General features: G+C 36.5%; 1 protein-coding gene across 6 annotated transcripts; it reads right to left on the reverse strand.

The window, feature by feature from the left end:
- Positions 1-4,861: 4,861 nt before the first annotated feature.
- Positions 4,862-121,338, reverse strand: CEP350 (centrosomal protein 350). Of its 6 annotated transcripts, none has more exons than XM_036234557.1 (40): positions 111,234-111,707; positions 105,286-105,414; positions 97,853-97,938; positions 96,866-96,912; positions 95,064-95,175; positions 94,086-94,245; positions 90,717-91,339; positions 86,413-86,526; positions 83,258-83,371; positions 79,736-79,882; positions 77,868-78,523; positions 76,957-77,078; positions 73,151-74,211; positions 71,645-71,795; positions 70,038-70,210; positions 66,460-66,646; positions 65,278-65,492; positions 64,647-64,810; positions 64,252-64,362; positions 63,654-63,794; positions 62,437-62,573; positions 61,497-61,619; positions 58,104-58,273; positions 52,300-52,496; positions 51,511-51,695; positions 50,946-51,033; positions 44,763-44,909; positions 41,906-42,063; positions 35,828-35,950; positions 34,489-34,688; positions 32,047-32,261; positions 28,725-28,869; positions 24,560-24,720; positions 21,863-21,999; positions 19,960-20,042; positions 16,929-18,907; positions 15,686-16,093; positions 15,447-15,593; positions 12,824-12,946; positions 4,862-8,729 (listed from the first exon to the last, which is right to left on the reverse strand). In XM_036234557.1, the coding sequence occupies exons 3-40, from the start codon at positions 97,923-97,925 to the stop codon at positions 8,565-8,567; spliced, it is 9,462 nt and encodes a 3,153-aa protein (XP_036090450.1). In that variant the 5' UTR covers positions 97,926-97,938; positions 105,286-105,414; positions 111,234-111,707; the 3' UTR covers positions 4,862-8,564. The 6 variants fall into 6 exon arrangements, with proteins under 6 accessions (XP_036090450.1, XP_036090452.1, XP_036090449.1 ...); XM_036234559.1 differs by having other exon boundaries at positions 96,866-96,909; positions 111,234-111,706; XM_036234556.1 differs by lacking the exons at positions 105,286-105,414; positions 111,234-111,707 and adding an exon at positions 120,890-121,338.
- Between the last annotated feature and the right edge of the window lie 7,145 nt (positions 121,339-128,483).

A 128,483-nucleotide genomic window follows, 5' to 3' on the forward strand; every position in this document is an offset into this window, starting at 1 on the left:
TTTTATAATTTAACAGCACATCCGGCCCATCAAACGCGGGCCTCAGGAACCTGGAGGCTAACGGTGGACTTCCAGAAAGCGAGTGCCAAGGTGCCGCCCTCGGCCCCTCAGAACCTGACGCCACTGCCATCACCTGGTGCCGTGGTGACGGTGACATGGGAGACTGGTGCGCCGTTATCTTCCATCCCCCTGCGGGAGAAGGAGCAAGACCGACCTGCATGGACGTGGACCAGCCTGCAGTACGCTCTCCCCGTGCTTCTGCAGGGAACCCCCAAACCCCCTGTAATATGCCAGCAGTGGCCGGGGCTAGATTCTAACACGTCCAAGGGCCCCAGGAGGACTTGTCACCCACTGTATTGACGACATCCTCATTGGCAGCCTAACAAAGAATAAGGTGACCGAGCCTTGCATGACATCATGGACCTGGTGCCACGTGCAGGCTGGGCCGCCAGCCCTGACAGAGGCCGGGACCTGCTGCACAGCCGCGGTTCCTGGGAGCCACGTGGGCCAGCCATCGAAACAATATTCCTGATAAGATTAAACAGAAGTTTCTGTCCTGGACAGTTCCCGCCACCACCAACAATAAAAGATTCAGCAACTGGTCGGCCTGTGGTGTCCCCTGACCTGGGTTTCTTTTGGCCCCTTTTGTCAGGGTTACCCACATTGTGGCCGCCCTGGAATGGGGCTTCTGACCACAGTGAGCCCCAGAGGCCACACCCCATACAGTGATACAGGCCCCGCCAGTGCAACCCGCCAGCCCTATGAAACGACGCGTTTCTGTGACTTTTACCCATGCAGACTGGAGCCCGGGACAGCAAGAGACTGCCCCTGAGTGCACTGCCCTTGGATTTGGACACACAAATTACCCAAGGCAGCCACCAGATACACTCCTTCAAATGGCCATTGGGACTTACTGAAAACAGCACCTGGCCACATAAGTGCTCTGTGTGTCCTTCTGACCTAAGCTGCCCAACCTCACCTGGGGACCCGCTAATCCTGCTAATAAAACAGGATGGGTTCAACAAAGCTCCATCATTAGATAAAAACAGTCCATCCGAGATGGAGCCCATCCAGGCCCTGCGGGGTCGGCTGACGCCATAAACAAGAGGCCACTTTGCCAGAGGAGGCAGATGGTGGTCGGGCCGCCCCCCGCCCCTCAGCTCAGCGCGGCCGAGGTTCGCGGATGTCCCATCTCAATGCTGCCATGGGCTGCCGTGGCCCTCTTTTCCAAGGACGGCCACCTTTTAACTGAGGCCAGGCGAGAACACTGCCCCAAAGGACCCAGCCGTCTTCACGGCTACAGAGGCCGCTCCAACAGCTACTAAATTACAGACCCCTCAGCAGCTACAAACCTGGGAGCAATACAGTCCAGTGACTGACAAGCCAATAACTGAACCACTAAGGGCTCCCTGTGTGAGACTGCGACAACATCTGTAGATGAATAAAATCCTCCCCATCATTCATACTGCCTATAACAAAGAACCATTAAAAAAAACAACAACAAAAAAAACCCAAAAACACAAACAGGACTCACGAGGTAACATAACGTGCTCCGCAAATCGCCCTGATTGCCTGTTGGGTCCACCACAGAATGGAACATAAATGTCCATCTCAGGTACAAAACTGGACAACACCACAAGGATTCAGCCCCCAGAAATGAAAGCCGAAGCTGCGATGCAGTCACGTGACTCCTGCCAGCAAGCGCGGGGCCATGCGATGTGGCAAACCGGGCCACATCGAGTGGGCCTAGGTCCCACACCGATGTGGCAAATGGACCGCACTGGACTGCTGTCCCGCGGTCACGACTCTAGGCGCTCACTGCGTGGACACATGTCCCAGTGTGCCACGCAGACACAGAGACCACTGCTGTGGCTTAAAAAAAAAAACGCCTCTGCCCTGTGTTCACACATCCGACATTCCACGTGATCAAGATCACATTCGCGGCCCAAACAACACAGCGAGGAACCTGTTCCTGCGAGATAAGGTGGAGCGCGCATGCTTCCTGTCATCCTGAGACACACAGGTAGCAAAGCACCGAGCTGAGCAGCTCGGGCAGCGATACCGACCATCAAGAAAACCACTTACCAGAAGGCACGTGGCCTCGGAAAAATCACTCGAACATCAAACGCTACGCTCCAACACGTGGCGGGGGACCGGGCAGTCGCCAGACGAGGCTGTGCCAGCAGAACCCCAGGCTCAGCACCCCCGACCTCTGTTTTCCTTCTCTCCTGCTGAGGCACACTCCCTGTGCGTGATTGTGGTCGGGGCCACAGCGGCGTCACCAGTGGGGCCTCCGAATTCCAAAGTGAGGCAGCGCTCCCTTTAGGCACCTCTCTCCCGGGGAGCCCCACGGGGACTGGGGAAGGGATGACAGAACATGGCGGCCCCAGGGCTGGCACCTCTGACTCGAGCGGGTGGTATTATAGGACATGTCGCGGGCATTCGACGTCACTTCCCTCCCCATGTTGGATGATTAGGCCAAAAGATTTGGGCCCCACAGGGCAGTGGATCCCGAGGAAGTGGAACAGGAGAGCATCTCGGCCTCTGGGGGCTCCCAGAGCAGCAGACAGATGGGAACGTGAACCTGTCTTCTTACTCCAGGAGCCTCTGCTGCGCCGGGCGCCCCAACACTGATGAGAACCGGCACAGCCCGGGGACGAGAGGGAGCTCAGACAGGGCTGGGTCTGCCGTCCGGAATAAAGTCCGTCTTACCCTTCACCCCCATTTTCGTGGCTTCTCCGGGACACAACTTGGACTTTCCTCCGGCCCAGCAAGAATCACTGAACTCACTAGCCGAGTAGTGACGGACACTCGAATAGCCCTCAATTATGTGCTGGCGGAACAGGGCGGCGCTTTTGTTACCGCCAGCGCCTCTTGCTGTGGGTCCCTCCGCACTGCGCGGGAAGCAGCCGCAGCCGTACACCGCAGGCGCCGATCGGTTCTGTGACTCCAGTGGGCTCGGTCCAGGCACCGGGCTTTCTGGTGGAGGGCCACGCTCCCCGAGGCCTGGTCACCGCCCTGGGTCTGGCTCTCCTAGTGCCCCTGGTGAAGTGCAGGACAAGGAGCTTCTGCAAGCACACCGCATCCCTCCGGGTTGTTCAGGGGCCGTCACCCAGCTCCGCCTGCAGTCGGGCTGAACGGACAGTCCCCTCGGAGGTGGTGTGCTCTCTCTGCTGTTTCAGTGGCTGAGCAGGGTTGGGGGTGGTGGACAGTCTGGAAAGCAGTCACCTGAAGCTCTGGCCTCCAGCATTGTCACATTGGAATGGCCGTTGGGCCTTACTCACCGACACAGAGAGTCCTCACAGCAGGTGCCAGGCTCATGGCCTCCTGCACGGACGCCTTTCCCTGCTTCCGACTGTGTGCTCCTTTGTTCTGCGGAAGCCAAGGGTTGGTGGCCCTCGCGCCAGCCCCCGGCCTTCGGCATTTCACACCCCACCGGGCCCTTTCACTGCGGCAGGAAGTGGGGTGCTCGCCGCCACGTCGCCCCCTGCAGCATGCGAGTGGATCCGCGGGCCATGGGGGGCGGATGCTTTCCAAGCGGCTGGGTCTTGCGCATGCTCTCTCCTGTCGGGCAGCCAGCGAGGAAACGCAGTGTCCCTCAAGCCTGGGGAGCCACTGTCTGCTCTCGGTGACCTCGTACCAGGCGCTGGTTTTTTGCCTGGGTGGCGCTCATCTGCCTTTTAACCCGACTCCAGAGCCTGGCCACCCAGGGAGCGGCGGAGCAGTCCCACGCTTCGCACCTTTTCCGCGGCAGCCGCGGCCGCCCCCTTCGGGGCTTCGCTGGGACTTCGCAGGGCGCTGGCTCGTCTCGCCAGCACCCGCTTCTGCGGGCCCTCTGCGCTCTGCTCAACTGCCGTCCTCCCTGACCATTTTCTTCTTCAAGATTCAACCTGTCATTACTATTGCACCCTTGGCACCAAACGCTGTATCTGGCACATGGTGGGCACTCAAGTACGTTTTACGAGACAAAATTTTTAGGCTCTGCCTCAATTTGGGGCCATTTTCTGAGAACTCGAACGTTCAAGGATGTGTAGGGTTAAAGGCGTGGCAGGGACGGCTGTCGGGAGGCGACCAGAGGGATTCGGGTGAGGTGATGGTGGTTACTCCTCCTCTGTCGGAGCAGGGATAACGCATGGCCCTGAGCACCACACACTCCAGAGGGCTCCGTCTTTGAAATTCTTTTGTTCTTCTGTATCTCGAGCTCCGTTCTTCTTCGAGCTCGTCTTTCTAGAAATTATAGCCTTCACATCCAGTCATCAGGTGGCTGCCCTTCTTCGTGGCCCACTTAATGGCGTGTGACCATGCCGCATGTGTTATCTCGCAAGGGCAACCAGAACTCAAGCCACCTGTGAGGAAAGACACGTGCCACGAATCACAGGGGAGGAGCCGGCGCTCCGGGACCGGGGCGTGATTCTCTGCTCGCGGCTGGGCCGCCCCCATTGCACGGCCCTTCCGTCACGTGGTCTCCAACACCGCGCCTGCTCCCTTTGCAGCACTCGCTGCGATTTGTCATGCATTGTTTTGAAATTTAGACTTTAGGCTTCCTGAGGCCAAGGATCACTTCTGTCATCTTTGCCGCACCCCCCCCCCCCCAGCAGCCAGCACAGTGCTCAGAAGAGGAAGGCATGCTCGACAACTGTCAAACAGGTGAGTGATGACATCGGAGCACAGGCTGCCCAGATGTGCGTGGTGACGACGTTCATCTGGGGCGTGAACAGCTCCCACACCCCGCTCACCTTACTTACTCAGCCGCCACAAGGGTTCTGCCGCCCAGTGAGAAATCAGAAATCCGTGATTTTTACGGGGACTGGCTTTCTGTACTTGACTTAAAACGTGAAAAAAATGAACATCTGATATGAAATTAATTTATAAATCATTTATTTACAGATTTTCCTTTTCTTAAAGTACATTTCAGTTAACAAATCTATTTACACAGGTATACATGGGAATTCATCCCAGTTATTTTACAGATCATACTTACAAACCACACCCTAAGTCTTCTGTGCAAAGTTGCACGGGATGTGACTATTGGCTGAAAATGGCCTGGTGACCAGGCTATTTACACATACACAGTAAACGGGTTTGTTTTTCATGTCTGCACGATACAGTACACACACGGAGGCCGAGCCTCCCAGAGAACACTTTGCAATGTGTTTCCCAAGAAGGCTTTGCAAAGTCCGGAAGGAAAGCTATTAAACATAGGTTAATTAAAATGATAGTACCTCCTTTACATCAGTTTACATTTTTTCTTCACATTTTTATAATACAAAGATATTTTATTGAATTGCTGCACAACCAGTTTAAGATGATTTGTAAACATGTAAATTCCTACAATTTGCATTAAACATCATTGTAGTTTCTATCATTTGCTCTTTGAATTACTGTTTATTCACTAGTATTCTTAAGGTAGTAAAAGAAGATGTAAGTTTGAACTTCTTGCAGAAAAGTTATGAGTCTCTAATGCTGTGCGAGTACACACTTTATTCAAGTATTGCAAAAAGCTAAGGCCACTTTTTTTCAAGACAAGAAAGTGAACAAAATTGTTTTTATCAATAGGCCACAACACTCTTATGAGCAATGAAATCTCTTCCGAAAGATAGTTTCTCAGAGACCTGTAAGTCACAGAAGGAACTTTCTTTCCTTTTAGGTAAAGGAAAAACAAATTACCTTCTTTATTAACTACTTTTGAGCTCTTCCCACTTTTCCCTAGAGTAAAAATTCCTGTTTAGACCTGAAGAGGGAATCTATACCCTGTACTTATTTAACCCAGAGTTAAGTACCCTGGATAGCACAAGTTATTTTGGACTCAGAAATAAATCTGAAGCCGATATGTTGGTTTACTACTAAATTCTGAGTGCTATTCTAAAAGATATTACTGCTGATGCAAAGATCTTTTTCTTAGAGGAGTTATGAAGAGTGGAAGAGGATGGGGTGTGGGGAGAAGGAACAAAGAGGGAATATTTAGATTCTTGGTTAAGAGGCAGAGCTTGATTAAAAACACCCCAATATGGAACAAGTGGCTGGGGGTCCATATTTATCATTCCCAACCCTAACAATAAACCCCTTTCAAATTTATCCAAATAGTTAAAATAAAAAGAAATCTGCTAATTATAGATTCCTTTGTTTTCTGCTACCAAACTATAATCATTTCTAGCAAGGAGCAAGACCGATCACTTCCTGCCTCTCGTCTGGAAGCCAGAGTTCTTCGGACAGTGAAGACGGCTGGAGGACATCAGGACCGCTGCGGCCGCGCCCTTGGCGGCGTTCTTAGGAGGGGACTAAGTCCAGAGACAGCTGATTCCACGGACTCAGAGCATTTCTTTCCTTTTCTGGAATCATAATGTCATAAAGAATAAACTTTCTTACTAAGAATGAATTTAGGTCTAGGTCCAAATAGTGAGTATGTAGAAAAACAACCTATATTCCTATTATATTACTTTTATATTCATTTATAAAAAATTTACAGCAGCTGCGAAGTTTCAGTATCATAAGGACAATGTAATCCTACAAACAGCCAAAGGATGTAGACAAGATGTTGTTCTGTCTTCCAAACACTACAAATTGAAAAAAAAAAAAAGCTTTTGCTTTTCCTTGGCCACATGAAAATATTATTTCCACACTACTGGTTAATAACCCCAAGAAACCGTAGCTTCTCTCAGTCAATTTGCTCATTATGGCTACGAGACTAGAGCTCAACATCAGAAGCCCAGAGGAAATGCTGGCAAGACACCAACCCGAGCACTTCCTGAGACCCGATCAGAACGTTTCAGTGCTTTCCTTATTTGTCAAGAGCTATCATACCAGTCATTGTGCAAAGTGCAAATATTCCAATGATGATTTCAGTACGTTTCTCCTAATGATAAGATGAAACCAAAGAGGAATGGAAGTGTGCATAGTGAAACATTTGAGATGCAAAGGCAAGTTGGAGGAAAGATGCGGAAATGAATGAACATGCACACTTAAAGATTAAACCACCTTTGGGTTTTCCCAACATATTCTGAAGCTGTAACATTCCAGGATATTTGTAAATATGAATCCAGTGGATGTCTCACATCATGCTTCTAATCAGGACCTCCAATATTAAGGCAGTTACATTCACGCCTAAGAGTGTCCACATTCTTCTAGATTACTTGAAGAAGGATAGAACTGATTGACACAAACCAGTCAGGAAGGCAGAGCGCTGAGGACCCAGGGGAGCATCGCGTGTGCTCTGACGTAGCAGCTGGAGTCTATGTAATGTTTCAGATCCAGTTGATAGTTGTGAGAAGCAGAGCTGCTGCAAGAGGCAGAGTTAAACTCGACAGTGTCTTTACACCGTTTTATCCCATTCCTGCTGCTGCAGATGATCTTGGAAAAAGCCCATGTCTTTTCACTGAATTAACTGCCTTCTTTGATAAGTGTATGGGTTTGTTAAAAACGTAGGTTTTCCTGTGCAAAGGACTATGAGCCATAGAAGCTTCAAGATAGAAGTGTAACTATTAGATGAAGAATCTTCCACTTCTGAATAGAGACACACATTTTCAACTTAATAATTTATCTTAAAATAAATTAAACAATGTTCCATAGCACAAAAGCAGCACACAAACAACAGACAATATCTTTTTGTCTTTGGTGCACACTCATTTCCTAAATCATTCAAGTAACAGTGTCTCTGACTTCTTGGGGAAAGATAGGAGTTGAAGGTTCGAAGGCCAAAATGACTTATTTCCACTTTTGCCGTGCGTGATGCCTGAGATGGTCCTGAGGATCTGCGAATCTGGGAGCAGCTGGCAGAGGTTCAGAAAGAGCAAGAAAAGTGCGGGATGGACGAGGGGCAGAGGGACCGGCCCTGCGTCAGTCCTTGGAGCCCAGTCTTCAGTGGGACATTTCTCTGTATTCGCGCCCAAATAGAGAAAACTAAAAATAATGCAAAGGTTTAAAATTATTTCGATGGTGCTCAGAAAGCAAGGCTTCCACTGACTTCTATTGACCTGACAGCCTACTTGGTGCTGCTCAACTACAATAATGGAAAATGGTCTTCAAAAAAGAAACGAAATGAACTATAGCATGTGGAATAGGCGCACGTCACCGAACGTGCCTATTCAGAAGTGGTTAAGGGTTTAATACTGTTTAGAAACTATAATATCCTTTATGACTTTCATGGTATAGACCAGGATTGCATTTTAGAAATGGTCTAACGCAGTTATTTATATCCTCTCCTGCCTGACTTCAGACTCAAGGACGTGATATCTAGCCTAAGCTATGAGGTAAGTCTGGTGTTTTCAGCCCTCATCTGACACCCAGTAGGAGTGTGAATGAGAGGTGCAGAATGATACCATGTGTCAACATCAGGTGTGCGACCCTGCCCACTGAAAATAACCCATAAGTCCAGTGGACAGTCTCTAAAGGCAAAGGCTGTAATACCAGATATACCGCACTGTCCCGTGGACTCCAAACCAGTAGTCGTTAAGAACAGGTACAAGGTCCAGAAGCACTCTTGCTATGATGGAGATGGGGTGTGTATCAGGAGGCAGAAAGGCCCAGGACTCACATTAACACTCAGTGTTCAGTTTATTTGGAAGATGTCACACAAGTAGCACTCTCCCCTGTTTTTCACTGATCTGATTCAGAACATCAATGGTATCTCTGATCAAGGTCTCAAAGATCCCATCGGCCAGCTGCATCTTCACACACAGCTCATCCTCATCGTAGTTCACCCACTGAGCCTCCTCTTCATGGAGCTCTTGCACCTACAATTGAGAAAGCACAGAGGTTAGAAAAATCCATGTCAAATAAAAGCTGGGAAATTTGTTATATTTGCTGACTTTGTAGTCCCATCCATGGGTACACAGGCCAAGGAAGCAAGCCAGAGGAAAAAAGGTGTTGTGTGATGATACCAGCACTCCTTTCAAAGTTGCAAAAAGTTAGAAAACTCAATGACAATATTCCGGTATTTTATAGCTATTACGGATTACAAGCATGCTGTCTATGTCAACATAAGACAATGTGCATAGAGATTTAAAGGGGAGAGAACGCGAATCACTAGATATGTGGTTTTACAGTTATAAACTGCATGTACCCAAAGACAATACTGGATATGATTCTGAAGCATTATAAATAAATGAATAAAATTTAATGTTCATTGGAGTATTTCTAAATGTACTATTGCTTAACTTATTTTAAAAATCATTGCTATACATACTTGTTCTTTTTATATTTCAAGAGTTGGGGATTCTTAAGGCAAACCAAAACTGATTAACTTAGAAGTAACCGCCCAAGATTTTTTGCTTGTTTACATTCTTTCTCATTCTCCTCTTTAAGGGGGGTTGTTTGAAGGGTATGCAAATATTCATTCCTTTGTTTTATAAATTATGCTCCCTGAACCAATACATCACCAAAAAAGGTTCTAAAGTCAAATGAGTTTTAGAAAACTCCCTCTGGAAGTTTCGCAATGCATATTAGCCCATTAAAGAGAAGATCACCAGAGTGTCTTGTATTTATTTGATCAAAGAATTATTTTGTGCAGAGGTGTAAGAAATAGCGTTAGCCTACTGATAAGCTGATGTCCCTCTCTGATGAAAGACACTGTCAGCAGCCTAATGCAGCACTCCGTGAACTGGTGCTCACAGAGGCCATGTTCCGGGCAAGCTCGCGGGTTATGTTCCCAGAAGATTTCACACCTCCCATGGACTTATTTATTCAAACGAAGTTGTACAGCTTCTTTTTATAAGTTATCTCAGCCTTTAGTATTAAATCTGTTCTTTGAGCGACTTCCTCCCCAATAATAAAATTTAGAAATACTTTCTATCCCAATGAAATGGTTTTTGCCCTTATGGTAGAGATGCAGGCTCAGGACATTACCCACCATATCTGGGTACCCGACAAGCACCCCCAGCATCTCAAAAGCTTTGTTGCCCCCTAAGAACAGAAACTATTTCCCTCTCGGCCACTGAAAACTACCCTCATATTTTCCTTTTTGCTTGCCCATCAGAAAGCGCAAAGGCCAACCTGGAACTTTCACTATGGCAGCTGAGGGATCTTACGGCTTAGGAGTTTTCCTAAGCCTTTGTGAGTCTCTTGGGAATGACACAGATAAAAATAAACAAAACAAAGGTAATTATAAACTATATTAATCAAGGTACAGTTATGCACTGCTGCATGACAGGAGTATGTTCTTAGAAATGCATCACTAGGTTGCTTTCTTCGCTGGGTGAACATCACGGGATGCACTTACTCAAACCTGGATGGTACAGCCTACCGCACACCTCAGCTACGTGGTGTAGCCTACTGCTCCTAGGCTGCAAGCCCACAGTGCATGCCACTGCACAAGACAGCACGAGATCAAATCAAGCAGAGACAGAATGATGCAATCAAGAGACTCTGTAAACTCGAGATGTGTGAGGCTGCTGCCCGCGTCACAGCACGTTGCTTTACAGCAAACTTTTTTTTATAGGTAGAAAGAACACACTGTAGAATAATGGTTAAAAAATACAGTAAATACATAAAGCAGTCAGAGTCGTTTAGGGTCACAACCAAGTGTTCTGTACTGCACATAACTGTGCACTACACTTTCGTACGGCTGGCAGCACAGGTTTCTTATACCAGCATCATCACAAACACGACTCATGTGCTATGGTGTGATGATGTCACTAGGTGACAGGAATTTTTTAGCTCCATTAAAATCTTACAGGACCACCACTGTCTGTGTGGCCCATCGCTGACTGAACCATCATTATGCAGTGCATGACTGCATAGCATACAGAAAAAGGGAAGCAGTTAATGACTATACTCATTAAAATATACAAAGATGTTATATGGTCAATTCTGAGCACTGTATTTAAAGAGGGACACGAACAAAGCGCTAAAGCTGATGATATAGAAGGTGCTCGGAAACCCTATCGGACTATAGCGGGGAACGCCGAAGTCTACTAGGGAGAAAAAGACTCAGGCGAAACATGACAGCTGCCTCAAAGGCGCACAGGAAGAATTAAAAAGTGTTATGTAAAGCCTCAAAGCTATAGAAGCAAATTGTAATTAATAACGTGAAAATCAGTTTAAGCTTAATAAGAGAAAGAATTTATCAACACCAAATAGACTCAGGAGCTATCTAATATCTGATCATGAGTTAGCTAGGTAGTTTCGCTGCAGGATTTAAATTTAAAGTGCAATTCTACTTACAGGAGGAATATTTTTAAGGCTACCGTATACCAAGGATCCACAAAAGCTCGTCTAATTACAGCAGCACCACTTATTCGTGGTTTTGCTTTCCATGGTTTCGGTTACCCACAGTCAACCGTAGTCTGCAATATTAAATGGAAACTTCCAGAAATAAACAATTCATAAATTTTAAATTGTATGTTGTTCTGAGCAGCAAGATGACATCGCTTGCTGTCCTGCTCCGTCCCACCTGGGACAGGAATCATCCCTTTGTCCAGAATATCCGTGCTGTATAAGTCGTCTGCCCATTAGTCACTTAACAGCCATCTTGGTCATCAAATCAGTTATTAGAAAGAGAGACCACACTTACAGAACTTTTACTACAGTATATTGTTATAAATGTCCTATTTTATTATTAGTTATTGTTAATCTCTTACTGTGCCTAATTTGTAAATTAAACCTCATCACAGGTATGTGTGTACAGAAAAAAAGATAGTATATAAAGGGTTTGGTACCATTCTCAGTTCCAGGCATCCACAGGGGTCTTGGAACACACCCCGCTCAGATAACGGGGGGACTACCATACTTGTTACTCATTCCACATCACATACACTTTGAGAATGCATCGCTAAAAACAGCTCATCTTCTTAGCTAACCTGAGATGTAAATTAATCACGATCTTTGTGACGTGGTAACGGGACAGTGAATAAGAGCTAGAGCTGAAAGAAAGACTTCTTTTTTGGCTAACGAAAGCCTTTGTCTATAAAACATTCTTTGTATTTTACTTATCTCAAATAATGTTGAAAGGCACATGTATAGAGAGAGTGATTAGGGCCCTTCCCAGTCCAAGCAACGATAGCCAAATTATGTATTTTAGCTGGAGGCAACTGTTAACAGTTAGTAAAATAGTCGCACCACATCACGCGTGCTTTAAAAGGGCAATTGCCATTCTGTCTGGGGCCAGCGCCTCCCCCTGGGTGGATTCCTTGCTGGCCCATTCAGGGATACTGCTCCAACTCTCGCCTCTGCACCATCTATCGGCTTATCTCTTTCGAGCTAAAAGAACCCTCTCTTGTTACCACTTCATCCTTCATTTTTCTCTTTATGAAAAACTCCATTGAGTTAATTTGTGTGGATCAAATGAAATATGAATGAAATGTGAATGTAAGTGTTAAGAGATACATGTGTGTTTCCTGAGGTTTGCTACTACTTAACATTCGTTTAGAGAAAAATGGATAAAAGACCACTTTATTCCCTTTCCTTGTCGTTTTATAAATCTTTTTTTCTAATGCTAGAGAAATATATTGTAAAATGGAATAAATCCTATCCACCTAATAGTCTATCTAGATAATAATAATAATGAAATAATCACAGCTAATAGTTATTGAGTTACGTGCAGGGAACTATTCCATATAAATGCTCATTTAATCCTCCTAATTCCATCAGTTAGATATTATCATCGTTTTTCAGATAGGAATACGAGGCACAGAGAGGTTAGCCAGTTTGTCCAAGATTATACCAAGCGGCAGAACAGGGAGTGAAACACGGGCAGTCTGGCAATGAAGGCTTGAAGACTTTACTGTCATAGACTTAAGATCGGTTCTATTCCCATTCCTTCAGAATCCAACTACATTCTGATTTTAGAAGAGACGGTCAAAATAAAAACAGTTCAGTTATATACACTGACCAGGATGTGATCCACCCGGTCTCTCTTCTTTCTTCCAAATTTCATCATTTTCTGCCAATCTGTTTTGTTGTTTGGCTCCTTTTTAAGACTGAACAACTTGAGTACTTCAGTTGCTATGAAGTTCTGTAAAAATAAGAGGAATGAATAAAACACAAACAATAAAGTTTGAGATTTCATGGTTGTAACGTAGCAAGCGGATCTATGCTAATACAACATTTATAATAAAAGACAATCTAAATTTCTTCTGCTTAGATTTTGAAGAGAAAAGCATTCTAAAAGCTCAGACTATACTCACTTAAGGAGTTTTGTTGTTACACAACATTCAAAAGTAAAACTCATTGATGAATCTGCAAAGAAAGATCACTTTAGAGTCCCCTCTACCCCAGAACCACTATTAGCTAACTTCAAGCTGGCAAAACTACTAAACGAAGTATAAAATAAAAAATAAATCTCTGACTCTGAAAAATCCAACATGTGACCAAAGTACGAGGTTTTGGGTGGGATAGTTTATTTTGAAGCATCAAGATTCTAATATGTTAAACTTAAAAAATATTAATCAACACTTCAGTATGAGAAACATGATAATTTTACTGCTAACAATATTTAAATTACCATCCTTTAAAAAAACTGTACGAAATGTTATTTCAATATTAAAATTAGTGGGGAGCATCATTGTGCTTTATATTGGTGTACGTATTTTGATGATTGCTGGTATATGTTAGGTATCATGTCTTAGTTTCAACTTACTTGTTCTTTGTTATTAATACAATAATTTGGGTCCTTATTTTTAAATATATTTAAAGTACATTAAATATATATTTAAGTCTCTATATTATTATTACTTGTTAAAAAACAATGTTATTAGTGGGGGAAAGGACATTTTATGAATCAGAATCATTTCAGAAGTTTCTCAATGTGCCCCTAAACTCTACCACTTATTACTCAAGCGTGCACACGCACGCACACACACACACACACACGCACATTCATGCGCACGTATCAACTGTGGAGGGCTGAAAGGAATGGGGTATACTAGGGTTTGAGAAACTCTCCATGTGGTTCTGATACTCTATTCCTCAAAGTTGAAAATAATTTTAAACGTATTTTTAATGAATCAAATTAATCTTTGGAAATTTTCTTTTTTTTCTACTTACTTTAATGTAAGCAGGGGCTGACAAACTTTTCCTGTAAATGGCCATACTGTAAGTATTTTAGCAGGAGAGCAGACACAGGCAATATGTAAACGAATGGGTGTGGCTGTGGTCCAATAAAACTTCATTTATAAAAACAAGTGATGGTTGGATTTAGCCTGTGGGCCATAATTTGCCTACCCTGATGTACACACACATTACGTCTCATAAGTACCTGCTGGTGTTCTGTCAGTATAAAACATTTTCAAAAGCTTTCTATAGTTAATAATACTGAATTGTACATTTGAAAGTTGCTAAGAGAGTAGATCTTAAAAGCTCTCATCATAAAGAAAAAAATTTGTAACTATGCATGGTGATAACTAGAGTTACTGTGGTGGTGATCTTTTCATAATATATATAAACATCAAATCACTATGTTGTACACCTAAAACTAATATAATGTTGTATGTCAATTTAATCTCAACAAGAAAAGACTAAGTTGTTTAGGCAATGCCACCACATTATATACCAGAATAACATATATGTTCCTTTAATGTATTTTGATAGTCCATGGAGACTATGGATGATGTAAGAAAATACACCAGTAAGATGAGTATGTTCTCTGAGGGAAAGAAAGCTTCCAATGATCAAATAAGTTCGGAAGAAAACTCTAGAGCCTTGCTACTCAAAGGGGTCCTAGAATCAACAGCGTCACTTCGGAGCTTGTTAGAAAAGCAGAATTTCAGGTCCTAATCTAGACCTACTGAGTAAGAATCTCCATTTTAACAAAATCCTCAGATGATTCATATACATGTTAAATCTGAGAGGCAGTGTACTGGAAATGTAACTTTTGTTGAATCAAAGAAACATGTGACTTGGTAGAGAGATTCCCACCAATGTGACTTTAAAGTTGGTTTGTTGGGAGTCTTGTAGCTTTGGGGCACTTCATCTTTTCAGGAGCTTCTTAGATAAAATACAATAATTTTTATGCATCATATTACCATCCCACATATTTTAAAACCACATTATCAATTTGAAACCTCCAAAATCAAAGATGGAAAGGTAATATCTCTGTGTCTACGGCCAGCATGTTTGATATAAGACATGTTTTCAGCTGTACTTCTAGAATGTTATCCTATTCCTAAATTCCCAAAAACTTACCTAAAAAGCCTATGTGGTACAATTTACCTCTATTTCCTGATTTTTCTTAGGTATCATAAATTCTGTACTTTTAGGAAATAACAATTAAAATATAAGTTTGCTTTTGCAAAAATTTGAAGATTCAGTATTCCCTCTCACTCCCACCTCTCCCATTGCTCATGGATTTAATGAATCAAAAAGGATTTATTGATTACCAACTACGGGAAAGGCCTTGAGGAAAGAAAGGTGAACGATACAGATGAGTACCTGCTTTTACAGCATTATAGCATGTATAGATCTGTATAAAGGAATAGCAAGTCCAAAAAAGAGATGCTCTATAGTTTACAGTTTACCTTGATTTCATCAAGGTTATTGGGATTTTTCACGCGCCGAAAATAACTAGAGTTGATTCTGCATGGTTTCATCCAGACAGGCTGATTCAAGTTGGGATCCTCAGCAAATATTTCCTCAAAAATCTCTTTTGTTAAGTCAAAAACCGCCTTGATGGAGAAAAATAAAATAAAATGGCTAAGAACCCAAATTTCAGACGAGAGAAATTTAAAAGTTAGAATTATCCTTCCATGTTACGTACCTGTTTGTAGACTCTCTTACTAGTGCTTTCTATATCTAGACCCTTACTGGCACAGCCAAGTAGTTTTGTAGGGATACTGATGCTGTGAAGGTCATGACCTAATTCTTTCCATCTCCAAAGTTCTTCTGCTGCATCATGTACAAGAACTTCCACGTCCTCTGCAGTATGTGGGACTGCCAAGAGTGGTTCACACGGCTTAGGGGGAGGCCTTTTAGGTTCTGCCATTAGAGGTACAACTGTTTCTTCTGCCTTGTTTTTTTGGATCTTGTGAGAAGAGCTCAAACCAAAGTCTTCGTCAAACCAGTCTTGATCATCTCCTAACACACTCAGGAACTCCCGGCTGATCTCAAGTTCAGCAAGTCTCTTAGCAAGCTCTTCCTGCCCACTGGCGCCAAATACTGGACTCTCCTGCAGAATGAAACCATTGAAATAGAGCACTACTTAGTGATTTCAAGTCACTTAAGATTTTTTTTAAAGATAAAACCAATATATTATTTGTGTATTTACTATCCCTATAAATGAGCAAACAAAAACAATACGGTGGCTACTAATGAACAATTAAAAAAACTATCTTGTTTCCCATAATTCTGCTTACATAAGCCTTATAACTGAATTTTTATAAAATGTTTATTGAATAGTTTTGTTTTCTTTTTGTATCATCATTATTCTGTTTCTGAAGGACTGCCTTGTCTCTGAGATATGGAAATGGAATATGAAATTTTTCACCTTTGGTAATTATTTGGCTCAAGTTACTCAAAATCATTACTTTTGTTTAATTATCTACGGGCAACCTAAACAAGCTGGGGGTCTGAGTATGTGTCATAGTGGATATAATTCAGTTTCACCAGAATCAACATCTCAACTGGTAATCTCTGCAGAGCAACTATGATTGAGTAGACATGGGGACAAATAATTTCACAGGAAAAAAGAACTGGGTTCTGAACCACTGGAAAGCTCCATGGGATCAATGTGTTCAATGAATCTAAAGGGAGTCTAATCTGTGAACAGTATTCAGGGGTTGTCGATCCAGCATAAACCTGTCAGTGTCTGTCACAACCCTACAGTGACCACTCATGACATAACAGAGGACAATTATACTTCAGACAGAAAAAGTTACAAGGCCTTTAAAAACTAGTACAGTGATCTTTTTCTAAAAACTACATGTCACACAAAGAAACCCCTGACTTAAACTACACTACAAAGGTAAGGTTAATTGACATGTTTTTCTAGACAAAATACTTACAGGTCTAGGACACAGATCGGGTGAGGAAATCTCTTCCTTTTCATCTTCTAATTCAGACCTTAAGAAGCTACCCGGAACATCCGGTGACTGTTCCTCAAGATTTTGGGATGGGCCTTGGAGTGGTGCTTTCTTTAGCTCATCATCAAGAAGCTCTTGGTTGCTAAGCTGAATTTTCTCATTCCTAGCTTTTTTGATTTGTTGTAGTTGACTGACTGTGTCCGTCACAAAGACTTTTAGTAAACTGTCTGTTAATAAGCTGACTGTTTCTAGTTGTTGCTTCGACTTTTCTTCCTCACTTAGTGATGACTTCAGCTGGGCTTCCAACTGGGTCTTTTCTCTCGTTAAAAGGTCCAGAAGTGGGGTAGAAAGCGATTCTGAAACCCTGGGATGTAGGTTCTCTTCCTTTTCTGTACACTGCTGCTGCTGCAACTCTTCAGAAAAGGTATTATCTAAAGTATCGTCTTCTACAGCAATGGAAACCTTCTCTGTGGCACCAGAAACAAGGTCTTTGTTTTCCTTTGAAGAAAGTGAATCCACTGAAGACTGCTGGTGAACATGGGCTTCAAGATCCCCAGAAATGTCCCGTATATTTTCTGTTTCTAATTTAAGGCTTCTATCAGCCGAGGCTTCTGCATCGTGCATACCAGGTACAGACTTCTCATAAAAACACTCAGCTGCATCCTCCTCCCTAGCAAACATGGGACCCATTGTATCTTTTTGTTCCTGATTATAGTATCGATACTGTTCATCTGAGTAAGAGTCTTCATCTTCATTTACGTCTACGTAGTCGTCGAAGTTTTCTGGAATGTGAGATATCTTTTGAGGAGGAGCAAAAATACCATGCTTCTCCTTGCACACAAAGTACACAATGCCATCGTATGTTCCATTGTTATTTCCTTCAGGTTTATCCAGCTCTACTCCAGCCCAAAATCCTTTAGCAAAACTAGTCGCACCTTTGAATCGAAGAGTTCCTGGCTGAACATTGCTGATCAATACCCTATCACCGATGTGGAAATCAAGCAACTCGTCTGCAACAGAAACAGACGCCAAGGAGGAGGACTCGGGAACCCCCCGCTCATGCTCTACGTCACTGCGCTCCTTACTCTTCATGAGCTCAGTGGGGGACTTGAGTTCCAACAGCCTTTCGGAGTGGATACTGCTATGAATAGAAATGCTTTTCTCACTGAGGCACTCACTGATTTCATCATCACTACCAAAGCTAGTGGCCCTACTCCTAGAGCTCCTTGTTGGCTGTGACTTATCCCTGCAAGACTGAGAATCTTTCCTGAGTGACAACAAAGATAATACCTCTAAGTCATCATTGTACAATTCAGCCGAAATGTCCTTCTTGAAAGAAGACACTTCAAAATCTTCAGAGTATGACACCTCTTGAGGAGCAAAAAGATGTTCTGACAAAGACGAGTCCCTTTCCTTTATGTTCTTTTGTTCACGAATATCTTTTTCTGATTGAATGTTTTGACTGCGGTGCATATCTTGATCTGATTGTCTCTCTTTCAACTCTTGTTTATGAAGATTTTCAATGGTTAATCTCACTAAATCTTTCTGAACATTTATAGAATCTAAAGGAAGATCTTTTCTTGACAGGATTTCAGACGAATCTCCCTGTTCCAGGTCCACTTTCAGTAAGACATCAGACTGCCTAGATTGTTTAAAGTAGGCGTCTTCAATTCCACTCTCCTCCAATTTTGCATAATTTATTTCTTGTATTTCTGATTTTTGAGTGGCTTCTTCTTCAACCTGGGCATCTGACATATCCAGAATTCTATTAGAGGTATTTAATTCTTTGAGAAGAGATGGCACATTTTCCAGAGAATCTCCGGATTCAGCTCTGGTTTTCCTTGATCTGAGAATTGGGGATGAAGTCTGAAAATGTTCTTCTGTTCGACTTTCCAATTCAATCACTCTCTTTGCATATGCAGATAAAGACATTTCTGATACTGATCTCTCAGAACCTGCATCTTAAAGGAAAAAAAAAATCACATCAAAATTATTTAATTGCAATCTTTCAATTTCTGGACTAAAGTTTAAAGAAAAGCCAAATCTTAGCGAGGAAAAACTCTAGTCAATAAACATGGTTATTATATAAGGTAGGTTTTACCTTTAAGAGAATATACTGTGTCAACAATAAACAAACATTTAAAATGACTGAAAATTTAAAGTTGGAATAATTTCTTAAGTGTTGTCCTAACTTAGAAAGTGAAGAAATAAATGGCTCTAAGTTTGTGAAGGCAATTATTTGCATAATCATCCTCAAATCATGCAAAAACACTATTGTATGACAAATATTACAAATTCTTCCAATAGGAAAGCAATTTAGGAGGGACAAGCATACTTTTAAAAGCATATATATTTCTAAAAGAATGAATTTTCCTGGGAACTTTAAGCTCTTGAATGTAAAAAAAAAAAAAAAGAAAAAAGATCAACTATTTCTGCAAATATAGTACTTGAAAGAGCTAAAATTGCCTTAAGAAGAAAATGAGTACGATTTGATAAGCTAACAAATCAAGAATAAAGCATTCTGAATTCAAATTACTATTCTGTCTTTGTTACTAGTAGGCTTTTTCATGACTCAGTTTTATTTCCTCATTGAATTGTACATTATTTTCAGTAATTTTTACCTCTTTGGATTAAATTGAAAAAAAAAAAAAAGTATATAACCACTTACCCTGAGAAATGGTATGGGCTGAAATTATAGATACTCAGAGAAAAAATATGATTAAGGGAGAGTTTAGAGATGGCTGATGATATACTCAAAGCCCTTTTAGATTAATGTCTTTAAGCCTCAGTTTTTAGCACAAATTTGGAATAATAAAGACTGACTCACATAACTTATACATAACCAATAAATTACTTTTGAAGTATAAAAGTAACTTAAAATATTAAATAATCTATTATCTTTAAGAAATTCACTTGTTAATCAAAAAGCTGTGGAGGTAGAATTATGTAGGCATTTGCATGCGTCCTCAGTCTACGTGGATACAGTCTCCTTAGTTTTTCTAGTTCGACATACCAATATGTTCAGCAATAGCTTCCAAGGATCCTCTGGAACGTTCTGAGTCTGTTAGTGATTTCCAATTCTTCACTGTTTCAGATCTGAAGTAGAAATTAATGAAGGGAAATAAATATATTGCAGATGCTATAATAACTAATAACAAAAAGCAGCCGATTCTTAGACAACCACTTCTGCTTCTCCAGAGGAAGTACCAACCTTTGCCACTTGGACCAAGCACAAACTTTCTTGCCTTCGAACCTTTCTACCTATAAATTTATTTACATTCACAGCCATCTCAACTGCCTTTCTTTCTGTCTGCAAAGAAGAAAAAGGTGTATCTCTCACACTTGTTCAAAGTTAATTGTTTGAACCAACTTCTGCCCCAAATCCATACATTTCCACAGAGTCTTTGATGGTACTTCTCAATTATCCATTTTCTTTTCTATAATCTTTAATTCTTCAATTTAGAGATTTTTGCGGTCGCCCTCGGCTTATAAGATACGCCTCGTGACTCAAAAAATAAACTTCCCCCTCAATTCCTCACTCCGCCTCACGCTACTGTCCTCTCTCATTCTTTAACGGGAAGAGCTACATTCACTATCTTCATTTTCTTGCCTTCTCTTCATTTCTCTTCCATTCCTATCTTGTATAATACCCTTAAATGTTGCTGTTTTATCTCATATTTAGTATTTAGCTCCCTTTTATTCTCTTTAAATGCATACCTTCGTTGGGTGATGTTGCTATATTTATGGCTTCAATCGCCATCTATGTGCTCATCATCCCCATATATCTAACCCTGATCTTTCTTGGATAATTCCACTTAGATAAACTACAGGCGCCTCAAAATTAACATTTTAAAACCCAAATCATGAGCTTCCCTCAAAAGGACACCTCAAGATTATAGCTTTTAGGTTAGTGGAACCTTGACTCAACCAACTACTTCAAAGAAAGCTGGGAATCATCACGGATTTCCCCTGCTTCCCTATCTAGCACTTTAGTGCAGTCTCTTAAGTATTCCTAAAATCTATCTCCCATTCTCTATTCTTACTACTGCTGATTATTTGACGTCTGGCTTAGACTACTTTCTCCCTGCTTCTAAGTTTGCTTCTTTCTATCTTTCCTAGAAGGTTTGCACAATTTGGCTTTTATTTATTTTTCTAGTTTCTTTCCCTAATTCCAGTAACATCCCATCATGTTCGGCTTCTGTGATACGTCACGCTTTGGTGCTTTTGGTCGTTCATGAATGAATGCCCTTAATGAGCACCCTCTGAAGTGCTCCTTATTTCTTAGTCCCACTGGCCTGCCTAACCGCTGCTCACTGTTCAAAACTTAGTCTAAATATTATAACCCGAGTTTTTTGTATACCATATTATATATTCTTATGTTGTTACTGAGTGTCTTAGTGGCTGCATAATATTCTATCCCTGGAAGGACCATACTTTATTGGACTATCACTCATTTCTGGACATAAAGACTGCTTCCAATGTTTTATTAATACAAAGGATTTGTGATAAACATAGTCTTGCACATAGAGATTTCAGGTAGCTCATATTTCCCCAAGCTAAATTTCTGGAAGTGGAATTATTGAGTCAAAAGTTAGATTCATTTTGACTTTTGAAACAAATTGCCAAATTGTTTTTCAAAAGTTCTATACAAATTTACGATGCTACAGTTAGCAATAAAGAATACTATTTTCACTGCATCCACCAGATTTCAGGATTCAAAATATATTTTAAAATCTGTACCTTATTAGAAATTTGATTTGTAATTATATCATAAATAACAGTTTTACATAGTGAAACTAAAAATGTAAACGAATATTTTTATTTCTATAATTTCAGTTACTTAAGATAGTTTCTAAAAATCTTTCCTTATTCTTATTCAAACAAGGCAGAATACAGGTAAGTTATCAAATTTCTACCTGTGTAGTGGAAGGGGCTTGATCTTGGGTTTTTCAGAGGCCGAGGAGAGCGTTTTAATCTGAGGCTTGGCTGTTGGTGAGGTTTCCAAATCTTGGCTAAGCTCGGCTTCGGTTTTCTTAATGAATTCATCATATGACTAAGTTTAGAAAAATGAGAGGAGTCAATATATAGAATTTTTTAAAACTTTTAAATTATAAAAGTGTATTTTATGATAAAATATCAAACAGTATAGAAGACGTAATGTAAAACTCTTTTCTCGCAGCATTATTATCATTCCTCACAGCTCTATAAAGTTACTTCTACATTCTTCTTGAAAGAGTCTGTGTATATACAAGATGTAAAACTGTAAGCCTAATATTAGGAAATGGTAAAGTCTCAATATGAAGAATTTTAAGACTTATGAAGCAATAATTCAGGTCCTGCCACATTAAAAACTTCTTTAGCTGATGATACAATTATTCTTTAAAGGGTAGTCTAGTACTTTCATGGTATTTTCAAGAACTTAGCCATTATGCTAAGGTTCAATGGCAGTAAAGCTTCTTAAGGAGTAAGCACTTAGGAATAAAAGTCCCGAAGAGAGGGAAGAGTGTGCTTGGGAGTATGATAGTTCAGAATTGCAGAAAATGTTTCCTAGTTATTAGGAAACAAAACTGCACTAACTTATAATTCTAATTTATAGAAAATCTAAGGGAAGCCCTCCATCTAGTAAATCTTCTTAGTTTTCTGAGCTAAATTTCCTATTTTTACAACTCTTACCATCCATATTACCTTCCTCCAACTTCTCAACGTTTTCATAAACTAACTTCTAGTATTAAACATACTACAGGTAGATGGTCTAGCTACCTAGGTATATATGAGGAATATGACTTCTCACACCTGAAAGCTACATTTATATAAGTGTAGTTCATTTATTGTAACTACGATCAAACAGAATCCAAAGTTTTTTAATATGAACTGCTTTGATTATATATTTCTCCATCCTATATAATATTTTAAAAACCTATGGAACTTTTTAATTTAAATCATTTTGTAAAATGTTGACTAAAATGAATCATTATGGCACTACTTTAGAGATCTTTCTGGCTGACATATCCATTAACAAACCTTTTTGAGCAATGCTATTCAACCTAACAGTATTTCATTTAGCTTTCAATGGCTCATTACCTACAGTAGTGCTTTTAAATCCTGGGCCCCGCCCCAGGTCAACTAAATCAAAATCTCTGGGAGTGAGCCTAGATATCTATAAAAACTCCTCAGTTAATTCTAATGTGTCGTCAGGCTGAAGAGGATGAAGTCCGACATCGGTCTGATTTCTAAGGTCCTGAACATGATCTTTACTTTTAAATTCTGTTTCCCACTACTTTCCAACATGAACTTCCTGGTATGGCCACTGTATCTTAACCACTTTTAAGTTCTAAACATCTTTGTAAGTTACACTCCTGGTTCCCATCTCTCTATGTGTGACTCTGTAAATGTCTATTTTCTCTAGATCTGTTAGCAGACCTATTTTCTATGTGGACAATAGTGTAGTATAATGTTAAGGGCACAGAATTTGGAATTAGAGCTACATTAAAACCCTAGCTCCACCACATTTGAGCTGTGTGTCTTTGGATGTAATCAATCTCATTGAAACTGTTTCCTCATCTGTAAAACAGGTAATAATATCCATACCTTGTTGCTTCAAGAATAAAATGAAAAATATGTATAAAGCTGAGTTCTTTACACATAGACATTTGAATGTTTGAGGATTAAATTAATAAATGTAGGAAGAACACATTTGGATAGGAATTTTGGCTAAACGAAACGAAGAGCTTTCTACTACTTAGAGCACCTGGAGCCTAACAATGAAACCAAATGCCTTGAAAATATGAAATTTCCTATTACTGGAAGTGTTTTGGTCAAAGCTGAATGATCTTCTCTGGTGGTGCTATGAGAAGGGATTCTTGTGATGAGTAGGAAGTTCCAACCAATTCTATAACGAACACTAAGCTGGCAGAATGTATGCAAAGAATGGGGAAGCAACCAGAGGCAGGGACTTTTAAGAGGCTATGCAGGCAGTGGTGGCAAGAAGTCATAAGGGCACCAAACAGCTTGATGGCAGTAGGAATGGAAAGGGACAAGCAAGAAGCTTTATAGAAGAGAATCGATGGTATCTGGTGACTGAATGGAAGGAGAAAACAGAATGAGGAATCTATCAAAACCAGGTTTCCAGCCTGGTAGAATCAGGGAAGGTTGCTAGATCTTGAGAGAAAAATTAAGTTTAAAGTACTCATTCAGAGGCCATCCGAAGAGTACAAAGAGTCATACAATAAGTTGTGTGGCATGAAACATTCTGCTAAAAATAAAAAAATTCTTTATAAGAGGCAGTAATAATTTCAGGAGCTAGAAATTTTTATCTAATGGTTCTTGGCTTATGAGGTATAAATAAATATCAATTTTTCTTTCATAGGCTTAACCTTTCTTATTTAGAAAAAAAGCTTTATTTTCATATTTACTTCAACACTTATTATAATATTTACTAAGGGTTTGTTTAGATAGTCTCAGATTTTATTTTTAAGAGTTAAGATAAAATGTGATACCAAACTAATACTGAAAAATCCTAATTCATTACTTTATTAACAACATTAAAAACATTTGAGGCTTCACATCTACATTAGCCTTGACATTAAACCCCTTCCCGCCCACGTCTATCTAACCTCTAACTGTTTGATCAGACTGGCTTCCTGGGCTTTCAGTCTTTCCTTCTGCCTTTTTTTCTGTTCCTTCTTCAGCTGGTCCACGACGGATTTCCTTTTTCGTAGCTCATCCTTCAAAGCTCTGATCCTACCTTCGATATCACTCTGGTCCGAAGTAGTTTCTGAAAGAGATGCAAAATCTTTGCATTTAAGAATAAAGTTAACTCAACAACTATTAATGAAAAGCAATGAGGTAATACTCCATTTTTATAAAGTCAGTCTAACATTTAAAATTAAGAAATTTAAGTGTCTGAAAAAATATTTATTTGTGATTTGTGTCATTCATTTCCCCTAATTTTTTTTTTTTTTTTTTTTTTTGGTGGGGTAGTCCTCCTATTTATTTTCACTTTCTAAGAGTACTATTTGAAATTGCAAATAAATCTCAAGGTACCTTGTCTTAGTTAGATAAACAGCTAGAAGTGGCAAACTTTTAGGTTAGTGAAATCTGGACATTCTGTAAGGAATTACTTCCTAGTAATAAGATAATCATATTTAGTTCTCCTTTGTTGTTAATAAATAATTTAATAGATTTTTAAGTCCTATTAAAATGAAACTGGAATTTTATCATTTTGAACCAATTGTGGACCATCAGCTGATGTCTTAATACCACATAAAAGGAGAGAGAAATTACAAAGAAATATACTCTGCTGTAACCTTTCTCTGAAAGCTCTTAAAATATTTTAAATAACTGAAATGAAGCTTGTTAAGTTTTATTTTCTTTCCAACAGTTCATGAACATATGTGCACCTACACAAAGTAGATATCCAGTCATGTCAAAGTTATGAAAAAGGCATTTCATTGTGTCACACACGCATGCAATGAAGATATTTAAAGATACTGTTTATTTCTCTATGCATGGAAATTACATAAAATAAAAATTACTATTCCTTATACTTCCCCCTTGAATCACACAGTGTCATTTCCAAACACTAAAGTTCAGTAAGATATTTAATAGCCTTACAATAGAAATATTATATACACAAATCTGAAGACTCAGATATACACTACATTACACATAAATAACCAGGCTGTCTTTCAGGTACTCCAGATTAAATTGCCTAAGAACGAGTTACAAATTTACTTAAATGCAAAAAGAGCAGAGTCTTTTTCTCTTCCATGTAATCCAAATATCTGGATTAGAAATAATGAAATCTAAGTTCCTGTCATTTCTATGTCACTGATATAAGATAACAAGGGATATTATGCCCATTTTATACCAATAATGGCATCATACTGAGCCCCTTAGCATGGACAAAGCTCACTACTTATGATCAACACTCATAAAATGAAGTAATAATAAAAGGCCATTTTCAACTTTGGATCTACTGCTGGTAACTGGTACAGTGTTTGACCATTACTGATTTCTAGAATTGGTGTGAGGATAAAATAAGCTGTGTAATAAAGCATATAGTACAGCACCTGGATGACTACAAAAGCTCAATAAATGGTGGTAGTATTAATACTCACATAAAACGAACATTTTTATGTAGCAATATTGTAGGTAATGCATTTTCTTAGTTTAAAACTAAAAAAGGTGGTGGTGGTGGTGGGGGAGCTCCTGAATACCCCTCTCTCTCGTGCTTTCTTTTAATTTCTGAAGAAAATAATTGGTTTCTGAGTTAAAAAGTTCTGAACCCTTAGTGGTAAGTGTTATAGTGTTGGGAAATCTCAGAGCTATTTTTCTAAAACTATTTTTACTTAAATATGTCTTAGCAATAAAATAGTATTTTATAAATATTATCATTAATCCTTGGGTGTAACTAATGCAAGGATGGTTAAGATATTGTTCCACAGCACAATAATTGGGGGGAGAATTACAGGATGAGCTAAAAATTATAATTCTAAAATGAACTATAAACCCATACTTTTCATATTCTAAAATTGTATTATTTTAGCTTGATAAGCATTATGTGCATCCAAAACTTGAGAAGTTACTTTGATAAAATTCTATAGAATACACTCCCACAGATATAATTTCAATTTTGCCAAAAAAGATTATATTTAAAATTAATGTATTGTAGAAATTGCATACATATGCCAGCAGTGATTTTTCTAATAAAAATATCTTTATTATTTATGGTTGTGAAGATTTAATAGTAGTTGATGAGAAACTTGGAGATTTTAGATGAAAGACCTTGGGAAATGTTTACATTTTTAAATACTAAAGAAACCAAAAGCGCACAAATGAAAGGTAATTAGGGACTAAATAAATCTATGAGAGTGAATGGGAATACATTATACATCTGCCCAAATCAAGTATTACTAAAAAGTGTTTCCATCAGTAACATCTAAGGGAATCTCTAGAAATTGTTTTTTACCCAAGTAACTCTGTAGATGAACATTTTGTATTTATGGAATTCTCTCCTACAGGTTGTACTTAGAGCTGGGGAGAGGGGAGGTAGCAGGTAAATAATACTTCAGTTTACTGAAACGTGTCAAGACAGAATAACCTGATGGATAGAATAACAATCAAAAATTAAGTTTCTGATTATTTGACAGACGCTGACTATATTAATTTGGTTGATAAACTATCATTTTAGTAAGAAAGGTATTATATATTCCCATGAGATTGAAATTTACCACTTCCATAAATACTACATGTAATGATGTCATCATGAATAGGTAGATGGCATTTATAGTTTAGAAATCTCAGAGCTATTATTCTAAAACGATTCTTACTTAAATTTGTCTTTACTGATAAAATAGCATCTTATAAACATTATAATTAATCCTTGGGTGTAACTCATGCAAGGATGGTTAAGATATTATTCCACTGTTACAGATGGAAAATATTATCCAATATGGGAGAGAAACTTGAAGAAAGTCCCTAGTGAGAAACAGAGCCGAGATAAGAATCCATGTTTCCAAGTATTAAGTGTATGTCTACTGACATATTACTCCACTGGCAATAACTTTTCACCAGAGCATATGAAAGCAAATATAAAACAATATTAATAACTTGCAAGAGATAAATATGATAGATAACATTCTTCAACTGGCTTGACCCAGTCATTCCATTTCAAAGTATTTATTCCTACTGAAATATTCAACAAGTATATGAAGATGTTTATTACAGCATTATTTGCAATTTTCAAAATTCTGAGAATATCTAAATGAGTACCACTAGAGACATGGTTAAATAAACTACAGTATTTCTACTCTTTAAGATATTATTCAGTTATTAAAAAAATAAGGGTGATCTATAAATGTGGGTTTGGGGAAAACCTAATGATTTACTATTGTTTGAAACACTGAAAATAAAGAGGGTATAAAATAGGATCAAAGTTTAAAAAAAGAATTCTTTGCTTTTCCTTTACTAAATGCCTACTCTCAAAAGAAAACTAAAAATGAGCTTAAACGGCACACACTCACTGCGGCATTGTTCTTCAGAATCCTACATAAACTGAGCATGTCTATCTACAAAAGCTTCCCAAGATCAACTAACTCCCTGAAGTCTTTCAGAGCGGAGGCTGTTCATTCTTTCATAATCTATATATTACAGAGATCGACAGTAGGATGGAGAGGAGGAGAAAATGGACAATGCTCCCCATTGCTATTTGCAGTCAACTCTCTACTTTTCTTCCTCTGGGACTTATGCCATCCTGCTCTACCACCTCTCGTTTCTCCTCATGGTCATCGCTAATTCATTCAAGAAATATTTAATAAATACTAACCATATGCAATGCAGAGTACCTACTAGGTTCTGCTGCTGCAACTGTTAACAAAACATAGAGTCTGCTTTCCAAAAGTCTCTATGTTCTAGTAGGGGAGGCCTGCTGGCTCAAGTTTGGTTACCATTTATGTGCTATCTGGTATAACAAGTTGAAGCACACGGCTCTATGGGAACACATAAGCAGTGCCTGACGCAGAAAAAAATTCTACAAATGCCTGATGAATAAATGTCTGCCCATTAATACCAGAGTATATAACCGTTGGTCATATTTTGTATAATCAGGGATATAATCAGTTATCAATGAAAAGCAAAGAATTATGCAATTTAATCTTGGTAAGAAAAACGGCTTAACAATGCAACAGAGGATAACATCATGCTTGCATATGGTTAGACAAACCTCATTAAAGAGAAATTCAAATATAGTACAAAGTAAAAAAAACTCATTAGTCTTACCCGACTGGGTCATAGATAATGACTCATCTGACCAGCTATAACAGTGTTGATGGGACTTGACAAGTAGACGACACTGTCCTCCAGTCCTATGACTTCCTTTGCTAGACTCCTGCTTCGACACAGATGTGCAGCTTTTGGGAGGTGACTGTTCAAACAGAAAACCAAATGAGAACTGTTCTGTGATAGAGTTGTGAATTCTATTTAAAACTTGAGATACTAACCAATTAAAGACAATATATACAAGGAATTTTAAATAACTCTCACATAATAGTTTACACAAGCCCGATCCCATCTGATCTTGGAAGCTAAGCAGGGTCGGGCCTGGTCAGTACGTGGATGGGAGACCACCAAGGAAGGCATTAAAAATAAAAAATTAGAGATTTTAAGCTGACAAGGTCCTTGCAATCTGTGAGGTCAACAAGGGTTGCCTTGTCTAAAAAAAAGTTTACAAATTATACAAAGGATAAGAGCTCAATTTTTGAAAGGTATGGAAAAATACATAAAAACATGATTTAAGAATGTTTATAATAAAGTAGGAGTGGCTAATGTATAAGTGATATTTATCCCCTTATTCTTTTCAATTTAAAAAATACTAAATTGGGGGTGAAGAAATCTCTTCAACATAGTGATTTTGTTTCCTTCGGATATGTACCCAGAAGTGGGAATGCTAGATCATACAGCAGTTCCCCATCAACAGATGAATGAATAAAGAAAATGTGGCATATCATTTGTGACAAATGGATAAACCTTGAGGGCATTATGCTAGGTGAAACAGAGAGAGAAAGACAAATACTGTATGATCTCACTTTTATGTGGAATTTAAAAGAAACCAAACTCATAAAAAAAGAGATCGTATTTGTGGTTCCCAGAGGTGGGGGATGGGGAATAGGAGAACTGGGTGAAGGTGGTCATAGGCACAAACCTCCAGTCACAAGGAAAACACTGGGGCTGTAACGTACCACAGAGCTGAGCCTGCTGTGTGCCATATTTGGAAGATGCTAAGACTGTAGATTCTAATCACAAGGAAAAAAAACTTTTTGCCTGTATGAGGTGATGGATGTTAACTAAGTGAGGTGGTAATCACTTCAAAATATATGTGTGTCAAGTCATTTTATGCTGTACATCTTAAACTTATAGTGTTATATGTCAATTACATCTCAATAAAATCAACAGGACAAGTAATAACAAATGTTGGAGAGGATGCAGAGAAAAAGGAACCCTTATACACTGCTGGTAGGTTCCTCAAAAAACTAAGAATTGATCTACCATATATGATCTAGCAATTCCTCTACTGGGTATTTGCCCCAAAGATGTGAAAACCCATATCCAAGAAGATCTGCACACCGATGTTCATAGCAGCATTATTCACAGTGGCCAGGACACGGAAGCAACTGAAGTATCCTATGATAGATGATTGGCTCAAGAAGCTGTGGTACATATATACAATGGAATATTACTCATTCATAAGAAGAGATGAAATACTGCCACTTGCAACAACATGGACAGACCTTGAGATAATCATGCTTAGTGAAATAAGCCAGATAGAAAAAGTTGAAAAGCACATGGTATCACTTATATGTGGGATATAAACCTAAAAGCAACAAATAAGCAGGACAAACAAAGACTCATGGACATGGAGTATAGACTAGTGGTTACTAGTGCGGTGGGGGAGGTAGACAGGATAAAGTGGGTCAAATATAGGGTTTAGGGGAAGGGTGAAATGGGTAAAGGGGATCATATATATGGCAGCTGAAGGAAACTGGACTTGGGTGGTAAACACACAATAGAATATACAGATGTCAAACTATAATGTACATCTGAAAATTACATAATTGTGTTAACCAGTTACCCCAGTAAATTTAATTAAAATTTTTTTTAAAAGTGGTTTATAATGATGATGAAAAAAATTTTTTTAATAAATACTAAATATGTATTATTTTTACAGAAGGACAAGAGGAAAGGGGGAAGGAAAGAAAAGAGAGCATAAGAAGGCTGAGCACAAGAGATTATCACACAGGATGTAATTTCTACTCTGACATCCGGTGGAAGTGAAAATGCCTGATCTGACTCCGAGCTATCATCACTTCCTATCCCTGTGATTTTGGGCAAGTTCCCTAGCTCGCTAAGATTCAGAGCGGGGCTTAAAAGGTATCTGCAGAATTACTGTGAGGATAACAGACATAAGGTATGTAGCATACTAACTGGCACCTAGCAAGTAAGCACTCAATATTACTTCTTCTTATAAAAGTTACTTAAAGACACACTCATTAATAATGATGTTAGGTAGAATCTAATCAGTTTTTAGGAAGTACTAAAATAATAAGATCATGTCAACAGGCACAGTTTAGTTGTAAATTATTGGAAGGTAGGATTTATGTTACAACTAAATCATCTATACAACAAGCCTATTATCACATAAGAACCAAGAAATCACTAACATGACAATTAGAAGCTTTTTATAATATAAAAACTCTGTTTTCAAGTATGTGCATAAAGTACTGAAATATTTTGCAACATATCATGGAATAATAGTCTCTTCACTGAATAAAAAATGTTTTTCCTCCAAATTTTTCAGGTGCTACGACCCACAAGAATATGACTGATTTTCCAATAGAAAAACGCAATTCTTCACATCCACAATAAAAATAAAGACTTTAAAACAAAGATATTCCATTCTGAACTTAGGTGGATACTTTTTTAAATACAGAGAGACTTACCAATGTGTTTACTGAATATTTGACATTGTTACATTAATTCCTTTACATACTTTATAAAATTAAGGTAAAAAATAGTTCTTTCTAGCTTAAATTTACCAAACACGTTTTATTTATGAAGTATAGAATTAAGAACAATGTGAAAAACAATCTCATTTTAATAGTGATCATTAATTTAGAATTCATAAGCATTTCAGATCTTCCTTAAAGAGATGAAACCGTACTTTTATTCTGGTTATTAATTTATAGAAAAGGCACGCTGACGTTTTAAGCTCTTTTTGTTTCTATTATATGACAAAACAAGATTTTAATAAAAACTTATGTTTCCACATATCTTTATCAAAGACTTTAGAAGTTCTCACCCCCTTAAAATTAGTAGTCCTAATAGCATGTAATTTTATAACTTCTGCTAAAGCTAAAAATCATATGTTTATAAATCTTTAGGAGTCAATGAAAAGCTTTATTTCTTTCAAATGTCATATACTATATGTTAACAGCTATGGGTGACAGTCGATGCTGTCACTAACAGCAGGACTATTACTGTTAATAATATACTTTTTAGACAGGCTTTTTCTAAAGTTTTAAGATGCAAATATACATTAACTTACGTGTTTACTAGGAGAAGTAGAAGATTCCAGTTCTTGTGAAAACACCATGTCTTCGGTAAGGAGTATACTGCGATCTGGACTCCCCGGCTGCTCCTGAACCACAGACGCGGATGGTACATACTCAACAGCAGGGCTGCCCAATTCTTCTGGAATAGAGCTTTCACTGGGTAGATGAGAGAAGGAAGGTACTGGAGATTCAGCTTCACTCGCCATTTCTGGAAAGAGAGGGTAAAAACAAGAAAAAGTATACAATCTTGGTCACGGGAAATGTATGACTGTTATGAAACTAGCATGATTTCACTAGCTGCATTTAGATGTAATTTTTTAATACCATCACTTTAATGGACCACATTTACTATAAAGTCTGTCAGTCTAAGAATTTCAGTCTAAGAATTCTGGCTGATGCTTAGAAATCTATAACATATAATCAACAGTTTGACAGATGACCTAACTGTTTGTGTAGACGTAGAGCAATCACAACTTACATATTTGTTTAGGAATAGAAACTGGTTCGACTGCTTTGGAAAAACAATTTGGCAGAATTTGAAAAATATAAAAACATTCTACGATCTAGCAACTCCACTTCTAGGTATAAATTCTAGAGAAATCTTGTATATGTGCAGGAGACACATACACAGTCATAGCAGAATTGTTATAATAGTTAAAAACTGAAGGAAATGAAAATGTCTACTGAGAGTAAAATGAATAAATTGTGGTATTTTAATACAATGAAATGCTACATAGCAATAAAAATGAATGAAATAGAGCTGTGTGTATCAACGGAAATACACCATAAACTTTATTTGGGACTTTCAGAATATAGCATCTCTTTTGCCTCTGTCCATTGTGGTCTCTGATCTTTCTAAGAAAACAGAAATATGCTTGACATTAAACAGAAAATTCTTGACATTATGCTTGTATAATCCGCTGTTTTCCTTCTTTGTCTCTACAAGTATAATATCCCACAAAAATCAGGTTATATTACACTTTGGTACTACTAACGTTTGATATACTCAATTCTAAACATCACTTAAAATTCTGGGCCTGAAATCTGTAACATAACTTTATTTAACATAAGAAATACCTACCCCCCCCCCAAAGAATGTTTTAACTTTAGTAATAAACAAGGATGACCTGACATTCAAAAAGGCACTTTAATTAAAAATTTAAAAAGGTATATTTCTATATTGCATAAGTGTAGCATGATCAGAATGGTTGAATGAATAAATTCTAAAAATCCTCAAGGATATTCACCTATTCCAAGACAGAATGTGGGTTAAATTTAAAATGGTTTAGAAAATGATTCAATTTTTACATAGTAGGCAATGGAAGAATCTTCTACCTTTCTGCTTTACACTCAACATATACTGGTTTATTTTACTTAGTATAATGTCTTCAAGACTCATCCATGTTGTAGCATGTGTCAGAATTTCTTTCCTTTTTAAAGCTGAATTATAGTCCATTGTGTGTACGTATCACATTTTATTAATCCATTCATCTGTTGACAGACACTTGGGTTGCTTTCATTTTCTGGCTACTGTGAATAACGCTACTATAAATATGGGTATACAAATATCTCTTAGAGAACTTGCTTTCAATCCTTTTAGTATATATCCAGAAGTGGGAACAAAGTTCTTTGTTCCACCTACAGACCAGCAGGTTTGATGAGGACTGTACATGGCTTGAATGATGGCCTCCCCAAAGGTGTCTCATGTCTTAACACCCAGAACCTGTGAATGTAAACTTATCTGGAAAAAAGGTCTTTGCAGATGTAATTAAGGTAAGGATCTCATGATAAGGTCATCTAGATTATGCGGGTAAGCCCTAAATCCAACGACGAGTTTCCTTAAGAGACGAATGAGGAGAAGACAGACATGAAGGAGAAGACTACGTGAGATTAGAGTTATGCAGAAACAAGAAATGCCTATAGCAAAGACCCCAGAAGCCGGAAGAAGGAAGGAAAGAATTGAATCCTGCAACCAACAGTCCTGCCGACACCTTGACTTTGTACTTCTGGTCTCTAGAAGTGAGAGAATAATTTTTTTTAAGCCACTGCTACTTTAATCTGAGATTTATTTATTACAAATGCTTTTTAGATTTTATCAAGTGCCTTTTCTGAACCCATTGAGATGTTATGTAATTTGTCTTCTTTAATTTAGTAATTTACTACATTATCAATTTTTAAATATGTGTTAAACTCCATTTGGTCACAGAATAACCCATTTCCATGTCATGGAATTTTGTCTGTTTTTTTTTCTAAGTTTTCAAATATATTAGCATAAAGTTATTCACGATAGTCTCTTAACTTTCCGATTTCTACAAAAATTTGTGGATGTACCACATCCTTCACCTTTAATCATTCACATTTTTAAAGGTAATAAAGGAAATCTTTCACTATGTTTGGCTTTAGTTTGTAGTCTGAACAGAGTTACTATTTATTACCTTTCTGTTCTGTTCTCTGGTCCTCCAGTTCTTTCTTAGGAGTTTTAGGCTTTATTAATTCTTTGTCCCAGGCAGCCAAAGCTTGTTTTTCCATCTGACGAATTTCTGCTTCCTCTGCATCTAAACGTCGCTTCCACTCTAGCAGCTCTTCTGCATGCTGTCGCCGTTGCATTAGTTTTTGCTCCCGCTTTGTCAGAAACCTATGGTCACACCAGGAAGAACAGTGAGAGGACAAATCCATAGGCAGGACTCTCTCTGAGAGAGCTGTCACTCATTACCTTATCAACAGGCTGTGTAAAAAAGGACATACTACTCCTCCGAAAAAAAGTTTGTGATAATAAAAGTTTTAATGAGTCAGCTTATTCAGAAAATGAGAAAATTTCTTTTACTTGGAATTTTAAGAGTAGCAAAGGAAAAAGAGAAGTAAATTCAGGAAAGAAAATTCTTCAGAACATCTGGACAATCATAACCGATAACTCTTAAGTTACATATTCATTTTTCATAGGTGATTCTTCTTTATAACAGAAAATAAAAGGAATTTGTTCCGAAGGCTCAGACCAAAAAAACACACAAACCCAAAACAACAAAGACCAAAACAACAAAAAACAAACCCTAAAGCCCCCAAACAAGCAAGCAAACGAAAACATGTTCATGTCCCAATTTGACTTTCATTTTCAGATTCAGTCTTGTTTTGCTACAGGTATAATGAGTTACCTAAGAGACACAATGGCAGGTGATATAATCTGTTTTCCATGGAGAACACGGAGCACCAGTCAGATGCCTTATCCATATAAACATAACTTTATTTACTGGAGTAAAAGGGTGCGCCAAATGCCTCAAACTTCTCAATTTAACTTGACCTTTAAAATTAAATAGCCCAATATAGCTTAGCTCCAAAGGGTTAGGAGAAATTACTGATTTATGAAAAATTATCTGAGTAGTTAAAAGGTACTACCTAAACTCTCCTCAAATGTAGATGCCACGCTAAATAAAAGGTGGCTGCTCACATTACTGGGATTAGGTCTATAGTGGCAGCTAATCAACAAAAATGCACCCACGCATCTAACAAACAAAAATGCATAAGAGCTGTTACTCCACTTGTTGAACAATCAGCATGTCAAATTAATGTAGAAACAAAAAGGTGTGTGCGTGTGTGTGCATGTATGTATGTGTGTGTGTGTGTATGTGTGTGTGTGTATATATATATATATATGGGACATTTGACGAGAGGCCTCTAGGCTGTTAGGGAAAAAAAAAAAGAAAAAAAAAAGCAACAAAACAATCAAAAAGAACAGAGCATGCTCTATCAAAGAGTGCACTGAAAAAGGTGCAAAGTTACCTGACCAACTGGTTGTAGATATACAGCTGGAATTTGGGATGAAGGTTGGGAAAACAGACACTGAGAGAGGCCCAGTGATGAGACGTAAAGACAGAGAAGAAGTAGTGAACAGGAGAGCAGTGTCTACAAAATAAGGAGCAAGATTTTAAAACCAAGAGATCAAGAGGCAGAAAGAATGAGAAAGGGAAAGCATAAGAGCCGAGTGAAGAACTTCTAGTGTTTCCTGGATAACATTGTAAGCTACTAAGATAAAGCAAGTGTTACATTCTGTGTGACATATACAACATGTACTTTTATAGCTTTTACCAATGATTTTTGAATAAACAGGCTATTTTTTTCACATGTTGCTAATCACCATCTATACTTCCAGGCAAATTTACTACAGCAATTCTACATTTGTATGTAATCCAGAGCAAATGATTTTTATATCTGTACCTTTTCATATATTTTAAGCTTGAAATTAAATAAAAAAGCACTGCATTTACTTTACTTAACCATACCATCATGATCTAGCTTAAAAGGAATTTAGAAAATCTATTTATAGTAAAAATACCTTATCCATACAACATAAAATTTACTGCTAACAGGACCTAGTAGAGATACCTTGCTTTATATTTAACAAAGGCCCACTTAAATAATAATGTAGAAATACAATACCCATCCAACACAATATTAGGACACATAATTAAGAATAAACTAAGCTAATCCCAGTAAATATTGCCAGCAGTTAAAAAAAAAAAAAAAAAGCATGCTGTGGGCAGCTCTATCATAAGGTTAAAGGAAAGAAAATTACATATGTTAAAGTTATAAAAGTAGCAAAACTCCACTAGTTCTCTTCTTTTTAAACAGTAAATAGACCATAACACATATATATGAGAGGATAAATAAGTCTGGTAATAGTTTGGAAGGTTAATTCTCTTTGACAGAGCATGCTCCTGTTCACATGCACACAACAACTTGTAGATCAAGGCAACATTTATTGCCTTGGAAGGGCAAGGAACAGTATTAGTATGTCACAGAAGTGAGAAAATCTAGGTATAAATCCAGCCACTCATTTGGATTTTTAAAAGCAGAATCTTGCCTGCATGTATATTTTTAAATAACAGACGACTCAATGTCTGTTTCCCATACAATTAAATATTTCACCTCCCCTTCATTTACACACACAAACACACACACATCTGGACTGCCTTGATTTTCTGCACCTAAGTTTAAAAGAAAAAAATTTTGCCAAATTTCAAATCTTCCTTGCCATTCTTCATGAATGGATAATAGTTATTTTGATGCCAATTATCAAAATATTATGCAAAAACAAATGTACTTGACAAAAGGTCCAAAAAAATCTATTCATAACATTCAAATATCACCCACCCTCTTAAGTGTATAACTGCTAAATGCATGCATGACCTAGTACAAAAAGTAGAACAATATTGGAGAATACGAAATAAACTGTAAAAAAATACATTTAGATTTTTTTTGTCCTACTCAATAAAGAGGATAATTTCTCCACTAGAACAAGTACTAATATTTTATTTTTCATTTATTAAGATTAAGCATGTTCAAAAGCTCTCGGTTAGAAATGAACAACAAAAGAAATGGCTAACAGAACAAGAAAAGAGTTTAAGAAAAGTTTAACTTAAAATTAGAACTTCTTCCCAGAACATATGTTCCTTATTTATTACATGTACATTCTAGAAATAGCATCCTTTAAAAGTTGAATAAAATAAAGGTGAGATTTAAAAAAACAGTACTTCACACTAGAGCTAGCACTCTCTCAAGATGCTGCACAAGTAAGAAATAAAATTTGTGAATGCTGGAGCTATAAATGCCTACTAACAGAAAACACTACCAATATACTTTATGGTTGGTGTCAAGGCGTACCCCCAACAAGGCCTCTGATGGTATCAGAACACTGGACTAGGATTAGATATGCAACAAACTGAATTTAGTATGGAAATTGTTATGTTCCTATAATGTTTAATTTTAAGAAATTCATGTATAGTTAATTCATTTGTAAAGTCACACTTTCACACTCTAAACTTAGGCTATGCAGCTATTCAACCCCAGCAATCAGCCAATGGGCACTTTCCCGTTTCAATACATACTATTTCGAAGGGTCAGTTTCCACTTAGACAACTTTAAGTCATCAATGCAGTTTTTTGAAAAATCTGAGACTGAAAGCAGATACAACAATTCACCTCAAATGTTTTAGCTAACTGAAGTCCAGAGGGCAGGGTTTTAGTTCTAGTGGTGACATTATGCTATGTGTGTGACTTGGGACAAGCTACATAATCTCTGTGGGAGATTTTGTAAATTTCTTCCCGTAAAACTAAGGGACTATACTTGATGACTTCCCTTCCTATTCCGGCATTTTATGATTCCTTCTTCCAACCAAGCACCCCCTTGCACTTTTATTTAATACTCAACAAATTTCTAGAACATGTGAAATAAATGAGAACTCTTTTTTTCCTCACTGAGCTACTATAACTGTAGACTGCTCCAACAGATTATAAAAGCATGCTGTAACTTGAAAGAGGAAAATTAAGATCTAAATTTTAAGTGAAACTTTTAGTTATACAACTATTTGGTTCTGAAAGATATTAAATGAAACAAACGAAAATCTAATACCCTAGATCATTTTAAAATTATTTCTGGATCTATGGTTCTTTAATACTATATTGTTTTAAGTAAAAATGAAATATGCTTTAAATTTTAAAATGGATTCTTTCAAGTCCTTAAGACTTTTTAATGATATTCAAAAGGAAGATAAATGAAAATATGGATAGTACCAACCTAAATAGCAATCTAGCATTTTTTCCTATGGCAAAATCTATTACTTAAAATTATCTAATAATTTGAATATACTTTAATAAATAAAACAATACAGGTATATTATTCCTATCTAGAAAGTAAAGAAAATACAAATACATTAATAGACTATCAGGAGTTATTTAGCTACTACACTTAGTCTAGAACCTTCTCTAAGAAAATTCAATTTCTAATTTAAGGCAATATTTAAAACATTTTTTAAAGCTCTAATTAAAAAGTCTTTAATGAACTATCAAAAGCCTTCCCTTGCAAATCCTTTACTTTTTAAATTCAGATTAATGGTGAAGATTTCAATACTGATCAACCAATACCATAAATAGTTTTAGACAGAACTATGTTATATAATATTTACCATTAAACTTTTTGATTAAAGCCAAATAAGTTATAATTTGCTCATAACTGGGAACATTTTTAAATATTTAAAATATTTTAAAAAAATGTTTCAGAAGTTTTGTGACTATAGGCTTCTTTTCCCATGCTACCTTGACTTGCATGATCAAATGAAACAATAACTATGTATATTTCTTCTTTTTACACAATAAACTACTTTCTAATTCAAAAGTATGTTTAATTCTGAATACTCATCCATGAAAATTTCCTTGATACACTCCTTTCAATAATTTCTTCCTCTTCTGAACTTTCTTAGCAACTGATTTAAATACACTTCTCTACAGGAACCTGATACCTGCTCTTTTTTCTATCTGCTCTTTGAGGGCAGGATGTATGTTTGATTCCTCCTCATCTCCTCCAGAACAAATAACAGTGCCCTGTAGCAAAGGCGTAAATGATTTTGTTATTAGGTGTCTACTGTAGCAAATGACTACAAAATTAACTATTTATTTAGTAAACTGACATTCCAACATTGTAAAAAGAAATCTAAAGCTTTTTGTGATATAAATGGTATTTAAAAACTAGTTTTCAAATTACTTTGTTCTGGAGATCAAAATTTATTGCATAATAATAACCTTCCTTTATAATGCATTGGTAATTTTTGGAAAATACTCCAGTTCATCCTCGAACTTCAGCACCATCACCCAAACCTTAAACTAATTTCTTTGCCACTACTATCCGTACATCATCCCAAACACTAACTGCATTGCTTCAAAGAACAAATCAAGAAGTCACTGAATGCTTAAAGGCCCATTCTCTCTGACGACTTCTCAAAATTTTACTGCAACCGTTGATAAAGGAAGGGAGAACAATACTACAAAATTTCTAAGTGTTTGGTATTTTGGATTCTGAGAAAACAACAAAACAAATAATTTCACCTTGAACTGGTCAAGCTTTAACCAAATCTGAAATAAGCACCACATATATTGACTAATCTCACAGACAATGATTAGCAGTTCTTTCTACAGATGTGATTAAAATTATTAGGTTATTATTCATAGACACCAGCAATGAAGATCTTACTGATATAGATGAGCAAAGGATCAATGAAGACATTACCCCTGAAGCTATCTTTCCTCCAACATTTACCACTCAAAGACATTTGGAGGCAGATATAAAATGTCAAATCAGTTATGAAAATTTATGAGAGATTATCTTGAATTCAAAGACCCCTGGAGCAATAGAGCATGCCTATACAAGATATTGGAAAATTTTATCAGGAAAAGAAAAAAACACCTTTAGTCTGAATTTCAATAAATTCCTATTCGAAAAAGTCTTAATTAGTCTATTCCATGGAAATCATCCAAAAGGAATATTCACACATTAGTGAATATTTGGTTACACCTACTTCTATTTATTTTTTAAATTTGTATTTATATTTTAAAACTTATTTTCATAATCAATTTAGGTATTTTTAAGTTATAAAATGTCAATATTAAGTTACTGAAATGTAATTTCAATTAAGCAATGACATGCCAATCTATAACAATGCGCCTATATAGTAAATCAGATTTGACTTACAACTGTTTGACTGTTCAGAAACTAAAACATCATAGATAGACCTAGAGGTTATTATGCTGAGTGAAATAAGCCAGACATAGAAAAATAAATACCATATGATTTCATATGATTTCATTTATATGTGGAATCTAAGGAACAAAAAGAACAAGTTAATTAAAAACAGACTCACAGATATAGCGGACAATTTGGTGATGGACAGAGGGGAGGGTTTTGGAGGGCTGGGAGAAAGGGATAAAGGGTGAACGTAGTACAAATCAGTAGTTGATGATAGATGATCATGGGGATGGGGAGCACAACATAGGGAATGCAGTTGGCATTAATACGATGCCTTGGTGGAGGGCCAGGGGAGGGAGGGAGCAACTGGGGGGACCATTTTACGAACTACATAGATGTCTAACCAATGTACTGTATACTTGAAACTAATTCAAATAAATTAACTAATTTTAAAAAAAGAAACTAAAACATAGGTTGATGCCACATATGACTATAGAGCATTGTTAAATTTGGTGACATGTGGTACACTGCCAATGGATATTGAGGGACAACTTTTAAAGTTCAATCTGTGATTCAAATTTCTAACGTAAAATAAAATGGCAGTCAACAAAAATTTGTAATGGGTCTCTCTTCCATACTTCAAGAAGGTAGGGGTTTATAAAGTCAAAGAAAGGGTCAACAAGCAGCTAATTTACGAACGTTATTTAATTAAATGTACATCCGAAAGAATAAGCTCTTATATAAACGTCATTGTATATGTCAAAGCCACCATACAACTGGGCTACTTCTAAGCAGGAGTAGCTTTCTTTAAAAGAGCCTTTAAAAAAATAACAGAAATGTTTTAGAAGAATGGTAGAATGCCAAATCATTCAACGCCCCATGAGAATCTCAGTCTTTCTGGTTTTAATTGCGCAATCCACTTCTACTCACAAGTAAATTTCACTCTTCTATTTGATACTGAATAAGCCTGACAGCTGTAGAGAGATCTCAGGATATACCATTAATTGCGCCCCCAAGTCAGTAGACATGTCCTCAGATGTCAGAGAAGGTACAAACTTCTCACTTACTCATAACTTTTAATAAAAGAAGAAAACATCATCACGGGTATATGCGCAAATACTACTTTAGTTTTTAAGTATTACAACTGGCTGTATTAAAAACAAGAAAATTTGTTTTATAAATAAGATCTATAGTTAATCAACTTCTAGACCGATTTAACAGTTCTGCTAAAATGCTACTGAATCCATATAATACTATGTTGTATCAATCTAATGAATTACATTAAAAGTATTATTTGTTGCTACTACTTTCAATGTAAACAGGATATTTATAAAAATGAATTACTTTTCATCCATGCGACTTCTCATTTTCTTCAGTTTCTGCATAATGCTGCTAGTTTCACTGCTGGAGATTGAAATGGGGGAGGGACTGCGGGTCTCTAAGTCGGCTGGACCAGGACTGATTGCTTTATTATCTTTAGTATCATCATCACTATGAGAATCCTGCAAACAGAAGGGAATAAAGTGTTAAAATTTTACTGGAATTTAAGATCTCAAAGTGATCATAAACTGTCACTTCAAAATTAAGTGTATCTTCAAAACAGTATTTGTAAAGTAGCTGAAATTAAGGTATTACTTAAAGGACACAATTATATCACACATTTAAAAATGGCTAAAATATAAATTTTACATTATGTATATTTTATATATATTTATATATAATCACAAAGTATAATAATTTTTTTAAAATGTAAAAATATAAAAAACTTCTATTAGTAACCACTCAAAAGAAATATAAAATTACAGATACCATAACTATATAAAACATATATGTACAGACACAAAAAATGAGGAGACACATAACTTATGTTAATCTGCTGACAGATGCATCTTTTTTCTTTAAGTATTTCTTATAGAGAACAATATTTTCACAAATTAAAAAGCTTATAATGAAAACATTTAGAAACAACTGGTTTTATCAACACATTATTTCTAAGGATCAAAAGTAAAACTTTAATGGCTTAGTAAGACTTTCCCATAAACTGTCAATTATTCTCTTAAGTTTTCAGAAAGATGGGTAGGAACCATCATGGCAGTTTCCATTTTGTGAACAATACAAACAAAGCAGAGCTCTTCTCCTTCCCTTTCTCCTTCCGGAATAATTCAGTCCTAAAATTTTAGATGAAACAGAACAAGGTGGAGAAAGACAAAGGGGCCAAGAATGGGGTGTCCCAACCTGAGTGGGCTGAGGACATCTAATGCAGGTGGTGGCCTAAGTGGAGAGTCAGAGCCAAGGTGGGACAATGAGATGTCCACGTGGGAGTGACCTACCCAGCAAGTCTTAAGGCCAAACAGAGTGAGGTGGGATTCCCAGAGAACAGAGTCTCGAGAAGGTAAGGAAGGTATAGAGAAGGGGCAAAGGGAAGGGGAATATATTGCCTGACTTAGGGAGTCAGAGCCTAGGTGGGGTGAGAAGGGTACCCATAAGAGGAGGGGGATGGCATGGTTATGGAAGACAGGTTACATAGGAGGAATGATCAAATCATTAACTATATTAAGGAAAATGTTAGTCAAATACCTGTTAGAGAAGGAAGTTCCAAAAGAGAGAAAACTAGAATGAACCTTGTGGTGCTGTACTAAAACTGAAAGGATCAGTATGAAGCCCTGCTTTGTCAGTATGAACTCATGATATAATATGTGTGTATATGCATGTAAAATAAATATACTTGTAAAATGTATGTATGTATCTACAGCAACATATACTTACATATTCCTTAGACTGTTGCTTAGGAGGAGCAAAACCTAAACAGCAGTGAGCATGCCTAGCACCAGATCCTGATTTTTTAAGTAACTTTCCTCCTTGGAGAAAGGGCTAATTCTGAGGCTGGGCAGGCAAAGTACAAGATGACCCTGAAACACCTTGTTTCAAAAATATGGAAGTGCTCAAAGACTGATGAGGACATGTCAAAAGGACACAGACATCTGCTGGAAGAGGCTCCTGATAGCCCAATTTGGGACAGAGTGGGCATCAAAACAAATAATGCTAGTAAGGGACTATAATGCTGAGTAAAATAAGAATCTAGAGTCTGTACTGACATAAATAAAAGAAGAAATTTAAGTTTGATGAAGAACAGGAATTTATGTAGTCTCAATACCTCCATGCAAAGCATTTATTAATTATAAAGGGAAGGAGAATCACCTTACAATGAAGTCTGGCAGATGTCGCCTTAATCAAGTGATCAAGTCAACATCATAAGGAAAGGGATAAACCAAAACCTGATCAAACGCAACGAGAAGAATGCAGCATCACTTATTTGACATTCCTGCCAAAGATGCACAATCTGAATCTAGTTATGAGGAAAAATCAGACGAACGAAGTTGAAGAACATTCTACATCATAAATGGCATCTAATCTTCCAAAGTGTCAAAGTTATGAGAATCAAAGAACTTTTCCAGACTGAAAGTGACTAAAGAGACATGAAAACTAAATGCCATATGTGATTTTGAACTTACCTTTTGATATAAAGAACATTATTGTGACAATTGGAGAAACTTGAATGAGGTCTGTAGATTAAATGGTAGTAATGTATCAATGTTAATTGTTAGCAACATACTCTCAACTCAAGAGTTCTCTATACTGTTCGAAATTTTCTATAAACTTAAGATTGTTTCAAAATTTAAAAATCAAAGTAGAGAATATTAGAGATTTATTTAACTATACTGCTGTACAGTCTGGGGTTTCCAACACTAGCTAACTGAAACTTTACAGTATCTTAGAATAGATCCAAATTTTCAGTTTCTCCTTTGAACCAGTATCATTAATAGTAACAGTGGATATCTGAAATAAGTATAATATAAAGAGCAAAAGTAGTCTCTCTCATTAATTCTAAGGAATATAACTGGGTTGATAAGAAAGAACAAGGCTCTCTGTCTCGACTGAGTTTATAAATGGAAAACTTTTAAACTAATATATGAGCAATGAGTCCCTTTCAAAACTTGAATATACCATGGTCAAAAAAAAAACAAAAATAAAAAAACTCTTGCTACACCTAAAGGCACATATATAAAAATTTATTCTAGTTCATTACTGTATCACAGTGCTAGAATGAACATACTCAGGATATTAAAAGGTGAGGCAAGGTTAGGTATAAGCAAGCAGCATGAGGCAGAAATTTAAAAAATAATAATTTCATGTAATTTACCAATTTATTCTCCCCTGCAGACTTTAACTTCTCCTGTAGTTTTATGGTGGTCTGTCGGATCCTTTCTATCTCCTCCTGCTGTTTAAGAATCAGTTGTCTTTCCTTCCGAGCTGCCTTGTTAGCTTCTTGAAGACGTTTAATTTCTGCCTAAAGTTTAAAGAGTTAGGAAAGGGATTGAGATTTGGAGAAGGCGAGTCTAAATAGTTTAAAAATCCAATCATCACATACAAAAAAATAAACATAAAGTATTTCAAGATAATAGTACTAACACTGAAAAATTTAAAAGTAGTGAAAAGGAAAAAAGAGTCACTTAACTCCTCTCTAAAATAATCTGACTTGATCCTTTCATTTAAATAATTCTAATTACAACAGACTGATGATTTCCTATTCCCTTTTTAAACTTAATACACCCTTCACATTTTTCCATAATGCTCCTCAGTCTCTATACTTAATTGTTTAATAGCTGCATATCAAATAAACTAGTTAATGTAACTAATATTCTATCACTAATCTCTTAGGCCCTTTATAATTTTTTTACCATGGCTAATAATGCTTTAATGTCTATAACTGTTTCATACTATAGATTAGTTCTTTAGGAGACATTCCAAAAAGTAGGCCAAATAAGTCAAAGAGAATGAATCATTTTATGGCCCTTAAAATAGTTTTTAAAACTGCTTTAAAAAGGGATTTGTCTCCACTTAAATAAACACCACCAGAAACATTTACGACTACACTACACTGAACTCCCTCCACACAAGTCATTAGTAAGTGGGCAAAAGGTGATATATTTCACTGTTAATAATTGTTAAAATTTAGCAGAGGCTGTCTTTTTCATACATTTATTTTAACCTATTTTCTTGCCAATAAAAAAAGCATAATAAAGGCATTAATAATGTGTTACTTGTAATTTCTTTTAATTATGTTTGAGATTTTTTGAAACTGAAAATGCAGAATAGCTCACAATAAACATCTAATTTCCAAAATATCAAATTAACAATTGTTAATAGTCTGTCATATTTCTTCCTAGTCTTTAATTTTATAAAGAAATTAAACATTACAGATAAAATCAGTCTGCCATTCCCTGCCCCAACTCTTTAGAGGTAACCACTCTGAAGGCACATATCTTTCCTGCATGTTCTTTTAAAATTCTTCTACAGATATTTGTACTTACCTGCAAAATAACATACTGTCTGGTTTACATGTTTTCAAATTTTAATAAATAATACACATAGGTATTTTCAATCTTGCTTTATTTACTAGACATCACTTTTGATATACCTCCATGTTTACTTATACTTACATGCTGCACAAAATTATATAGGAGGTGTATATATTTAATTTATCCATTACCTCTATGGCTATATAATATGCTGTTGACTATTACAAACAATGCTGCAATGAACACCCTTATATTTTTGTCTCCTTGGGCACATATGCGAGTTTCTCTGGAGTAGTGGTTCTTGCAGTATGGTTCATAAACACCCTTTGGGGTCCCCGAGATCCTTTCAGAGTCTCTCAGGGTCAAACTGTCTTCATAACTAAGACATTATTTGCCTTTTTTTCACCCTCATTCTCTGATGGGATTTTATATATATATTTTAAGAAAACAAATGTATTTTCCAAAGTAAAATAAAATTTAGTGTAAAGAATAGTATTTAGAGTTCTGTGAACCTCTTTATTGTCTGGCTTGATCTTTTAAACATCATGCATTGGTCATTCAGAAAATGTTGGTTCGATGACTTATGAGATCTTACAAATGTTGACACATTTTATTATACAGTATCAAAAATCAAATTCATTAACATCACAAGAAAAATTCTTTAGTATTGTACTGGGTAGTGGATAGAAATTTTTGAAATTCTAATTTTTGCTTTGAAGTTTGAATTTTATCATTGGCAACAAAAACTGAGTTGCCGTCTTTTAAAGTAACAAGCACCCTTAGTTCATCTTTGAGAAAATGACTGCCAAATACCCAAATCTATTTAAATAATCTTGTCTCTGAATAATTCTTTCAAGTAAAAATGGTATTCCATTAAAAATGCAACTAGTTCAGCTTGGAATTCAAACAACAGCATAAACACTTCTTCCTGAGTGAATGATCACTGTGCTCCGGTATCTAGCAAAAATGGTTAATGCGGGCTTCCCATTTCTGTCCCCCAGAATGTGAAAACAAGTACTCAAAGGTCAACACTTAGTGAAATTAATAATTTTAACTATCTAACCAGGGCACTCTGCAGTGAAACTAGCTATTTTTAGCTGTGAGTGTGTGACAGTGAAAAATATGACGACTACTAGAACAATTTGGTGCCACTGCCCAGATCTGTGCTACGACACCAGCAGTTTTACTTACCATTGTTTTTGCACCACGTCATCACATGCAAAGGGCAAATTCATATTCCATTATCATTATGAAAATAGTTTTCATCCCCTGACACAGGAACACAATGTATATTTTGAAAACTGCTACTTAGCTCAGGCCTGAATTTCTGAACAAATTAATATATAAATTCACCCGATCTGAGGCTAGGAGAGACATTTTCAAGGGGATTCCAAGGGGAATAGGTTCGCTTCTCTCTTAAAAGTTTGTTTACTTTAAAATGGTTAATGGTATAGGTGAATTATTCATTTTAAAGTGGTTGTTTTGTTATGTGAATTTCTCCAGGAAAAAAAAGAATAAGACATAATAAAATGTTATTTTTCATGAATACAGTTATACAAAGATCCATGGCCAAATTGCTTATAGCCATATCGCTACCAGTCAAAATAATTCTTATTGATACAACTGCAAAAAACATCTTTGTACATATATCTTTATACTCTGGTGCTTTTATTTCTGTAGGGTAATTTTCTAGGGGTAGCCAGTTGGATCAAAGAGTATTTTTTGCACATTTACCTAAAAAAATTCTGAAGTTCTACAAACATAATATGCAGAAAAATCAGTCAAACACCTACCACTGAGATTGAACAGTTTCCCATATTTGTTTCAAATCTCTTTTTAAAAATCAATCATCACAGATGAAATTAAATTCTACCAATCTCTTCTTCTGTTTCCTCCCCAGAAGTACTGGGTAGTGGATAGAAATTTCCTACGTGAACTTGTGTGCTTTTGATGCATAAGTGATTCCACAGAACATATATTTACTAATTGGTGATTTTTTAAAATTAAAATGCTATCATACTATACATATTCCTTTGCATCTTGCTTTTCTATAAAAACCAATTTTATGATTTTTGATGAATGGCAATCTATTGCTGTACTGTTCAAAATGGTGGTTACTACCTACATGTAGCTATTTAAATCAAGAGTCATTAAAATTAAACAAAATTCAAATTTCAGTTACTCAGTTGTACCAGCCACATTTTAAGTACTCAACAACTATATGTGGCTTGTAGCTACTATACTGGATAACACAGATACAAAAAATTACCATCATTTCAGAAATCTCTATTATACAGTGCTGATATCTGATACATTCATTTTCCTGCAGCATTGTATTTTCATACAGAAATATGCTTTGTTTCATTTATTTGCCTACTACAGAAATTAAGTTGTTTTAATTTTCCCTGTATATATGTGAAAGCCTCTCTAGAATATATACTAAGATGTAGAAATACTAAGTCATAGATTATGTCTTCAACTTAACTAGATACAGTCAAACTGCTCTTAACAGTTCCACCAGCTACACAGACTAGGGTGGCAAAAGTGGAGACTTAAGAGGTTTCAAACTCACAGTCTCCCCCTCCCTATATTTGCCACTTCTGAAGCAACACAGATAGAAGTCTAAGGAGCTAAACCTAAAACTTCTCAACAACAGAGCATCAATCCCCACTGTCTTTTGTGCTGGTAAAACAAACAAACAAACAAACAAACAAACAAACAGGTCTGCTTGGCTTTCAATTGAAATCCCTGGACGGTCACAACCTAGGGTCACCGCAAAGTAGGAGACTGATGTGATGAACTCTGCAACCCAATGCTAAGCCCGCTCTGCTCGTAAATGGATTAAACTGAACAGCTGAACACTCTAGCTGCATAGCAGAGGAAAGGACAGGTCTTTGCTGGGGGAAGATAACATCATGCGCAGCCTTTGCAGTTATTTACACACAATGTCCAGCAATCATTAAAAAATTACTAGCTAGGCAGGCAAAAAGGATCATAAGTGTCCTGCAGTCAATAAAAAATTACTAAATATGCAAAAAGGACCATATGATAAAAAATAAAAACAGACAATAGTAGCAACACAAGCTGTCCAAATATTAGAGTTAGCAGACAGGGAAATTAAAATGACTGAATTTCAACAAAGAATTAAAATCTATATAAAAAAAAATTATTATAGGACTAAAAACATCAAGAACCCATTAAATGGATTTAACAGTACACATGACAGTACAGAACACATAATTAATGAATTCGAACACAGGTCAATAAAAACTTTCCAAACTGAAGCACAGATTTTTAAAAATTGTTTTAAAGAGTAATATAAGAACAAAACAGTAGACAAGAGATGTGGTAAACAGTCAGTCAAAGGGTCTAACAATGTCTGCTCTGAGCCTCTGATGGAAAGGAGGGAGAGAATGAAGGAACACAAGAAGATATAATTTTCAAAAACTGAGGAAATACAATGAACCACAGATTCGAAAAGCTTAGTAAACCCTAAATAGCATGACTACAAAAGAAACCACGCCCAAGCACATCATAGAAAAACTACCGAAAAATCAAAGACACATCTTTTCAAAATCTTAAAAACAGCCTTCAAAAGAACATTAAGAACATTACAAAAATAATGGAAACAGGTAGACAATGGAAACTGATATCGATAAAAATGCTGACAATAATTCTATACCTAGTAAAAATATCCTTCAAAAACAAAGATGAAAAATACATTTTCAAACGAACAAAACTAAATGTGTTATCATCAGGCATGCAATAAAATAACTGATTCATTGAAATTAAAAGCTGTGTGCTTCAAAGCACACTATTAAAGTAAAAACATAACCACACAGAATGAGAGAAAATATCCGTAAATCTAGTTTTTATTCTATTTTACAAACAGAAAACTATTATAACACTATAAACAGTTCTTTACTTATGTTAACTAAAAAAAATTTTAAGTTATTTTAAAACCAATTTTTATAGATTGAAAATATACTTTATTATTTTTAAAAATTAAGTTGAGATTTTTTTCAAGTTAACATGATCAGTGATGTTTCCTATGCAAACTGTTTTAAAAAGTTATTTAGATAAAATCCCATATGTAACTCAAATGATCAAATTCATCTAACATAGTAGCTAGTACCTAGCAACAAGTCAATAGAGAAAAAGAAAACTAAATCTGTTTAATACTTAGAAGGCAACGTGAAACACATTTACATATGTGACCTCATTTAATACCCATGATCACCATATGAAGTATAATCTTACTCCTACAGATGAGGAAATTAAATCTCAGAGTTACTTAAACTTGGCCATGATTACATAGTTGGAAGTGACAAAGCTGGAATTCAAATAAAAACTAACATTTATTAGGCACTCACCATTGTGCCAAGGGCTGCTCTAAGTTTATTATCTGTATTAATCCATTTATTCCTCAAAACGCCCCTACAAAGTATGCTATCATTATTATCCTCAGTTTATAGATAAAGAAACTGAGGCACAGAGAAGTTAAGTAATTTGTCCCAAAGTTATGAAACTAATAATTCATTGACTTGGGATTTTAATCCAGGGATTTTAACTAGGGCCTGAATTCTTAACCACTATACCATGTTGTCTCTCCAGGAGTCAAACACCAGGTCTTTCTGAATTCAAAATATTTGTTAATTTGTAACTGTGTTGAAAATCTATGTGGGAAAACTGACTAAAAATGTAACCCAAATAGACTCTTTTACATATATCTTAATTTTTAAAATAAGTCTTTTGAAGGATTATTTTATTTCATATACTAAATGAAGGCAGAAAGTTTGACTCTATACTGTATTAAGTTAGCAGTGACACATAATCTTAATTTAGGAGAAATATGATAGACTACCGAGCAATTCCTATAATTATAGTAGTATGGGGACTAGAGTGCTAAGTATCGATTAAATCTCATTTAAGGTGATAATAAAAAGAGATTAGGCAAAACAATAGATTCCACAATTCAATTGGCCTTAATAAATTCTCTTAAAGGAGTATTTTTCCTAACATACCTTTTCTTGCTGCAGCCTTAAAAGCAAACCACGCTGTTTCTTCCGGAGTGGGGGCATTTTATCATCTTCTCCCTTGTCTCGTAGATGTCTGCAAATATTTCCCATTGAGGCAAAAATTAGATTAAATTTCTATTTTTAACGTCAAGAATTCTCAACCACTAAAAAGTCTCTAAACCAAAGAAACATTTTCAAATGTGGAAAAGGTGGCATGCAGCAATTCTTCTTTCAATAATTATTTTACGGTATGTATAACATATGTGAACCTCAGATTGTGTCCTTTAAAGAGAAAATAACTTTGAGAAATGTACAACATGATAAGGAAATTCAGTACAAAATAACATAAGAGCCAGTTAAGTGATAAAAGAGAAATGCAAAGAAAATGTTTTATGAGTAGAATGTCTTGAAGGCAACATGATTCCAGGACGGCTAACATATCTCTAGCTTGTTAAACTGAGCTAATCAAATCAAATTAAACTAGGAAACAAAAATATTTTTAAAAATAAAGCATTTCCTTTTTGAAAGGAGAAACTGAACAGTGAAAACTACGTTCACTGAAAGAACTTACTTTTTCTGATGCTCTAACCAGGCTAATTCAGCCTTTGTTTTCTCCTTCAAGGCCTTTTCACGGAGACGCAAGAGTGAAGATTGGTGAGCTGCCCTCATTTCCTCTTCTTTCATATACTGTCGAACCATCTCCATAGTAAATTTAGAAAAGCTATCTTGTCCTCCTGAGAATGGCATGCTCAGCTCCTAAGAAAGAGTTTGTTTTTAGTTTATCACTATCTAAACCTTTTGGAACTTAATTAACTTCATTAAAAGAGGTATGCACTTATAAAAATAAATTCATAGAAGTCAATTTAAAATGTTGCTAGCCATGTAAAAGAATATTCTTCAAAAAAAGGCACATGAGAGGGAGTAACATTCACCTGCTTATTTATTCAGCCAGTAAAATTTTAACAACTATTGTAAGCCTGGTACAAATGTCCCAGGGATAAAAACAGGGTAAGAATTTGCCCCTGTTATCCAAAAGGCTTACAACTTAGTAAGAAAACTGATATAAATTTTTAAATGGAATAATGTTTTTAAAGAGTGAAGCAAATGAAAAAGCTAAAGAGATAACTTTGGTTTAGATCCTCAAAGGCCTTATACATCGTTCCAAGGAATAAGTTTGTATTCTACGTTGTAAGGAAAGCAAAGCCAGGTTCTACAGCAAAAACATAACAAAACTGACATGTTAGGAAAATTATTCTGGTAGCTGACAATTAAGTGCAAGTACAAAACGTACCCTTGTACCTTTAAGAGAACACATTCACAGCTATTTATGAAGTATCTCCAAAGGTAAACTGAAACACACCTTGGCAGAAGACAGTATAGTCTTTTCTGGGGAAGTTTCTTCATCAGAGTCATCATGATGGCCTCTCTTCTTTTCCATGTTAAATCTGCGATGACTCTCAGAAGGCAATAAAGATCGAAATGACTTTTCTTCTATTTCATCTTCTGTCATGGATTCATCAAATTTCAGGGAATATTCTGTTGCAATAGAAGTTGAATCTAAAAGAATGTGGAGCGAGTAGATTTTATCATTTATCATAACAGTTTTCAGTAGGTATTTAATTAGTAGTTCTTACTGCCTCTTTATGGGACAATATAGCATAAATTCATAGAACTGATTACTAGCAATAAGCAAGAAATTTTTAAAAGTTCACTTAGCTTACAAACGAGAAAAAAACCTCTAAAATATCTAAAAATATCAGTACAAGATATATTGTAAAAGTGTAATGTACTTCATATATAAAGAACTCTTACAAGCAGATTCCAAAACTAATACCTTACAGAAAATTGAGTGTCAAGATCACATGCTTCACAAAGCAAACATAGTCAAAATAAAGTTTTAAAAAGTTTAACGTTACTAACAATCAAATGCAAATTAAGAAATTTTAGAACTCATCAATTCCACGCTCAATTAAAAACATGACAGCTCTTTTAAACTGGCTCCTGTGTGCCTCTGACATGCCACTCCAAGGATCCTACTGTTTACTGAGCATCCTCAGTTTCTGATACAAGATGCCTCTACAAGCTCATTTTGTATTTTCCCTTCCCAATCCTAAAATCGGTCATTTCTCTTAAGAGCTCTGGTTTCCTTTATTGGAGAATATTTAGAAACCACAATCTGGGCACTGGTTGTCCTTGTTATTACTGGGGCTTAGTTGCTTCTTTACTCTATCAATGGACAGAGCTATGTAACATATGCATGTATAACAATCCATACACACACATTCTTTCCTGTATGTATCTATCCATCCATCCATCCATCCATCCATCCATCCATCCATCCGTCCGTCCGTCCACCCAGCCACCCACACAGGGATTCACACTGACGTTTCTGACTAGCCAGTACTACAGATTTCATTTTAAGTTTTCCTTTCTTATGTATCTATAATTTCCCTCTTTAACATTGAGAAACCTGGCTCACACCATCCAACATCCATTTATGTACTTTTTTGTTCAGCCCCAACATATATGTAAAAAATTGTTAGCCTGTACCCCTGTGGGGGAATAAAAAACAAAACAGTTATTTTTATACGGTTCCTTTTGTATTTAGGCTTACAATTTCCACTCAAAAATACCACTTTCCAAGGTTACTCAGGTCAGCTCCTTTCCCTCTACCCCCTTCAGTGTGGTTATGCCATATATTTGTAATACAATTAGATTAATTTGTCACAGGCTGTATTCCACCCCAGAACCCCCTCACATCCTGGCTGATTGTAAGTGTTTAGCTTGCATATGTGAGAGTTTATTCTTTATGATGTATAATTCTAGGGTTCTGACAAAAACATAGCATCAGACAGTATATACAGAACCACATAGAATACACAATACTTTACATAATGGTTGCTTCACACTAAAAATTCTCCTCTGCATCTGCGTTGTAGTGAATCCTTCCTCTTCCAATAACACCAGGAACCATTAATCTGTTTTCCACTCCTATAGTTTTGCCTTTTCCAGAATTTCATACAAATAGAATAATACAATATGCAGTCCTTTTGGGCTTGGCTTCTTCTGCTTAGTAAAATTCACTTAAAATTCATCCATGCTTTTGCATGAATCAATAACTTGTTTCTTTTAATTATTGAATAGTATTCCATTGTACAGATTTACCAGTTTGTTTATCCACTCCTCTAGTAAGACATCTTACTGTTGCCCCTAATTTTTAGTAATTAGAAATAATGAATGGTGCTATAAATGCTAATTGTAGGTTTTTGTGTGGACATATGTTTTCGAATTACAGGGTAAGTACCTATGCATGTGATTGCTGGGTAATTATATAAAACACTGTGAAAATGTCTTCCAAGGTAGCTGTACTATTTTCCATCTTCATTCTTACCACCAATTTGGTGATTTAATTTTCATTCCCCTAATAACATGTGATATTGAAGACCTTTCTTATATCTATTTACCACTGATATTTTTATTTCAATGAAGTGACTGTTTAGAGCTTTTGCACATTTTTAAAATTAGGCTCTTGATTTCTTATTCAGTTATGAGTCCTTTACATATTCTAAATGTAAGCCCTTCGTCTGAGATTTATAAATATTTTGTAACAGTCTGTAGCTTATTTTTCATTCTCTTAATGTCTTTCACAGAGAAGATTTTTAATTTTGACAAAGTACAAGTACTCAATTTTTTCTTTCATGGACTGTACTTCTGGTGTTATATCTAAAAACTCACTGCCAAACCACAGGTAACCTAGATTTTGTCCTATGTTTTCTTCTATATATTGGTTTTTTAATGGTTTAATTTCACTGGATCTTGACAGCCCTGTGACATGCCACCTTAGCCTCTCTAGATTCCTAAGTCCACCTCCTTCTTCAACTCAGGGTGACTGCTGGGCTCCGTGCTCTGCAGTCTGGAAACTCCCTCCAGGCAGTTAGCTGGGGCAAGCACAATGCTCATCTCAACTGTTTCCCGTCTCTCACGAATCAGCATCATTCACTGCCTGATAGACAATGTCTTAAAAATAGTTATATGTTTTGTCTGGTATTTTAGGAAGGAAGGTAAATTTGGTCCTGTTCCTCCACTGTGGCCAGAAGTAAAAGTCCAAGTAATTTAAATTTATATTTCTTAAAGAAGTTAGATATATCAAAAAGTCACAGTTCATAACATTTCACTTGACAATTATTTATTCAGTTATTGGAGGCCAGGCACCATGATAAACAGTTGAAATACAGCATTATCAAGTCACACATGATTACTGTCTGTCCTTCTGAGGCCCACAGATATTATCTATAATTAAATTTGTCATCAGTACTCTAATTATAAAGACTATTATTAAGATAAAATTTAGCAGAGGTTAAATTCTTCCTATAGGAAAAAACTTAATAGATAATTTCTCTATTATTTTCGTATATGCTTTATTTCTCCCATGATGTGTAAGTTGTCATCATCAAGTCTGATCCTAAAATGAATTTCATTAGTCTTTAATCCAGCAGTTCATAAAATATTTTTGATTGTGTATACCTATCAATTAAAAAAATGAGCCTGTCTCGATATTTATAAACTATTGCTATTTGTCTGTTTGGGTTACCATAACAGAATCCCACAGACTGGGTGGCAGAAATTTATTTTCTCACAGTTTTGGAGGCTGGAAATCCTCCAAGATCAAGGTGCTAAGCGGGGTTGATTTTTTGGTGAGATGTTTCTCCTTGGCTTGCAGGCTGATACCTTCTTCTGTGCTCTCACTCAAAGCCTCTTCTCTGTGCATGTGCACTCCTGGTAATCTTTTCCTCTTGTTAAAAGGACACCAGTCCTATTAGATTAGAGGATCATCCTTATGATCTCACTGAACCTTAATTACCTCCTTAAAGGGCTTATCTATCACACTGGAAGTTAGGAGTTTCAACATAAGAATTTTGAGGGGACACAATTCAGTTCATAATATTCCACGTTCTAGCTCCCCTAAATTCGTTCCTTCTTCCATGCAAACTACATTCACCCCATCCCAACAGCCTCAAAAGTCTTAACCTATTCTCGCATCAACTACGTGTCCAAAGTCTCATCTAGGTATGAATGAAGACTTAAGGTATAATTCATCCTGAGGCAAATTCCTTTCTAGCTGTGAACCTGTGAAACAAGACATGTTATGTACTTCCAAAATACAATGGTGGGACAGGCATAGAATAGACAATTCTGTTCCAAAACAAAGAAATTGAAAAGAAGAACGAGTCTCAAGCAAGTCCAAAACCGAGTAGGACAAATTCCATTAGATCTTAAGGATTAAGAATATTTCATTTTGGGCTCAATGTTCTGCCCTCCTGGCCCACCAGGCCATCAGCTATGCCTTCCAGGCCCACTAGGGTGGCCTTATCCCCTCACCCCTGAGTGGCATCCACACCTCTTGGCCATTGGCAGCAGCTTTGCTCCTGGGGTCCTGAGCAGGAACAGCTGGACAACTGAAACCAAGGAGGTGGCCCCATCCTCTGAAACCACAGCAGCCTTGCTGCCTGGGCTTGTGCGCCCTGGGCCTGTGGTGACAGTGGCTCCCTGTTCACATCTGAACCACCTTAAGGGTCATTTTTCCCTTTTCTTGAAAGATAAGGCATGCTCACAGCTGGATACCTCTACTGTCTCATCCACAGAATCCCAGAAGTCTGAAGCCTTCCTATATTTCATCCCATCTCTTGTTCTTCAATCCAAATTAGCAGTGTCTACTGGCATATTCCCATCTCTATTCCTGGCTTCGGCTGAGATGGCTGATTAAATCCATGGGTGATCTTTTTATGGAGTGACGGTCCAGTCACACCCTTATTCCAGAACATGCTTTCTCATTTTTTATAATATGGATTGGCTGAGTATTTTCCAAATCTTTAGGTTCTGGTTCCTTTTTGCTTAACAAATCCTTCAATTTATCTCTCCTCTCACATTTTACTATAAGAAGTAAGGAAAAAACAGTGAATATCTTCAACACTTTGCTTAGAGATGTTCTTAGCTAAATATCCAAGTTTCTCACTTTTAACTTCCACTTTCCACAAAACACTAGAGCAGTTCAGCCAAGTTCTTTGGCATTTTATAACCAGGACTACCTTTCCCCCAGCTTCCAACATAGTCCTTATTTCCATCTTTATCAGACTTTATCAGAATCACTTGCAACATCCATATTCCTACCAACAGTGTCTGCAAGGCAATGTAAGCTTTTTCTAGCATGCACCTCAAAACTCTTCTAGCCTCTAATAGCTAGTTCTAAAGCCCCTTCTACATTTTTAGTATTTGTTAAAGAAGCACTCCACTTTTCAGTACCAAGATCTGTACTAATCAGCTAGGGCTGCCATAATTAAGACTGCTATATCCACATACTATAGTCATTATAAAATTTATAAAAAATATTTATAAAGGATGAGAAAAATGAACTATTTTCTTCTTGCATTCCAAAGACAATCTTGTCCATCCTGCTTTGAAGACTACGGTTCTAGACAATCAATCAAAAACACTGTTTAAGAGCCAGATATTTAAGAAAATAAATTATAGAATGGAGGCCTTTAATAACTCTGACTTAATGTCTTAAAGGTGCCATTTGTTGCCAGATTCTGTTTTCTTTGTTACGTTATTTACTGCCCATGATCTGACAGGAATAAAGCTTTTGCTAGAAAGAGTTAAGTAATGAACTTTAATATAGTTATTATTCTATGTGATGTTATCATTATTTATAAGAAACTGTATCCTTATTACAGTTTAAAGTTCTAATAATGAATTCTTTTTACGATTATGTTACATATCTGTAATAGAATAAAAGTAATTTTTTTTCAGTGTTGAGTATGTATTTTTAATTCACATTTATGTTCTCCAAGGTTTAGTTTCGCCAGCCCTCAGGATCATGACAATCATATAAAATATTGGCAAGGGTTACTGGCATATTGTGTATGGCCTTGAAAGAGTTTCACCTGGATACATTTACTATCAGATATATGGCCCTGTCTTCATTATCACCATGTTCAAATTATATTAACTAGCTCAGCCACAAATATCTCAAAGGGCTCTATAAGCCTCCCAAAACAAATAATTTTATATATATATGTGTGTATATATAATATATATACACACATATATGTGTGTGTGTATATATATATTTTATATATATATGTATATCTGTGCAAGGAAAGTTACCTTTCTCATCAGGAAGAGAAGGTACACTGTCACTTCGCAGAGAATCATCCGCAGCAGTCTGAACCTGCTCATCAATAAAACTGTCCATCTTCTCACCATGAAGTTTCTTCTCATTTTCCTTAGAAGATAGAACTGAAGGACTTTCACGACGGCTGCTACCGCTACTACTTCTGTTAATGAATATTAAAGAAATAAACCAAGAAAAAAAAAGTGACAAAATAAGGAATGTGCCTTATGACCAAGATATAAACTGATGAAAGATATAATATAAAACAAAAATGAATGTTAAGTAGACATAAGTCTGAGAAGAACCTTTTAGAGAAGGTGAGGAGAGGGACGTTTCACACTGAGCCATGAGGGGCGACCACTATTCTCAGGCTATCACTCCCACTTCCCTTTCTTTTCAAAAGCACTGGGAGAAGAGACTTCTACTTGGTATTTCACACTTCCTTACTTTTTGTCAATACCACGATTTATCACAACCTACTTCAATCCCAACTACTCTACTGGAACTGTTCTGGTAAACTCTGAACTCTAATTGCCAAATCCAATAGAAAATTGCTTTTTCTGCGACATTAGATGGTGTTGACTTCTATCTCCTTCTTTAAAAGCTTGCTAAAGCAATTATGATAAAATGTTGACATTAAGGTATTTGGATGAAAGCTATTTGGGAATTTTGTATTATTCTTGCAACTTTTCTTTAAATTCACAATTATATCAAAATCAAATGTTAATTTAGTAGCTCTCCTTTATTTCCTGACTCTACTCAACTGCTTCTCTTCCTACCTTCCTAATAAGTTTTCCTGTGTTTTTTTTTCACTTCCTTTTCTATTTTTCCTTAAAATAATGGTGCTTCTTAGAGTTTTGTTTTTGGTCCCTTTCTTTTTTATGCTGCATACTCTCCTTGGGCAACCTTATGTATCCCTATAATTTCACTACTATCATTTAGAATGAGCCTCGAATACGCATCACTAGCTCTGCCCTTCCCCTGACTTTAAGCCTCAAGTTTCCAACTGCTTAGTGAACTTGTTTTCAAGTTCAGTGTTTTCCTTCTTCCCTCTTTGCTTTCCTTAGCTTATTTATTCATGAATGAATCCAAGGAGGTGGCCCCATCCTCTGAAACCGATGAGAAAACAATGAGGTGGCTACATATATGGCCAATCGTGAGCCAGGTTTTGAGATCTTCTGCATAAACTATTTCTTCTTCTGAAATACCCTCCCTTCCTTTTCTGCCTAATGAACTACTAATTCAAGATTCAATTCAAGTATCATTTCAGCTTGGACCCTTTCTCCCACTCCCAAGGAAGGTTTGGTCACTTCTGCTTCTGTGTTTATACTGGTGTGTGTGTGTGTGTGTGTGTGTGTGTGTGTGTGTGTGTGGTGTGTGTGTGTGTGTGTGTTTCTATGACAGTACTTATTAGAATATTTTGCAATTATTTGTCTGGTTCAATATTTTGGAAAGGATAAATCATATAATAAAGCTATAAGGTAAAAGATATAATGCCGGGACGGTAAGTGCTTTGGGGTCAGAAGGACATGGAGTTAATCTCAATTCTTCCACTTAGTAACATGTCAACCATTCATTCAATAAATTGAAGTAGATTGCCTACTGTGTGCCCGGCATTTTGCTAAGTTCTGGAGATACAAGAATGACATGGTCCTCATTAGGACAGCTGTAATAAAAAAAAGACAGACAATAACGAGTGTTGGTGAAGATGAAAATTTTATATTCTGGGTGGGAATGTAAACTAGAGCAGCTGCTTTGCAAAATAATTTGGAAATTCTTAAAAAAAAAAAAAGTTACTATATGACAGAGCAACTGTCTCCTAAGTATACAGGAAAACGAAAACATATGTCCACACAAAAATCTGTACATGAATGTACACAGCAGCACTATTCATAATAGCCCAAAAGAGTAAACAATCCAAATGTCATCAACTAATGGATAAATAAAATGTGGTATAGCCATGCGACGGAATATTATGTGGCTATATAAAAGAATAAAGTACTGATACGTGATAGTTGAACCTTGAAAACATTGTGCCAAATCAAAGAATTTAGTCATAAAAAACCACACATTATATGATGCCATTTATAAGAAATGTCCAAATCAGACAAAACCATAAAGAATAGAAACAGAAAGCAGATTAGTGGTCGCCAGAGGCTGGGAAAGATAGGGCATAAGAAGTGACTGCCAATGGGTAAAAGATTTCTTTCCGGGATGATGAAAATGAAGACCTCAAAAATCTTTGTCTAGTCCATAAGTAAAGGAATAAGGAGAAGACTATTCCAAGTGCTGTGGGAGAACACACAAGGGATATCTAAAGCAGACGAGGGGTAGCACCAGTTCCTGAAGGGAAAGGAAAAGCAAACTAAATGAAAGAGGGTACATCATATGCATTGGCACAGAAGACAAATGTTAGAAAACTGAAAGTAGTTAGAACTAAGTGGAATGTGACAAGAGGGGAAATGCCAAGAGAGAGAACTGGGGATGGACCACAGGCTTAATGATGAAGGGGCTTCCATGCTATACTGAGTGGCTCAGAGAGAATACTGAAGAATTCAACCGGGTGAATAAACAACTAGCCACACATCTGAGAAACATCACTCTGGTTAGCATGTGGTTAATGAATAGAGTGGGGAAAGGCTAGGGGACGGGAAAACCTATTAGGAGTCTGTTGTGGTAACCCAGATGATGGCCTAAGTGAGGTGTCAGTGAAGGGTAAATGAAGGTCACATAGCTCCAGACACATAGTAGGCACTCAATAACTATTGGTACATACCCCACATAAATTTTAATGTTTTTTAGTGTCATGATTTAATTTTTTTAATTGAAGTTTTACTACACCCTGACAATGTAATATCCTACCTCTAAGAATGGTGGAAAGTAGTCTCTAAAACCTTCTAATCCACAGACAGAACCATAATAGAAAACTATAGATGTTAACACTGTGCGAAGTACCAATGGCGAAATAGTCAATCTTCTTTTATAATGATAAAAAAGAATATATACAGTAATGCCAAGAAATAGGGATGTTGGTAAAGCAGTGTGTTTTGGAGCCGGATAAATCAAGGTTCAATGCCTTGGTATGCTAATATCTATGTGATGTTGAGTGAGTTTCTTAACATCTCTATGAGTCTCTGTTCCCTAATCTATAAAATGAGGATAATATCTGTCTTGAGAGGTTGTTGTAAAGATTAAATGTAGGAAAAACAACTTGTACAGTGCTTGTACAATATAGGCTCTCAAGGAATGGTAGCTATATCACTACACGGAACAGCTGTTTGTTAAATCAGAGAAGCCAGAACTCTGAAAGAAGATACTATTTCATTTAAAGAAATGAGATTAAGAAATTAAAAAAAAAAAAAAGCAATGTGTCAGCCATTTATCACCTTCTATCGTGATTCTTGTATCTTGAAGACTCAGAATAACTATCATATGAAGGTGAATACTTCTGATGCTTTGAGTCAAGGGTCCCTTCTTTACTGTTAGAGAGTGAAACAGGCTGACTTTTCCTGAAAAGAAAATTAACACTGATTAAACATTTACAGCCTTTAATAACAGAAAGATTTTTAAATACTGCTCGACATTAATATGAGATAAAATCTTGAATAGAAATTATGAAATAACTGTTACAAAGTATTTGAGGAAGAAAGGCATTCATTCACAGAAAGGGGTATGTAACACATTAAAGAATATCTTCTGCTTTACTATGAGAAATAAACACAAAGAAACCCAAGTTATTAATGAATGTGAAGAGAGACTTAAAAATCTATGGACCAAATGTGATGTCAAAATATGATATAAAAAAACACACAAACATGATGATATCACCCAGCCTTGCCTAAAAAAACTCCCGAATGATTTTTCACTGCTCTAGAATAAACTCCAGAATCCTTAAGGTCTGCAAGGCCCTACCACGAGCTGATCTGTGCGTTGTCTCTCCCACCATTTTCCCCATTGCTCTCTGCCTCCAGTTCCACTGGTCTTCCTTCATTTATCTTCCAACCTTTGCACGAATTGACCTGTCTATTCCTTACCTCCTTTATATCACTAACTCATTCCTCTCATCCTCTGGGTTTCACCATAAGCTTTACTTCCTCAGGAAAACTTTCTCTGACCTTCCTTCGTTATATATCTCAGAAACATACATTGCTTTCTTTCATAACACTGAACCTCAGTTTATAGTGTTCATTCACTTAAGGAACAATTTGATTAATGTCTATTTTCCCCAGTAAACTGTATACTCATAACTACATTCCCAGAACCCACAACAGTGTCTGGGACATAGTAGATACGTATCATATATTTGCCTAGTGATTGAATATTAACCTATCTATTTCGGCTTTGGTCCTCAGTTGTTTCACGAAGTCTGGAGCGTGTTGCTGCTGGTGGTCATATAGCGTTGCTAGGGGAGGTCCTGAAGCAGTAATGGCATCTGAGATGTGAGTTCGAGTCAACTCTGCCATCTAAATACGAACACATAGAAAACGAAAGTAGATATAGAAAGACAACGTCACAAAAGAACAGATATAGCACAGTGTCTTGAAAAGATCACTGGATTAAGAGCAATTTTGCCATAATAGGCAAAGTGGGCAAGTTATTTTGACTCTTTAAGTCTCAATGGCTTCCTTATAAAAATAAAGAGATAGCATAATTTCTAAGGTTTCACCCAGCTGTAAGTCTACGAATTAGACAAAAAGCCTCCAAGTCATATAATAAACCACAATAAACCAAAACTTAAATCTTCAAGAATCAATTCAATTACTGCTTTAGAAATCTTTTCTGACCAACAATGTGAAGGACATCTTCCCTGCTCTCAGCCTCTACTGCCAATGCTGCATGTATGATTCACTTTGTATTTATTCAATCACTGCCTTGATGACTCGAAGCTATTAAAATCTTTGTTAATGCTGCCTAAAATTTTCTTGAGAAAGGAGACTCTTCTTTATAATCATTTGCACAATCCTATAGAACCCAACATATAGTAGGTTCATAGCTTTTTAATAATCCTTTCACAAACAATCCTAAATAGGTAACTGCTAAAATAAACTGAAACTATATACAGATTCTGATATCCTATATAGGGACAGCTTTGTCCTGAGTACAGTACTAACGGTACTCTGGGTAAAAATAACACATTTTCATACAAAACAGATCAGTGGGGCCCTGGGACTGAGTTGAGAATTGACTGCAAAGGGGCATGAGTGAACTTTTTAGAGTGCTGGAGATATTGTATTTCTTTATTATAGTGGTATTTACAGGAATGGATATATAAGACATAGAAATATATATATATATTAGTATCTATATATTTGTCAAAACTCATCAAACTGCATACTTAAAATGGATACATTTAACTGTAAATTATTCAACAATAAAATCAATATTTTTAAAAAAGTTTGCTCGAGGGCAGACATTTAGAGTTCTTCTCCATCGTTTTTTCTGCCTCTATACACTTAAATGTACAAGCCACTGCAATAAAAGACCGAAGTTACTCAGACTGACTAGAAAGAACTGACAGGAAAAGGCTTCTCGGTGGTTCTCACCTCGCAGACCTGGCGAGCCGCATCTGTGGTGAAGCCGGCGGGCTCTGCTGGCTGAGCGGCTATTTTACAAGTTGCTTCCTGCAGGACTTCAGGTGCATCCCGCTGCGACTTAGCCACCTGCTGTAATGATTCCGCGTGGACCTACAAAGAAACGAGATCTTCTGTCATGTCGCAGTCTCTCCTTACCCCAAATCAGTTTTAATTTGCAAATTTGTTCAGTAGGTCAAATGCCTTACACACACACACACACACACACACACACAGAAACACTTGACTACTATTTGAATGTCATGTCTTTTGGAGTCTAAATCTGGAGTCTTAAAATCACTGCCGGAGTTCAGGTCTTAACTCTACTGTTCATGAGTTGCTGTGTCTACAGACAACTACTATGAACCCCAGTTTCCACTTCTTTAAATTGGGGCTAAATCTTGATGACTTAATGTCACAGGGCTGCTACAAAAATCAAACGACATGAAATTAACCCATAGGGCATAATTTACATCTTTTTTTAATCCTACAGAATTAAAAAAAATACTAAAGTGATTTCAAGGATATGCATTTAGGTTTAAGAACCAGTACTGGCTGCAAAATAAATTACCTGAGCTGCTTTGTTTCGGGTTTCGTCTAATTGTCTCTGACACTCCAGAGCCTCTTGTTCAGCTTTCAGTTTTAAAAGGGCCAAGTCTCTTTCATGGCGTTGCTGCTGTGCCTTCAAAAAAAGAGAAATGATCAACTATTAATTCAAAAAAACTAAACGATTATAACACAATAACCATATTAAACAAAAGGGTATTTTCTTAACACAAATCTTTTGAAGCAACCAAATAAAACCTAAAGACAGTAAATAGGGTAGACATCAACTATTTATCATTTATCAAATATTTACTGACCACTTACTATGATTTTTTTTTACCTCATCAGTAAGACTATTTTAAATAGCAAAGAAAAGAAAAAAAAATCACAGAAAGCTAAAAAAGAAAACTCTACAAATACCTTTATGATCTGAGCCAGAGACACACTCTCTTGCTGAGCAAGTGAAATGCCTCTCACTCTTTCTACATCTGACAGCTGGCGCACAGACTCCTCGATGGCACTCAAGTAACTGAGCTCAGCAGCCATACGGTGCTGGAGACCAGCAGGAGAGAAACGTTTAGAACCTGGAAGGCATAACAATTGTCAAATGTAAACGTTCACAGGAAATTACATCTCGGATTTCTAAAAGTCATTTCTCATTTTAAGAGTCAAAAATAACCCTGCTTTTCTCTGTAGGAAAAACAGTGACTTACGAGTATAATGCATTTTAATGGTCATCTTTTGTGTGTGGATGGATGACATGTATGTGCACGCACATGTGCACACATATATATACCCACGAATACTTAGAAGTACATATTGCATACATTTTCAGGTGTTTTGACTAAGGCTGGCAAGATGGGAAAAATTACTGCTACTGAAATCTCTCATGTGTCTTAAATTTTATTTCCCAACACAGTTTCTGTTTAATACTTCAAAAAGGAATCATATTCATTTGAAATGACATTTCTCTATGGTTCGATTGAAATAAAATTTTTCAAAAAAAATTAGCATCTTATTTTTTAAAATCCAACTGCATGGGTCTACTTGCCTGGTGTTGAAGTCATCTCGGTAGTTGTTCTGCTGGCGGCCATGTTCACATCAGCCACATGAGGCTTAAATCCTGTTACTGTTGGAGGCATTATTGCTGAGGACTTAGATCTTTCTAATGAAGTTCCTGGAACGTCAAACTGCAATAATTTCTGGGAGCTCGGAGACAGGGGAGAAGTTGGAGTTTTCTGAGATCTTCCCTTGTCTGATGAGATACTAGGAGTTTCATTTGAGAAAACATTGGAGGAAGGAAAACTACTTTAGGAACCAGTTACACAATTCATAAACACAGTGCTTATTACTTTCTTTATTAACATTAGTTTGAAAAAGCTGTGATTCAGGCATTTACTCATTTAATAGTCATTATGCGGAATGAACAACTCTGAGTATTCCTCTTACTGCTACATTTACAGTGTGAACAAGCTAGGCACAAACCCCACCCGAAATAAGATGAAAAAGGAGTCTTTGGCTTAAACGGCCCCTTAACTCTTTCCTCAACAATGTAAACGCATCATGAATCACTACTGTACTACGAGGCACAGTTCCCTGTTTTATAGCAAAAAAATTATAGCCATATGTAAAAGGTAAGATCAAGTCTGTTATTAAAAATGTCTTAAAATATGTCTCTAAAAGAGAATAAAATATCATTTTGTATTAAAGAGAAATGAAACTACTTTTGTTCTTCCTCTTAACCCAAGTCACAGCAAAATATTATTTTCATACTATCTCTAAGCATTTTATATATGTCCATTTATTTCCACCCACCTTTTAATACTATAGTACTTTCCTGAACAGACAAAGGAAATGAGACAGTTTGCGGTGGGAGTACAGTGAAAACACTTCAAATGAAGTTCTTAGAGCTGACCTGTGGGGAAACTTAGGAGCTCCCAAAATACCCCAAGGAAAGTAGCTGTTTGGTCAAAGGACTGAGTCAGGAAAACATCTGTGGCAATGGCATTTAAAACAGAAAGGTGGGTTGTGCTAGAAGCAGAGAATTCCTGAGGGACAGATTGTTAATAGTTTAGCTGAGAGATGGTCATATTCTAAAACATAAAGACTAGAGCTATGAACAAAACTACACTATCTATTCATAAAATACAGAAATTTACTAAGTGGATTCTCTGATCATCAACAATATTGTAATTTTAATTACATTTGAATTTCAGTATAAAATATACATTACCTCACAGAATGCCCAGAAAGGTCCTCCAAAGTGCTATCAGTGTCAAGAGTCTGTTCATAACCTTTGACAGAAAGTTTGCTACTGGCCCCAGATTTCTTTCCCCGGTGGGAGCCACGTTCTGAGCCAGAGTGCACCTTTTCCTCATCAAGAAGTGAGTTCTGAACATTCCCAGAGAGTGAATCCAGCCCTGCAAAGCAAACTTCTTATAAAACTGACTTCTAACATTAGAAGCTATGAAAGATAACTGATAAATACTTAGATTTCAATAAAAAAAATAAGTATAGACCAGAATATTTAAAAATTGACTTATTTAAAAAATCTGCTCATAGCTAAAGCGCTTCTTTCATCCTTTTGCTTCCATGTAAGGAAAGTAAAATTTCTTCCATTAACAGCCCCCATTTGTTATTAAAAGATAAATGGTTCTAAAATCAAAGAGCTAAAAAAAGACAAGTATATTAAACGAGAATGAAGTACTACCCAAATCCTATGAAAAAGTAAACAAAAAGAACTATCTCAAAGATGAAACTCAAAGCTGAGAGAATAATGGCATCAACTGCCAACTGAACTACACGATCCTTTTGAAAGCTCTATGGGAAGCACTATATAGCCAGATTCATAAAACTGCTCATATCCTCCAACTCAGAATATCTCACCTAGGAGTATCTTAAAGAAATTACTGATACCAGTAAACAAAAATTATGCATGATCTTCAACGCATAACTTTTTAATATGTCATTTTAAAAAGTTCAACCTACATTTGCAATGACAGAAGTTTTCTAAATTACATAACGAATAGTAACTTGAACATTTACATAGCATTTTGTAATCTAAAATGCACTACATATATATTACCTTATTGCTCTTAAACATCCTATGAAATGAGTACCATATGCTCATTTAATGATGAAGTAACTACAGATCTATGAGGCTAAATAATTTGCTTAAGGATACATGGTCAATAACAGAAGTAGGACATAAACCCAGGCCTCATGACTCTTTGTCTAGTGCGTCGTTCACCTTGATATGTTTCAAGAGCAGCATGGGAAAATATGTTACACTAAAAAAATAAATGCATAAACATTTTAATGGCAACTAAGATTTTTTAAAATGTAAATATATGGTTAAAGATCAAAAAAATGGAAAAGCGAAAAAAAAATTGTATTGGACACCCATGTTCATAGCAGCATTATTTACAATAGCCAAAAGGTGAAACCAACCTAGATGTCCTTCAACAGTTTGATGAATGCATAAACAAAGAAAACTGTGGTTTATACATACAATGAAATATTATTCAGTCTTAGAAAAAAAGGGCATTCTAACACACTGCTACAACATAGATATACCTTGAAGACATGCTAAATAAAATAAACCAGTCACAAAAGGATAAATATTCTGATTACACACTTAGATAAAGTACCTAGAGTAGGCAAACTCCTAGAGACACAAAGTAAAACAGTTGTTACCAGGGGCTAGGGGGAGGAGGGAGATGCCATTTTTCATTGTTAGATTAGCAAATATTTTTAAAGAAATGAAGCCTTGAGTCATTCAGCACACACAGGAAAGGCTACTACTCATTGTTTTCATTAGAGTGCAAACTGATACATCCTTTCTGAAAAACACCTTAAAATATGTATAAAAATAATTTTCCATTCCCTTTGACAGAAATTTCACCTCACTCTTAATAATTCATCCTAGGAAGCTATGTAAAGATGAGCACCATAAATTAGATATCACAATGGCGGGGAGGGGCAGGGGAGACATTCAAATAATCTAAGGGATTATTAATCATCAATTAGAAAGGACTCTATCATTTAAAATCTATTTATGATCCCAAGGCTAGAAGCAAGCTGTTAATACTGGTTATTTCTAATTTTTCCATAATAAAGGTGTCTTTTTTTTTTTATAAAAAGTCTTTATTCATTTAATATTGTCCTTTGAAAAAAAATACACAATTTAAAATTTTCCTTGATTTCAAACTGCTAGAAATTGTATACAATACAATGGACTATGCAAGAAAGATCTAAAGTCCAATCAAGGGAGTCTACACAAAGAAAATGTTTCCCCTTACTTTAAAAGACTATCAAGTACACAGCATGCAGACACTCTTTTCCTCCACCAGATGGAGCAAATATAACAAAAACTGCACTGATTTTAGGACTTGGGGATGAAGAAGAAAAACCAAGTTTATGATGATGCTGTAAAAAGTAAAATAGGGTTTTTTTTTTTTTAAGGCATTGTGAGAGGGACAGGGAAGCTAAAAGCCACAAAACTCTACCTCTACTACATACTGTCACGTTTAGGTTATACTTTTTTTTAAACATATTAAATCATTGCTTATACTTATACTCAATGTATCATATTTTAAATTGTACAGTATATTATAGTATAAAATGAATTAGATTTGAGAGTCAGAAGTTAGAATGCAGGTTTTGCCAATAACTAGTTAGTGACCTTGAGTGAGACACTAACATAAACCAAGTATAAAACTGCAAAATAAAAGAACTGAGCAAGATTGGCATTTCCCAAAATGTGTTCAGCTGAATTCTAATGCCATAATATGTTGATTAAAGAAATAATTCTGTGGTCAAATAACTTAGGATTATACTTCACACTACATCCTCATCCTCACCCTAAAATAAATAATGCATATTAGCATATTAAAAGTGTTTATGAACCCAGAGCACAGAAGCCTGTTTCACTCTTAAAATCATTTCCCCACATTTCTGGAACCATGGAGTTTTTCTGTGAGCCTCAGAACACAGATGAAACAGCCTCTCCCAGGTGATTTTTCATTTTTAAATAGTTTTCTATATTTACTAATTTCTCCTCCTTTTTTTAACTCAATGAGCAATTTTTTACATTTAGAAAAAACAATTTTGGAGGCAAAATCATCCCCCAGGGAAGGACTACCCTGTGAGTGTAAGACGCTTCTGCTTAATTTCTGTATCTTCTCACCTCCAGTTCAACAGAGCGAATTATAACCAAATTAAAGCAGTATGGAGGAAAGTGAAGGGCATTCTCCTCAATCATTCAAAAATACTTAGAGTGCCCAAATGCATGTTCTATCCGTTAATTTCATGTGTCAAAATTACCACATGAAGCATCTATTATTATCATCTTTATCTTATAGATAAGAAAATTTGAGTATTTAATGATGCTCAGAAATATACATGATATACCATAGTTTTTTAAAAAGCCACTGCAAAACAATGATTTTTTTTAAATAGAGACGTGTGTGTATAAGTATGTGTGTGTATCGTTCTATGTATATATTAGAAAAATAGGCACCGAAAAGGTTAATAGTAGTTATCTCTGAGCAGAGGGATCAATGGATATTTCATTTCTTATATGACTGTTTATCTGTAATCCTGCTTTTTATAATTACAAATGAACTCCTTTTGTACTAAGCAAAAGGTTTATGTTATATATAAAAGAGTATTATAATGATAAATATGAAAGTTAATTATCTACATTATCATAGAGTTCATCTAACTTCTTATGGAATAAAATTATAAGTTCAGATCACTACCACAAAGTCAATGGTAAGAGAAAAAGTCACCATGTAGAATTCCACTTACATTCCATCTTTTCCTTTCTTCCCTTCTTTCCTTTAGAAGAAGCAGATGACCGAGACGATGCAGCAGACTGGGCCCCTGATGAGTGCTGGGAGGTGACATCCACAGAGGAAAGGTCATAGGCAGACTTTCTGCTAGATTGCTCCTCCTGAAGGCCTAAATTGCTACCACCAATACTGTCAAAGATTAAGTAACAGTGGAAGAAAGAAATAACAAGTCTTAAAATGCAGCTAAGACTACAGATATTTTTTAATCTATTTAACTACAGAGAGAATATAACTTTAATCAAAGATGCCTTCCACTTTTCTTTATTGTGCTACTACCACAGGCCTGGATTATTTCCTACAGTTCAATTTATTACTGAGAAAAATCTCAGGGAGTTGTTTATTGAAGTGAAACCAATAAAAATGGATAATTCAGATATATAATAGAAAAATAAAATAACATTGGATACTAGAAAATGTGGCCTCAATTTCTATTTGGATTTATGATTTAATATATGATGATTATTTTCCTTCTGATAATCTTATAGGAAACGATACGTTCTACTTCAACCTAGAAATAAAAGACAACAAATCATATTGATTGGTGCTATTAAATATCACCACAATTAAACCTTTACAAGTTTTGATTTAAAAATTCAATCTTTTCTTTCAATCTTTTCTTTAGAGCTCAAAATTTAAAACTATACTTTTCCTGCTATAACTTTAATAATACTTATTTTCATAAGTCAAACTAGACAGAATTTTTAAAAGATCATCCAATAATTTTATGTAGGTTACAATTTATAATATTTGAAGAGAATTATATCGAATGTGAGTAATTACAGACTACTTTACATGGTTACAAAATTTAGGGAGGACATCCTCTCCTGCAAGGTCTGACTCACTCACTATATGACTTTGGACAAGTACCTTAACCTTGGAGCTTCAGTTTCCTGAAGCAGGAATGGCCACATTAGTACTTATCACATTGGGCTATTGTAAAAATGGATTAACACAGGTACAGCTCTCCCCTTAGTCCTTTTAGTGCCTTGCACATTAAGTGCTCAATAAATATTAAGTTATTCTTCAAAGCTTTGCAAAAGTTTAGATGTTAATCAATCATAAAAAAATTTTTCTGATTACTTGGGATCATGGAGTCAAGGATCTATCTATCTGGTCATCCTCCATTCTATCAGAGGAAACTATTTCTTAATCCTTTTAACGTTAGTACACTACGGGACAGCTTCCCAATCCCATCCTCTATTGAGGATTCAGAGACTGATTTAACAACCTATGTGCTAGGCCCTGTTATAAGTGCTTTCTATTTAACTGAATAGTCATAACACTCTTGAAGTAGATACTATTATTTTTCCCATTTCACAGAGAAGGAAACTGAAGCACAGGAAGGTTAAGTAATATGCCCCAAAACAGCTAATAATCCAGAGAGCCAGGACTTAAATCCGGGCAGTCTGAATACAGAGCCTGTGCTCTTAATAACCACTATGCTAGCAAACTCTACATGTGTCTTTAAACAAGCACAATTTGACTAATATTCAGACTACAGTTCTCATTTCTACATTTTTCTCACTCTTCAGATTATATTCCACATTCTCAACATATTCATACCTAGGTTCAAGAGCTGCATTTTTTTCTGTCAAAGTTCTACTCCCTGGAGAGGAGACAAAATCATCTTCATACGAAACGCTGCTCAGAGGGCTTGAGATGGCATTCAAAGGCCGTGATGTTGATGTTCCTCTTTCCCTCCTGTCTTCAAACCCTGTCAAAAGTAATAATTAAAATGTGTTTAAAAAAATAAATAAAAACACTACAAGCAACGCTCTCCACAACATAAGAGATTAACAACATGGATTTAGGAACATTTTAGTTTGCTTTTATTAGGGTTTCTTTTCAATTTATCTTTATATTTAAAAATACATTTTTTAAATTTTAATTATGAAAATTTTCAAACATGCATGAAAAGTAGAGAAGAGCATAATGAAACCAGTGTATCAATCTAGTTTCAGTTAAACCTCTTATTCCATACATCTTTCATTCTCCTTACAAATTATTTTGAAGCAAATCCCAGATACATAGTGTCAACTCTAAATTTTTCAGTATAACTATAAAATCTTAATGAAAATCTAAGAGAAGGATTTAAGAACCCAATTTTCTTAAGAAAAATAAGGTTATGATTTAAAAGCACTTTGCTTTTATCAAAAGAGCTTTAAAATCCAAAGAACTTCGAAAGTACCATTTACAGAAATAAGTGTTACATATAAATCTATGTAAGATCATAATGAAGTAACCAAATATAAATTCTAAGAAATTGCAATGTGATACCAATGAAGCATAAGATAAACAGATGAAATCAATTCATTTCTCAAATAAGTTGTTTACTATGTAGAATGGAAACAAAAAACAAAGCATCAATAGGTGACTTAGGCTCAGCCTCACTCTCCAATCTGGAAATTCTATAAGGTTATGTTAGCATAAGATGGGTAGAATCTCCCTGTGGCAGGAAGAACAGAGGAAAGGACTTTCAGGAATTGAGTCTATCATAGAAAAGGAAAGTTATGTTGAAGGATCTCAGGCATAAAAAGGAAACTTTAGAATTCATTGTTTCAGAAACCAATTATGTAGCTACATTACTGTGTCGAAGTCTATATTTAAAATTAATTTTGACAAACAGTGATAGATTCCATGTTAGATTTGTTTCCATATTAGAAATGTCACTATAGTTGCCCCCTCTTGATTCTTAAACACTATATTCCCAATGATTCACAAACCACTATTAAGAAATATGCTTTTTTCTCTCTTAATAACTATGGTCACAGAAAACCTAATACACACTTGATACATACCAATCTTGAACAACACTTATGAATTTCTCCAAATTAGACCAAAATTTTTATTACTACCAATCAACTATTATTTTATGACTAAAAGAAATAAAATTTTAAAGATTAAATTACAGTATTCTAGTTAAAGCTTGCAAGTAATTTAGATTTAGACAGTATTTCCATTATCCTCATAATTAACAGTAAGAATCTATACTTCAGTATTATCTTGTACAGATTATGAAATAATTCTGCTTAACATACAAATGTTACGAGGCTTATTTATTTTTCTCACCTTTTCCATATACTTGATACGATTTTGTGAAAATATTAATGACACTATGTGGACTTCCCTTTGCCAATTCTTCCCAACGTCCTCTGCTTTGTGTACCACCTATGTGTCCCAAAAGTGGCAAGAATTTTTCAGCTTCTGTCTGAAACTCTTTCATGGGTTCATAAGCATTTCTTTCTCCAGCACAAAATTCCTTTTCTTTTAAGATTTCTGTTACCTTCAGAGGGGGCTGTCCATCTCGGCCCCCCTCTTCTTCAGAGAGACTTCCCTCACTAAGAAGAGGGCCTTCACTGACTGATTCTATGCTGGAACCAAGAGACGTTTTGGCCTTGTCTTGAGGACAAGCTTGCATATCAGAGCTAGACGAGTCGGTCTGCCTCTTACACAATTGTGCCAGCAGCCCTTCTGGTTTGGGACCAGGGGATCTCATTCTGAAGCTTGATATGGCACTGTGAGGTCTTATCACCTCAGGAAGCTTTTTAAATTCACTAAGGTTGCCCACACCAGGAAGCTCATCATCAAAAGTTGCATGAGATACACAAGTTCCCAGCATCTTTTGAATTCGGGCAGAGAAAACATCTTCAGTATCCTCTTTCACAGGTGGACTTATAGCCTTGGTCCAAGGTCCATCTTCTTGAGGCATTTGCTGCATATCATACTCAGTGTTCCATACTGACCCATAATTAATGTTAGCCCCAGCTAATTTCTTGGCTTCACTTTCAATCCTGCTGGACAAAGAAGCAGCTGTTGCTTTCAAGGCTTCAATACGATCCAGTTTACTCTTAAATTGGCTGGTACTAGGTTTTAACAAGGCATCTGAATGAGCAACTGGGGAGGTCAGATACGGTTGAGGTGTAAAGGATAATGGCCCTGAAGCCATATTATGATTCTTCCTACTTGATAAAATAGATTCGAAATCCTTATGCAAAAGCCCTACATGCTCTAGACTCAAGAGTTGGGAGAGCAAATTTCCAGCTGTTCCAACAGGAGGCTGTGGTTGAGCATGGTGGACTCGCGGGCTCAATCTGTCAGGCTGCGTCCAAGTAGGTTCCATCAAGTCCTTTCTGCAAAAAAAAGTCACGACAGGTTAGTTAACACGGCAACTCATAACTAAGCTACCTTTTTAAGTTTTGTTTTTTTTTTCTGATTATAAGAGTAATGTATACTCACTGAAAAAAAAAAGACAGGCGAAGAGTATAAAAAAGATAACAATCACTCATAGCTAAACAATGAGAAAGATGCACTATTAATTTTTTCACTCAGAATTATACCTTTCTGAACATTTTTCTATGTGTATGTTGTATTTTGGTGTTATTTTCACAAAAATGGAATCTTATATATACTGTTTGCAAACTGTTTTCTTCAACTAAGATATCACACATTTTAAACTATTAAGAGAAGGCATTATAACCTTTAAAATCGTAGACAAAATTCTTTACAACACTGGCTCTATCCTTCCCTTTAAAAATAATGTTATGTAAAAGAAAAATGCTTAAGATTGCTAACTATTAACATAGGCATGATATATGTTATTTTAATCAACAAATGTAAAATAAATGCTAAACATTTATATTTAACATTGTACATACTTAAGAAATCAGATTATTACAAACTAATTCTTTAAAAAAATGAACATCAAACAATGAGTACCAATGCAAAACTCTGAGTACTAATCATAATAAATATGCGATACAGGGCAGGGTATCCATAAAGTCCAGAAATAGAACAAAGCTGTCCCAGACGACATTATATAATTCATCTGTGTTTCCAGACTATAGACACCTTGTGTATTAAGGGTTACTACAGAAATATTAAAGGCTGATGTTAACCATTAAGAAGATTCTTAAAAAAAAAATAACATGAGGTCTTGTCCTTGGTCTTGCCCATTATTTTTGGATGATGACATGAAGAGATATTTATCAAATCTGCAGATAACAAAGCGGAAAGGCATGGCTAATTCTACAAATTATCAAATTATGATTCAAAGTTATTTAGACAGGATGAAACCTTATACCAAACTAGTATGAAAAAATATGAAGTCCTACCAATTAAGCTAAAAAAAAAAATCATCTGGTGAGTACCCACGGTGATAAGGGAATTGAAAAATATGTCATGCAAGGTTTGGTTGGAGGTTACGCTGTAGCAGTGTTTTACACTGAGGGGCTACTATGAAAATGGAATGTGAAAAGGAAGACTAGTGCACAGATTCTACGCCACTGAATACAGACTCTTACAAATGCAAGGTGTGAGGTTATCAAGGCCTGAACTAAGCTGGTAGTGTGGGAATGTAAAGGAAGGTACAAATATGAAGATACTGCTGAGTAAACTGAGTAAAATTCTCAAATCTTTAAATCCAATGATTTAGAATGCCAATTTTACAGCAGGTTATGTGGATAGTAGAAGAACAGGGGGAAATAAAAATGGAGACTTACTCCAGTTAAGAGTTAATTCTTACTCTTTAGTTTCTCAAGATCTAGCAGGGATCAGAGACTAATAAACAGCTAAAATACAACGTCACAAGAACTAACACAGAAATACATAAAGTTCCATAGAGTGTAGACAGGGAACAATGAACTCTGCTAACTCAAGAAAAGTGACTTTTGAGTTGGATCTTCAAGGTCTTCAAGGTCAGATAAGTAACTTATGAGCCATGAAGGTAAAAGAAAAAAAAAAAAAAAGCCATGCTTTTAAGCATAACGTAACTGAAATGTGCTAAAACTATTAACGGAAATGGGGAAGCTAAGGAACCAGTAGAGAGAAAGTAGAGGTAATAGGTTAGATATCGCAAGTCAAAGAATTTGATTTTAAAGGAAAGGAGAGAAACATAGGCCAGGTAATAAAGTCTAGTAATAGATTTGTTTATGTTTGGTTTGTTTTTAATATTGGGTAACTTGTAAGCCAGAAACAAATTCAGGGAAAGGTGAAAACTGAAGACATGAAGCCAACAGGATATGTCTGACAACAGTAATGGGACTGAGATGAACAAGAGCGTAAGTACATCTACCAAAAGGTGGTCGAATTCAAAAATGTGTATTTATGCTTAAAATCTGAAATGTAAACAAATCATATGAAATATTTCACTTACTGCATGGCAGTGTGTGGAGTGGTTAAAGCCACAGGCTTCTGAAATCAGACTCCTTAAGTTCAAAGTTCAAATCCATCTCTACCACTAACGTTTGATGTTTGAGAAAGTTAATTAAACTCTAGGCTTCAATTACTTCTGTAAAACGGGAATTACCGTGCCTAACTCAAGGAATTGCAAAGATTCAATATGCAAAGTTCTTAGATCGGTACCTGGAACCTAACAACTATTCAGTAAATTTTAGCTATTTTTTATCAGTATTACTATTCTCCTGGAGTATAAGTCATAAGAAGAAACTCTGAATAGTAATGCATACAGAAATGTCTTTTGAAAATTATACACCACAGATACGTTAAAATATTAATTTTACTGTGATCAATTCATCCAACAAACTTTTATTGTGTGTTTAGTCCAGAGCAAGAGTGCTTCTAACTGCAGGTGATCCCCAGGAGGAACTGGTATTTACAGTGGATATTAAAGGACAGGTAAAAGTTAAATAAAATAAGGGATACAGTAAAAATTGATGTTAGGGGATATAGTAAGTCTGGATGCAACCAAGCTTAAGTCTTCTTCAGAAGATAGTAACTATTTATTATTAATAATTTCTAAATATACTTCTTTCTTGATCACACATAAGGCCAGTCAACAAAATTAACTGAGCATAGACCGCTATTCTCTGAACTAAACATAAATTTCATCTTAATCATCTTTCATTCTCCCCTTTTACCTTGAAAGAGGCTGAGGAGGTTCCGACAGAGACATGTCACTGCTGGAAGATGCACTTGGGGGACGTTCCTGCACTTTGTTTTCTTTGTCGGATTCTCCAGATGGCTGATATCCTGGTCTGGTCTAGGAAAAAGGACATCAAATTTATCTGACACCCATCACAAAGATATATTCAGGGAGTACATGAGACAAATATTAAGTAGTTTCAACTTAACAAAGATCATGAAATGTAGAGGCTTTTTCCTCTCATATAAAATCAATTCAAACTAAGTTTGTCTTAAAAACAGTCCTTATAATTAACAGCAAAATGACATATGAAATCCAACGAGGGCATCTAATACTAACTTCATAATTTGAAAGAAGTAATACTCTTTCTAAACCTTAGTTTTTCACCTGATAAGTAGAAATACTAATAGTATATACACCTTCTCAGGGTTATGAGAGTTCACTGAAGCTTAAGCCTTTAAAATCTTTAAAACACAGTATGAGGCACATGATACACACTTAATGTTACTCTTAATATTCTTTAAAACATTAGCTATACTCACAAAATTATAACACTAAATTAGGATATTTTCTAATTTCAGCAAAGATTACAAAACTAGGCTTTTCGTTATCATAATCTAACTTTATTCACTCAGCAATACCATGAAAACTAGGCAGGAAAATAACTATAGCAAGAATGACATGAACAGAGATCAGTTACAATCACTCTGAGAAACTGAGCACTGACTTTCAGTCATATTTATCAAATTACTCTTCATATACAATAAATGTCATTATCTCAAATATTGTCTGAGCATACACCTGGATATCAGGAATGGTTAGTAATTTTTAAATAGTATAGCAAGCAAATAGACTTTTCCTCACCATAAATTACTCCCCTTTGTATATTTCTGCCACTACCATTACCTGTGTTTCCTGCGTAACATGTTGATGAGTTGGCTCTTCAAGCAAGGTCTTTTCTAGTAATAATTTGGAGTAAGTTTCCTGCAGCCGCCTAGTTGCTGACGGCTCAGGAGGAGGCACATTTTTTACTTTAGTAAAGGCTTCTTTCTGCTTCCGGTACAGCTCCTGCAATCGTTTGTTCTTCTGCTCAGTGGCCTCCTTTTGAGCCTTCTTCTCTTCATTTTGCTTCCTCTTCCTTTCCTCCTGCTGTCTAACAATGTACTGTCGTACCTCATCTGTGTCATAGTGGCGCTTTTTAGAAATGACTGGGGGGTCGTCATTAGCTGTTATTTTGTCAGGTTTTCTTTTTATTGGGCTATGACTTCTAGGAGGTTGTACTGGTGCTGATGACTTCTGATTCTGTAACTCTACTGTCTCTTGCCTTGTAGCCTGAGCTGAAGAATCCAGTTGTAGGTCATCAAGAATTCCACGAATTTCAACAGGTAAAAAGTCCTTATTTAAGGCAGTATTTTCCTCCTGTTTATTGTCTGGAAGAGATGTAGCTAATTTCTTTATGTTATTTTCAGACCGAGCTCTACTTGAATGTTCTGAGTTTCGTGGGAGATGTCTATGCGAAATATCCAACCTGGGATCAGATTCTGCTCTCCCAATATGACCCCCTGTAAAAGATGAACTATTAGTGATGTATTAAAATTCTGTATTCATTCTTAAGATTTATTGCACAAAGGAGAAAATTAGGGAGTTTCACCTTATCTTAAACTCTTAGTCAAATATCATATAAAATCTTCTAAAAAATATTATAGAAGGAAAGAAAAACATTTTTTTTAGCAGTAGGAAAAGAATTTCAATCTTTGGAAATACTATGCTTCTTTGCCATTTGGGGGAAAATGCATCTTCTAATATTTCTGAAATACAGATCTTATTATTGATGTGAATATTGAACTATTAATAGAGAATTACTATTTCTCCCTTGTGCATATTTAATATTATTATTTTCTCTCCTTCTCCAAATCTCCAAAACAGATGATCAAAAAACCAACAATGTTAAGCTGCCACAACTCTCCAAAGAATGACATGATATTAAATACATGAAAAAAAAATCATTTTATCATCTAGATATTTGTTGCTACATTAATTTTAGACTGAGAATACATGTGGGTTTATTTACAAGCTAAATGAAAGCAAAGAGGAGCAAATACAAAGTATATGTTGGCTTTTATAAACCAAATTATAGTTGTAATTGCATTTCTTCCTGAATCCATTCCAGAAGTTAAAATTGATTAAGGTAAATTTTGCTGCTGAAAAGGAAAGCTGGCCTGTAAGTATTTTTATTTCATTTCCCAAAATTAGTGTTCATAAAAAAATAACTAGTTATTCCAAATAGCATTCAAGACATTTTAAAAAAAGTAATAGACTTGAGGGTCAAACTGAAGAGTTGTAGATCTTAGATCAAATTTGCCACCCACTGACTCAATCTCCTTGAGAAAAGTCAGTTCTCTCTCAGGACCAATTTCCTAATCTGCCAAAGAAAAAAAATTCAACCTTGTGAGTGTATGCCTGTGTTTGTGTATATAGGGATGAGAAAGATTGGACTTGATTTTCTTAAGGTCCCTAAAAGTCTAATAATATTGGATTATATGACGCTTTGCTATTCACAATGACAGCCACATGTAATTAATATAACATAAACGAAAGGCTTAATAAAGATCACCATAACATGTATGTGTGGAAATTATCCACGGACAAGTCCAACAGAACATGCTTTCTTTTCTGAGCAACAGTCACAATTATAAATCAAAGTCATAAATCATTCTCTTTTGATTGTTGTTCTTGATTTTAATTGTGATAATTTAGTTTAATAATTTACTTACCAGATTTAGTAGTTCTCTCTCTTCCACTTCTGTCACTTGATACTGTTCTTCGCTCTTTTTGCTCTATTTTGGGTGCAGGTCCCAGAATTTTCTTTACTAATTTTTGTCCATCTCGCCAAGAAGATGTGCTTATCAGACGGCTGCTACCTAAAATATACATATATTCATATACACACACACACACACACACATACTGGGCTGAATTTAAAGTTTATCTCTAGGAAGTATATCTACTAATAGAGGTTTTCTAATAATATTTGCTTATCTTAGACCAAAGTCAAAGGTTTACAATCTATTTTTATTTTTAACTCCAAGTCCCCAAAATCAATAAACAGTTTGTTTAAATCTTGATTTACCCTTACATCTCAAATAAGTGTAAAAGGCTTCAAAAGTTAAGTACCAAATATTAATAATGATGACTGAAACATCAACAACAGGGCACTAAATCCAACAATTTTGGCACAGAACAAAAATATGTCTTAACTATAATAAGTGTTTGGTTTACCAATACTAGCACAGTATCTAACAGAGAGTAAAATGTTTGCTGAACAAATGACTTAATGTAAGCACAGAAAAAAATCTGCAGAAATATATAACTTATAACAAACAATTAACAGGGATTACCTTTTGGAGGGGATGGTGTTACATAGAATTTCACATTTTACAAAAACATACCAAAACTATACTATACTTTTTATGCATAAAACAATGACATTCAAAAAACAAATATAAATATTTTCAATTGCCTTAATTTTAAAAGTTCATAAAAATAAAAGAATGTTCCAATAAATATAGCTGTTTACAAGGAGAAAATCTTTCATTTATTATTTTCAGATTATAAAAAATATTAAAATTAGACCACAGTTTTAAAATAGACAGTAACTTAAAAAATAACAAATGACATAACACTTTATAAAATAGAAACCAGAAAAAAATAAACATGAAATAAATATGTAAGTACTTAGATGTAAAGTAGTACTTTAAATGTAATTAAATTAGAAAGATTTTTACATTCATAGCTAATTAAATTAGAAAAAAATTTTACATTCATAGTTAATTCAATTAGAAAAATAGATTTCTACAGTCATAGCCAATGCTAGTAAAATTACAATAAAAGTGTTTTATTTGCTTATTGAAATGTAAATGGATATAGCTTCTTTAAAAAAAATGTGTCAGGGACCCCAAAAGCACTCATTTACCTTTCTCAAATAATCCAAGTAATAGCACTGTATCTATTAGAAATTATTCAAAAGAAAAAAAATAAATGCAAATGTTCACTGTCTCAGTTTTTATAATATCAGAAGTAACCTAAACATTGAAGAATGGAGAATAGTTAATTACACGGTTATTTCAAATTACCCTTTATTACCCTTTCTATAAGAAATAACAGAATAGAATGTTCTGTGAAACATGCTAAAAGAAAAAGATAAAATTTTATGTATATAATGATTATAATCATATACTATAATGATTTTAAAACTATTATAAGGAAGTACACAAAATAATACTAATACTTTAAAGGTAACAGTTTTTGTGTTTTTTTTATCTTTCGAGCTCTCTGTGATGCTATTTTATTGTATTTATAATAAAAGACACTCCATTTAGAGTTTCTTTAAAGAGGACTTCTAATTTAAAAGTTTAAATGTAAGTACAGTTTTAAGAAAACATCTCTTATAAAGAAACATGAATTATAAATGTGCGCTATTTACTTAAGAAAAATATTTTTGCACCTTGTCATTAACCTTAAACAGTCTATCTAAAATATTTAAAAGGTTTTAAGTCTATTGCTCAATCTATTTATAAGAAACTTTATGTTCCTTAGCAAAATGAGAGAACAAGCTTCTTCTCTTCAATTTCAGCTTAATTTTCTGAATCAAAAGCAAGCAACCATGAATATACTGGGTAGTTATTTATAAATGTTGGCTTCTGAATATGCTGGGTGGTTATTTCTAAATTTGGCTTTCTGGAATAGTTTTCATGCTGTCATTGGCACAAAAAGAGGACTTTCACTATAGAAAACTATTAATACAGCTTTGGCACATTTAATGATTCTCTGTCTTGGTCATTGCCACAGTGCACACATGGAAATCAGCCTACCATGAAAGTGGACAACTACAACCCAAGTTCAGTGTTATAGTAGTCCTAATGCTTCATTTCGAGCTATGCCCAACAACAGTATTACGCGGTATCACATGAAAAATAGCACATCTTACTTTTTCTTAAAGTAAGAATTAGTTTAGTTTACATTCAGATAATTCATTCATACTTCTGTAATATCATATTTTTTATTTGTACACAGCCACAGTCATTCTCTTTTGACATCTAGAGTTAACCATGGGTGTCACAAATTATGTTAATTACCACTCTACTGCTTAGTCTATGACCAGAAAAATAAGTGCCCAGCCAAAAACCAGTGCCCTTCACTCCTGCTCTTTCTTCCCATAAGACTGTACGCCCCCTATCATACATTCATCACCCTTTAATCTATGTATCTACTATTTTCCTGATAAAATTACAAGATCCAAAAGAGCAGGGACTACGAGCATCCCAAAGAGCAGGGACTACAAGCATCCCACTTAACCAGTATACTGCCTGAGCTTAGTATAACCCAATGCCATACATATGGCAAGTGCTCAAAAATATTTACAGAATGAATGAATGTATAAATGATTGATTCAGAATGTCTCCAAACTAAGTGCCAAGTTCCCAACTTTTTACACTCTCTTGGCCCAAATCACTCACTGACATGAATATGACATACTAAATAACCATTTCAGTATAGACAAAAATCATAATTATTATTAATGCAATCATTCCTAACATTCGAGTGGTTATCAGATGCCATGTTCTATATTGAGTTCTTTTAGGTATTAACTATTTTAGTTCTCACAACAACTCAGTGAGAAGTACTTCTGCTTTCCCATTTTACATATGGGAAAACTGAAGGACACTAAAATTAATTCATTTAACAAAGTAACAAAGCTGTTATAAACCTGGGCACTCTGGATTGAATCAGAATGTTGATCACTATGGAACCAGGGAATTTTCTTCTTCCCAGTGTTGATCTATTCAGAGTACAGTCTGACTACTACTGGCATGGACTGCCATACTTTGCTTGACCAACACTTGTTCTCTATAAGAGACTCAGTGACAAGTCACAAGCAATCCCTTTGTATATAAAAATTCACTACATAAAAATCACTCTCTTTAATCTGGTTAATTTCTATTTAAAATGATAGAAACAGCTTTGGAGGGACAGATGTGTTCAGTATCGTGGTGAACATATGGTTTCATGGATAATACATATATGAAAACTGATCAAACTATATATTCTAAATAGGTATAGCTTATGTTGTCAATTTTAACTCCATAATACACATACATGAGATAATTCGTAAAATGTATTGAACTTTCATATGTGCCAAACAATGAGAAAATCCAGTTAACAAATATTTATTTCCATGTAGGTGCCATTTCAGTAATATATAACTTTAAGATACACACGATATTGAGAAAACTAACCTGTTTTGCATTCTGGACTTGATAATTGTGCTACCTTTTGGACTTTTCTTACTGGCTTGACCACTTTCTTTTCTTTACTTTTTTCAGCTGGTTTCTCTTTCATTGAGATATCATCTGAAAAGCAGAAACATGTTCAGCAAATATTATGATTCCTACCCACTCACTCATCCTCCCCCCAGTATGAAAAATCAATATGAAGCATATGCCTCAAGTAGGGAGAAAGGAATCTTCACGGAGACTGTGTCTATGCGCTGTAAGCTACCAATGCTAAGTCCACTTATGGAAAGGTCCACAGATTATCCCTGCCCCACTGTTAGGTTCTAATTCTCTGTTGTTGCTGCTGGGGTTTTTTTTTTTGTTTTGTTTTTCAGGAAAACCTTAAGAAATTGACCTTTTTTTTCACATCGTTTTCTCAGACTGGAAGAAGCTGCAACAGTAATGCTTTCTAAGCCATAGCATCTAAAGAATCTCAGAGGTAAGCACTTCTTCAGATTTCAATTTCATTTAAAAATTCCTAGGTGAGACATTCATGAACTTCTAGAATAAAACTTCATAAAATGCTCAATATAATATTCCCAAATGAGGACCTTTATGGTTATGCTAGTGAAATATGGCAAGGTATTTCACATGTAAATTACTACTCAATAATTTTTCAAATTCCAATCTGGGGAATATACTATATATAAAAATTTGAAAATTAATCTCAATTACAGATCTGAATAAATGTACTTTAAAATACGTACAGAGCTCTGCATTCCGAGCAAAGTGGAAATAAGCATGAATCAGAGGCCCTAAGGCAAGAGCATACCAAGTGTCTAAGAACTTGCAGGCTGCCAGCGCGCATAAAGAGACGAGAGAGAGGAGCAGTGAGAACTAGGGTTAGAGACCAACTGAGGTCCAGATCATGAGGGCTTGATAAGTCACCGTAAGCACTTCAGGTTTTACTCAAAAATGAGATGGCGAGTTTTTTTTTTTTTTTTGGAAGATTCTGAGCAAAGGAGTAATATGGTCTCCATCACATTTTAACAAGCTTACTCTAGTAGCTGAGATGAGAATGCACTCATTCCAAGAAGGGCAGAAGGAAAGACACTAGTTAAAAGGCTATTAATAGCAGTAATCCAGGCAAGGGACTGCTAGTGGCTTTGACCTAGCTGGTAGTGACAGAGGTGGGTCAAGTATTTTAGATATATTTCAAAACAATATTAGACATAAGGTATGAGTCAAAGGGCCAGGGATTTGGGGCCTGAACAAGTAGGACAGGTTACCTGAGATGGAGAGACTACCAGAGGAGTAGGTTTAAAGGGTGTTTAGTGATCCTGATTAGTTAAGTTATCTCCATTTGGAATATCTTAAGCTTGAGAAACCCATTATACATTCAAAGGGAGATGTGGAGTTAGCAGCTGGATATAACAGTCCAAGTTCAGAGGAAAAGTTTAAATCAGAGACATAAATTTGAGAATCATCAGCAACAACAAATATTTAAAGCCCTGAGACTAGATGAGCTTGCCTAGTTTGTATGTAGATAAATAAAGTGATAAAAGAAAAAAAGGAGGGAAGTGAAGTGAGATAGATAGATTCAAGTAACGAGAATGGAGAATGCCAAAGTTTATAGAGAGCAGGGAGTTGATTAGGGAAAAAAAACTGAAAAAGAGCAGCCAGACTTGGGAGGAAAACAAAACCCTTATGTTATTTTAGATGTCAGGTGAAGAGTTTCAAGGAAGAAGTGATCGATCATGTCCAATGTTGCTGAGAGATCAAGTAAAATGACAAAGAGAATTAAACGTTGGATTTGGCAACATGGAAGTCACTGATGATCTCAATAGCAGTTCACAGAGAAGTAGGAGCAGAAACTTAACAGAAAGGATTCATGAATAAAAGAAAGGAGAAAAATCGGAGACAATGAAGACAACTTTCTGAAGTTTTGCTATAAAGAGCAAATAAAGAGGGCTGTAGCAGAAGAGTCGAGCCAAAAGAGGGTTCTTTTATGATGGCTGAGATAACAGCATGTTATCAAACAGTAGGCTGACAGGCATGCCCTCATAGAGAGGGAAAGCTTGATGATGCAACAGAAAGGAAACAGGGCTAAAGTAAGTCCTTAAATACATACGAGCAAATGGAATCTGAAACACAAGTAGATGGGTTGTTCTTAGCTAGGAGAAGAGTTCACATACCATAACAAGAAAGAAGACAAACCTCTCTGACATACAGCATTCTCCTAGCCTATGATACTGTCTTTGAGATATATTTTTATTATCCCTATTTTACAGATCAGAAAATCAAGGAAGAGCGGTTATGTAACACAGGTCATATACACAGCTAATAAGTGGCAGAGTGAATTTGAACGCTTGTAAGCAGACTCAAAAATCTCTGCTCTTAACTATTACATTATACTTCCTCTCCACATGAGAAAAAAATTTCTGAATAAAATGTTCCAGTAATAATAGTAGGAAAACCAGAGGCACATTTAATGCCACAAAATTCATTAGAAGAATCTCTATGGGGGCTTACTAGAAAAATCTCAGGCTTTACAGTCATGCAGAGTTGGTTTTGAATCTTGGCTTCAAGTCTGAACTACTCTGTGCAACTTTGGAGTCTCCAATTCCTCAACTGTAAAAAACACAGAACACTCAGTACCCAGCATCTTGTCCAAAATCACACTAGGTGTTCAAAACATTATGAGTGCAACTCTCCTATTTTTTCCAATCTTCCATGCATTCCTCATATTTCTAATTCTCTAACATTACTCCCTTCTTATAATGTTCATATTTCTTTCTGCACTTTGCCCACATGTTAGTACCTTCTTATCTGCTGCTTGCCAAATCAGTGACTATTTCAAAGATCTCAGAGGTCTAATAAAAGTAAACTTCACTAGATTCTGTTATATTTCCTTCAAATCAAAGAGGTCCTATCCTGACAGTCCCTCAGTTTAAAAATAGCCTCCTTTCTGTTTCATCAGCCATGTATGCTAATTTTAATCCTGGAGCAGAATGCAGAGGCCATGAGAGCCTTCTGACTGAAACCACCACTGGTAAGTACATATACCATACAGTTAGAAAAGGGAAATATCTTTAGATTAGTGAGAATTTTATGTTTAAATATAAGTTAGTTAGGGTGTATGATAAAAAACTCAAAACCTTAGAAATCTCTACTCTCACCTTCAAAGTGAAGTGCTAAGTCTCGATACAGTTCTCTACTCATGTTTTGAAATTCAGCCTCCTGCCACACTTTGCCATCAGGTGTTCGAATCTTGGTCTCTGAAGGACTGAAGCCTAATGTATATCAACAATACAGAACATTCTTATCAAAGTTGCTTTATAAGTTTGCTTGTTATACTTTTAAAGTGAGATATAATTACCATACTATAAAATTCACTCTTTTAAAGTGTACGACTCAATGGTATGCAATATATTCGCGAAGCTCCACACCTGTCAACACTGTCTAATTCCAGAGCATCTCGTCACCCTGGAGAGAAACCCTGTATACATTAGCATCGCTCCCCCCACCACTGTTTCTATTCCCTGGCAACTGCTAATCCACGTTCTATCTTTACGGATTTGCCTATTCTGGACATTTCCCATAAATAGAATCATACATGTGGACTTTTGTGTCTGGCTTCTTTTACTTAGCATAACATTTTAAAAGTTCATCCAATATATAACATGTATCAGAGATTTATTCCTTTTTATTGTCAAATGAAAATCTATTGTACAGATATGCCGACATTTATTATCTATTCATCAACTGGTAGACATTTGGAGTGTTTCTATTTTTTAGCTATTATTACTAATGCTACTATAAACATTCATGTACAAGTTTTTGTGTGGACACGTGTTTGCAATTCCCTTGGGTATTTTACCTAGAAGTAGAATCACTGGGTCATATGGTACCTCTATGTTTAACTTTTTGAGTAAATGACAAATTGTTTTCTAAAGTAGGCTGTACCATTTCAAATGCTCACCAGTGACGTATAAGGGTTCCAATTTCTCCATATCCTCACCAACACTTGTTATTGTCTCTCTTTTTTATTACGGTCACCCTAGTAGGTGTGAACTGGTATCTCATCACGGTTTTGATTTGTATTTCCCATATAACTAATGATTTTGAGCAGCTTAATAGGCTAAGAGAGTAATGCATAATTAGCTGCCACATAATGTGCTAATATTTTCCAAATATTATTTGGAAAAAGTAAGCTTCAGTGAGATAAAGCAATATATACTTGTTCGAAAAGACTAGGAATGGAGAAACTCTAAATGATAAAAAATTTTAATCATAAATTATAAATTTCAGAGTAGCAAACTATCCTTCTCAAGACTAAGAGAGACTATACTGCTGCTGCTTCTTTACTCTGAAGACAGGCTTTAACTGCCACCATCTGTCTGATTTTGCCTGTGGCTAACAAATGGACAAGCTGCTGCCTACATAGGCAAAATACACTCGAAGTGTGAAAAGTAGGTCTTTAAAATACACTTGCTCGATTTCCCAACAAACATTACATGTATGCTTTTTCCTAGGAATTGCCATTCTGATTTTCTACTTCAAATTCATCACCATTTAAGAAATACACTAAACTTGGAATGTTATTTTGCAAAATAATAATGAGTACAATAACCAGAATAGTACAAAGATTTATATTTTCAGATGGCTCAACTTAACAAAAACTTGGCAGCCAATAAGTATGTGTAAAATTAAATCACTATAAAGAATAAGCCAGAATCAAAAAGTGGTAAAAGCACTTTAGAGGTATTAGGTAAAAATGTACTGGTAAGTAAATTACATGTCTAATAGAAAATAACCTATTCAGCTCTTAGGCACAATAGCATAAATTTAATTTCACCTTATATTTGTGGCAAGGGGCACACAATTATGACTATACGTATATAAAGAAAAAATCTGTAAACACATTCGTGTTCAGTATATTGCAAACCACAGTTTGTAATAAGGAAAGTGTGGCAATTCTATGCACATCTATCGCTATCTCAACATTTCTCTTCTTACATTCAACCCTATCATTTTTTCTCCTCTTCTCTTTAGGAAATTTTTATCTCTATGGGAGTCTTTCTTTATTTTTGCATTTTTACTTATAAGTTAACTTTAAGAAGCTTTCAATATCTATATCAGTTTCTCTTTCTGTCTCCCAGTCTTTATTTCCATTCTTTATCTACTTTTTTACTTACTAGTTGAATTCATTAAATAGAATAAAAAGTCTACTGTGTACTTACATATGTCCAAGACACTGTACTAAGCTCTGAAATAAAATAAGAATGACCAATATAGGTTCTTAACCTTCATGGGCATTTAAACCAGGGAAAAAAAAAAGATATCAATCAAATAAGTATAAGAAAGAATCACATAAACACTGTTCAGTACTTCAAAATTTAAAGCAGAATCATAGAACACTTTCTATGTCTCCTTAAAAAAATAAAGCACACAAAAGCATAAATGAAAAACCAAGTCTAGAATGGGATTTTTTTATAACAACTGTATAAAAAAAAAAGAAAATAAATACTCTTTGTCTCTCTCATTTGTCTGAGTATGCAAAAATTATCTCTGGAAGGGTACACAAACTGTTAACACAAGTACCCTCCAGAAAGGGGGCCTGGTGGTTGGAGCACAACAGTTTTGCAAGGTACACACTTTTCATCTTCTGACTTGGTGAACCAAGTAAATTACATATTCGAACAAATGAAACTGTCAGTTCAGCATAAAGCATATAAAGATATTTTTAATTTACACTACCAAAAAGGTACCAGAAAAACAGTTATTCATTGTTGAAAAAAAAAATCCATTGCTCAGGACAGTTGAAATCATATTGTTGTAATTTCTCAAATGTATGCTACATTTCTTAAATTAACTCCCCCAAAGTAGTATTTATATTTTATTATGAAAACAAGCACATTAAAATTTTAGTAAGTAAAAGGAATATGCAAAATCTAATCACCAACTCAAAAAAAGTTACAGCTAAAATTTTTATTCTGATTCTTTAGGGTTATTTCTTTTTAACTTTGATTTTTATAAATTATTAAATAAAATATGAATCCAAATTGACCAACTTAACTTTGTCTTACTGGAATAACTGGAATTTCAGAACTTTAACTTCTAGAATGAACAAACCTTAAATGTATAATCTGCATTTAATGGTCTAAGTACAGCAAAAGTTTTGGATAATCGCCATCAGAAACAACAAGAGCACTTTGACTCCACTATTTGCTATTTACTATGTCAACGGTGTGGACAATTAATACATGATACAAAAGTAACTAAAAGGATATAAAAGAATTTTATTAATAATATGTTAGACCAATCATAGATAACAGCCATTATTTTCAGTATTCTAAACTGCTCATAATTTTATGACAAATTAGCTAGAATAAAATGCAAATTATCCATTTTTATCTTATTCGCAATGACGATCACTAGCAAAATATAGTAACACAAAGTAAAATTGATAATTGCTCAAACTGTATATAGTACGATTTGTTCTGCAGAAAAAAAAAATGATAAAAGACACTTTAGGGCTATAAAAAACTACTAAAGTGGTCAGAGAAAAATTAGACTTGGTAGAAAAATACAAAACAAAGTTGATTACAGCAAAAACTGTCGTAGCTTGTTAATAACTTAAAACTAAGAGAAGAAATAAATCTTGACAATATTTCAATCTTCATACATTTATCTAGAAAAATTTGGGAAAATACACACAAAAGAAAGGTTACAACAGAAGTTTTAATGACAAAAGTCTAACTAACACAGACTAATCTGATCAATGAATTAGCTCTTTATTAAAAATTTGACATGTATGACCCTGTAAAAATAATTTCAGGAACATAAAAATACAAACTCCTTAAATCTAGCATACAGAAAAACTTAAGTGGCTAAAATGAGAAATTCTCTCTGAAAAGCATTTTCTCAGTGGAAATCTACCAATATCTGATTTAAATATTTGTTTTCTTAAAATGGGGAGAAAAACGCTTAGTGTCAAAATTTTAAAGTTAAAATAACGGAAATCAAATGTCAGTGCCAAAATATTCTATACCCAAATTTTAACTGGAATTGACTAAATTTTCTTTTAAATATTACTTTTGAAAAAAATTTCTAATAACAAGCCAAATACAAGAGCAGAGTAAGATCAATATTCTTTCAATTCTCTGAAAATGTACTTTTATTTCCTCTTTTGTTCAACTTATCAAATGTTCATATAGTGGTTCACAAACTATAAGAATCTCTTGATGGACTTATTAAAAATTTCAGTGCTGGGAATCGACCCAGAAATTCTGGTTTAGGTCCAGTGTAGCGATCCAGAAATCTGCATTTTTAACCTGCACCTTGAATTAATTTCTTATGCACTTGATGTGAGAATCATACTTTGTTCTAAAGATGATCATCTCTACTCAAGTACATCCTAGGGAGAAATGAGGACAAGGAGGCAGAAAGAGAGAGGAAGATGCAAAGACTGTTTACAAACCTTTATATGCTGGAGCAGGTGGTGCTGTTGCCACTTTCCTGACTTTTGCTGTCACTGAGCTATCGACATTTACAACCATTACTGGGTGGTCAATATGACCCAGATTCTGGCCCCGGCCATTTGTTTCTTCAGAGTGTTCCCACTGTTTCCTAATTCGCTCCTTGAGTTTTTCTAGCTTGACATCATGTTGTCGCCGCTTTAAGGTATCTAATCTTTGGGAAGCAGAAGTACTAGTAGAAGATGGAGAAGAGTCAGTTAGTCGTAACACTTTTGGATCAACGTCATGGCCCATGTTACTGACAGCAGCCTTCAAATTGTTTTCATTTCCTTTTGTTCTATTAGGCTTTTCTTCCTCAGTTCTCATAGAAGCTGCCATCTTACTCAAACATTCAGAATTCTGTAATGCATCGATTGCTGGTCTATCGTTTAAAAACCTAATAACAGTATCATTGATGACAGATGACTGGGAACTCTCAAAATCACAGCAGTGTACATTCCGTTCTTCTCGACTGCTTATCAACCGGTTCCCATTCTCAGGCTTTTCTTCTTTGACATCCACGCAATATGCATGCTTTGACTCTAAAGGGCCGGGACTTATATTGGAAGGTGTGCCATGAATTTCCCTATTATTAAAAAATAACAAGTTTTAAATAAAAAGTACAAAAAACAGACAAACTGAAACCAGTCATGCAAATGGAAACTCTAAGCTAATTTTAGAGACCAAAAAAAGAAAAAAAGGCAGAAATTTCAATGGGTTAAAAATAATAAAATAACTATTACTAATATTAAGATTCAATGTTCAATGACCCCCCTCTAGCAAGGTCTAAATCATAATATGCATATTATAAAATACAAAAAATGCAAAAGATGTGTGGAGTGATTTCTTTAAGAACCCCAGAAAATAGGATTACAATTGACTTTGAATATTCACTTGACACCTTTTACCAAAATGTACATGATTCATAAAAAAATAACCAACAAAATTATATAAGCAGACATGACAACAATCTGGACCTGCGATGTCTGAAAGAGTGGATATTAGCCATATATGACTATTAAGCACTTGAATGTGCCTAGTCCAAATTGTACTGTAAACCACATATCGAGTTCTAAAGATCTAAAACGACAACAATAACAAGAATGTAAAATATCTTTATGTGTATCTGACTACTAAAAATGTTTAAATTACATGTGTGTGACTCATATTAATGGGTCTACTGTAGAGAACTGATCAAGATGTTTCACGTAAAGGCATAAAACACTACCACAAAAATTCTTAAAACTATGACTCTATTACAGCATAATATGGTAATTATATCTATTATACCTATTATGAGTACATGAGTATGTACATTTTTCTAAGAAGATAGTCTACAGCTTTCATCAGATTCTCACTAGGGTCCATGACCCAGAAAACATTAGATTCTGTTCTGAGTGTTGATTATTAAATGAGATGGGGGCTGAGATCTGAGTCCTGTAACTTCTACTAGATATCAAGACTAACTATAATTATTTTCATTATCTTAACTAGACTGTAACAATCCAGTTTAAATGATTTGAGTCTAAAATTAACACATGTAGAGAATAAAATAAAGCATAAAAAGATAGGTTACATACCATGTCCCAATCTTAAAAAGGACAATCGAACAGGAAAGGACAGATAAAGGGAAGGAGAATTGTCACAGTTTTTCATTCACTCACTCATTAAATATTTGCTAAACACATATAAGGGTGTTCACTATACAATTGTTCGAACTCTTCTATACACATAAAAATTTTCATAATAAAATGTTGGGAACAAATACTGATGAAATACTTAGTAAATGACAGGCATTAAGATAACACTTTGAGAATCATATAAATTTATGGCCATAAACTAACGTAATGGACAGATATGAAATCAAAATATAATACAATATGAAAATGCTCTAATAGCAGAAGTTATAAAGTATTATAGGAGCATAGAGGAAGGGTTAAATTGGCTAGGGGAATAGAATGGAGGTAGAAATAGATCTCATAATGTTTCACACAGAAGGTGTTAAAAGATGAGTTTGAAATAATGAATGAAGTTGGCCAGGTAAAGGGTGTTCTATTCGCAGCTATCCTACAGGTGTATTTTTCTTTTCTTAAAAGACAGGCATTTTACACAATTTTAAATCAGGTAGTATACTCAGCAGGAAAAACATCAGAATATAAATAGTAATTTAGCTTCAATTCTAATAGTGATTATGTTTCTAGGCAATTTGCTTCATGTTTTTAGAGTTAAAGATGCTGAACTCTGATTCTTTTTCAAATTTTTCCTTTCTCTTTTTCTAACCTATGTACTTTTACCCAAGTTAAGTGGCCTTCTCTCTACATTTTTTTTCACCATTTTTATCACTTCAATACTAGTGACAAAGCCTAAATTTGTATTCCTAGCCCTAATCTTTCCGTATACATTCCTACCAAATTTTCAAATGCCTACTCAGTATTTTTACTTAGATATTTCAAAATCGCATCAAACTGAACACATTGAAACTGAAGTTATAATCCACTTCCATCTCCCAAATTATCTCTCTCAAATTAATGAGTACAAACATACACCCAGTACTATCAAGCACCATCGTGAAACTCCTTGAATTATTGATTAACACTTCAAAATACTAAAAATGCTTATAAGTGAAAGAAATATAAGGTCCAGTGTTTATTACTTATTAATATTTACTATACTAAGAACACAAACACATTTATATCATTAGTAAAATGTCCCTCAAAAAATACAAAATTTGATAATTTTATCTGTTGAATATCCTAAAGTATTAGCTAACAAAAACACAAAGCAATTTATATTATCCATATTATCAAAACTCAGACATCAAGCTTGGACATATCTGACTAAGTTGCTGAAAAGAGCCACTGGCAAAAAGTTAAAACAATAAACCAACTCCCATTCTTTAGAAGAAAGAAATTTTAGGTAAGTGATTAATAGAAGAGGAGGAGGAGTAGGAGGAGGAGAAAGGGAAGGGAAAGAGGAGAAAGGGAAGGGAAAGAAGAGGAAGAGGAAGGAGAAGGAGGAGATGAAGAAAATTAAGCCATACAAAGTTCATTATGTAGAACACACACTATTTTTCTGTAGGAAACATATTTACAATGTGGTAGTGGCCTGGAGCAAATATTTATTACTTCTTCCCCCAAAATATTTAATCTAAAAGAGTAGAAAGTTAGTATTTCATATATATAAACTTTTTTTGCTTTTTTTTTTTTTTAAATGAAAAGGTAATAATACTAGAGCCAGGGTGCTATGAAAAACTCAGAAAATAAACTATAATCACACTGTAAAAATCATGGGTAGCCCTGTTTGATAATTTAAAAAAACAAAACAAAACTAACCTGTAAGAAGCCAAAGGTTCACGAAATTCCACATGATTATTTTTCTTGACATTACTCTCCAGGGTGGTAGCTCTGAGAGGACTACGAGATTTCTCTTTTCGTGATTTAGAAGATTTGGAGGTTGGAGCATTGAGCCAAGAATCATCCAGGTATCTACCATCTGAAGGAAAGGGAAAGCTGTGAGAATATATAATATAAAATACAACTGCCTCTGAATTTGCCTAGTCTCTAATAACTTAAGTATCTATTATTTCTGGCATCTCTAGTTAGATATTAAATAAGTAGATGGAAATATTCTAGTTTTACTATAGTAACTCCATCTATAGAAAAAGACTGTATTCTGAGCAAATAATGCAAAATAAAATTCAACATAAAATTATTTTGCCAAAGGCTCTCATTTAAATAAAGAAGTATTAAATAAAACCCAACACACTCACAGGTTAAAAAAAAAAAAAATCAGTTTTGGTAGAAAGGACTAATCTGTATATTATGGTCCACTAACTAAAAAACACAGAATTGAATATATGAAAGGTAACCAAAGAAAATATTTGCACTGTGTCAATTTGTGATAGCATCTATAAGATAGATATTCCATTTATGATTTTAAACCCCCTCCCAAAATATAAATCTAATTAGGCCGACTAAATTTCAAAGTGACATACTACTGTACCTGAAAATTTTAAAAAAGGCACATATAACCCCCAAAGGCTCAAGATCAAATTCTCATCACTAGAAACAAATGAAAACTCATTGTCAAAGCTGATGCAGTGGTGCTGAAGTCCCTGATCACTGAATATGAGGCTGCTTCGTAACTACTCGGTACTAAAGAAAAAAACCTAAATGCTGATGATGCAGAGTCTCTGACAAGAGTTACTCTCTTGTACACAGGACCATAAGAAGAAATTAAATGGAAACAAAGTTAACTTCAAAAATTTATATTTAATATATTTATACCTTTATAAATAACTTCATACATACCTTTTCTACTTATTTTTCGAGTAGCACTTGCAGATTTCTTGGTATCCATGACAGAATCAAACACAGCTGTACTTGTAGGGGCTACTTCTAATTTGTTTTCAATGTGTCTCAGCTAAAGGTAAACACCATCACAACAAATAGGTTAATCCTGTAAATAAACTAGCTACCATCGATTCACATAGTTATTTAAAACTGTAATGTCCAATACCTTTCCCAAAAGTGGAAAAAACTCAGGAATGTTTTAATGAACAAAAAAAAATATTAGTTTCATTATTTACTACTTTAGCTATACTTACAACTGACAAAATGCTGCCCAAATTTGACAAGCAAATAAAAAAAATTATGAAGAATATCAGAGTTTCTATTTGTTTTGTTTATCTAATTTTTTGAGTTTTTTTAAAGTGGTACATTATCTGACATTATATTCTGCATATTGTTATGCACATACCTTGCACATTTTACATGCAAAAATCAGGAATAAGGCTGGACTAAAATGGGGGACTATTCAAACAGCCACAACATTTTATAATCTTATGTCTCTACAATAAGTTTCACAAGAAGGACAAAATTTACAAGACAATATAAGTCAACTTCTGGGATGACTATCAATGTTCTCAATGATTTTAAAAAGCAATTTCCCTAAACAGTAGAGTATGACATGCTTACAAGAGAAAACCTGGAGAAAACGGAAAAGGTATTAAAAAAGTGAAATTAAAGTCATCAAAATTCCACCATGGAGAGATAAAAACTTTGTATAAAATTCTGAATTATCTTTCAAATTTTTGCAGTGCGATGGACTCACAAAATTGAAATAATCCTATAATATTAATGGTTCTGTATCAGGCTTCGCCCCCCACCCCCACCCATTCACATCATGAGCCCCTTATCATGCTTAAAAATTCTTTTAAAAAAATAATTTTGAAAAACTAATAGTTCAGCTCTAAATCAGATTTGGGGATAGAAACTATTCCTACATAACAGATGTTATATAATTTTTATGCAGAAGAGAGAGAATATATATTGATGTATTTATGGGGCCAAACAAAACTGGACTCTGCAGTATGACCAAATCTAGGTTATAGTACCTTTTCCAGATTAGTTTTCAAATCAGTTCAAAAGATTAGGGAACAGAAAATACCATATCCAAAAAGTAAAAAAATAGGTGATTCGAATTCAGGTAGGTGATAAAAAAGAAAACAAAGAACATATTAGAAGAGTAATGTGCTCGGAGAGCAAATTGAAAAAAGAAAAGGGAAGGGGTCTTCCTCTGAAAGGACTACTCATTGCTAGCCAAATTTGGATTCCCAAACTCTAGACAAGGCTGGACAGAAGACAACAGGTTACCTAGTCATCCTTCTTCAGTAGTGCTACAAGAAAACCGTCTATTATTACCACAAAAAAGAGGTAACTCACAATCCATTCAAGAGGTAGCTGTTCCTTTCATTTCCTCTGACTCTGAGCCTTCTACACAGACACAGACTCACCTTTCCAAATTCATTGTTTTAAATCTTCATTTCAACATACCAAATGAGCAAATTTATTAAAGAAGAATAAAAAACAAATTATTTGAATATTTTATATGTCATAGTGTTAATGTTCCTGATATCTAAATTAGTATCTGGATTATTCTTTTACTGTTTAATAGTTGTCATTAATATTCATTTTGTAACATATGGTACATAACTTCTACTAAAACATTTAACTTTATTTTTCTACCAAAAAAGCACTATAGAAGAAACTGTATTCAATCATAACAAAAAATCAATTTTAAACCAGAAAAAACGGAAGCCATAACTACTTACAGCAGCCTTGGTCTGAGAAAGTGCATCCCACGATGTGGTTATATCTGCTGGGGAACATTGATATTCACTGAATCAGAATCTCTGAAGTGGACCTCAGAGCCTGCATTTTAATAAGCTCCCCAATGCACTTGAAAGTGAGAATCACTTTATTAGGCAGAACTTATTCCTCAGCAAGTGTTGTATCGTACAGTGAGTTAAAACATGGTTCTTCTCTCAACACATAGTTTAGTTCAACACAGGTCCCATCAGTCCAGAGGACAGCTGGACTAACCCCCACCCATATCACCATTAGACATCTCCAACAATTTACCACAAAAGAAGTGAATCAATACAAAATTTTGTATTGTATTGTACTGTATTTCACATTCTGATCTGTAAAGATTAGAAAATTACTCCAGACTTAGAATATTAGTAGAAACAAAGGTATAATCTATTTATTCTTTCAGATTAACAGACCTTCAAATCACAGTATAAAGCCACAATATTTCCCAAGTCATCCTTCTCTAGGATAAATATTTTTGTTTCTTCCAAAAGCTCTTCATGTGACATTATTTCCAGATCCCTCACAAACCCAATAATCTTCCTCCAGATGTACTCTAGTTTGTCAGTGTCCCTCAAAAAATATCATAATCTAAATTAAAGTTACTCCCAATACATCATCTAAAAAATTACTTTTGTTATCTGTGCACTATTGGTCTATAACTATATTAAAAGCTATATTATAGCATTTATTGATGTGAAGTCAGAATTTCTAAGAAATTGTATAAAACTAATTTTACATACACTGATCCTTTTTTAAAAAGAATTTTTTACTTTGCAAAACAGATTACCATAGCATGCCTTTGAAAACGAAACTGAATTTTTTAATTTAGCCACTTTCTATAAATCAAAGCTTATGTGTAATTTTCATTTATTGGTTAGCCCAAAATTTTATACATATGACCCAAACAAGGGATTGAGTTCAGTTTTTAAAAAAACAAATCATACCTTGCACAGCATCCTTGCTTTGAGAGCTCCTTGGACTTGGTAAAGGCACCTCTTTTGATTTGCTGCTCCTCATCCTGCCAATTTACCTGCAATCACATATCAGCATTAGATTCTCATAGGAGCACTTGTCTCTGGTGCCAAAAAGGTTGGGGACAGCTACTTCAACAGAATTGCTATTTCGCCTGTTTCTCCTAGCACTCTGTTCACTTTTTATAGCCCTTATCATTAAACACATACACACACACATATCATTCACTGATTTGATGAACATTAGTTGAACACTTACTGCTTACAAGCTAATGGAAGAGACACATAACAGTAGATAATGTGATGAGCATATACAGATTGGTCTCCCCACAAGGTTAAGGACTATATCTTCTGATTCATCTTCATATCAACAGAGCCCTTCGATGGCGGTGCTGGAAGCTGTTATGATCTCGATTTAAACAGCAAAGAATAAAGAGGAATCAAAGGCAGAGCTGCCAGTGAAAGGATGACTAGGGATGAGACGAGTAAATCAATAAAAGGGACAAGAAACATGATCACAAAAGTAGAAGTGGTTAAAAAGCTAGGTTAGGAAACTACTCATAAAAAAGAAAGAGAAACACAATTAACATACATAACTAGGCCAGTAAGCCAGGAAAAAAAAGAAACGGAAAACAGGAAAATGGAATTCATACACTAATCTAAGCATATATAGTAAACTACAAAACGCACACACAAAAAGCATAATTGCCCTTGCTGATGAGAATAGGGAAAAATGGGCTACCGGTGGCCATATAATAAACTGAATGTATGATCTCATGGAAACAATGGGAGTCATTAAATAAAAGCACATCACCATTAATGTGCAATGAATCAGAAAACTGGAGCAAAAGATAATGCTGTTGCTCTGGCTATAGCCAAGTAAAAGCCTTATTGTGATTACACCAAAAAAACAGCACAAGAATTATGTATAAACTGTACTAGAGGTTCATTTATTCACTCTCTGGACATGAACGAGGTAATGAGCAGTTAAACCGGAACAATAAAAGAGTGCCATCCAGATTCATTGAACAGCAAAAGCTACTCAGAAAGGGAAGAAGACGTTTCTTCCCGCTACTCACCCAGAACAAAAAATTAACTACTAGATCCATGGCTTCAACCTCACAAAAAAAAATCTTAGCGTTTCTTACAGGGGAACGGTGTGGCCCCAGCTGAAGAGATACTTAGTGGGAATCACCAGAGGGGCACTACAGCTAACTACCAGCTACAACTTAGCAAACACATCTACCTTGTTAAGAATCTGGTGTCAGCAATCAAGTTCCCTGATTCTGGAAGTATGTGATGTTGCTGGGTGCCCATCCTCAACAGACTTTAACTCTACCTGACCTATACTGAAACCCAGCAGCAAAGATTCCAAGATGCACAAGTATCTACTGACAGTAAGCAGCCAGAATCCTAACACAGAAACGGAAATAATTGGAAAGAGAAATATAAGCACTCTGTCCTAGCTTTTATTTGATTAATCCTATCAGGAGAGTTAATGCATTCCTTCTAAAACCCATAACTGTTCCTTCTCCTAAAATCCTACAGGTAAAAGTCAGCTGAAAAATTAACAGAATTTTTTTAAATGAGGGAAACATTCATATCCACTCCCTAAAAACCAAATCTGGCATAATCTCTTCTATGTTTTCCCCTCTTACTCTCCCGTTGTTAATATTCTCTTATCTGACTTCCTCTCTTTCTCACTTTTAATTTCCCTATTTTTATATCTAATATTCATATTTATACCATACATTTGATTAACTTTTCTAAATATTAAAAAATGGTGTTATCTCTATGAATAAAACTACAGCATAAAAAAATTTCTCTCTTCCAGAGGGGGGAGGAGGGAAGGGAGAGATAGATGGGGAAAAAATTTAAATCATTTCTTCAATTTAAAAAATTAAATAATTTTTAAAAATTTCTCTCAAAACTCACTTTTACCACACTAAATGAGATATGGAATATATACATATACATATATACGCATACATATTTGTGAATATACATTTATTGAAACATAATATAATATGCCTGGCTTTTTTAAAAATTTGAGTATATGCTATGAACTGGTATCAAGGTTAGTGCACAAAATAGAAGTCTTCGGATGCCAGTATAACATGTCAAAATGCTCCTTCAGTCATAAAGTCGTCATATCTGCTAATTGTTTAATCTATGGCAAACAGGAACACAGAACACATCCTCTGAGTTTAATTTTTTATATATAATACTTTAAAGTCATTACCTCTCCCACTCAGGTTCTGTAGCTAGTGTTTAAGCCTATAATGATAACCCTCTCCCAAATCACCGACACATAAATTTCGAGTCATTCCCACTGCAAGTGCATTTCAGAGCAGCCACACCACACCACACCACACCACACCTTCCTCCAAGTCGCTGCAGAGCTGTGTCCTGAGCCTGCTTTCTCAAGCAGCTCCAGGAGACACACCTGGATGACATGATAAAAACAGAGATGCTGAGGCTCCACCCCAAAAGATTCTGAATCAGAGGGTCTGAGAAGAGGCCCAAAACCAATATTTTTACAGATCTACAGGGATCCCAATGCACCGCAGCTTTGAGAATTACAGCTCTAGAGATTCTCTTCAATTCTATTCTTTGAAGCTTGACACTTCTAAAAACACTGTTGATTCCATCAAGATGATCAGTGGCGAAAACTAACCCTATTCCCCAACCACCTGAGAACATCTCTTTCCCAAAGCTCCAGAATACTTGACAGCAACAATCCCTTTAAACTAGAAGCCAAAATTACAGACCTCTAACAATAAGGAGGTGACCATGAGGGCAGTTAATAATCACAGCTATCATTTTCTGTGTTCCTTCTACGTGGACCAAGGGCTGCATGGTTTTTTGTATATTATTTCTAATCCCCATCACAACCCATGAGGCAACTATCCATATGTCCATTTTACTGACAAAGAAAACAGTATCAGACAGACTACAGAACTAGTCCAAAGTCATTCGGCTAATATGTGACAGAACTGGAAAGGCACAGATCTCAATCTCTCCCTCAACCCTCTGAAAGGCTCCAATGGTCATTCATATAATGACTGTCATCATATTCAAACTTAGTCACCATCTGTAACACAGTCCCCTGTTCTTTCTTATAATTTTATCATGAGGCCCCTTGCATTCCCACCTAGATTCTGTCCTCTTCAGAACCTCTGTTCCATTTACTTCAATGTTCTTGAACTTCTTCTGGAGAATGCTCATTTAACCAACGTGCCTCAACTATTATCGAACTCACTCCAAAAGAAGGGGCTTCCTCACAAATATCTACAGGTGAAAGTTTTTCTTTTCCTCTCCCTCCAAAACAGGGTAGGTGAGATATTAAGGAAAACTTGACCCCCCTGATGAATGCATTCTTACACACTCATGAAAACCTTTTCCACACTCATGAGTGTTCCTGCACACTCGTGAAAACCTTTTCCTTAATCTGACCCATGCCATCTATTCATTTAACAAATATTTGCTGAGTGCCAAGTATGTAGTATGAATGAGTAGTGCTTAGCAGTGGGGATATAATGTGAAAAGAAGAAACATGGTTCCCACACTCAAGAACTCTAAAAGCTTGCTTGGAACGTTGATACTCAACAAATATTACAAATGAGATCAAAATAAATAAGTAAAAAAAAAAAAAAAAACGCAAGTGCTATAGAAACATTAACAGAAGGTACTCATCTACACTGTGAACTAGAGAGGAAAGTGCCATTTAATCTCAGGGCTAAAGGATGAATAAAGAATTTAAGGCGAAGAAGAGCTCTCCAGGCAGAAGGAAGGAGATGAGGCACAGCCCTCAGACAAAGGAGCCATGGCCGTTTAGGTCCCATGTGCCGGAGAGGGAAAACGAGGAGAGAGAAAGCGGGCGAAGGAAAGGAACGAGATCATGCAGAATCTTTGACAGGATTATATTTGCGTATTTAAAGAGTCAAGTGTTGGTTACTCCTCTCTTAAGCACTGACAGCTCTCAGAAACCAATAACACAGAATCTGTATCATTCCATTACACTGTCGCCTTACTATACTGCAAGCTTCTTAAATTTCAGAAACTTAAAAATACTTTTATTAATCATTTAAGTGACTCAAGAGTTTTATTTTACTACTCATTTTACAGTGAGTTTAACTGGCACTTTGTAGAGAAACAAGTTATTTCACGCAAAAGTTAAAACATAAATGAACAATACTGCTTTGTTCGGATTAAAGTCAAATATCAGAAGGACTAAAAATAAATATCACGAGGACTAAAAAAAGAAACTATATTTGACATAGCTCTATTTGCATCATATAAAATATAAATAAAAGCTTAAAATAACTTCCAAAGTTACCTAAGGATGACTCTAACTTGCCAAAAGAAAATGGAAACACAATTTCAGAAAAGCTGTAATAAATGATAAAAAAAGAATCTGGTTAAAGTGATATAAATAAAAAAGCAGCAAGGCCTATAAATCAAATAAGGATGCAACATTAAATAAGGTATCTGCGTGTTAATAGCAAACTTAGCTTAAAGCCAACGAAGAGTCCATACTTCAAGTTGTCACCAAAATACCTACTTGTAAGCACAGAAAACTAATAGCCAGAAAACTTAAAAAAGAATTACCATTTCACCTTCCCTCTTATCATGCAGGCTAAAAGTTCATAAATAGGGAGAATGGGGAAAGAACAGAAAAACTAACTTCTAGAGGAAAGGGGCCCTGAGAATACTTCGCGTGTTTCAAGGTCTCCCCACCTCCATGTCCTCTCAGCAAACTCCCACCATTAACTATGCTCTCTCTCATGTGCATCTCTTGCCTCCTGCCCTTTCCAGGTTCTTCCTATCGTCATTTATACTTAATCAAGTCTTCTTACTTAAAACAAACAAGAAGTCCCTCAACTGAGCACCCTCCTCCACTACTGCTGTTTTTCCTTCACAAACTTCTGAAAAAAAGTTGAATAGGCTCCACTTAAGAGATTACTTTTTAATCACTCTTCAAGCAATTCCAATGTGTCTGCCGCCATCATTTCTCTACCACTACCATCTCTCTGCCAGCTCTCACTAAAATTACCAAAGACTTTCATCTCCAAATCTAACAGGCATTTTCAAATAAAAAGTCCTGAACCTGCATGACCTCTTGGCAGCGCTCAGCACAGTTGGCCACGCTCTTGAAACACTCTTTCCCTTGGCTGCCATACACTTCACTGCTCTGATTTTCCGCCTCCTTTCTAGTTCCTTTTTCTTCTCCTTTGCTAGCTAGTTTTTCTCTTTAAATCTTAAGGTTGAAGGGAATTTGACGTTGGGCTCTTTTCTAACCCTATATTCTTCTTCCTGGGTGACTTCACCCATGTTCAAGGCTTCAAATACTACCCATATGCCAATGACCGCCAAAACTCCAGTACAGAGCTTATCTCTATACCCTCAGCCACACATCAAACTGCTTATTCCGAAACCTCAAAGGCACATCAAATGCAACATCTCCAAAAGTCAACTAATGGTTATTCCCAAAAAGCAAATGAGGTATTCCCTATTTCAGTCCGGCTGCACAAACCAGAATAATCTACAAGATGTGATTATACTATGTGGCCTCAAAGATCCTTTTCTACTCTGACTTTATAACCTATACCACCAGTTTTCAGTGTGGTACAGGGATCTCTAAGGGTCTACGAGAACTTTTCAGGGAACGGGGCTATCTTTGAAGTCAAAACTATTTCTATAATAATATTAAGGTATTATTTGTCTTTCTCACTCTCATTCTGAGTGTGTATAGTTGGAGTGTCCCAAAGGCTACGTAACACATAACATCACAACAGATCGAACACAGAAGCAGATTTGAGAACCGGTGTCTTCTATTAAGCCAGACATTTAAAAGATTTGCAAAATATCAAACAGCGTCGCTCTTTTCACTAAATATTTTTAGTTTGGGGAAAAAATGTAGTTATTTTTCATTAAAAAGGTATCTGTTAATATGTTGTGTTTACTGTTATTTTAAATAAATTAATAAATGTTTAAAAGTTCTAATACAGTGAATAACAAAACATACAGCCCACCTAAACAAAATCTCTTTGAGTTTTCAATAACTCAAGAGTATAAAGTGGTCATGACACTAAAAAAAGTTTGAGAAATGCTGATCTATACCTGTGGAATATACACAAATAAGATACAACATTTTGAAACAGTCAATTTTTCAATTATCTTCTAGCAGCAAATTTTCCTGTCACATTTATGACAGTGCTCTCATTCAGTCATATAGACTCATTCAGCTCAAGTATTTATTGGGCTCCGACAAGGTGCCAGGTACTAGGAATAAAAGATGAAAGAAATGACTTCATTCTGGCTCTCACAGAGAATATTTTCCATACTTTGGCTACGTTTCAGTTCTCTCGTCTCTATCAGACCCTATCAAACAACCATATCTGCCTGAAAGATTGACAAAAGACAAACGGGCAACAGTCGTACCAACTAGTCTCGACAGAAAATGGACAAATTTAGTAGGGTCCAGGCTAGAAAAAGTGGAAAACATTCCAGCTCTAAGTCAGACCTATCACACTGTTCTAAGTAAACAATAACCAACACCCCCATAATACGGTATAATATACAAATACAAATGACCTGAGAATTCAGCTTCACCTCTCTTCACATATTAAACATGAACCACAACAATTTCTTTAACATATATCAAGTTAAACGACTGTAATCCAGGAAATCCAGAATAAACTATGTTGTATTTGCTACCAATTTGGCTTCTGGAGTTTAGGCTGCAGGGTGAGGATCACAAAGAACACAATGTCCCCCACTGACATGAAGAAAAGCTAAATTTGAGCCTGACTAAAGGTACCAGGAGTCTTTTACTTATGGAGAACAGAAAACAAAAACAAACAAACAAAAACAAAACAAACCTAAAAATCGGAGGTTATACTTTGCTTTACTTTGCTTACACACATCTAGTTATCCTGAATAAATATTTACTCTTCTAAATTAATTTCAAGCAATATATCCCCATGAAGATGTCTTACAATTTGTCCTAAAGTGTAAAATTTTCACTACAAAAGCTTCCCTGATATGTAAGAAACTGTTAACACTGGTTAACTCCAAGGAGAGGGAGAGAGGGTCCAGGATAGGAAGCCAATTTTTCAGTGAATATGTTTTTCTGAATCTTTAAAAAGCTGATGCACTTATCACTTTTTTTTTTGGGGGGGGGGGGAAGAAAAAGAAGAAAAAATTTTTAAGTTTCCTTCCACATTCAATAACTTAGCTAATTCAGAGGCTGTTAAGGAAACAAAGACAACTACTTTTCCTTTCACTAGAAGCCTTTATTGACTCCCTGACGTACGCGGTTGCTCCCACTCTGCGGGTCCGCAGCACTTTACCACTCTTCTGGCCACCACCCCGATACTGTTATTTACAAGTCTGTCTCTTACATGGGATTGTGGGGATGTTTCACTCCTCTTTATGTCCCTAGTCCATGCACAGCATACAGCACACACTAGGTACTCCACAGCTGTATGCTGAATGATGCTGGTCTTATTGATAAGTCTCAGAATCCAATTCTTGAATGCAAAAAGGCAAAAACAAAACAAAATAAAACAAAACCATGGGTATTTCATACAATATGAAGAGGTTAACTATTCTTAAGCAGAAAATTCATAACATGTAAAAAATAAAGTAATAGTTATGTGTACATATGCATTTAATATTTTAAAACAAGTGCCAACGCCCCCAAAAGAGAATTCTTTAATATTCCTACTGTAGAGATTTAGAGAGAAAAACCTATGAAAAATTAATGAAATGAAGCCTATTAACTTAGAGCCAGTGCTATTACCCATAAATGATCTTTAAATCTAGTTTTAAAAAGGGAAGAACGCCACAATTCCATAAGCAGCTTTTACAAGTCCACTACAACAAAAACTTTAAATGTTTAACTTTTTAAAAATCACCAAACCAAGCTTACCATAAATCAGATTGTTCTGTTTGCAAAAATATCTTTTCTATTTGTAAAAATATCTCCTTTACATCATTGTTTCTCTACAGCATTTAAAATAATTCATCATATAAAAATGTAGCATCTACACAAATTTTCAGAGATTCGTCTAAAGTATACGTGTAATCCAACTTCATTTATAACTAATCAGAGAACAAAGGATATTAAAGCTGGAAGTTAGGGGTCATCTAGCTTCATATTTTTCAAATATGTAGTATGAGCCATTAGTAGGTAAAATCAAAACAAAACAAAACAAAACAACAATCTGGTGGGTTTGGTTTCTTTAATGAAACCAAGGGAAGAATTAAATTGAAAATATCAGGGTACATTGAAAGTAGTAAAGGTATTTTTTTAGTAAAACTTTCACTCCATTTTATATATAAGTATATATGAATATAATATGCCCATGGAAAATATATTTCTTATGACTAGGGTATCCTAGTCAAAAGAGTTCTAGAGGTTCCCAAGCTTTCTCAGTTCATAAAACCCTTACGATCTCAGTAATTTTTTCATGGTGCCCCTAGGCCAAAAAAAAATGCCTAACTATTCCATTTATTAGTAGTTAGGTCCACACGACTTAGTATTCGGGTCCTAACAACTTTGAAAAATATATAAGTTGAAACAAATAATATTACTAAATAACCACAATTACTTATTAATGGGATGTGTGCACCTAATAGACATTACACAACTTCTCACACCTTGAAATCACTTCGGACACCATCCCCTTCATTTACTGTTTCACACTGATTTGGGCACAGTACTTGCTTTTTATCACAGCAACCCCCCAAAAATCTACCTTTTTGAAGATATATTGTCCTTGAAAGTAAGGTAGCACAATCTCATGAGCACTGCCTCACATTAAACGTCTGGGCAGTGTCCCACAGATGTCATATGACCCACAGATATCCCACAGCTGTCAAATACTACTGTTTTCCTCGAAAACTTAAAAATTCCCACCGTGCTCATGTGAGTTCACTTTGGTGCTCCAAGCTAACTTGGGGCACGGTTTGGGAATTTGGGGCTTAAAAATACTGATCTGGCCTATGTGCTTACTTTCTAAGTTAAGAAATAAGATTTGTCACAGCTAGTAAAAAAATAAAAGAGATTTTCACAGATTAATTTTAACTATATTCTAAAATATATTTATATGATTGTATAATAGAAGAAAAATTCTGCTCCAATTTTTTTAGAAAAAAGGTTTCAAAAATTACAAAAGTGGTACTTAAGATAAACAATACAAAGTGTCTAAAGTAAAAAAAAGTCATTCATTCCCCTAGGGAAAATACATTTAATAAAAATAGTTTAATATCTACTCTTACAGACCCTTTCCTATGCATACAAATCAAAAGAAAATCAAACTACAATTCTTTGCCTATGTGTTTGTTTTTACAAAACTGAATCATATTCCACAGTGTAGTGCAACTTTTTTTTTTCACTCAATATTATATAATGAACATTCTTCCATGTCAGTACATAATAGTACATGCAAACACTCGATATGGTGCTTACTATGCTTAAAGTTTAAATATTAACTCATTTAATTGTCACAACAGCCCTGTGGGGAAAGAACTATAATTATATCCATTTTATGAGTTTAAGTAACTTGCTAATAGTCACAGGTAATAAATGATGCAGGAGAATCTGAACCTGAAAAGTCTGCTGCATGGTCACTGCGTTCAACAATATACTCACCTGCTTCTTGGAAGTAAATATAAATATCCCTCAACCTATTAACAAGTGCACCTCACAACATAAATATACTATTAATTTTAACTATTCTTCTATCAATAGACATTTAGAACACTTTCTTGTTATTTATAAATGTTAATGATATTTATTTGTAATGATGCTAATCCTTATGATTTGTTCTTATACGCTCTTACATTAATATTTGTGAGATCAACTCCTAGAAATGACTATCAAAAAAAGTGCACTTTAAATATTAATTTTGATAGGCAATACTAAATATCCTTCCAGAACATTGTTCCAGTTGTACCAATTTACAGTCCCAACAACAGAGAGGGTTGAAATTCCTTTTTAAGTTAGCAAATATTTTTAATTCATAAAGAAGAGTCTCTTTTGAGTTTTTAATTAACACTGATACAGCATAGATTGTTCGCAATTATCCTCTGATTTGATAATTATCTGACACATTAAATAAATATAGACTTAGCAGCTATATAGTCGATTCTTCATCCTGTTATGAAACCAACTATAGGTGAGATATTTCCCTTACATGAGATTCTATTTACTTACATATAAAATGTGGGAATTGGACTAGCTGGCCTTTAAGATTTAAAACTCCCAATGCTGTAATTAAGAAGTGACTTAAAGTTATTACAAGCCTATAATTATAGTACTAGTATAACAGGTCAGGGTCTTAAAAGTATCTATTTTCTTTAAGTTACAATAACTATTGCCAGAACTATTGCTAGGCAAATCATTGAAATAGTCATAAAGTTTTCAGGATCCACCTGTGGCTTCTCAGTGGCTTTTTAATTTCAAACTGTCATTCCCCTTCTACCTAGTGAACCTGAATATACCCCTGGAATATATTCCTACGAAGAGTTGGGGAGTGCCTAGGAACCATAAGCTAATGTTTTTGGCTGTTAAATATTATGCCCAAACCACTCTTTATAGTCAATTTAGTCAACCAATACTTATTGACTATTTTACTATGTGCTAGGCGGAAGGTGCACGATAGTTAAGAGGATCTCTAACATCATGGAACTTACGAACTGTTTGAGAAAGGCAAATAATCACCTGAAATAACCACTAGTAAATGTAAAGTTACACTTGTGATAACAACAAACAAAAAATATCAGTGCAGAAAAAAAATATTCAATCGTTCGATTATTTAGTTTATGTGGACTACTTGTGATACCAGAAATTGTCTGATGTTGAGGGGTGGGGGGAGTCAATAAAGGAAATGATTTTGGGAGCACCGTTCTAGTCTCTAGATGGGATGCTGCGCGATTCATGATCTCTTAATAAAGCCATTTAAATTAAAAAAAAAAATTATTTCATGATTTGCCCCACACTACAAAAACAGCAATCACAAGTGTGGATGGTCAGTTAACTTTTTAAGTCATCACTTGTTTCTACCATAAAATCACCAAGATGTTACTACTTTTCAGTTATACTACTGACCATATAGCTTAAATATTTCTTTTATGTAGAGTATAAGAATGTAAATGATTTGAAGTATCAAATATATCAGAACTATGAGTACCCAAACAGAATGAGAGAAAACAAATTACAATTCTTAGAAACTGTTCAAACAAAAAGTACATGTAGAAGTAAAACAATCCATTATCATAATTTATGACTTATTAACAATTACTATAAAAATACTAATATTTTTAAAGAACTGACAATCATCGGCATAAGGAGCAAGTGGTATGTCAAAATGAACAAAGTTAAAAATATTATTTTAAAATAAATGCCAGAAGCATCTATATTAAATTTAAAATAAAACTAGCTCTAGAATGTTAATTGAACTTACTGTAATCATTTCACAATATATACAAATATCAAATCATTATGTTGCACATCTGAAACTAATGTCAATGACAGCTCAATAAAAAAATAAATGAAAATAAAACTATTCTCAATCATCTGCAGAAATATGAGCAGCATTCACAAAAATACATGAACTTCCTTGCGTGTCACTTTCCACAACTGCAAAATAAGGATGATATGTGCCAAACCTACTTCACAAAATTGCTATGAAGACTAAATAATGTATGTGGAAGCACACCAAAAAATGATATCAGTTATTTTAGACAGCGGCTTCATTTTTGCTCCCACTATAACTCAGAGCAATTTAATAAATAATAAAATTGGTTAGATCAGGGACTTCATCGCCTTTCTTCTGTCCATGATATGGCAGAAGTGTTATAAAATGGGCAAAAGACTGTCAATCAGAAGCATTAAAAAAATTCCAAAACTTCCTAATTCATAAATTAATTACCCCACAGGAGGTTGGTTGTTAAGTATTAATCCTCTTACATAACATACACACTAAGTAATCTCAGAGAATCAGAGAAATTCTTTCACATACTAAGTTGTTTACATATTATAATTCACCATCATTACGCCCCGCTATTGACTCTGAAAAGAATGGGATACACATGTATTTATCCATGCATACAATGTATTCTAACTTGATGTTTATTTTCTGATTCGAGTATCTTAAATTCAATGCTTAAAGTGTTTAATGGTTCAGATTTATTTTATTACACTGGAGTTTGTCAATTTAGCACACCAAAACAAATTATTACACACACACCTGCCCATGCGTTTGAAGTAACTTCTACCACAGGTCTCACAACCAACTCTCCAAAGCTACAAGCTACTAGTAGCACACTGCTTTATTTAAAAACAATATTTTAAACTAAGACTTTTTTTTTAGGAGAGCAGTTTTCAGTGTTTTATCATTGCTTCTACGAACCTTTTTCGGATTGCTACTAGGCCTAAGATAGCCTTCCCTTTAAAACCCTTAAAATACAGGGCAGGAGGAGGTATCGTTAACATGGCAACATAACGATTAACGACTTTTCCAAATTCAAAACAAGGATCACCATCAAAACAAATCAGGTGGAGTACATGGATACTGATCACTCACGATTCCTGACAACCTGTTCTCTCCTATATGAAGGATTTTCCTACTACACTAAAGCCACATTAAAATCTGTACCTATGTGCAGATTCTTATCTGAAAACTAAAAATTCAGCCGAATGTCATCTCATATTTGTAACATTAGCTAAATATTATTTAGCCTGTTGGGCTACATTTAAAGAGAGCGCGGGGGGTGGGGGGAAGGGGAATGACAACTTTCAAATTGTAGAGCTTTTTAAACCTTCCTTCAAATCATTTGTTGATTAATTAATCGGTAGACTACATTCAGCAGCTGCTAGACGGGAGCAGAAGATCAAAGTTTTCCCCATACTTCAGAATGTTTATCCCCAGCAAAAAGGAACAGAAACTAGTCATCCTTGCCACTGGAGCCAGTTCCCCGGAATTTCCCAAAATATGCCGGATCTCCAAATGAAGAGACACTTCGTACACCAAAGGTGAGAGGTAGCTTACATCTTTTGCAGAAGAGGAGAGGGGCGGGGGAAGGGGACAGGCACTGGCAGGTAAGGAAAGAAAGCCCGTCTTCGGCAGGCACCGGTGGGACTTGAAACCCAGGTCTCAGGATGACCCTCTCCGCAAAGCCTCAGGACCCAGGGAGGTTCGCCGAGGGGGATGCCAGGCTGGGCCAGCGCCCCCCGCGCTCCGCCCCGCCTCTCTCGCCGCCACCAGGGACCCGGGACCGCGGACAGAGGCAGCGGAGGCTAAGCGAGCGCCCGCGGTCCCAGCCAGGTCCTCCCGCAGCTCACCTGAGAGTGTCGCCTCCGCCCTCGGCTCCCACGGTGCATCCCGCGGGGCCTGGCGGAGGGTGCAGTGACGCCGCCCCTACCGGCCCCAGGGCTGCCCGGCCTGGCCTCCCCGCTCCGGGGACGCACCGGGTGCCCGCCTCGCACCGGCTCCCGGGAGCCGCGGGTCTGCAGAGAAGGAAGGAGAGGCAGAAAGGCTGCCTCCCCTCCCCCACAGCAAGCCAGCCCCTGAGCCGCGGCTCTCTGCAGTTCCCCCTCTGGCGCAGGTCTGGCCCCGCTCCCCCGCCCGGGAGTCACTTCGGCAGCGGCGGCCCAGTCGCCATTACAGCCCAACAACTGACACGGAGGAGGAGCGGCGCCGGCAGCAGTGGCGGCGGCGGCGGCGCGAGGCAGGGCGGGAGCAATAAGGGGCCCAGGCAGATCTCGCGAGAACTGTCCCGAGACGGTTCCACAGGAATGCAACCTTCGGTTAGGGCCATGTAGAGTGTGGCCGAAAGGTGAAAGGGACATAAAATGAGGAGCGGAACCTCGAGGGCGCCATATTTAGTGTGGCAAAGCTTGAGTCTTGCAGGGCTCGGGAGGAGGGAGGAGCCAAAGTAGATCCGCAGCGGAGACCTCCCCCCGCCCTCTTTCCTCTGACTCTAATTGGGCCTTCTGGCTGCGCATTTCACCCTCCGCCGAAAAAAACAAGCTAGAGTGGGGGTTGACAAGGATGAATTCGAAGTCTAGAAATCGCACCTTCTCAGAGTTTACGATGTTTCGCCAATTGTCCAAATAAATCTTCTTTACCCCCGTCATTTTCAGAGTAATCGAAGCTCTGCGGCTGCTGCAGCTATCCACTGCTGTCACTGTGGCCGTTTTATTCGCAAGGGTTACCGTTCTGTTCAGCATGCCCTATGCCTAACGGCTTAAGACTCCAGAGTAAGTAAGAGTATCCTCCCGTTAGGCGTTGGCATTGATATAACTGGGCTTTGAGACTCTCTCTGTGATCGGCGTATCTTCTAATATCTTTATCCTCTTGCCCCAAGCTCTGCATGGTGAGTTCCAGCATCTGTCAAGACTTAGCTTAAATGACAGCTCTTCTGCAAATCGTTCCACCTTCCGCTAGGTGTTCACTGCACACAAGCTGCCCACCCATCACTTTCCTCCACCGTCTGAAGTCGAATTTCTATTTATCCAGAGACCGTTTCTCATCTTTAAGTATTTTGAGGATTTTTAACTATCTGTTATCTCTCTACGCCCCAACAGGGCCCAATAGCACAGTAACTAGGACATCGCAGGTGCTCAGTAAGTGCTTGCTGAGTAGATCCAATCACTAAAAGCAGGAGGCAGTAACTGCCACCTCTTTGGAGGGCCTGTACCTGTGCCTGAATAGGAGGTAAGTGGACATACAAAAATTTTGCACTTTTGTAAAATATGTACTGTGTCTCCACGAAACTGTGAAGGGAAGAACAGGAAACGTGGGTATCCCAATAGTGCAAGTAGTAGCAAGAAAACAAAATAAAGAGTTATTTAGGTTTTCCACAATCTTTCTATGTAAAGCAATGGGATATATGCTTTTTACATTATTGTACTGAGTTTATACAACCACTTTATTAAGTATTATAGTCATTTTTTCAAATAGAGGAAATAGGCTCTGGAAAGCTAAGTAATTTGCCCATCAGTAAGTGGCAGATATAAGACTCAAGGTCTCCCTTACTCCAAAGTCTGTTTAAACTTTTCCATCTTCATGCTACTTCCTGGGCAAAAGAGAAAATATCAAAGTTCCTGTCACTACATGCGGAGCAATATTACCCTCTTATCAGCCTATGAACAATTTTCACCTCTGATCCTTGTGCTGATCCCTGCCCTCTCCTTCACCTCCCGGACACCCAAACACATCAACCTCTCTCCTTTCCAACATCCCATAACTCTTATTGTTTATCCCCAAAGATTAGCTCTTGAGAATATTAAGCTTTGTACAATATACTCAGTTTCGTGAGTGTAATTAATCTGGAACAAAATTGGAAGCTTAATGAGAAAAGTTTTGTCACCTTTCTCAATAGTTTCCACAGTGCTAGGCACATAATAAGTGTTAAATAGGGGTCTACATCTTAGTAGACACCAAGATTGGATTTTTTTGCACTTTATAGTCTTTGTTGATTACTATGGCTTTGACTCTCAACTTACTTTGTACAACCGGACCTTGGCTCCAAACTTTGGAGTAGACTCTCCAATTTTCTTTTACCCACCTCCACATAGATACCGAAGTCACCAGCACCTCCACCTCCCAAATGAAGCTAACTCTTCCTCCCAACCTGTTTTTCCGTTACTGGCCATTGCAGAATACCCTTCTGAGAACTGACAGGCTCGAAAGTTTAGAAATATTAAACACTATCCTCTGTACTTGCTCCTACATAATCAGTTATTAAGTCTCTAAATATCATTGATATATATTTTATCTACAGTAGTCCCCCTTATCTGCAGGAGATATGTTCCAAGACTCTCGAGTGGCTGCCTCAAACCGTAGATAATACCAGACCCTATATATACTATTTTTTTCTATATATACACACCTAAGATAAAGTTTAATTTATAAATTAGGCACAGTAAGAGATTAATAATGATGATAATAAAATAGAACAATTATAACAACAAAATAAAGGTTACTCGAACACAAGCACTGTGATACCACAACAGTCAATCTAATAACTGAGACAGCTACTAAGTGACTAATGGGCAGGGAGCACATACAACATGGATAGGTTGAACAAAAGGATGATTCACATCCAGGGCGGGATGGAGTGGATGGCATGAGAGATTTCATCATGCTACCCAGAACAGTGTGCAATTTAAAACTTACAGATTGTTTTATTTCTGGAATTTTCCATTTAATGTTTTCAGATCATGGTTGACTGCAGATAACTGAAACCATAAAAAGCAAAGCTGCAGATAAGGGGGCACGACTCTTCTCCCCTATCGTCCAGTTGCCACTGCTCTTCTAATTCAGGCTCTCATTTCTACTGCCCAAATGATGGCAGTTGTCTTCCCATAGTTCAGCTTGAGTTTTGTCCCTATCCTCCCATGGTAAGTAAAAATTCCTCACTACAGTCCTCAAAGTCTTTCTCAGCCTAGCTTTCTATCTCCCTGAAGTAAGGCAGCACAAAAAAACTAGCAAGGGTAGGGATGTGGTATCAAGGAGACTTCAGTTCAAATCTTGGCTCCATCTCTTATTTGCCCTATGACCCCTCAAAAACCTCCTTTTCATTGTCTATAAATCAAGGCCAATCTATCTACCTCGTAGGGATGTCTTGAAAATTAGAAATAACATCTGACGAGAACCTGGCGCATAAAAGATAGAAACAAACGGTTTTTATCTTCCCTAGTTGGACGTGAATTTGAGCCAAACTGGATGTCAGACATGGCCTGCTCATTCCTACCTCTAGAACTTTGTTCCCTAACTTGAACCATGTATCACCCTCGTTTACGATTTCTGCCACATTCTTTAAGTGCAAACTCAGGAAAAATTCCATGACTGCTCACACTTTGCAGTGCCTTCCCACCCCTGAACTCCACAATGTTGTGTATCTCCCTGAGGGCTGTATCTACTATTAATAGTTCTGCAATTATCTCACACTTCATTTACACATTAAACTGAAAAGCACTTTGTCTCCTTCAGAGTGGATTATGAGCGTGAACTCTGGAGTCAAAAAGGCCTGGATCAAATCAAATAACTTCAGTCAAGGTCCTTAACCTCTTTGTGCCTCAGTTTCCACATTTGTACAGTGGAGATTACAATAGTACCTACTCCATAGGGTTTTGTGAGGATTAAAAGAAACAGCACAGGTAAAGGAAATATCATGGTACTTGATGCATAGTGGGTGCTCAAAAGTGTTGGTTATTTTTACTATTTTTTAATAAACTGAATACATGCCTCGCATATACTAGGCACTCAATATTTGTTGAATTGAATGTTTGTTGACTTTAATTAAATTTGGGGTGAATAGCTACATGTTTTCTCTCCTGAGGATGTGAAATTTGCCATTGATTTCCAGACATAACAAACTGAGAAGTGGAGAGAGACGGCTATGGCGGTACAATGATGTCACTCACTATTCGAAGTGAATTGAGTAACATTATGTGTCAGGGTTGGTCAAAGACATTTCTATTGAAATGTCAAGCGTAACTGCCACATCTGATCTGTAATCCCATCCACCATCTTTTCAATTATAAATTCAATCATTTAGTTTGCGAATCTAACAAACTATGCAGTTCTAACCCATTATGCAAACACCAAATTTAGTGATGAGTTTGCTGGTTACTTTCTTTTTCTCCGTTCTGTCTTTTGGCTTAGTCTTGAACCTTTCTAGAGCGTTTGGTGTTCTGATGTGAAGAATTGTGGAAGAACTAAAATCGATCAATAAGAACTTTCTTCGACAAGAAAATACAGTCGTTTATCTTTATACATATATAAATATTTGTGTGTGTGTGCATGCTGTGTGTGCATGAGCATACAAGCCAAGGAAATGTTAGTCAGAGAAGTCTCTCTCACTAAAGGAGACTAGAAATACCCCTGAAGACAGCCTTTAACTGCATTTGACTGTAACAAGACTGGCTGGAATTTTTGAATGAAGTCCTAGAACAAACTGATAGTGGCAACCAGTGTAAGTTGTGAGACAGGCCTCCAAGAAGCACATTTTCAAAGGAGCAATATAAGACTAGTTATGTGATTCCTGCGCCTCACACGCGATCCTTGCCCTTGGTCACTGATATGAAAGGATTGAGAAACTGTAGATTCAGAAGATTTGAGAGGAAGTTTGTTTGGATAGAACAGGCAGTGGGGTGCGGAGGTAGCTTCTTCCTTACCTCGAGCTAGTGAGAGGAGCTCTGAGGAGACAACATGGAGAACTCAATGTGGGCTTTAGATTCTGGGAGCCTCAGTCTGGACTCCAGCCTAAAAAAGGTACAGCAGCCTCGTCATCTGAGGAAAGGAGGCCGCCCACCAAGTAAGTGTTCCTGCTCCAAAAGGGGTCAGAGAGTAGTGAATTCCTGGACCCGATGTGGGACCTGAGGTAGGAACCCATGTAAATAGTATTCTGCTATTTAAGAAGAGGCAGGAGACATATGATATTTCTTCATACATACATAAAGGACCTCTACGGAAATGCAGAAGAGACTGCTAATGCTGACTGGCTATGCGGAAGGGAATGATGGTCAGGAGTGAGAGAAAGCTTTACCCATCGGACTCTTTTGTACTTTAAAAATTTCGAACCATGAGAATATACTAACCATTCAAAAATATTTTAAACAAAAATTAGGAATTTTCCTTTAAAAAAAAAAGAAATTAAAATGGAAGAAATTTTTCTATGGGGGTAGCATGTCAGGGTGAGTGGAACCCAGAATGAAGAGTACGTGGCTGGGGCAGATGAGGGGGTATTAGGAGTGGCCAGCTGAAGGAGGGGCAGGGCACACATCCAGGGAGATGCAGAGGCCAGGAAGGAAAACCTCTAAAGAACCCAGAGAGATACTCTAAGAAAGATTTGGCTTCAAACATCTACCAAGCCTGGGAAAAGCAAAGCCACCTTACGACAGTTACCAGTCAGGTAAGAAAGTTCTTGCATCCCCTCCAGCTCTTCTCTGCCTCCCCGGCTGCCTGCCTTCCACCCTGGGCAGGGTAGAAGTTGTAGCTAACAAACCTGAGGAAACAGAGATAGTCCAGACAGAAAAAGAGAAAACAAGGACCACGCCCCCTCCCTGGAAGGAGACTGCACAGGTGCAGAAAGCATTTGAATGTTGATTCATATATTGGGCTGGATATTTAATTACTGATTTAACACTATGTTTGTCAGCTAATGTGATATGAGACTTCTATGAACTAAAATTGATCAGAAATGTCATAGGACTAGTCCAAAATTTATCTAGCAGTAGAGAAGGATTTCCCCCACAGAACAGATGTAGATGGCCAGCGGAAGAATAAAATAAAGTTTCTTTTATCATTGCTTACACCCCTGAGTCTCGCTATTCAGCAGGCTATTAATATGACCTTTACCAGAAGTAGATAGAGATCCTAAGAGAACTTGAGCCAGCAAAGAGGGACAGCGGAGTTAGAAAGCACGAAGCCAACCAGAGAAGCACCAATAACATTCCACGAGCAAGACTGGAATGGTCAAAAATGGGGAAACAGAGAAGAAGGAGATTTAAAACACAATAAACAGACACGGTCCACCTTTGGAACATTGAATAAAAGGAATAAATAAATAAATTGAAGATTAGGAGCAACAGTCCAGAAAAGTTCAGTAAAAAAACTAAAACTAAAACCCCATTTTTTAAAAATAGCAAGATGCTATACGTCACTAGCAATCAGGGAAAGACAAAATAAAACCATAATAAATCATCTCACATCCACCAGATAGGCAAAGGTCTTATAATACTACATATTGACAAAGATGTGAAACAATATGGAAATTTTTATTCACTTTTGAGAGACAGAGAGCGAGCGAGCACACCGGCAAGTCTAGCATCTGAGGGTTGCCCGGCGGGCTGGAGACCCAGGGAAGAGCCGATGGTGCAGCGTTCGTCTAACAGCAGTCTGTTGACAGAATTCAGAATTCCCCCTTTTTCATGGGACCTCAGTCTGTTTTCCGTTACGGCCTTCAGCAGATGGGATGAGACCCATCCACATTATGGCAGGTGATCTGCTTTACTCAAAGTCTACTGATTTAATGTTAATCTAAAAAAAATACCTTTAAAGCAACATCTTGACTGTATTGGGTAACGTGGCCTAGCCAAATTGGCACATAAAATTAACCATCACACGAGCCTTTAAGCCACCCCAGCTAATATCAAATGGAGCAGAGACAAGCTGCCCCACCAGGTCCTGCCCAAATTGTAGACTTGTGAGCAAAATACTGTTATTTTAAGCCAGTAGGATTTAAAATAATTTGTTGTGCAGCATTAGTAATCGGAAGTTAAATTTCTAACCCATAGTTAGTCTATTTGTATATGCATTTGTAATGTCATTCACTTTCATTTTCACATTTATTTTAGGCAGGAGTGATCCTAAAAATTTATCACAACCAGTAAGGTTAAGAGCTAGTCAGAATGGAGCAGGGTCAGAGGCCCCCCTCACCTTTGGGGCTGGGTGTAAGGCTCCCTGGTTCTTAGATCTTGGGAATCAGTTTGCAGAGACAGCAGCTATGTAGTAACCCATGCGGAACTATTTTAACATTTAAACAAACAAGCCAGTGCAGACCAGATAGATATCAACTGAGAATTAGGTTTGATACCTTATTGTAGTGTTTGCAGTGGGCTTTGGCCCATTTGTTTAATCATCCTAACAGCCCTAGAAGAAAAACATGGCAAGAATTTGCCTTTGGTAAGAATGCACTGGCCTCCCTAAGTAGAGTCCATTTTTCCATGGGGAAACTTACAGGTATAAGTTTATGCCCAACAATATGGAGTTTCTCATGATGGATGCCACTCAGTCCTGGGGTCATGACAAGGCTCAGAGAAATTGCCTTGAGATTCTGCACAAGGGCACACGACGAGGCCTATCGCTGATCACAAGTATCAAATGTGGAATGCACGTTAAAGTTTTTTGAGAATTCAGCCATTCATAGTCACAGATAAAATATGCCAATAAGGCAGCAGTGCTTGTCTATCTCATTGAAAAAGAGGAACTTGAGATTTGAGCCATGGCTCAGAATCTCACTGTTCTTAATTGTGAAAAGTTACCTGATCATTGCAGAAAGCCATAGCTTGGAAGAAAAGAAATTCTAATTAGACGGGGCCTAGTAAAATTAAAAGAAAGCCCTTTACTTCACTTAATTTACTTACAACCTCTTGTTGAATAAATATTAAAACAGATTGTCTCTGGCTTATTGCTAGGTAAAAAGATTTACCCCTGTCTGGGAAAGTCAAGATATCACCCTTAGGAAAGAGATCAGAGATTTTCAATGTACGTTGCAGCTAAATGAATTTATCGGGAAACAATCCCAAACGAGCACTTATTTTTGGATGGTCCGGAAATTTATTTTCTAACTTAAAAAAAAATTTTTTAAATGCCTACTCCGAATAATCTATACATACAATTAACATTGATTTTGTATGAGCCAGTTGCTGAGAATGAAATGCTTGTGATGAAATACCTCAGGGCTGACAAGGGCTTAAACTTTCATACTGGGGCAGGGCATTGTGATCCACCCCACATCTGATTCCAAACTCTCTGCCTGCACTGCTTTGCTCTGTGAGTCTAGAGTAAGGCGTTTAACCTGATGGACCTAGCGTTGGCGGGGATTCTGGTTCTAAGGTATATATCTTTTACCCACAGGATGTGACGTGAAGATTTGATGGAACTATAGGGCAAACAGTTAAATCAGTGGTAGGACCTACACTTTCTTCCCACCCTGTTTTTGAGTTATTGGTTCATAATGGTTGGGAAAGGTAGCTAGAATGTAGGAAGTAAATATAATGTGTGAAGTTGACATGAAAAGGATAAGCATGCCCTTCTTCACGATCACAAATAAAACATAAACCTGGTTAACACCATGCCATGCACTTAGCTCTAGCCATTCATAAAAACTCATTGGTTGGATGGATGGAAGAATTCATTCCATCAATGAAGTACACTAAGAGAACTAGCTGGAAATCTAAGGCAGCACAGAATCCACTTTCGTTCAGTTCAAAGTAGCTTTTCTGGGAGAGAAGTATCTGGAAAATCGTTTCAAATCCACATTTCACTTTGGACGGCTAATCCCTCCCTTAAGAAGAGTACTGAAGTTCTCTTGAAATAAAGCCAGGCACTGGAGTGAGTGAGTTTCTTCCTCTATTTCTGGTAAATTTGAAAAGCAAACCAGGATTTAGCACAAACTCGAGGCTGACTTTTTATAGAGCATTAGAATATCAAATTCATGTATCGTAGCGATTGTGAGACACTGGAAACAATGGGTACATCTCAAAAACATCGTTGAGTGTAAAAGCACTGTTGAGTATAAAAAACAACTTGCTTAAATGATATCTGCAGTCTGATGTTTATGTAAATAAAAACCAAAATAGTTCTATATATATTCTGTGGGCACAAAGAAGTTATAAGCTCTGGTATTAGGGAGCAGATCTGGATAGGGTGAGGCTGATTTTTTATCATTTTATTTGCTATGATTTGCTTCCATCTTGTTAGGTTTCCTCAACAAGATTTGTGAACAAGACAACGCATGTATTCAAATCCACGTAGTAAATCTTTCCCCTTTCCCCCCAAATTAAGTTTTGTGCATGTTAAGAACAAGAGTACTTCTGAAATGTGTGATTTTAAAATGTTCTTAAGCTTTAAAATTTATATTTTCCTATATTCCGCGAATCTTCAAAGATTAATCTTTAATGTTGAGTGCCTCTTTTTATGTCTTTTTTTTCCCCCTATTGGTATTCCTTTAAAATAGCTTAGCTAACAGACATGGTGATTCCTTTACTATTATACAAAGGCAACCCCTTTATCTTAGAACACTCTTAAAGAGAAGGGCGTCTCTCTTTGGAGCATCTCTATGTTTCGATGCTGATTTATGGACTAGGGATAGAAATGAACTAGGCCACGGAACATCCTACAGCAAGACAGCTGCAACTTAAAAAAAGCTGAAGAAGATAAGTCAGAATGAGGTTATATGTTGTAAGGGGTGAACCAGCTTACTTACAGGTGGTGGAAAGTTTTAAACTCTTGACAGGAGATTTTCTGTGGGGCCCTTCCAAGAATAGAAAAAAGGCAGCTGGCTGCCCGGGCTGGAAGAAGTCACACAGGTTTCAATGAGGCTAATCAGCCACTGAAACACTCCTGGAATTCTGGGACCGGGTGCTCCCCACCTGTTGAACGAGCAATGAGAACATGTGAGCATTTGGTTACAAATCCTACCGCATTAACAGAAGGCCTGCAAAATAGTACAAGGGGCAAAAGCAGCTGGAACTGCCTGGCAGAAAAAACTGACAGGTAGAAATAAGAGTGGTGGTGAAGAGGTAGCTGGTTTGGCAAACAGAAGCGATTGATTATTAAACATGAATTGAAAAATTCGGCAAAGCAAACATATATACTGTTCCAACATATGCTGATAACTATTTTACACATATAAGTGATTATAACTAATACTAATTAGTTTACAGTATGCAAGCGATTATGACTAATACATATGCGTCTTATATAATCAATGCATTATGTAACTTATATTTAAATAACCCTTGTGTAACTTCTGATAACCTGATAATTCACACGCGTTGCTTTAATTCTTGTCCAAACCCGTGCCGTATTACCATCGTCCTTTTTTCCACAGATGAGGAGGCCGAACTGCGGAAAGGTAAAGGGACTTTCAGCCCCAGGGTTGGACGGTGGTAGAGCTGGAACCGGAACCTCCGTCCTCTGGACCCAGAATGTGTGCCTGTGCCGCTGCGTGGCTTGCTCCTCAAAGGAGTGATGCGTTCTTCAGGGAGACACGGGGGCGTGGGTCTCTGGGCTTTGGCTGAACTGACATGATATGTGACCGAGGGGCACATAGTTCTGTTTGCTGAGTTCATGATTCTTCTCTCCCCCAACTCCCTAGTCACCTCTTCGCCATCCCACAACGGTGATAAAGGAAAGGATGTGTCTATGGAGGTTTATATGCGACTCTCTGCTCCAAATTAACTTGATCTCCTGTCAGTCACTTTAACCCTGAGCTCAGGCCAAAGTGAAGGGGAAATTTATTAGTTCTCCATTTGGAAATGTAGTTAAGAGTTTACATGCAGTTAATATGATAAAGCTTTATTTTTTGTCTTGTGAGTACAGTTTGCTTTTAACACAAGCATTTATTGTGAGTGGAAAATAAACAGTTTATATCTGTGATACTTGTCAGGAGTAGCGATATGGAACTACATACTGAAAAGTTTGTGTTCATGAAGCAGACTGTAAAAGATTTATAGGCGCTTGGAGATTAGGATTTAAGTGAGAGTATAATATTCCTGAAAAGACAACCGCTATGAGCCACCCTCTCCTCCCATTATATGTTCCCATGGTGATTATAGAATTTTCAGGGACACTTCTGAGCTGTGTGCGGATAGGAAGGATAGGCCTCTCCAGTTCATGCCTCACCCTACTGAATACCATGTGTGATACAAACACAAAATAACCATTGGGATAGCGAGTATTAACTGGTATAATTTCCCCAGTGTAACCTAACGTCGGCTCCACACTAAATACCCTAAACCTAATGTGGATACTTTTTTGAATCTGGTAGAATTTATTTTCAAATCACCTCTTTTCGTTTCTCCCCCAAAAAGCAACCATGACTTACAACAAAACCATTTTCATTGACTTGTTTACAGAAGATAGCAGTTTTAAAAGCACATTTCATACAAATTGACACTGATAAATACCTTTCGGTGTCTGGAACGCTGACCTAGTGATATGAACAGGAAAGAAGATTAGATTTCTGAAATAATCTTCTAGTTCTATCGCCCACTCATTGTGCCCACTCCAGCAAGTTAGTTAATCTTGTAGTATCGTAGTTTCTCCACCTATAAAATGGGGGTAATAATATTTGCTGTCAGATAGTGTTAGCAGAACACTTGGGGAACCTCAGGTGAAAGGCACCAGAAATATTCTGTTATGTGGCGCATGACCTCATTCTGTCTGAAAGTCGGACTTTACCAGGCTTGCTGGCTGTTCCCACCCCCACCCCCCAAACTCCTCCTGCTCAGCTTGCTTTCTGCTTTATTCGTGTCTGTTCATACTCTTAAGTATTTTAATTTCATTGTGCTGTTTCCGTGTTCTGAGAAAAATCGATGCTTTGAAGAAACCATGAAACCACGCTTCAATATGTCTTCTGCCTGTTTTGTTGTTGTTTAAACTCACAGGCTTATGTTTAAGGTCTGAAACAAATGAAAAAAGCACTTAAACTTTCTAATTATAGCTCTTAGAGTTGTATTAGCCTTCTCGTTTTTTACATTTTAATTCATGTTAAAAGGTGATCTTTAGCTTATACGCGTGTATTTATATCCTTCCCTGTACACTTTGTGGGACACATAAGGTAGATGTTGAGACTGCTGTCAAGGTTTGTGTTTGTGTCCCTTTTCTGGAGAAGCCAGGTGGCATGACATAAGAGGAGCAAACGATGATTTGCTGAGAGCTAAATCTGAGCTTAATCTCTAATCCAACCAGCCAATACACATTGATCTCCTGGGGGGGAGGCGGAATGGCAAAGATCAAAGGGCTACTTCAGGAATCACCAGATGACTCAAAAAGCAGAGCTGCTGATTCAATAACAATTGAACCTTGGAGATGAAGTCAGCGATGTCCGTGATAGGAAGTTGGCTGCATTTCCTGAACACGAGAGCACTTCATTCCGTGACGACCTGCTTTGCCAAGGCTAATAAAAATCTTTCAGGTGAACGAACTTGGTCTTTGGAACCTACCTGTTAGCAATAGGAAATCTAATTATTTGAGACTCCATCCAAAGTAAAAAAATTCCAGAGGAATCTACTGTGATGTTACATTCAGGTGGCAAGTATTAGACTGCTCACACACAGCTTGAGTCATCTGTTGAACAATGGACAGATTATGGACTGCGAGATAAAGACTTTCAGAGAACACATTGAGCAAAATACTTTGGGCTTGACAGTATTTCCCTCACTTATATCCATTATATTTATGGTTTATAAGATATGGTTTAATATCATTTTGTTCCTTAAGAAGTAGATATTATGATGGGATATAATGTAGCATAATGGTTGAGAATGGAGTCAGACAGTCTGAATTCAAATCCTATCTCCTCCAGTTACTAACAGGATAGTTTTGTATCTTTGTTTCCTCATCTGTAACTGGGAGTCAGTAATAGTTTTTATTTCAAAGGATTGTGAAAATTAAGTGAGATACTATATGTAAAGTGCCTAGCGTGCCTAGCACATAGTAAGTGCTCAATAAACATTAACTATTATTCGCTCCATTTATAGACTCTACTAAGCTTGGTATGACATGGGTTGGGGTCTCTGAAAAACTGATTCTCAGATGAAATTCAGTGTGCAGGGTGTTTACTAGGGAGTGCCCTTGGTATGAACGCCTGCGGGAGTAGGAAGCAAGATGGGGGAGAAGACACAGTGTAATACGGGTCCTACAGCCTTGGCCAACCCCGTGGGGAAGCTGGAGTGCAAATGGCCCATCCAAGTTGTACTGTGTTGGGCTGAGGAGGCTGAGTCTTTACTTCCCCTCTGTCGTTGAATGTGTACCTCTCTTCCCCTCCCCTGGCGTGACCTTGGGCAAAGTGGCTCTCTGCAGCAAATGCAGTCCATGAAGTGGCTGGTGGTGAAGGCCGTCCACTGACCGCATCTCCAGCAGCTGGTACAACAAATTCTTCCCCGCAGGGGGATCTAGGTGGCACATTTTCCTGTTCAACACAGAGCGGACTGTGCAGCATTTGGAAACTAGTATCAACAAATCACAGATGCTTTAATAAAAATGAGGTCTTTAAGGATAAGAGTAGGATAGTGAAGTTGAATAAGAATAAACCATGGAAGTAAGAGAAAGAACTATACATGGCTGATGGAAAGCTTTTTCATTCTTTATAACCCCTCAGGCATTTGGAAAGGGTGGATTCCATTCCGGAATCCAGAAGTCCTTTGTTTAATGAACACTGTGATGGGTCGGAGTTTGTGATACAGGTATAACCCAGGAGAAAGCCCAGGTATTCTACATAATAAGGGTCACCTAGGAGGGTGGAAATAGAAGCCAGCCACAGTTGATGTCATTCAGAAGGAGAGAGGAGAATCGTCGGTAAGAATTTATGTAAACAAAATGGCTAACGTTGTACCCTTTGATGTGCTTGGCACTTTCTAGGTGACTTGCATATATTAACTCACTCAGTCCTCACGACAACACTATAATTACCATAACTTTCCCTATTTTAGAGATGAGGAAACTGAGGCATAGAGAAATTAAGTCATTTGCCAGCGTTATTCAGTGAGGAAAGTATGGAGCTGGGATTGGAATTCAGGCAGTCAGACTCCAGATTGTGAGGCCTGTGCCCTGAAACATCCTTTTCCTTCCGTCTCTGTGGAATTTCCACTGCTTTTGAGGCAAATGAATTGTATCTCAGGAATTCAAAGTGGTGTTGTTTTGCATCAAGGCTGAGAGAGGGCAAAAACAGGCCGTGTGGTATGCAGGAAAAGCCAACACTCAGGTTACACGTAGGTATTTTGAAAAAGATGAACTGTGAATCAACACTGCAGGCCTTAGTCACGAAAGCACGATGCCAGTGTGTGCCAGCATGAGCCAGCAGGTAGGACTGTGTGAGGACTGCCTCACTCTACTCAAACTTATTCACGCCCTTGGTGTTGGCAACATTGGGTTCCACAAAACTGAGAAAGGAGGGAAAAAAAGAAAAATGTTTAAAGGAGAACCACAAATGAGAATCTAGATTGGAAAAATACTCCGACCTAGATAGAACCTGAATACCATGTTTGGCGGTCTAGAGACTATGGATGTAGTGGTTAAGAACAGATGTTTTGAAGTCGGACTGCCTGGGTTCAAATCTCCACTTCACCACTTTCTACTTGAGTGTTCTTGGATATCACTTTATACCTTTCTGTGCTTCAGTCTCCTATTAATTTGGGATAATAGCGCTTCACAGGGGCATTGTGAGAATTAAATCAGTGAATACATGTAAAGCACCTGGAACAGTGCTTGGAGCATTAATAGGCACTTAATAGCTAACAAAATATAGAAAAGGGTGAGGAACCATTTAATACACATTCAAATACAAAGATCTTCATATAGCTCTTTTCTGTCGTAGAAAAAGAAATAAAGTCCATTAAAACTCTGAGACTGAGAATAGATTTTTGAAATTTGCCCATCAAGAAATGCATGTTTCTACAGAGCAGCGATCCCCAACCTTTTTGGCACCAGAGACAAGTGCTCCTATGAAAATCTAATGCTTGACGACCTGAGATGGAGCTGAGGCGGTGATGCTGGCGCTGGGGAGCGGCTGCAGATACAGATGATGCTTCGCACTCTCCCTGCTCACCTCCGGCTGTGCAGCCTGTACCAGTCCATGGACCAGGGGTTGGGGACCCCTGCTATAGAGGGCTGTAAACATGGAATAGCTTTTCTTCTTGCATTTAGCCCAAGAATGGTGTTCTCTAAAAGTGGGAAAACCCTAAAACATCAAGTTTGAATCAGGAGGGTCATGGTCACCTACCACACCTCACTTGCCCAAGAAACAGACTGAAAAAAAAAAAAAGCTGTGTTCAAAGGTCTTTATAACAAACAGTAGCTATTATATATTAAAATAGTACCTGAAGTTTTGATAACTGTCTCCCCTTTTCAGCATAGAAAGCACAGTAAGCAATGGGAAGAACACATTCGTAGCAGAGCTATAGAAAGCATTTGCTTGGGTCAAATTCATCTAGAGAGAGAACCACGACCCAGATTTTAAAACTTTGATATTCCTTCCACTGCCTTTCATTTCCTTTCACCGATTTTTTAAAGAGCCAAAATGAAGTTAATTAACCAGGATGGCATCACACTGTGTCTCTCTATGTATCTGAAGAAGTGTTCAGTTGTTCCTTAGCCATATCTGCCTACTCTTTGGCCTGACCTCAGCAGACAGCCATCCCTACTCACGGTCCCTGTTGAAGGGGTGACCTAGGCGAACATATTTAATGTTTTTGTTTTTCAGGAATCATACATGCACTGGATTGAGCCAATCGGGCTCATCCCGTTGGTGCATTTAAGTCACAAAGAAGTCGCTGAAGCACAGCAAACCAGAAGTAGAGGCAGAGGAAATGCCTGCTGCCTCCATCCAGGACGGCCCTCTCAGTTCTTGTACTTCCCTGCCATGGAGTCCGAGACGTGTATTCTTACAACACCCATCCTGACATTCGTTTTCTCTTTTCCTAGTTAGGCAGAGCTTTCATTTACAATCAAACAGTTCCTGACTAAATATGTGAGTACCTCTACTTCAAACTGTTAAAAGTCAACATGAAGACACACGGAGAGAATTGAGTCTACCGCTGTGTGCTTAGTATTTGCAGGAGAGAAGATCCATGAGCTAAACAGAAAGAAGTATTTTTAGTCGTAAAGCACTTTTGAAGAGTCCTCTGTAATGTTACAATTACCAAGCCTTGTCAATTATCTTTCTTGTCCATCTTCCTTCTATGCCCTCTTATTTGGACTATAATACCCTCTTAAGGCAATATGAAAAGATGGAAGGAAACCCGCTAGCCCTTTTTTTAAAAAAAACAACTCACATTCCAAATCTCATGGTCTCACAGTTTTGTCTCTCAACAGTCACCTTCCCCTTGGGGACCTCTCACTTACGATCTTTGTTTCCCCAGAGAAGGGTGTTTCCTCGCACCACTGGTATTGGTCTCCTTTGTCTTAAATTACTCATGGTACCACTGAATCCAGGCTGAAATAGTTACATAAAGCTTTAGAGAAAGGTTTAGGAAAAATAGAAAGAGGGAAAACAAAAAGCAAGTAAATCACTCAGAAAGATGCGACTTAGTCTAGCTAACTAGGTAGGGCCTGTGATTTTTATTCAACCAATTGTTTGAGCATTCTGTGTGATGATCGCTATGCAGCTATTGGTAACTCTCCTGCTCTCGAGAGGCAGACGGTAGTGGGGGTGTGCTCACTGCTCTGTCAGGGGTGATACAGGATGCATGAGCATAAAGACAAGGTACCTGAACCAGTACTTGCGGGAAGGGATTCAAGGAAGGTTTCAGTGAAGTTCTGCCTGAAAAACAGGGCCTTAAGAACAAATAAGAATTAGCAGAGCATGAAACTGGGGGAAAGGGAGGGGCCAGGAAAGGAAGTATTCCAGAAGGATCCAAGCATGTGCAAAAGGTAAGAGTACAATGTGTAGGTTGTGAACGGTTTCTCCCTGTTTATGCTCAGGTGACGGGCTATGTTTTTGCTACCATCCAGAAGAGCCCACAAGCCAGAGAGAGACAGGTGTTCAAGGTACTTTGCTTTTTCCAGTAATGGCGACTTTCTCAGTCTGGTTTCCCACACTCAGGACTTACATCTTCATTCCAGGAGGTTAATGGCAGTACAATCCTCATAGCATAAGATTTTGCTCTATGACCTCAATGGGAAAAATATAGCAGAATAGTCCATTGTCTTTATGCACTCAGTGAGAAATGCCTCCTCATTGCCAACATAAAGACCACTTTCCAAAGACCTAAGATCACAGGGAAACTGGGTTTTATGTCTTTAGTCATGAACTATGCAAATCCTTTCTAAGTTATAGTTCTCCTCATAGAATGAAA

This window comes from Rousettus aegyptiacus, unplaced genomic scaffold (genome assembly GCF_014176215.1).
Source record: "Rousettus aegyptiacus isolate mRouAeg1 unplaced genomic scaffold, mRouAeg1.p scaffold_m13_p_17, whole genome shotgun sequence".
NCBI classification, from domain to species: domain Eukaryota; kingdom Metazoa; phylum Chordata; class Mammalia; order Chiroptera; family Pteropodidae; genus Rousettus; species Rousettus aegyptiacus.

Excerpts from the sequence above, each read along its gene's own strand:
- CEP350 (XM_036234556.1), bottom strand. The coding sequence starts at position 97,925 with ATGAGGAGCAGCAAATCAAAAGAGGTGCCTTTACCAAGTCCAAGGAGC. Across the intron at positions 96,913-97,852 it reads AAGCAAGGATGCTGTGCAAG|CAGATATAACCACATCGTGG; the intron begins GTATGATTTGTT and ends AATGTTCCCCAG. Across the intron at positions 94,246-95,063 it reads TCGAAAAATAAGTAGAAAAG|ATGGTAGATACCTGGATGAT; the intron begins GTATGTATGAAG and ends CCTTTCCTTCAG.